Source organism: Mus caroli, unplaced genomic scaffold (genome assembly GCF_978045245.1).
Source record: "Mus caroli unplaced genomic scaffold, Mus_caroli_1 scaffold_15, whole genome shotgun sequence".
Lineage (NCBI taxonomy): Eukaryota > Metazoa > Chordata > Mammalia > Rodentia > Muridae > Mus > Mus caroli.
This window is the reverse complement of record NW_028227270.1, coordinates 27,620,953-27,735,672: the sequence shown is the minus strand read 5'-3', so window position 1 is coordinate 27,735,672 and position 114,720 is coordinate 27,620,953. Positions and strand designations below refer to the sequence as shown.

At 43.9% G+C, this 114,720-nt stretch overlaps 2 protein-coding genes and 1 pseudogene across 5 annotated transcripts; 1 reads left to right on the top strand and 2 right to left on the bottom strand.

Moving 5' to 3' along the window:
• Positions 1 to 11,067: 11,067 nt before the first annotated feature.
• On the bottom strand, positions 11,068 to 29,084 carry Bhmt2 (betaine--homocysteine S-methyltransferase 2). The gene is made up of 8 exons (XM_021179822.3): positions 28,971 to 29,084; positions 26,163 to 26,295; positions 24,005 to 24,096; positions 20,857 to 21,048; positions 18,587 to 18,734; positions 18,057 to 18,239; positions 17,012 to 17,240; positions 11,068 to 12,093 (listed from the first exon to the last, which is right to left on the bottom strand). Exons 1-8 carry the CDS (start codon positions 29,001 to 29,003, stop codon positions 12,012 to 12,014), a joined length of 1,092 nt encoding a protein of 363 aa, XP_021035481.1. The 5' UTR covers positions 29,004 to 29,084; the 3' UTR covers positions 11,068 to 12,011.
• On the top strand, positions 28,321 to 113,786 carry Dmgdh (dimethylglycine dehydrogenase). 4 transcript variants are annotated; one of them, XR_002379435.3, is made up of 19 exons: positions 28,321 to 28,379; positions 29,142 to 29,262; positions 31,790 to 31,958; positions 41,569 to 41,667; positions 43,235 to 43,399; positions 46,558 to 46,762; positions 58,458 to 58,706; positions 61,289 to 61,487; positions 63,356 to 63,525; positions 63,907 to 64,060; positions 65,983 to 66,148; positions 66,730 to 66,860; positions 70,057 to 70,274; positions 73,260 to 73,417; positions 76,365 to 76,424; positions 99,737 to 99,871; positions 107,479 to 107,766; positions 108,700 to 108,864; positions 113,550 to 113,786. XR_002379435.3 is itself a non-coding variant. In XM_021179821.3 (18 exons), exons 2-17 carry the CDS (start codon positions 29,177 to 29,179, stop codon positions 107,722 to 107,724), a joined length of 2,610 nt encoding a protein of 869 aa, XP_021035480.1. In that variant the 5' UTR covers positions 28,321 to 28,379; positions 29,142 to 29,176; the 3' UTR covers positions 107,725 to 107,766; positions 113,550 to 113,786. The 4 variants fall into 4 exon arrangements, 2 of the variants coding, with proteins under 2 accessions (XP_021035480.1, XP_021035479.1); XR_003834667.2 differs by having other exon boundaries at positions 107,479 to 108,504; XM_021179821.3 differs by lacking the exon at positions 108,700 to 108,864.
• LOC147000873 (developmental pluripotency-associated protein 3 pseudogene) lies at positions 82,699 to 94,186 on the bottom strand (annotated as a pseudogene).
• Positions 113,787 to 114,720: the final 934 nt, after the last annotated feature.

Here is a 114,720-nt window from a genome sequence, read left to right as displayed (position 1 = left end):
CATTTACTTTTGTGATTATTTTCTATTTATTGGTTATTAATATACCATGGCATCATTCTCTAGATATACACAAATAATAATTATTACATGAAAATACAGCCCACACCTGACTGCCAATAATACTTGCTGAACGATTCAAATGAAATTAGGCAGGTCTCTCACTCAGCAAGGCTTAAGGGCACCTCTCCCATGCCTGGCCACTTCTTTCCTCTTTCTCCTTTGAGGACATCCTGTCCTCTTCCCCTTTCCTCTTCCCCTTGCCCTTCCCCTTCCCTTTGTCCCAACACTGACCATTATGTTCTGGAAAAGCTCCAGAGAGGTTAAATATCCATCTAGTGGCTTTACCCAGCCAGTGTTATTTCCTTCTGATATAAGATGAAGACTCTAGTCTTGCTTTCTGTGTTGAGTTTCCCATGCCTGCCTTCACACCGCAGGGTGTGACAGAGAGCTAGAGACATCACTCTGCTTTTAAAATGTCACCAAAGTTGGATTACAATAGGAGCCATGTGCTCACTTGAGACTCTACAATGTTGGGAGAGAAGCCAAAACTGTGCTGCTCTGGACTTCTTCCACGTAGAACCAGAATCTTGTCTGGCTTTCTTGTTCATCCCTTAAAACTCAGGCCAGTGGTCCCCCTGGGACGTGCTGACCCATCTGCTCTGTCTAACTTCACCCCAGAGGAGGTCTGTGTGTAGGTTAGAAATCCAGTCATCTTCCACTGTGGTCTGGATGCCTATGTACCAAAACCCCATCTTTTTTTTTTTTTGGTTTTTTCGAGACAGGGTTTCTCTGTATAGTCCTGGCTGTCCTGGAACTCACTTTGTAGACCAGGTTGGCCTCGAACTCAGAAATCCGCCTGCCTCTGCCTCCCGAGTGCTGGGATTAAAGGCGTGCGCCACCACGCCCGGCTACCAAAACCCCATCTTACAGTTTGAAATCTTGACCTCCAGGGTGGGGCCAACATGGGGTTTAGGGAGGAGGCTGGGCCCTGATTTTGGGACCCTGGTAACTGAGTTTAATGACTTCCATGATCTGGGCCTGCTCTGAGAGTCTCTCAAGGGTCTGTTATGATCAGTTTTGGTCCCCGGGGACCATTGCTGAGAGGCAGTGTGCCTCTAGGTCATGAGCTGGTGTTCATGGGGCATTGTGGGAGGCCAAACTTCCTGTTTGTCCCTGTGAGCTTTTCTACACACACAGAAAAAAAAGAGGCAGAATTTTACTTTATGGTCTCTGTGGCACTGGTTTTATTTTACTCCTTTGTCAGGTCTGAGGAGACAGCATAGCAAGCCAAAGCAGCCTTTCTAGGTAGACATTGAAGGGAGTAAGGCTTGGGCCCACTGGAGCCAGCATCCTGCCTGACAGGCTGTGTTGGGGAGGCTTGGGAAAGGATTCTGGAAAACAATGAATGACCAGGCCCTTCCAACACAGAGTAAGCCCTCCAAAACCTTCCTGAGCCTCTGTTTCCTCACATCAGTATTAATGGAGTTAAACCAGCAGAAGAGCCCCTCTGGACTTTTAAATGCAATATATCTATTTTGGTATTTAATCTGAAAGAAAATCTAAAAAAACAAATTGAGCAGGTCCAAAAACTGAATGTTAATACTCCTTTAAATCAGATCCTATAGTTCCTAACATGCCTGAGAAGTTTAATGGATTTTTCTCCTGGCTACAAAAAAACAAAAACAAAAACAAAACTATAGCCATTAGCTCTAAATTGTATCTCATCTTGTAACTTTAACTATATATTAAATGTGATGTATCTCATAAATTATTAGAGACTAATATAATAATATCATATAGGTATTTTTAGTTCATTGGAATGACACATTTGAGATAGTTTCATCTCACCTGAAACCCAAGCTAGCCTGATCTTTGTGAGTTTACTGACTCAGTTTCCAGAATGCTGAGATGGCAGCAATGTACCACCATTTCTTGCTTGAACTTCTTTGGTGGGTGGGATAAGACTTCATGTATCCCAGGCTGGCCTCAAACTCCTTGTATAGATGAATTTCTGATCCTCTGGCTTCTACCTCCTAAGAGCTAGAACTACTGCTATGTGTCTCACAGCTGGCTTTAGCCTAAATATTTGATTTCTGAATCTCCATGTGGTCATGATGTCTCTCTGTCAGATTTTTGTGTTTTGGGATAGTTTTGGAAGTGCGACCTTCCGAAGACCCCAAATACAGTTTCCCAGATTTCCTAACATCTGGGAAGTGTTGGGTCTTTGACTTAGGAACGAGAGGCACAAATTTAAGACCAACTGAGAAGCAAACCATGGGCTGAAGTGGAGTGGAGGACCCTGGTCAGGTGGGAGCTGAGGAGGACACGGTCTGTGGGCGTGAACTCATGTCCAGTGTTTAAAAAGGGGACAACACGCAGTATCAGCAGCCATGTGCTTCCAAATGAAGTTAATGAATCCTTTTCTGGCTTAAACTAGTTGTAATGAGTTCTGTTGCTAGTAACAGAGCACATGGATGGATAGATGTATTTCTCAAGCCGTCCTCTTTGCAGTCATGATCTAAATAAATCTTTCTGAGCAAAAGAAAAAAAGTGAAAAACAAAACAAATAAACAAACAAACAAAAAAGAAAAAACTAATCATTTATTCATTCAAAAAATCTTATGCTCAGATCTGAAAATGATCTTGTACTTCATAAGGCACAGTGGGGTCTCTTAAGACAGCGGGGTCTCTAAGAGCCCAAATTGCTTTAGATCTGGACATTGGATCTGGGAAGATGTCATAAATAGCTGTGCCTATATAAAATAAGGTTCCATACTGGTTTACACTGTGGAACCCTCCCTGTGGCCATGAGGGATGTAGTTTTTTTTTTTTTTTTTAGATTTTATTTATTATTTTTATTATTTTTTGTTGTTGTTTTGTTTTTTTGAGACAGGGTTTCTCTGTATAGCACTGGCTGTCCTGGAACTCACTTTGTAGACCAGGCTGGCCTCGAACTCAGAAATCCACCTGCCTCTGCCTCCCGAGTGCTGGTACTAAAGGCGTGTGCCACCACGCCCGGCTTATTTATTATTATATGTAAGTACACTGTAGCTATCTTTACACATACCAGAAGAGGATGTCAGATTTCATTACAGATGGTTGTGAGCCACCATGTGGTTGCTGGGATTTGAATGCAAGACCTTTGGAAGAACAGTCAGTGCTCTTAACCGCTGAGCCACCTCACCAGCCCAGGGATGCAGTTCTTATTCCTAAGACTGAGAGATGAGCAGCTTGTCAAAGCTAGGGCCTTTGCTTGTCCAAGGCACCTGGCTGGAGGTGGCAGAGCCAAGGGGCAGAGGTGGTTTGGAATCCTTAGCGCCTCTGTAGCAGACATTCCTAGTCACTTAGAAAACCTCATTTATATTCTTCATGCTCGTCCCTCTGGATGTAAAGCTGGATGCCAGTGGTCACAGTGAAACCAGAAAAGATGCCAGACTCCTCTCTTGCTCTCTCTCTCTCTCTCTCTGTTTCTGTCTCTGTCTCTCTCTCTTTGGCTTTTCTTTCTTTCTTTTTTTTTTATTAGATATTTTCCTCAATTACATTTCCAATGCTATCCAAAAAGTCCCAAATACACTCCCCCCCCCAGCCCCCCACCCCTTGGCCCTGGCATTCCCCTGTACTGGGGCATATAAAGTTGGCAAGTCCAATGGGCCTCTCTTTCCAGTGATGGCCGACTAGGGCATCTTTTGATACAAATGCAACTAGAGTCAAGAGCTCTGGGGTACTGGTTAGTTCATAATAATGTTCCACCTATGGGGTTGCAGTTCCCTTTAGCTCCTTGGGTACTTTCTCTAGCTCCTCCATTGGGGGCCCTGTGATCCTCTTTGGCTTTTTGAGACAGGGTTTCTCTGTATAGCCCTGGCTGTCCTGGAACTCACTTTGTTGACCAGGCTGGCCTCGAACTCAGAAACCCGCCTGCCTCTGCCTCCAGAGTACTGGGATTAAAGGCGTGTACCACCACGCCTGGCTCTCTTGCTCTTTTGAAAGACACAAAACTGAGTCCACCATGCAGATCACATCTTTCTCCCCATTTCCACTGGTGAGGTTTGACAGGGGCCAGAACTTTCAGAGCGACTGCTTGGGATGCTAAGCAACTCCTCTACCAGCCCTTACCACACCCTTACCCCTATGGCCCACCAATGGCTGTCTCACATAACTGCTTTTTTTTTTTTTTTCTTAAAAAAAAAAAAAAAGCCAGGCAGTGGTGGCACACACCTTTAGTCGCAGCACTTGGGAGGCAGAGGCAGGTGGATTTCTGGGTTTACAAGGCCAGCCTGGTCTATAGAGTGAGTTCTGGGACAGCCAGGGCTAAACAGAGAAACCCTGTCTCGAAAAAGCCAAATAAATAAATAGATAGATAGATAGATAGATAGATAGATAGATAAAATAATAATAATAAAAAGACCTTCCATTGTAAAGCTCAGGGTTTGTCCAGGTAGCAGTGCATAATACCTTACGGGTTGATCCTCAGAACTAAGAAGAAGGAAGAGAAAGAGGAGGAGGTGGAGGAAGAAAGAAAGAAGAAACTGAAGAAGGAAGGAAGGAAGGAAGGAAAGTATTTTCCAGTGCTGGGGTGGGGATGTGGCAGTGTGCATGTGAGGTGTGGAGACAGATGTATCCTTGGGACTCATTGGTCAGCCATTTTGATTGATGAGGCTCTTTTTTCCAGTAGAGGAAGACATCAGACATTGATCTTTGCCTTATACAGACATTTCCACACACCCACAGGAACACATGCTTATACTACATGCAAGTGCATGCACACACATGCACAGAACCAGCCAAGCAAAGTCACCAACATACAAAATAGTCCCTACATTTTAAGCCATACTTTAGGTGGTAATGTTGCATTTTATAGGTGCTTGTGGTTTTTTTTTTTTTTAATTGCTCATCTTGAGTCCCAACTCTTTCCTCTACCTCAGTGCTTTCTTGTCTACTCTGACCTGGGCCTTCTTCCTCCTGGTCCATCCCACTTGCTCAGCCTGACACTCCTGATACCCTCCACCCCACCCCATTAACTAGCAGTTAAGGACACTGCCTGACTCCATCTTGAAGGCAGGAGTCATTGTGCTGTATTGTTTTTTTTTTTTTTTTAAGATTTATTTATTTATTATATGTAAGTACACTGTAGCTGTCTTCAGACATTCCAGAAGAGGGCGCCAGATCTCGTTGCGGATGGTTGTGAGCCACCATGTGGTTGCTGGGATTTGAACCCTGGACCTCCGGAAGAGCAGTCGGGTGCTCTTACCCACTGAGCCATCTCACCAGCCCCGTGCTGTATTGTTAAAAGTGAGTTTCCAATCACTAGAAGAGCTGAATTATTGTTTATAAGGCTGTTTCCTGGAGCCTGATCTACTTCAAACCACGACCTTTGAGAACACCCATACCCTTCCCTTACCCCCACCCCCACCCTCCCAAGTCACCCTCCTTAATTGCATGGCTATTGTGGGCTTTGTGTGTTTGTTTTGTTTCATTTTTTGAGATTTTTCTGTAATTTCTTATGGTCCCATTAGAGATCTTCTGTAAGCCTGCTTTCAAGTGCTTGTGATTTTATTCCTTAAAAGGGGCCCAAGAAATGGACTCAGGACTGTGCTCTTTAACTTGACTTAGGAAGAAATTGTTGGCCAGCTCTTGGGTATACCCCACTAAGAATCAACCTTGATTCCGATTTGGCTCAGACTTTGTGGTAGTGGTCTTATTCTCATGCAGTGGGATCTACACAGTGTCCCCAACGTCAATGTCACTGAACCACACAATATTGTGTTGCTCTGCCACTTGTCATAAGCTCCTGTATTCATCTCTCTGCACTACCCAGGTGACAGAGGCCAGGTCTAAAATGTGCAGACCAGGATTCTGTAGTTAGCTTTCCCTAACCTCCCTAAGGCACTAGAAAAAAACCAAGGTCAGGCTGATGTGTGTGCTCTTCCACAACTCTTTTTTCATTGTTTTTTTCATTTTCATTATTGATTAAACAAAGTTATGTGCCGTCTTCAGGGCAGCTGACTGTACAGCCAAAACAGGTTGCCTAACTTGGTTGTGATTTTGCAGAAGGTGTCAGGCCACGGCTGTGACCGTGGAAAGCAGGAATTGTTTTTCCAGCTGACCTTCACCCCTCCCTGGCCTCCACCCCTGGCTTTCCTTTAGTTCTTCGATCTTTTCTCTGCCAGCTATTTGTTGGTTTGCATTTGCACTTTTCCTCAGTCGGGTTTATCAGAGGGCCATCTGCTCTTTGTGATAACTCTCTAGGACAGCAAACACCTACTGCAGAACTGGAAAGAGCCGGTTCAAACCAGATTTTCTCAGTTTCACTGATCCTCAGTCTTGTGTGTGGGGTGGGGGGTGGGGGTGTTGTTAACAATTACCTCCCTGTTGATTTCTTCCTACCAAATCAGAAATGTGGAAATCTTGCCTGAAAAAAGCTACTTGTTTGCTAAAATACTTACAATCTCTTCCCTATGTGTTGTGCTTTCCCAAGCATCTAGGTGACAGGGTCCTGTGCTGCCCTGAACATGGAGAAGGGACAGTGACACTACCAGTGCGGATCTAAGGGCTTTGTCTGGGTCCCAGCTGGGTAGAGCTCCCTCTAATATCACCTTACTGAGCCCAATAAGACAGGGAGTCCTGACTATTGTTGCACCTTCCTTGTAATGTGTGCCTGAGTGGGAGGAAGGTTGGCCTAAAATACCTCAAGAATCATGGGAGAGTGCTTGCTGGTGCCCACGGCATTCCCCATTTCCCTTTATCATTCCGTAGACTAGAGGATGTGTGTAAATAATGCACACAGTTAAACATTTCTGTGTGACAGTTTTCCTCTTCTTCTCCTCTTCCTCCCCCTCCTCTTCCTCCTCTTCCTCTTCCTCCTCCTCCTCTTTCTCCTCCTCCTTCTTCTTCTTTGTTTTTGTTTTTCGAGACAGGGTTTCTCTGTGTAGCCCTGGCTGTCCTGGAACTCACTCTGTAGACCAGGCTGGCCTCGAACTCAGAAATCCACCTGCCTCTGCTTCCCAAGTGCTGGGATTAAAGGTGTGTGCCACCACTGCCTGACAACAGTTTTTTTCATTTATGGCTTTTTTCTTCATGGAATTTTGGTTAAAACTTTGATCAACTTTAAATTTAAACAGAGAGACACACAGAGAGAGAGAGAGAGAGACAGAAAGAGAGACAGAGACAGAAACACACAGAGAGAGACAGACAGACAGAGACAGAGCGACACAGAGGGGGAATGCATGCACTGGATCTATAATCAGTTGTCCCCGGTTCTAACTAATCCAATTGCTCCTTGTTGATTTGAAATTCTCCTCTACTGTGCATTGTTCTTTCACACTGCTTTTAAACACAGGTAGCCTGTGTATTTTTTATTTAATTTTATTCTTTTAAAATTATTTATATTTTAAGCCTATACATATTTTCCATGCCTGCATGTCTGTGCACAACTTGCATGCTGTGTGTGGGCTTAAACAGGACTGAAGAGGGCATCAGATCCACTGCAACCGGAGTCATGAATGGTTGTGGACCTCCACGTGGGTGCCAGGAACTGAATCTAAGATCCTTGGGAAGTGCAACGTGGGAAGTGCAACGCCTGCTCCGAACTCTGGCCCTGAACCCTCTCCTCAGGCCCACGCCCCATGGGCACATAAGCACAGTGATTGTTTGGCAATGCCACCCCTGCCTTACCACCTTTCTTTTCTAAGTTATCTTGATCTCTGTGTTCCATATGAATGTGAGTTCGCACGCCTCTTTCTCTCAATGCTGGTGGTATTTTTCCTTGAGGTCCTCTGATGGTTGTTAGTCAGTTCAGAGCATCTCAGCACTTCTCTTTGAGCAGACACACGTATTCATGGAAGTCTTACTCAGCATCTCACGGCAGCATCTCCCTGATCTCCTTCAGTAGTTCTTATGTGCCATGTGTTAGTTTTATTTCTAGACAGTTATTATTTTACTAAAATGGGAAATGAATATTTCCCATTATACTTGCAAAAGGGTTGTTAAGTGTGTATAAAAGAGCATGGGTTTTTGTATATAGAAACCTGATCCTCATATTACTGGACTCTTATAGTCTATGGGAGTGTTTTGGATAGTCTTTCCGTACAGCTATTTCTTCTGCCTGAACAATGCTTTCATCTTTGCTTTTCTAATATTTTAAATGCTCTAAATTGGTTATCTAGCACTTCTGGGACAAGGAGAATACAGCAGGAAGTGCTGTGATAACTTTCAGACTGTTTAGAGGGATAGTTTTGTTTTTGTCTACTTTTTAAAGATTTATTTATTATTATATGTAAGTACAGTGTAGCTGTCTTCAGACACCCAAGAAAAGAGCATCAGATCTCATTACATATGGTTGGTTGTGAGCCACCATGTGGTTGCTAGGATTTGAACTCAGGATCTTCAGAAGAGCAGTCAGTGCTCTTAACCCCTGAGCCTTCTCTCCAGCCCTGTTGTTGCTTTTTTTTTTTAATGGAGTGGAAATTTTTTTCCCTAATATGTTCTATTGTTATTTAAACTGTGATTCAATCAATATATAAGTTTTTCAGTCTTTCCACATAGAAAATCAATTCCTTAAGAATGTTTGTAGTCGCCGGGCGTGGTGGTGCATGCCTTTAATCCCAGCACTCAGGAGGCAGAGGCAGACACAGGCGAATTTCTGAGTTGGAGGCCAGCCTGGTCTACAAAGTGAGTTCCAGGACAGCCAGGGCTATACAGAGAAACCCTGTCTCAAAATACCAAAAAAAAAAGAAAAAAAAGAAAAAAAAAAAAGAATGTTTGTAGTCAGGTGTGCTCATGCATATCTGTAATCTCAGGACTCAGGAAGCTGACGAAGAGGGATCAGTAGTTCAAGGTTGGCCAGGACTACACCATCAGGCACTGTCTCAAAACATTCCCTTTCCATTTAATTTGTGGATCGGAGGTGTAGCTCAGGAGTAGAGTGCCTGCTTAGCACCAAAAACACCCACACTTTACTGGTGTGTCTCCTTATCTCTTGGGAGTCTTATCAACTCTAGGGTCACCACTAACATCTTTGGCAAGGCCACTGAAACCCTACACCCCAAGTGAGAACTGCATGTTTAACAATGTGAGATGACTTTTGACCTATCAATAATGTTCCAACTACACAACATCAGACACAAAGTCCCGTAAGGCCAGCTTATCCAACAGTCTTCTTGACCTAATTTTCAGTGGCTCTGCCCTGGTTCACTGTGGGAGTACAAAGCACAGGCTGCTCAGACCAGCCTTCCTTGCTACCCTCCTCTTCCCCTGTTCATTTTCTTATCATTGTCCCTTGTCAGGAGGTATTTCTGAGATGGTCCCATTCCAAACATTTCTGCAGCTGTCACAGCTGGAAAGCTGATGCCTGGCCTTATACCTTCATAAGGTCTAAATGAGCTATTCTCTGCTATTTTGGGTCACAACTGATTTTCCTCTTTTTATAGGGTGATGGACCTAGACTTAAAAACACATCGTCACCATCTACTGTACACCAGCTGATTTTTAGACTTGTTACAATGTTTCCATACCTAAAGCTACAGAACCAGAAGGGACAGCCCTTCCCCCACATAGCCTCTCCACTCTCTCTTCTAATATTGCCATATGCTTTCGTCTTCACAGAACCTTAATGTATTCAGCAAGGCCACCATGGAGTGAGGGTTGAATCTCATGCACAGACACAGGCAGAGGCTTTGATCCAAGGTGAGCCAGCACAAGGACAAGAGGGCTCCAACCCTGCACACACACATACACACACACACACACACACACACACACACACACACACACGGCACAGTAAATGGACAGTGCATGTCTAGCATATGCCAGGCACTGTTTAGAGCTCCTTGTTATCCTGTTTAGTCCCCATTTAGTAGATAGAGATGGTATATCTCTATGAGGATGCTTCTGCTGTTCCTTTCATTTTACAGAAGAGAATATTGACAGAAAGTTAAGTGACTGTCATACAGATGGTATGGCAAACGATAACCTCTGAAGCTTTTCAGTTTGGAGAAAAGGAGGTCTAGGAAGCCTAACAGCTATTTTTTTAAAAAACATTATTGAGAAAAAAGGTTTTTTGTTTTTTTTTGTTTTTTTTTTTTTTTGGTTTTTCAAGACAGGGTTTCTCTGTGTAGCCCTGGCTGTCCTGGAACTCACTTTGTAGACCAGGCTGGCCTCAAACTCAGAAATCTGCCTGCCTCTGCCTCCCGAGTGCTGGGATTAAAGGTGTGCGCCACCACGCCCAGCAGGATTTACTTATTTTTTTTATTATTACTATTTATGTGTGTGAGCCTGAGTTAGTCTTTGTGCACCATGTGTGTGCAAGAGCCTGAAGAGGCAAGAAGAGAGCATAAGATCCCCTGGGACTAGACTAACAGGCAGCCATAATCCACCCTGAGGGTGCTGGGAATCGAACTAAGGTCCTCTACCAAAGCAGAGCATGCTTTTAACCACAGAGTCACCTCTCCAGGCTCTCTGAGGGCTATCTTTAACCACAGAGTCACCTCTCCAGGCTCTCTGAGGGCTATCTTTAACCACAGAGTCACCTCTCCAGGCTCTCTGAGGGCTATCTTTGAGTAGAAAGAGTTACTGGATGGAAAGGACAGTAGCTTGCTCTATGGATTTTCAAAGCCTAATGTTTGGATCAAGTGAATGCTGTAGCGAGCTGACTTCTGATTACTATGAAGTTACTTCTTAAGAATGACGTGTGTCAGGGCTGGAGAGATGGCTCAGTGGTTAAGAGCACTGACTGCTCTTCCAGAGGTCCTGAGTTCAATTCCCAGCAACCACATGGTGGCTCCCAACCATCTGTAATAGAATCTGACGCCCTCTTCTGGTGTGTCTGAAGACAGCTACTGTGTACTCATTAAAATAAATAGATGAGAGTCAGGCATTCAATCTGTGGCTTACACTGGTCACCCTCAAGGACTCCAAGGCCCTGATATGATTATGGATAATCATGCTCTAACTGCATCAGCTGGCATTCTGCCAGGTGGTACAGGTGAAAGAACCCCAGGTCATTAGCATTATAGAAACAGTGACATCAGCACTGAAGCATTGATTCAGTCTCAAGGAAGGTGATAAAAAAAAGACCTTAAACTCCATACTTTATATTCTAGGAAGTACTCAAAGAGGGGAGTTTGAAGTAGTCTGATACAACAACATGATAAACATACAACATGATAAACACAAAAGCTAAAACATGACAAGCAACACACATTTGCTATCATTGTCCCAAAGAAATCGATGACATTCAAGCTACTCAAATTTTTGAAAAGGAAAATTCTTTGTAATCTTACTAATGGTTACACTGAAGTGAAAAACAGAAAAGTGGGGCACAGTGTACAAAACAAACATGAACATAGAAAGTGCCAGAACAAGATGAACTTGCTCTCTGACTTCTAAAACGGTCTTGCAAGGTTCTCGTGTTTTACTTTAATCAGCTAGCGTTTCCCTGAGCATTGGTGATTACGTTTGGCATAAAGCTAAGCAGAAAGGAATGTAAGAAGCATATTATACGGTCCTTAGCCATCAGTAGTTTATAATCTAACCATGCATGGCTATAAAGATGCACTTACAAATTCCAGGACTTTAAAGCGAGAAGTCATCCTGGAAAGCCAAGCATCATGACTGTTCAATAGCCTTGCCATCACTCACAACAGCTTTGGCCTCTCTTCTCCTGAGACTGTAGCTCAAGACCTAGCTTCAACACCAGAGTTATTCACCAAGGTTGTTTCTTGCTAATTTGGGATTATTTGAGAGCCAACGCCCAATGAAATGGAAGCCCCGTGTGGCATTACTAGGCAGAGAGTGAGCGGGGCGTGGGGGTGGGGTCCAGGTGCCTCTGCATCTCCACTGCATCTGATGAGCATGCTCAGGAGTGACGTGTCACTCAAACTGAAGGGATGCCACTCATAGATGCTCAGCAGCCAGAAGAGCAGGGTAGGCTGAGGACAGCAGCAAGGAAGGTTCCAGGTGGGGCTTGTGACTGTTTCCTCCTGTCTTGTCACTTCAGAGTTCTCCTTCATTGCTTCTTACGCATCTGGCTTTGATAGGGAAGGACAGAAAGGTCTTCCTGAGGCTGGCAGCAGATTCTCCCAGTATTCTCGTCTAGCCCTGGGGTTGGAAAATAGGCACCACTAGGTTAAAAATTCAAAGTACAAATTCTCTCTCTCTCTCTCTCTCCCCACCCCCGTGTGTGTGTGTGTGTGTGTGTGTGTGTGTGTGTGTGTGTATTAGAGAGGAAGAAGGAAGGAAGGAAGGAAGGAAGGAAGGAAGGAAGGAAGGAAGGAAGGAAGGAAAGAAGGGAGAGATATCAGACTAAGGTAGAACTTTTGTTTCAACATACAGCCAGAAGAACTGTGCATATTTCAGCCAGAAGCTTTTTTCACAATTGTGCATGTGATATGTATGTGTACATGTATGTATATATGTTCATGAGTGTATGTGTGTATGTGTATATGTGTGTACTCACACTCAGAGGCCAGCTGTCTTCCACAGCTGTTTTGCACCTTATTTTTTTGAGATCTATCTTTTATAAAATGCTCATGAATTTAGCTGGCCAGTGGTGCTGGTTTCCCTGGCACCAAAACCAAGACTGCAGCTGTGTGCTTGGCTATTTATCTGGGTTCTGGAGATCTGAACTCAGGCCTTCAGTACTTTCATAGCAAACCATAGTTACTGACTGATCCATCTCCATAGGCCTGTTGCTGTTGGAGTGATGTTTTTGTACCCTGTGTGAAGATAATGTCTTTGTGGGGTGGTGAGCTGTGCACAGACAGCCTGGTCCCCCAGTTGAGCACAGACCTTGAACCCCAGTGACCTGGTGGGTGGTGACTTCCGCCTGCATGGGACAGCAGGTGTTTCGGCCATAGCTCCTGGGCCCCTGGCTTCTGTCACAGCTATAGCCTCCCACAGCCCCCTGAAGAGAGGCGTGTGGCCATCTGACACTTAGGCAGTGCCACCAAGCTCCTGGTATTCTGTCTGGACTCTACTCCCACAGTTACCTGGCAACAGCCAGGATGGCCCAGCCCACTATAAAAGGAACTGCTTGCCCCTCCTCGCTCCCTTGTGCTTACTCTTGCTTCCTTGTTCCCCCTCTTTCCACTTTCCCCCCCAACCTCCACGCAGCCATGGCCTACTCTCTCCCTCTCTCTGCCTTTCTACAATAAATGCCTTAAAACCATGGACAGCCTCTTCTCATGGGGATCCAGTGCAGTGCTGGAGCAATGGAGCAGGTCTTTCCCTAACAAGCAGCAAGTTTAACCTCCCACTGGGAGGCCTCCCTCCAGCCAGGGCTGCCAGCCAAGCCAAGCAACCTGAAAGACTCTCTCCTTGTCCTTGTCCCTATGGTAACTACTGGTGCTCTCTCCTCCCTGCCCCTTTCCATTCGGCCCACACACACACTCCATTCTCAGCTCTTCCTCAACATCTAGCAGTGTCTGCCGTGTCCAAGACTGAGAACCTGATATCCCTGGCCTCCATGTGGCCCAGGGACCCCAGAACCATCTCTTCTGTGGTACCCAGCGGCATCTGTGGTGCCTAAGAGTCTGAGCCCAACTCCAGCAGATCCTTGGGGACCTCGGACTGTGCCTTCCCCACCCCTAGAGCCATGTCCTTTGGGTCCTGAGGGCTGGGCCCAACGCCTGTCTGGTGGTGGCGTGGGGAGGCGAGCAGTCAAACCTTCCTAGCCCGGAGCAGACACGGGACCCCATTTTTGACCCACATGTCTCTGTCCTTCTTTGCCTACCTAAGGCACCTTCTCATTGATTAAAATAAAAAAAAAATTATAGCCTATAGTAAAAGGCAGGATCTTAAGAGGGACATCGGTAGAGAGAGGAACTCTGAGAAAGAACTAGAGATGGAAGATTGGCCAACAAAACAATTGGACTTATGAAACTGAGGAGAGATAACCAACCAGCCACGTGGCAGAACTTAGATTAGTATAAACGGGATAATATGAGTTGTAAGCTAGTTGGGAATAAGCTTATCTTAAGGCTTAGGAATAAATAAATGAATTTAGTCCCCAGGACATTATTCATGGCAAGGGCAGGCATAGAAAAACCCAGAAGGTTCCATGTTTCCATCCTTTATTCTCTTACTGGTGGCTAGGCTTCAGGACACCTTTCAGAAACAATGTATTTCATTTATAGGCATTATTATTCTTAGTGTTGTTGTTATTATGATTATATCTCATCCTGAAATATCCAGCAAAGTCTTCCTAACTCTACTCAGAGTTTTAGCAAATCGAGAAGTTGTGGAGACAATTTTAAACTTAATGAGACAAACAATAACTCTTCCACAAAGTAACCAAGAACAGAGAACAAATAACTTCTCACAGCATCCCCCTCTTCAGGAAACTTAGGAGAAAGCTTAATACGTTTTTATGACGCAATGCCAGAACTCGTGGTTGAATAGGACTTCCTACAGACATTAGTTGCTTTAAGAATTTAGGGTTCAGTGCCGGGCGTGGTGGTGCACACCTTTAATCCCAGCACTCGGGAGGCAGAGGCAGGTGGGTTTCTGAGTTCAAGGTCAGCCTGGTCTACAAAGTGAGTTCCAGGACAGCCAGGGCTATACAGAGAAACCCTGTCTCGAAAAAAAAGAAAGAAAGAAAGAAAGAAAGAATTCAGGGTTCAGGAGGTACTTAACTTTGTTGGCTTATAACTTTTCAGGGTGCATAGGTGATGGCAACTAAAATAAGCTATTTTCATTTATTTAAACTTCTAATCATCCCCAAAGCATCCTTCCTCTGTCTTTGGATTACATTTGCATTTAGCACACTTTTATGAATCCTGCCTGTGAAAAACATCATCTCTGACAGACACCTGCAGAAAGAAAGGTTTGACAATGGTTTCTTCAGCTCTGACCAAGATGGGCAGAGAAGATGTATTTACTCCCTAACATCACCGAGTAAGCAGGAGTTCCTGAGAAGGTAGCTCAAGCATAACCAATGTCTAGAAAATGCAGAGGAGATGGCATTGCATGGATAGATATGGAAAGCGAGAACGAACAGAACAGATACGCAGTGAGCTGCGACGGAACAAAGCTCACAGGCCCCGAGAGAAATGACTTTAATAATAAAGTGATTGTAACAGATAGGATAACTTACAATCTGGAGGAGATGAAGGCCTGTGATTTTTCTTTTAACCGTGATAAGTTATTTAGAAATTCCTAGAAAGCCAGATGTCACACAGCACAAAGAATGTCAGTCCAGTCATAAAGTTAATTTACATCTGTCAAGAATTTGGACGACCAACAAAGTGTAAGAGAGAAGAGTCCACCACACCTGGATGCATTTCCCTTCGTGTGGCTCACGGTTTGCAGAGTGAGACTGTTGCTTGTATGACAAGCGTAATGATGCTGTAAATGCCATAGTCTGGCTTTGTATTTTTAGAAGAAACCTACAGATTAAAAGAGCAGAAGACTTCATGGTGATTATAGAATAGGATGTAGTTATTAAATGTTAATAAATACTAATGATATAACTCCAAGTAGCTGAAGAATGGGGCCAGGGGGATCACTAGTAGAAAGTGCTTACCATACTACAAGCATGAGTTCAAGCCTTAGCTCCCATGTTCGTCAAGTGTGGCGGTGTGTGCTTGTAATCCCAGTGCTAGGCAGGCAGAGTCAGGCAGGGCTCACTAGCCAATCAATCACAGCAGAGACAGACAGAGACAGGAGGGGCTCACTAGCCAATCACAGCAGAGTCTGGCAGGGCTCACTAGCCAATCAATCACAGCAGAAACAGGCAGAGTCAGGCAGGGCTCACTAGCCAATCATAGTAGAGTCAAGCAGGGCTCACTAGCCAATCACAGCAGAGTCAGGCAGGTCTCACTAGCCAATCAATCACAGAAGAGACAGGCAGAGACAGGAGGGGCTCACTAGCCAATCACAGCATAATCTAATTGGCAAATTACCCGTGCCCATGAGAAACCCCGTCTCAGAAAGCCAAGGTGGTTGGCACTTGAAGAACAACACCCGAAGTTGTTCTATGGTTCCACAAGTACCAGAATGCTCTTACACACACACACACACACACACACACACACACACACACACACACACACACACACGGTGGGGAGAGGGTGCCCAAAAAGTAAAAGAGAAACATATAATATATATGTATAAAATATGTAATATATAAGGAAATATATATGTGTGTGTGTATATATATATATATACATATATATATATATATATATATATATATATATACACACACACACACACACACATACACACACACATATATAAAAGGAGCAAGAAGAAAGGGGTTTTAATATTTTTACCATAAAGAAATGATAATTATTGGAGGAGATAGAATTGCATTGCATGTTGGTTTATCCTGACTTGTGTATATGTGTGTTCAATGTGTACATGTATAGAAACATCATGTGGCATCCATAAGCACTTGTAATTTTTGTACTACTAAAAATGTATTTTGAAACCAATCAATATGATCACTAGAGTTAGGGTTTTTTTTGGTGTGTGTGTGGCGGGAGTAATTAAGTCACAAGGGTGGAGCCCTAGTGAATGGGATTAGTACTCTTATCCAAGAGGCTCCAGAGAGCCTGCCTTGACCTTACTATTTATGAAAGTGGCAGCTTGGTTTTGGACTTTAGAACTCTATCAGAAACAAATTTTGGAGTTGCTTGTTTGTTTTGAGAAAGGGTCTCATTTTGTAGCTGTGGCTAGTCTGGAGCTTGCTATGTAAGACCAGGCTGGGCTTGAACTCTCTGAGACTCTGCATGCCTGTGTTTCAGGAGAGCTTTGATTAAAGGCATAGGTCACTATTCTCCATTCTCTGGTTCTAAGTGTATGTAGTTTATGAGACACCCAGTTGATGGGATTTCGTTAGAGTGGTCTGAGCAGACCAGGGCTCTCCTGGGAACGAAGAGGGGCAGCTTGCTTGCTTCCTTCTGTTTCACCTTGACCCTGCTTGAGTCCTCATGCCTTGTACACACGTGTGTTTGCAGCAATACATTGAAGGGGCTAGCGAGGAATTAACAGTGCAACCTAAACGCAGCCCTACCTTGCTCTGATCCAGGGTTTGGTGTGCATGTCCAGACCACTTCCCCAGCTGCCATGTTTCTCTGAAGCCGGTGGCAAAAATCCCCTTTCTGGGGCCAGCTCCTCTGCAATCGCCCTGATGTGGTAGGGCTCAAATCCGCAGCAGCCGCCAATGTACCTGACCCCCAGGTTGTAGGCCTCTCTGGCGTATTTTTGAATATCCCATCTGGTGGCAACTCTTGGCTCCAGACCTGGAATACAATGATTGTGATGTCTCTGTTACCACCTCTGTTGTGGTTTAATGTGAAATGTCCTCCATGGGCTCCCATGTTTGGATACAATGTCCCCAGCTATGGAATACTGGGAAATATTATGAAACCTTCAGAGGGAGAGGCTTGCTGGAGGAAGTGGGTCACCTTAGGCAACCTCGATCCTGTTCTCATTCAGTTTCCCAGCTAGGGAGGTGATGTGACCAGCGACCTAACACTCCTGTGGGTTTTTCCTCCATCTCACCTCCACACGCCCATCCCAGTTTAACAAACAAACAAACAAACAAACAAACAACAAACTAACTGTCCATCTTGCTATTGTTCTCGCCGGCAAGAACACACTCGGACAACCGGATTCTTCTGCAGCAAGCTTTATTGCTTCTTCCGGAGGGAAGACCCAGAACCCGGAAAATGGTGCTGCTTATATAGCCCTCGGCGTGGCGTGTCAGCACCTGATTTGTTGCTCGCTCATCACCTCATTACTACACCCCCGAGATGGGCAGTGACTGGGCGTGAATTCACTCTCGCACTTGCGCACAAGGCTTGTTTACTAGTTAGGCACAGCGGAAGCCAGCGCCATCTTATAATGGCGATTGCTCACGGCACGGCTCTCCACATCTAACTAACTAACTAACTAACTAACTAACTAACTAACTAACATAAATGCCAGAAAGACTATGCATTCTTTAAGTAGCTTCTGTTTGGTTAACACTGAAAGTTCTTCTCTTACATGGCTTTATGCTGTAAAATTGTATCAACTTAATCACAGTAAGGGACTTTATACAAACCCCAACTTACCGAAGGGATACTCTGGGAGGTCCACAAACCCTCCCTTGCCATAGTCCGGTGTGTGGAAGCCCAAGCACTGGACCATAAGGTGAGCCTGCAGACTGGCATCTCTGAGGCCCTCTTTCATGAGCTTCATGGTCTGCAAGCTAGTCCAGGGCCCAAACCGGCAGTTGACCCCAATGATGTCCGCCCCTGTACAAGGCAATTAAGAACCATTGCAACTTATGGTGCGTTCCTTTGCTTGTAACAGTTAGGAGCCAAGCTGGCTGTGGCGCATGCCTGTAATTCCAGCATCAGATAGCAGGGTGGTAACACACTCAACACTGGCCTGTGTAGGCTACAATGATTAGAAATGATTCAATTTCATTTCCAATCAATTAATCATCAATCAATCAATCTTAGAAGCCAGCTTAGTGGTTAGCCACACTAGGATCTATAGACTTTTCCTTTTTGTTCTTTTATTTCTCTGACAATATTAAGCCAATTTTCTGCACTCCCCAAGCAGCCACTGAACTGCCATTGGACACGGGATACTTTACCTGCACGCGCCAGCTTCACCGCACACTCTCCAGGTGTCACGTCGTGCATGTCCCCCTCTGGGCCGATGCACATGGTCACAGCCACAGGTGCCCCCACCTCTCTCAAGACTTCGACAGCCCATACAGCTTCTTCCACATGCTCAAAATACTAGAAGATAGCACTTTTAAAAATCGGCCTCAATTAAAGTAGACTACTGAATGGCAAATCCCAAATGCTGTAAAACTTGTTATAAAGATGACCAGTATGTGATAGTATGTGGAACAGCTCTTGGAGAGGTGTGTCTCCATCAGATTATGCAAACAGTGGCTGTCTGAGTAAACATCTCAATTCCTTTAATCAGAATATCCGGAGTTTTATTTGCAGGTCAGTATTTGGTGACACTGTGACTGTTAGTAAAACAAAACCCATACCATTTTAAAGGTTGGCTTTAAACGACAGCTATATATTTAAAATAAAAAATTTGAAAGAACAAATCTTTCGTCACCAGAAAACCAATGTGCTATCCCTTGCACTACAGAACCACCTATGAACAAACATTTTACTTAATTGATTTGGGGATCATCTTTTATGAAACTGGGGTTGGCTCTGGAAACATATCTTACCATGTATTATACTTTACAGTGTTTTTATATCATTTCTGGGTAGGATTCCTAGACAGTCCCTAAAGCACAAAGGGAAAGGTGGAAAGATGTTCCCAGAAGGTTAGACTAAGGAGCATGAGATGGAGTGTCTATGTGTCCTTGTTGATGGTGGCTACCGTGGTCTGTCTGCTGAACCCATGTCAGCTGGAGGGATGCGTCCCAGGAGCCTCCTTTGCTACCATCATTAAAAGAGTGGCCTAAAATCACTGGACAAGAGCCAGCAGCAACCTCCCTGTGTCTTCACTTTTCTGTCTGTTTTTGTTTTTCTAGACAGGGTTTCTTTGTATAGTCCTTGGCTTTCCTGGAACTTTCTCTGTGGACCAGGCTGGCTTTGAACTCTGAGATCTGCTTGCCTCTACCTCCCCAGTGCTGGGATTTAAGGTGTGTATCACCACACCAGGTTTCTTTCTTTGTTCTTAAAAGAAATTCTACAGACTCCCATTGAGGAATGAGAAAGATAATCAAGTCAGGCTCTGAAACCAGTGGTACTATGTTCCCATCCATCTGGAAAACACAAACACAGTTTCCCAGAACCTATAGCAAGGTGCAGACAGCCCTGGGTCTTAAGGTGGTTTGTACTAGCACACAGAGTGATGGAAAAAGGGTAGCTGGACAGCTTTTGTTGTTGTTGTTGTTGTTGTTGTTGTTGTTGTTCCAAGACCTGAGTCGAGGGCTTGATACCTGGCAGGAACAACTGTGCTGGGAAATCGGGAAGAGAAGGGAGAGTCTTTCATGTCCTGTCAGAGACCAGCTGTTATGGCTTAGACACGGAATGTCCTCCAATAGGTTCCTGTTGTGAAGGCTTGGAACTCAGCTGGTGGAGCCAACACTGAGAAGGGACTGGACCACAAGGGATAGATTCATAATTTGACAGCATCTTTGGGCAGTAGTAGGAAGTGGGGTGTTGTGGGAGGAAATAGGAACTGGAGGTATCCCTTTGAAGGCCATCTTGCCTCTGGCTCCTTCGTTCTGCCCCCTCCATTTCCTGGTTGCCTAGCCTTACTCTGCCACACCCTCCTCCATCATGTTTCAGACTACAGACCAGTGAGCCAGCGGGATGAGGACTCCACCTTCAAAACCATGAGCCCAAATGATTCTTTTCTTCTCTTAAGTGTTCTTTTGTCTCAGGTACAAATCTCAGCAATGACAATAACAACAAAAACCTGACTTAATATATCAGTCCTTTTCTTTAAATTGCCATTCATACGTGCTAGGCCAAGGAGTAGCAGAGAAACATCGAGAAAGGCCAGATGGAGAAGGCAATTACTCGGTGTCATTGTTAGTGAGCTCGGATGAACCTGAGCGGCCATCTGCCTGTTAGACCTCACTCTCCGACCCTCTCCACCCCTCCCCATGCTTTCCAGCCTGGCTTCTGAGGGAAAGGGTATATCCTAAGCCTCTGTCCTTCCTTTTCTCACCGTATTGCCCCCTAAGTCAGTTACTGCAACCACTTAAACCTCAGAAAGCAAACCTCACAGAGAGCCACAGGTCCATCCCTAGCCTCACAGAGAACCCATCACGCAGCTGGCAGAGCATTGCCTGGACCGTAGTGTAACCTAAACCGCTGACCATCCATCCTCACAGAGGAAATGAGGGCCTCAGTCCAGTTCCTCTAAGCCCAGTCTTACCTCTGCAATCAAGAAGTCCACATTTTTCCTGGCAAAAACTTCTAGCTGTAGTCGAAAAATGTTTTTAATTCTAGTTTCATCCTTGTGGTACTTGTAGAGTGATGTCTGGCAGATGCCCCCTGCCACCAAAGCATCCCCTCCACCAGCCACCTCCTGGGCCAGGTCACAGGCAGCTGCATTCACGGCTTCCCACTGAGAGCAAGAGCAGAAACAGGAGCCCACTGTTATAAATATACAATAAGACAAGTCACAAAGGGAGCAAGTCAAGCCTGGCAACTGCCATTAAAGGACTGAGCATAGCCTCCTGTTATCAGTAACTCCTGTGAGTGTGTGTGTATGTGTGTGTGTGTGTGTGTGTGTGTGTGTGTGTGTGTGTGTGTGTGTGTAAGTAACCTGTACTTGTGGAGGCCAGAAGTCAACACTAGGTGTCTTCTATAATTGCTCTCTGTGTCATTTTTTGAGATAGGTCTCTCACTAAGTCTGGATCTTATGGATTTAGCTAGCTTGGCTGGACAAAGAGCTCCAGGGATCTGCCTGCCTCTGTCCACCCCCAACCCTGATGATGGAGTTACACATAGGTGTGCACCAATGCAATTGGCTTTTACATGGGTCCTGGTGGTCCAGACTCAGTCTTGGTACTTATACAGCAAATACTTATTGACTGAGCCGTCTCCTCGGCCTCAGCAGTGACTTCATAGTCCCATTACTGTTTTTTATTTTTTATTTTTTGGTTTTTCGAGACAGGGTTTCTCTGTATAACCCTGGCTGACCTGGAACTCACTTTGTAGACCAGGCTGGCCCCGAACTCAGAAACCCGCCTGCCTCTGCCTCCCGAGTGCTGGGATTAAAGGCATGTGCCACCATGGCTCCCATTATTGTTATTATCCACACTGGATTTTTAGAGTAATTATGAGGTATAGTGACTCTTGCTCTCCTCCTCCTTTTCCTCCTCCTCCTTCCTCTTTGGTGTGGTATATGGGTATTTTGCCCGCTCTTCTTTTTTTTTTTTTTTAAGATTTATTTATTTATTATTTGTAAGTACACTGTAGCTGTCTTCAGACACTCCAGAATTGAGAAGAGGGAGCCAGATCTCGTTACAGATGGTTGTGAGCTACCATGTGGTTGCTGGGAATTGAACTCAGGACCTTTGGAAGAGCAGACAGTGCTCTTAACCACTGAGCCATCTCTCCAGCCCCTTGCCTGCTCTTATGTCTGTGTATTGTATATGTACCTGGTGCCTTTGGAAACCCAGAGAGGCATCAGATCCTCAGGGACTGGCATTACAGATCGTTGCAAGATGCCATGTAGGTACTGGGAATTGAATCTGGGTCTTCTGGAAGAGCAACAAGTGCTCTTAACCATTGAGCCATGCTTCAGTTCCACCACACTGGATTTTAATAACTTTATTTTTTTGACCTCTCTTACAGATCACAAGCCTCTTCAGAGGAGGATCTTAGCCTTTATATCATCTTTCTACTTAGCACAGAGAACACCATAATGATAATCCTTGGATAACCACTTAGTGGTTCCCATGGTTCCCATTTAGTGGGAACCAATATGTGGGTTTCTCGAATGAACACAAGCATACATAAGTCACTTATCATTAACAGTTGGTTTCACAAATGTTTCTCCATCCTTCATCCCATCTGCTTTCCTGACAGGTCTGAATATTATTATCTTTTCCCAGAGTTAAAGCCAATGTACCATGCAGGGATGGTCTTACATGAAGTCACACAGGCAGGAGACAGCAAAGTTGGCTTGGTTGTTGTCATTTGTAAGTCAGTGCTAAGTTCCTAAGTACCTCCCATTCTCCAGAAAGACAAGGGGGAGGGGGGAAGAACAATACAGAATGAGAAGTGTGGAGAGCTTGGCAGGAATCTGACATTGGCCATGACAAGGAAGTAAGTTCAGGCAGGAATATGACATTAGGCTATGACAAGGAAGTAAGTTTAGGCAGGAATCTAATTTTAGGCTAGAACTGAGAAGTAGTTTCAGGCAGGAATTTTAATCTTAGGGTAGAACAAAAGAAGTAGGCTTCAGGCAAGATTTTGGGCTTGGACAAAGAAGTGGGCTCGGGTATTTCTGACAAGCCCTTGGAAAGAACTGTCCCGGGAGTAATCACAGGACTTTGCTTACTGCCTCACTTGTTCCTCATTGTACTGCCCACCCTTAATACCTGCATGTCATTAAAATGGTATAAAAGCAAATTGGGAAAAACTAAACCTGCCTCAGGTTCAGAACTGGCTGGGATCATGCTACAATATTGTTTAATTGTCTTTTTTATTTTTAATCCTCACTCTTGCGCTAGAGAACCTGTTGACTGACTGAGTGGGCTTGGTCAGGAAAGGTTAAAAAAAAATGATCTAGCCAAATGTTCTTTCTACTCAAAACACCTCTGAAGGGCTTCATCACCCTTTCAACAGTCATCTCTATCTGGTCTTGTCCTCTTCCACCTATACTGACAATATTCTGTTTCACACACATCCGTGGAATGGTGAATTCATGGGAGTGAGATGTGATCTGGTACCTAGTGCAATGACCCAGGAGCGTAATCATTCTTTCTGCTCCTTTGTGGGTTCTTTTTTCTTCCACCCTTCTCCACCCTTTCAAAACCTCCAACACTAGATAGGAGAGAAAAAAAGAAAGGATAGAGGGGAAAGGGGTGACGTTATCATTAGGCCATGTCCTGCTGATTAAGGGTGTCGAGTTTCTTAAGCAACTTGGATCTTCACTGTTGGGATATCTAGTTTCTTCTTGTTTCTTCTTTGTGTATGAGTACTTAACAAACCCCAGCCAACCACCAACCACAAATCCAACCACCACCACCAGAACCTTACCTTTCAGGGCCCTAACATTTAAATACCCTCTCATAAGGTCCCCAGAATTCCAAGTCACAATTGTAGACTATCTGTAGCTGGCAAAATCACACCCCTGCTAGAGCACGAGACAAATCATAGTCAGCTGTCGTGGACAGTCTGGAGCAGCCCCATTTAACCCCACACCTGGGACTGAAATGGAAACACATTCCCATAATATTTCTATGCTTTTTAAAGAATCCAGCATTCTTACTACGTGAGGGCCATTTTCACCACCGTGCACGAGAAGGTTCCATTCCCTGTAGCTGCTCCAGCTACCCACACCCAGTTACCTTGCTGTCCATATTGTCTTCAGTAGCAGAAAAGGTGAATGTCTGCAAGACATCAGCTCCCGCTCTCAAGAATTCTGTGTGAAGCTGACGAACTGCCAAGCAGTTGAAATTTCAATTACAAAATCAAATTCCAGAAGCAGATGTTCTCAGTAGCAGCTCCCACCCTCCTTCTCTTCCCTCCCTACCAGACCGTATTTCAAGCCTAGAAATGATAAAGTGACAGGCTAATGTCATTGCTGTGGCAGTACAGCATGCACTATGGGGCAGTCTACAGGGTCCTGCTCACCTGTCTCAAGTAGGTTCCATGTAGATATAGAGGCCTGGCTGACTCCCTGTTCCCTCACCCCCTGCCTAGAGTTTTTTTGACACAGTAATGTGTGAAGCATGCTGCTGGCCTATTATCACCAATGTAGGAAGAGTGAAGAAGCTCACACAGGGGCAGCCCATGCATGATATCCACAAGAGGCTGATGCAACAGTGAGTATGTGGTAAGCAGCCCTGGCTGCCCCTAGTCTCTCAGTCACCACTCTGAGGTTGGGGATGTAGCTCAGTTGGTAGAAAGCTTCCTTAGATTCATAATGCCCTGGGTTTGATCCTCAGCACCCTGTAAAGCAGGTGTGGTAGCTCACACCTGGAATCTTAGCACTCAGGTAGAGGCAGAGGTCATCCTTAGTGTGATGGTTTGAATATCCTTGGACCAGGGAGTGGCACCATCTGGAGGTGTGGCCTTGTTGGAATAGGTGTGACTTGGTTGGAATGGGTGTGTCACTGTGGGTGTGGGCATAAGATCCTCACCCTAGTTGCCTAGAAGTCAGTCTTCCACTAGCAGCCTTTGGATGAAGATGTAGAACTCTCAGCTCCTCCTGCGCCATGCCTGCCTGGATACTGCCATGCTCCCACCTTGATGATACTGGACTGAACCTCTGAACCTGTAAGCCAGCCCCAATTAAATGTTGTTTTTATAAGACTTGCCTTGGTCATGGTGTCTGTTCACAGCAGTAAAACCCTAACTAAGACACTTAGTTACACAGCTAGCTTGAGGATGGCCTAGGATTATGAGACCCTGTCTAAAACAAGAAAAAAAGAAAAGGAAGAAAAGAGAAGAAAGCCCCCTCTACTACTTTTCTTCCTGACCATCACCCTCTCCAGGCTAATTCCTCATTTTCAGTTTAGCTAAAAGATCTTCCAAACATAAGAACAAAGTGAAAAATTCCTATGAGGCACGGAAGAAGCAATGCTTCTCTGGTCTCCACCAAAAGCAAGAATCTGGGCAAACTGGGGAAACTGCAGTAATGGCCACAAAGCTCTAAAGATGCGTGGACAGCTCATGGGGGTAAACCCATCTATCCTCAAAACTGACCCACATCCCTATCCCATGCAGCAGACAAAGGAACAGGTTCTCAATGAGGTCAAGGGACTTGTTTAAGGTCACACAGCTGGTCTGGGGAAGAATCAGGCAAAGACCCCAGCTTTGCATGACGTACATCCATGTGCATGAAATCAGGTAGACTCAAAACCTGTATTTCCAGTGTGTGTCCTGATCTCCTATTGTATTCTTTGGCTTTATTTCCCCCACTCTAGGAAAATCAACAAAGCCAGGTAGAGTTAAAGCACCAACCAATTGCAATGGTTTTTTACGTCTGACTCTAGTATTTTCATTTTTCTCCAAGTCAGGAAGATGAAGGGGACGGTTACATCTTTTCAAAGTCTGGTCCCCACAGCCTGGCTGTCTGCATCATTGAGCTGGTGATGGCCATCAGCCATTATCACCATGGCCAAGATTGTTATCTGCCATGCACAACCTTCCGCAGGATGAGTCTAAAGCCATCAGTGATTTTTGCTAACCTAAGGGAACGCTTAAAGTAGCTACAAGGAAAATATTCAAGGAATGAAATTTGAACTGTATATTTTAAACAGTGCTTGTTCAAGAAGATATGAGTGAGAAGAGAGACAGAGAGAGATATAGAGACAGAGACAGAGGAGGGAACAGAGATATTTTCCCTTGTGCTTCAGTCCACACAACTGCCATGACCTTCGCTTCTTGGCAGTTCTGCCAGGAAAGCAATTCTTACAAATGCTTGCCATTATGCCTTGATTTTCCCTCATGGTGTTTAAGCTGTTACTTGCACACACACTCCTCGTTGCTTTGGGCACTTACCTGCACTTGGATGCTCTACCACTGCTTCTGGAGTCCAAAGCCCCGCCTTCACGAAGCCTCTCTTTTCCAGAGTGAAGAGAAAGCTGCCATCCCCAACCACAATCTCCCCGCTGTCCAGACGCTCCAAGATGCCCTGGGGAAGAGAACAGAGACTCACAGGCTCTCTCCACAACTCACCTTTTCTTTTAACGTCATTTCAAACTTTAGGAATGGAGGCCTTGTTTTTCTGCTGAAATTGTATCGAAGAGTGTTTCAGAAGATGTTATCGCATGGTTCCTGGCCAATCAAAATACCTGTTTTGTGCAACCAAGGAGCTATGGGAACTGTTTTTCTCAATGAACACTTTCTGGGTCAAACTCTACTGAAAGGGCTGATTAACTTGACAGTCACGTTAGTTTGTCATGTCCGCTTTTCTCTGACAATGTATTAGGGTTTGCGGGTACAAGATCTTCAATTTAAACCCCCAAACTCACAAGCTCCCTGGCTGTTCCGCATGGCCTCGGCACACTGCTGGCCAGTGAGTCAAGTGGAAGCCATCTTGTTTCCCTTTTCCCTTCTGACTGGAATGTCGGTATGACACTCAGGTACAGGGCCATCCTGTAGCTATGGTATCCTTAGCTGCATGTGATGTCAGGTGGAGCCAATTGGCGCTGCGGTTTTCAAGACACCTAGAGTAGCCACAGCAGTCATGCGTGGCCCACCTTTTCATCAATTTGAGAATGAGATTTAAGAGTGCACACAAACAGTCCTTGAGGGGAAAACATTACTCTCGTGTTCTAGCTTAGGGCCCTTCTTGACAGGGAGAGTCAAGCAGAGAGGTGGTGAATTCCCTGTGGCAGTCCTGTCTTCTCATTCGTTTCCAGTATGGGCAGTACACCTGTTGAGCAGAGAGTGGGGGCCTGGGGTTTTGTACACCTCCCTTCTGACTATATCAACCTGGACGCCTCTGGATTTACCATCTGCTCTCAGGGTGAGGCTGTTGATCCTCAGGGAGGCCATTTGCCCCAAGGGAGGCAGTTACAGAGTCAGTAGGCCTATAACATCCGCCGCCATCTGCCATCTGCCCGGCTTCTCAGGCAGGTTCCATGGTTTGAGGAATGGGGTGTGGGCATCAGCTGTCCAATTGCACAACGGCAGGCAAAGTCACTGGCGACCCGTCAGCTGAGGAGAGACAGAACCCTCCTTCCCTTCCAGTTACACATTAACAGGGCCACCATGTGATAATTGTGCTCTTCCAGGAGCAGAGTCCCCAGAGGAACAGGGACAGAATGCTTTCAAACCTTTCTTTGGACTTTTTGTTTCTTTGTTTGAGACAGGGTCTCACTAAGTAGCCCTGTGTAGCCTGATGTTAACCAGGTTAGCCTCAAACTCAGAGATCTATCTGCCTCTGCTGCCTGAGTGCTGAGATTAAAGGTGTGTATCATTACACCGGCCCCACAAGAAGTGACTTAGCCAGGAGTGGCGGTGCAGCCTTCAATCCCAGCACTTGGGAGGCAGATGCAGGTGAATCTCCGTGAGTTTGTGTCTGGCCTGCTATAGAGAGAGTTCCATTCAGGGCTACAGAGTAAGACCCTGTCTGAACGGTAAAAACCTCTTGTAAAAATTAAAATTAAAAAGTGAATTATAGGGCTCACTAGATGATTTATTGAGTAAAGGTATGGGCTGCCAAACACTACAACTGAGTTCAGTCCCCAGTAGAATTTAATCCCTGGGTCCCATTTATTAGAAGAGGCAAACTAATGTCTGCAAATTGTTCTTTGACCTCTATAGGCACATCATAGTATGCACATTCCCATAAATAAATACAATAAATAAATGCACACATAAATTTAATAAAAATTAATTTTTAAAAGTGAATTATAAAAAAATGAACATACAGAATCTCAGGTGAAGGAAGCAGTAGTGTTCTTCACATTTAGAAGAAGAACGTCTTTTTATTAATTTCACTTCCTACACTTTAGCTTCTGTCACTAGAGAGCATCTCTGCGGACCCTGACTGGTTCTCCACCTGTGTGTGGGCAATTACTGTTGCACAGTTAGGGTGGATCTGAGACCTCTCAGTCCTCTCTCACTTGGAGCTGTTAATGGCTGACTAACAACTTAGCAAGTGATTGAACCTGGACTTTAATAAGATCCGCTATCCTATGTCACCTCTGTTCCCAGTTTCTTAGCATTCAGAAAGCAACAGTACCCCAGGCCTCCGAATTATGTGTTCAGGTGGGCTGTTGGGGGTGGGAGGTCCTGGGAGGCCCCTTTTCTTAGTTCACACCTTTCTAGTTGTTTGACTGTCTGTCCCTTGCTGCCACAAGAAGTCCTCAATGCTGTGGGAAGCTGCCATGGGGAAGGGCTAGCACGTGTCTGCTGAAGGCAACAGAGTGGACCCCCACACCCACCCCTGAGAACTGCATGGTAGCCTTGCTTGGGTGGGTGGGTGGGGGGGCAGGTATGAAGCCGCAGGTCCAGGTTGATAAACTGACAGGAAAACTCGCAGGTGAACCCCCTGGGGATGCTGCCTGCGCTCCCTTAAGCAAGAAAAAGGAGGGTCCACTCAGATCCCTCTTCTGTGAACACTGACTCTGAGCAGGTCGCCTGACTCTCAGGGCCTCAGTTTCTTCACCCACTAACTGGGGATACACCAGCGAACGCAGAAATTCTGAGCTGGGTGAGGTCTCCAGGAATGCTAAACTGAGGCTCTGAACCGCCCAGCCCCCTTGCTGAGCTAAGTTAAGACTTTAGGTTTTGTTTAGTAGCTGAAGCAGGATTCGAACTCCTCGAAGAAAGGAAGAAAGCGACTTGACTGACACTCACCTTCTTGGCTCGAGGGCTTCCAGCTAGTGCCATGTCGCCGCTGCTGTACAGGCGCGGGTCCCGGTGGCACCGGTCCTGTAGGCGCCGCGCTGCCGGAGCCCGCCCCTCCGTGGGATGACCCATCCCCCCCACCCCCACCCCGACCTCCACCCTCTCTACCTCCCTCCTAAGGCCGGGATCTGTCCATGCTCGACTGACACCTCGCCATGCTCCGCCCGGGCGCGCTGCGGCTGCGGGGCCTCGCGCTGCGGGACTTCCCCAGGCGCCCAAGCTCCGCTGGCCTCCGGGAAGGGTGAGTACCCGATGGCTGCCGGGTGGCAGGAGGAGCAGGGCAGGCTTTCTGGTTCCCAGGAATGGGCTGGGGTTCTCCTGGAATTACCTGCTAACTACCAGGTAAAACTGTCTCTCCGACTCTAGCCCCCTGGCCTGTCACCAGCGGGCAGTGTGCGCAGGTCTGGGAGTCTACTGTGCTGAACCTGCGACAGGCTGTTTCTTGTCTCAGGTGCATCTGTGTCTTGGTGGTGGTTGTTATCATTGTTTTGTATTTAATGATTAATATGTCCTCGAGATTATTCTATACCAGGGTGTATCGATTTGCCTTATTCTTTTTAATGGCTGCATAGTTTTTCATTTTATCAATACTTTATACTATAATGAAGCAGCCTACTCATTAATATTTAGACTGCTTCTGGTTGGTTGTTACCGCTGAGAACGTGAATTGGACATTCTTAATGCAAATATGTTTGGACAATATGGGAGTCTGTTTTTGTTTTAAATCATTTTTTTCTTTTTCTTTTCTTTTTGTTTTGTTTTGTTTTCAATTAAAAAAAAAAGAAATAAAATTGTTAGGGAAACGGTTATTTGGAAGTGAAAGACAGCAAGGTTCCTGTGAAATTTGAATGCCCCTGCGGTGGGTGCTTGTTTTCCATGTCTTCCTGGGCGTCTAGAGTAGAATTGTCAAATTGCATTCGTGTGAGAGGATATTTTGCTTTAGTGTCTGTCTGTATGCATCTTTGAAGTTCCTGTCCTGACGTCATTCCTGACGTCACCCATGGTGGCAAGGTGAGGTTTCTGTTCATAGAGTCACTCAACAAACACTATTGTGAGCTGACTCCGGCTGCATTTTACGTTCTGTGGTCTGCAAGAACGGATTTTGACTTGCAATCCAGTTTCACTGCAGATTTTTGACATAGTGCTTGTGGTGAGCGGGCTTATTCCAGGTACTGGGAACACAAGGCCCACAGAACTGCAGTTCTGGCTCCCTTAGGACTCAGCAGCTGCCTGCTGCCTGCTGAGCACAGTTTCTCTCAACAAATACAGGATGTTGGCCAGTCTCACAGGAGTGCTGCAAACACAAGCGAGGTGGTGCACAAGAGCGATTTGTAAGCTATAAAGCATCACAATGAGGACACTGCATCTGATACAGAAAGAAATAGAGAGTGTGCATCCTGGGTTAATTTTTTTTTTTTTTTTTTGGTTTTTCAAGACAGGGTTTCTCTGTGTAGCCCTGGCTGTCCTGGCACTCACTTTGTAGACCAGGCTGGCCTCGAACTCAGAAATCCTCCTGCCTCTGCCTCCCAAGTGCTGGGATTAAAGGCGTGCGCCACCACGCCCGGCTCATCCTGGGTTAATTTGTATAAAGCTGACTAGACAGTGCTTATATTCATATGGCATTTGCATATATTCTGAAATATTGAGAGTAATCGCAGATGACATTTCTAAGAAATGTCAGACAAGCTGGCTGTAGTGGCAAGACCCTAAAATCCCAGAATTCTGGAGACTGAGGGGGACAACGTCAACTTCAAGGCCATCCTAGGCTACATAAGATGCAGAGTGACCCTGTCTCAAAAACCAAAATGAAAATGAGATAATTCTAAGAGTTCTTCCTATAGCTGTTTGGCCAGTGTGTCTGAATACACAGTCACACCCCGTGTTGTTAAACCTGTGCAGAACATGTGAGTTTCTTGTCTGACAAATTCTGACTACAGATTAGAATTTAGACATCAAGATACTCAACAACTTAACCTTTGTCAGATAAACATATCATGTTTTCCCAAATAAGGAGAAATAAGACAGACAGAGCGTGTCAATTCCAGGGAAAGTTCTACCTTAAAAGTTATCCTTAAACATGCAGTGGTGTGCACGCCTTCAGTCTCAGCACTTAGGAAGCACAGGCAGGTGGGTCTCCCTGAGTTCGAGACCAGCCTGGTCTACAGAGCAAATTCTAGGACAGCCAAAGCTACCCAGAGAGACCCTGTCTTGAAAAACTAACCAACAACAAAAAACCTTATCCTTAAAATGACAGCTTTTGGATTTGGTGTCACCAACTATGTGATGGAGAATCTTCCCAGAATTCTTATTAATTTGTACTGTGACTTTCTATGTTAGACACCAATGAAATGAAGAGATTGGTGACTGGCAGAAAAGGAGGGCTAGGATCCCCTTGTCTCGGCTACCCCAGCACTGAGATTACAGACAGGAGCTACTGTGTCCAGCTTGGTTTGCATGGATTCTTGGCGTTAAATTCGGGCCCTCTTTGCCAGTTGAGCTGCAGCCGCAGCCCCAGAATGTGTTTTATAAATGAGAAAAAAACAATGCCTAGATCGAGAAAGAAGTCGCTGTAGCCACTGCTACTGCTCATTTCCTTAGCTACAATCAGTGTGGGTCATCCAGTCAGAGGTCAGATGCCCCAGGTTTCTATGTGCAAATTGTAGCCTGTGGTTGTGGCGTTCCAGAGACTGGCAGGGGAGGGAATCAGACCCAAACTGGACCTGGTATCTCTGAGTGAGTCACCACTGTTAAAAAACACCGTCTTCCAGACAGGAAAGCCCAGCCTCACCCCCAGAATGGAAGGACAGAGCAGAGACTGTGATCATTGGAGGCGGCTGTGTGGGCGTGAGCCTGGCTTATCATCTGGCCAAGGCTGGGATGAGAGATGTGGTCCTGATGGAGAAGTCGGAGCTCACCGCTGGCTCTACCTGGCACGCAGTAAGGAGAGTATCCCAAACTGTTCTGTGCCCTGAACCGAGCACCAGGCCTCCCCATTCACAACCCCCCACAGAGAGCTCTTCAGAGGATGGGACCCCCTCACCTCACCAGAAAGTGTTCTGGCATGCTTCCAGGAAGTGGAAAATCGTTATTAGGATGTCTATTATGTTAAACACGTGAAACACGTGAATTCTGGATTCTGATCCTGGTTGTTGTTGTTGTTTCCATTTTCTACCCCTGTAACTTCCAGAAAGTTCGTTCCGTTTCCATTTTCTGAGTTTGCAATGGAGTCTCACCCAGTAGCCAGCATGTGTCAATGCTCTTGTGAAGCAGCATGCTGGAGAATGGCTTAGATTAAGGACTGATATGGCTCTCATACTGTCATTGAGGGATGGGGAAGGAAGGATTCGGTGATTGCAGGCAATACGTGTGCGCATGCGCACACAGACACAATGCACGTGCGCGCGCACAAACGCACGTGTACACGCTGAAGATCTTGACCTTACTGGCTATCTCTTTCCACAATTGGCTTTCCTATAGTTAGGAGAGGAAAAGAAACTGTCTCCCAGGGCCTCTTGGTGCTTAGCATACACTCCCAGTATGGGCCAGAAGTCTTGATAGGAATGGTAGTCAAAGCTGAATGCCCAGTGCCTCCCAGACCCAAGCTCTGTTGGCTGCAGTCTCACAGTGCCACAGACAGCCCACGCACACTGGTCAGCCAGTGCTCCTGGAAAAGCAGAGCCAAATCCAGCTCCTCTCCCTCCCACCCTTTATTCTTGGTGTGGGAGAGAAGATGGATACCTCCCATCACCTGCGTGTGCCAGTCTCCCCAGCATAGGTGTCTCCTTTCACTGGTTTCCCGCTGACTTCCTCCTGCCTGCAGAAGCCACAGTTCTCTAGGCCCTGCCTCACTCCTCCAAACTCGATTTTCTATGTAGACTTCATGTTGTCCTTCTGAAAGCAAGCCTACTTTCTCTACCTTTTCCTTCTCGTGTGCCTTAAGGTTCTTATTGCTGTGATGAAACACCATGAGGAAAAGCAACTTGGAGAGGGAAGGGTTTATTTCACTCACAGTTCCATGTAACAGTTCATCATCAAAAGCAGTCAGGACAGGAACTCAAGCAGGACTGGAACCTGGAGGCAGGAGCTGATGCAGAGGCCATGAAGGAGTGCTGCTTACTGGCTTGCTCCTCATGGCTTGCTCAGCCTGTTTTGTTTTGTTTTTATAGAACCCAGGACCACCAGCCTAGGGGTGGCACTGCCCTCCCGTATCAATCACTAATCGGGAAAGTGCTTACAGGCTTGCCTACAGCCCTATCTTATAGAGGCATTTTCTCAATCAAGGTTCCCTCCTCTCAGATGATCATAGCTTGTGTCAAGTTGACAGAAACTAGCACGGTGTGCATTTTGTCACCACTCTAGACTGAAGGACCTATATTATGGTAGGGCTTCATGATCACTGTCTTAGTCAGGGTTTCTAGTGCTGTGAAGAGACACCATGTCCATGCAATTCTGACAAAGGAAAGCATTTAATTGGGACTGACTTACAGTTCAGAGGTTCATCCATTATCCTCATGGCAGGAAGCATAGTGACATGCAGGCAGACATGGGGCTGGAGAAGGAGCTGAGAGGTCTACATCCAGATCCACAGGCACCAGGAAGAGAGAGTGACACTGGGCCTGCCTTGGACTTCTGAAACCCCAATGTCTGCCCCTAGTGACACACTTCCTCCAACAAGGCCACACCTCCCAAAAGTGCCACTGCTTCCAAGCCCTATGGGCACCACCTTCATTCAAGCCACCACGGTCTCTCAGAAGTGAGACACAAGGAAAGAGTTCAGTCTTTTCCTCCTGGAAGTGGTCTGGGCTACGACAGAAAACACTCAGAGTAGGACCTGAGCCTTAAAGAAAAGAGAAATTCTGTAAGGAGTGCAGAATGCAGCAGGAGCCGTTAGGGTGGCAACTCTAAGAGGGGACGCCTAACAGAGTGGGAAGGAAGCTGGGGCAGGAGGTCTACGGGCTCTGGGGCTAAACAGGCAGGGGGCAAATAGAGGCAAATGGAACTGGGTCTCCAGGGTTGCTTATATAGCCTCACACCTCCTGACTGCTAAGTCGGGCCAGGCAGCTACACATTAAAATTGGCATGACTTATTTGTTCACAGACAGTGGTTGGGTATGGCCTGTGTTTTAGCATAGATTAAGAATCCCCTGAGATTTCAGTAAATGTGCCTCCAAAAAGGATACATATCTTAGCCTGAACTATTTTAAGAAAAGCAAGCAGAGATTTTAAAATGATAGTCTCTTATGTAAAATTAACTTTGTAAAATATTTTTTCCTATGCAAAGATATGTCAAAATACTGGGAAAAGCACCTCTGCCTCCCTCTAGACAAGGCTTTAAACCAGAGACAAATGGGGGACCAGTGTGGAGTCAGGCAACAGCAGCTGGGTGGTTTGTGCCCCCTTGGAATACAGGACAGAACAGGACCTGTCCTTGGAACTGATTATGGAAGCTTTTACAAGTCCATGAGCCTTCGCTATAAGGCAAGACATCAGAAAGTTCTCCAAGCCAAGAATTTTCAGCCCAGATATATTTGGAGACAGATTGAGAGTGTGCAGAGCTGGAGCACCAGCTAAATGGAGGGACTGTGAGAACAAAGGCAGCATCCCCAGGGGTCCCTGGGGTGGGACATGTTTTCTGTGATAGAATGTTCACAGGAACAGGCAATGAGGGCTGGAAGACAAGACAGCCTGAGACTGGATGTTCAAGGTGGTGCCAAGTCTGCAAACCCGAGGTCCTGCTCACTTTAACAAGGCTCCTTTGTCAGTACACGACAGATGATATCACAAATGGTTTGGGAGAATAGGGTCCTCCACTTCCCTGGGAATGATGTCTCAGCACCGTCTTTCCAGATCCAAGGATGGAAGACCCAAGATGCTCCATTTGGAGTGTGGGAAGATAATCTAGAACTTTGCACTATTTACACACCTGAGAAAGAAATTAAACTTTACTAACATAAGTAGCATCCGATACAATCGACACATCGCTCCCGGTTCCAAGGTTCATGGGGGCAGGCCAGCCTCACTGCACAGTGGATTTATCTTCGCTCTTTGACTGCTATGTGAAACCACCATGGTGACAACCTTCACTGAGACATTTAGTCTAGTATGTGGAGAAAAGAGGAGAAGGGATTGAAGGTGAGATTAACACTATGGAAAGATTTGTTACCCGACAGTAATGAAAAGGGTTATGAAATTTAAACATGTATATTTTTTTATAATAAGACAAGTGTTGCAAACGTGCTGACCTTTGTTAGTAATCCAAATGGATGTGGGTGGTTTCCATGTAGCAGTTACATAGGTTTTAAAAGATATGTCTGGGGCTGGAGAGATGGCTCAGTGGTTAAGACCACTTCCAGAGGTCCCGAGTTCAATTCCCAGCAACCACAAATGGTGGCTCACAACCATTTGTAATGGGATCTGATGCCCTCTCCTGGTGAGTCTGAAGACAGCTACATTGTACTCATATAAATAAAATAAATAAATAAATAAAATTTAAAAAAAAGATATGTCTGGGAGCACAGCTTAATAGGTGTGGTCTGTTCCTTCCAAGGAAAGAAGACGTTGTAACAAAGCGGACAGCTGGCTTGCACAGCAGTCCTATTGAGAAGAGAGCATGTTAAACGGGATGTTTAGAAATGTGGATAGGGCCTGGAGAGATGGCTCAGCAGTCAATGGCTCTGGCTGATCTTCCAGAGAATTAGGGTTCAATTCCCAGCACCCACATAGATGCTCACAACTGTCTCTAACTCGAGTTTTAGAGAAGCTGACACCCTCACATAAGGAAACAGGAAGGTAAACCACCAATCACATAAAAGTAAAATCCTAATAAAAAATATATCATAGAAATGTGTATATATGGCTAGGTCTTCTGGACTAAATGATATCTCCGTGTGTGTGTGTGGGTTATCTCTCCTATGTAAGAGATACAATTTTTAACTTATTAATATTTTTCTGATATGGAATTCCAATAGGATTTGTTCCCTTTTATCTGAAATACAGAGAGTGTGACACTTTCTAAGTTGTAGCAAGAATGGAGAGACAAGGAAACATGGAAGTCAGCTGTCAGCAGAAACCTTTGTACATAGGAGGGTGCAGTGGCAGGTACTTGGAATGGAGGAGGGGCCTTAAAACACAGAGAACACAGTCAAGAGAACACTGCTTCTACTCTGGTTTCTGCAGGACTGAGAGACATTGCCAAGTGCAGGAGGCCTAGGAAGAATGCTACCGTTAATTGGTCAATCACAATTGTCAACTAGATAGGCTCTAGGGTTACCTCTGAGACAACCCTTTTGGCACATCTGTGAGGGAGTTCCTACATTGTGTTCATCGAGGTGCGAAAGCCCACCTGAACGTGGGTAGCGTCATGCCATGTGCCCGCCAGAGGATCCAGCTGAATAAGAAGGGAAAGGAGAGCGAAGACCCAGCGTTCCTCAATGCTTCCCTAGGGCAGATGCAATATAATCTTGCTCCCATGCCTTGACAAACTCAAGCTGGAAAGCAGGATAAATCTTTTATTCCTTTAGTGACTTCTTGTCTGGTGTTTGTTCTTACCAATGAGAAAAAGAGACCAACACAGGGGAGAATTGAAAGTTCAATGACAGCAGTCTGTTTGTTGGGTGCTCACCTTTAATCCTAGCACCTGGGAGGCAGAGGCAGACAGATCTCTGTGTTTGAGACCAGCCTGGTCTATAGAATGAGTTCTAGGATACCCAGAACTACACAGAGAAACCCTGTCTTGAAAAACAAACAAACAAACAAACAAACAAACAAACACTTTAATGCCAGCCTGGGCTATACAAGGAGACTGCTTAAAACAAAAGAGATTAAAACAAACAAGTAAATACATACATATACAAATAAACAAACAGATAAACAAATGATCGAACAGTCCTAGACATAAAGCAAGCCTAGAATTAGGCTGTATTTTTAATTCTGTATGGTTAATTCAGTGTATACACAGCTTAATAATGAAATACGTTAATCACGAAAATGTGATTCATGAGCTTAATATGCAAAGCTTTCTGGCACAATAAGTAAGATAGAAATTATTTAAAATATTTCCCTCATTCCAAGCTCACTTAGTATGCTTTACAATCGCTATTAATATAGTAACCTATATTTATATGTTATGTGTAAATGAAAGGATAAGAATATTTTAGTGGCTATGTGCAAAGTCTAAGTCTAAGTGTATGAACAGAAGATTCAGAGCCACTGGAATAAATGGCTTAGGCCAGAAGCTGAGTTTTCTGAGGTGGTAGAGGCCCCTGAAAGTCAGGAATCTTTTATTCCTTTAGTGACTTCTTGTCTGGTGTTTGTTCTTAACAATGAGAAAAAGAGACCAACACACGGGAGAATTGAAAGGACTCAGGGCTCACACCACAAGTTAGCATCCAGCACTCTCCCCATTGTTTAGCACCCTTGGATGGTTTTCTAACTCCTGCAGTTTTTCTCATACTTTGTAATTGTCAATACACTTTGTGGAAGAATTCTCTTTTCTTGTTATTTTTAATTTATGTCAATAAACACTTGCAAAGTCTGAACTTACTTGAAGATATGCATGCGAGTGTGCATGCATACACGTGTATCTTTCTATGTGTCTGTCTATTATTTGTTTGAGATAGGGTCTCATGTAGCTCAGGCTGGTCCTGAAATATATATATATATATATATATATATATATATATATATATATATATATATATATATGCAAGAATGATTTTGGACTCCTGATCTTCCTGCTTCTACTTCCCAGTACTGGAATTACATCCTGAGCCACACACCCAGCTTTGAAGGGCTATACTTCTGTTGTGGTTTGAATAGGTTTGGCCCCTAGAGACTTATGTGTTTGACTGTTTGGCCCATAGGGAATGGCACTATTAGAAGGTGTGGCCTTGCTGGAGGAAGTGTGTCACTGTGGGAGTAGGCTTTGAGGTTGCCTATGCTTAAGCTCCACTCAGCAGAATCCTAGCCTCCTGACTGCCTGCAAAAGGCAATCTCTTTCTGGCTGCCTTCCAATCAAGTTGTAAAACTCTCAGTTCCTTCTCCAACATGATGTCTGCCTGGATGCTGCATGCTTCCTGCCACGATGATAATGGACTGAACCTCTGAACTGTAAGCCAGTCCTAATTAAATGTTTTCTTTTATAAGAGTTGCTGTGATCATGGTGTCTTTTTACAGCAATGGAAATCCTAAATAAGACAATTTCTGAAGGATTCTGTCTCCCTCTCCCTCTCCCTCTCCCTCTCCCTCTCCCTCTCCCTCTCCCTCTCCCTCTCCCTCTCCCTCTCCCTCTCCCTCTCCCTCTCCCTCTCCCTCTCCCTCTCCCTCTCCCTCTCCCTCTCCCTCTCCCTCTCCCTCTCCCCTCCTCTTCTTCCTACTTTTTCTCCCTCTCCCTTCCCCCACCTTTATCTTCTATACCAAATAATATTTCTTTTATTTTCAAGTCAAAGCAGGGTCTCTTCCTGTGAAGCCCTCGTTGATCTTTCCAGCCTCTGGGAGTCTGATGAGCCATCTCTTCAGCTCCCTTACTTCTTGCAACTGCAGCTCTGTGGCCTAGCATTTAACCATGTGCCTGAAGGATAGGACAAGTATTTTCTTTTTTCTCAAACTTTTCATTTACTATATCCATGTTGAAGTCACAGAAGAGAAAGACACTGTGTGCTCTACATGTCTAAATGTAGACAGGTATTCAATTAATAACAGACTATGCAAGAAGATTCAAATAAATTGAGTGCAGTAGAAGCACAGTACAGATAACTCTAAATTTTAAACACAAATTCAAAAACAAAAGCCAACATAAGAAGCTAGTTATTAATGCTAGGAAGCACCCATGCACACTGGTCCTGACTGTCATGGTAACAAGGAATAGAGAGAAACATGGATATTCTCTTTCAGTAAGAGGGTTGGTTAACGTTTTCTTGGCTATGCATTTCCAAAAGAATTTGTTCCCTAAACTAAGTACACTGAGCTAAATATCTTTAATAAGTCCATGTGATTCTTTCAGATGAGAATTCACCAGCCCCTCGGGCAGGGGAAACAGAGGACACAGAGCAGATGAATGTAGATAATGAAAGTTGGAGACTTTCTGGAGGCCTGGTGTGGTGGTTTGGATAGGAATGGCCCTCAAAGGCTCCTGTATTTGAATGTTTGGTCATTAGGGAGAGGCAGTACCTGAGAGAGATTAGAATGTGTGGCCTTGTTGAAGTAGGTGTGGTCTTGTTGGAAGAAGTCTATTACTGGAGGTGGGATTTGAAGTTTCAGAAGCTCAAGCAAGCCCAGCCCAGTGTCTCTCTCTTCTGCTGCCTGTGGATCTGGATGTAGAACTCTCAGCTATCTTGTCTGCCTTCATGCTGCCATGCTCCCCGCCATGATGACAAAAGGTTAAACTACAGTACCTGCATGCAAGCTCTAGTAAAATGCTTTCCTTTATAAGAATTGCTATGGTCATGGTGACGTACAGCAATAGGACACTGATTAAAACACCCAAATTCATCCAGGATTCTGGCTTACAGTATCTCTAGGCATAACCAGAGCTCTGCTCAGTGTTCAAGAGCATTCATTTCCTCAATAGATGGGATGATGATGCATTGAAGACAGAATTGGGGGTCCTGGCAGATACCCAAAGGAGGCAAGAGATGCTCTCTGGTTGAATGAGCAAAGCACACACACACACACACACACACACACACACACACACACACATACACACTCACACATACACATACACACTACACACACACACACACACACACACACACACACACACACACACACACTGAATATCAAATATGTGAAAGGAAAAGAGGGTTTGCCATGCTTCAGAGACCCTGGCAGCAGTTCCTATGGTGGAAGCATCCTCTGCTCTCACAGGAGCTAGGCTGCATGGTGGCTCAGGGACAGGGGTGGGACTTTTGTCAGAAGTCACTGATGCACACACGCTGCTTGGACAAGTTCAGATAAAGGCCTCAGGCTTCCAGTCTGTAAATGGCGGTTCACTAACGTTAATGGGAATAGTTTCGAGTTTCAGAGAATCAAATTCTCCTAGGAGAAAGTTATGAATCTTCCTACATGGATTTGAGTTTGAACAGATTGTGTTCTGATGAGCTCCCCAAGATAAATTAGCTGAAAAATGAGACCCCAGATACTTAATTAAGAAAACTCTTGCTTCGTGTAATTGCCTAGAATTCTTGGTCTGGATGCTACATTGCATCTGTCAGAGTTGATGGAAGGGGCTGCAGCATTCCTAATATTTAGCAATCTTTTCCAAAGAATAACTAATAAGCATTTATTCAACAAATATGTGTAGGTTGCCTCTACGCTTTCAGAGCTTGAATAAGCAAATTACCTGTGCACCAGTCTCTAGTCACCAGAAATTGCAGTCTGGGAAAGGGACAAAGAGTCTGTCCAATCGAGAGCAAGCTGGGGATTGGGTTAAGGACACCCCCCCCCCATGCTAGTCCACAGTACTTCTGCTTTGGGGAGCACACCTATGGGTTCCTAACTCAAGTCCCATCACTTGCCTCACCCCCAACATTTCCTAATACAAACTGGGCATCATTAATCCAAAAATCCAAGATCTCAAGTTTACTCTCTTTTGATTTTTCAAGACCATGTTTCTCTGTGTAGCCCTGGCTGTCCTGGAGCTCACTTTGTAGACCAGACTGGCCTCGAACTCAGAAATCCGCCTGCCTCTGCCTCTGCCTCTGCCTCCTGAGTGCTGGGATTAAAGGCGTGCGCCACCACGCCCGGCTCGCAAGTTTACTCTTGAAACTTTGTGAGCACTGGGAGAGGCACAAGTAGATACTTCCATACCTGGTCTCTGATGGCTCAACATAAACAAATCTTGCTTCATGCTCGAAGTTATTTGGAATCCTGTGTGATATAATGTATATATAAAGTGTCTAGGAAACAAAAGGATTTCTTTTTTGTATAGACCAGGGTTCTCATAATGCACTATTATGTGCATACAAATATCCAAAACTTAAAATCCAAAATTTATATTTTATGACATTTAATTAATTAATAAATAATTTGTATATGTGTGTCCACTCACTTGCTCACAGACATGTTCCATAAATATGAGAGGACAATGTGCCGGAGTTGGTTCTCCTCTCTAACTATGCAATGGGCCCCAGGGATCCCGGGATGGGGCTCATCAGGGCTGGTGGCAGGTTATCTTTTCCCACTGGGCCATCTTGCTGATCTCCAAATTCAAAACTCTAAACACTTCTGGTCCAATAAAAAAACAGTCAACAACAGCATGCATACCAAACCTTCAACCTAACCCAGTCCCTTCGCCCTCGTCCTAGTGACTTTTAGGCTCTTTCTGGACACGTGTATGAGTTGGCTTTCACTCGGCTCATATGGCTGAAGCTGCTTTATATACTGTGTGGTGAGCTGTCTGCTCAAACAGCCACCAATGTGTCCTTTCCGGTATCCACCTGACACTTCTTCATGTCTCCGCAGCATGAAAATGCTGCTTAGGAGGGATGTCACCAACAGTGTGCAAATGTCACCTGATGTCTGTATTTTCTTCCTTCCTACTTTTAAGGCAGGTTTAACAACTTATTTTCACCCCGGGATAAACTTGAAGAAAATACATTATGACAGCATCAAACTTTACGAGAGGCTGGAAGAAGAAACCGGACAGGTAAGTGCTTTACGGTGACGGTGTCTGTGAGGTCAGCCACGCAGATACAGAAGGTGTGTGTGGTGCTTGCTGTGGTGGAGACAGAGGCTAAGAAAGTACCTGGGTCCATTTTAACATCCTGCTCACTTCTTAAAGTGTACTATCTAGGTAACTAACTATTCTTTTCTTTTTTTAAGGAAGAGGTAATAAATGGTGCCTTTTCAGACTTTGTTTAGTAGGTTCCCATATCTATAGTATTTGAAGTCAGGGCTCTCAGCAAACAGCTTGCTCAGGCCCTGAATGTCCATGCCTTCAGAAACAGCACGGTAAGATCCCTCCTCTTTATTTTTATCTCTTCTCATAGTGACTGTTTCCATGGACTAAGTTCAAAGGCTTCTTATTGTTTTCATGCCCTTATCCTCACCAAGGGTCACTAAAAGCTCCCTGGAGTCTTCAGGATCAAGATCAAAGGCTCAGCAGGGTCTGGGGCTTGCCCTTCCTTAGCTACCCCCACCCCCCAACCCCCCACCCCCACCCCCTCCTGATTTCTTAACATTCTCCTTTGCCTTGCCTCTATTTCCATTGCTCAAGTGCTTTTCTTGCCCTCAACAGCATCTGCTCTCTAAGTCTGTGTTGTTTTCTTCCTACCTTTTCTGGGTGGATCCACCTCCCCCTCACTAGACACAGATGGCCCACCCCTGTTACGTGCTGGTAAGCTCATGTGTGCACACAGCTCTAACACACGTGTGCCACTGTTGTTGCTTTAGTAGTTGGTCTTCCCTGCAGAATGTGAGCGGTTTGAAGGCCAGGACTGCCCTCCTGTTTGGTAACCCAGGACTTCACTCAAACAGAAAGACTTTTTAAGAGATGCCAAATGTGCCGGGCGGTGGTGATGCATGCCTTTAATCCCACCACTTGGGAGGCAGAGGCAGGCGGATTTCTGAGTTCGAGGCCATCCTGGTCTACAAAGTGAGTTCCAGGACAGCCAGGGCTACACAGAGAAACCCTGTATCGAAAAAACAAAAAACAAAAAACAAAAAACAAAAACAAAAACAAAACAAAACAAAAAAGATCCCTCTCAGCACTTTGGTTCTCTGCAGTTCCTCCTTCCTTCCTCTGGCTGGCCTTCTCCTTTTCTGTCCTGCCCCTTCAGTCTGCACTCAACCCCTCAGCCTGTGCAACTGTTTGCTTTTTGCTTCAGCTGCCCTACGGTTTCCTGCAGACAGACCGTTCCCTGCAGAAAGACAATTCCCCGCAGACAGACTGTTCCCTTCAGACAGACTGTTCCCTGCCGACAGACAGTTCCCTGCAGACAGACAGTTCCCTGCAGACAGACAGTTCCATCACACCAGCGCTTTGCCTCGCTCTCTCACCCAGCTCCTCAGGTTTGCAGTGCTGCCCAGCTTACAGGAACACTGACTAAACTGCTGCTGAACAAATGTCTTTTCGTAAGATGCAAATGTCTTACGTCGTGATAATGATCGCCGCCTAATAAACCTCTCTTACTAGATTTTTCACTGTGCTAGGGAACTGTTTGAGTGCCTGAAGACAATTTATTTATGTGCTTTGCCTGGAATTATTGTCACAGGTGGTGGGATTCCATCAACCAGGTAGTATCAGGCTTGCTACAACTCCTGTAAGGGTGGACGAATTTAAATACCAAATGACGCGAACCAACTGGCATGCCACGGAACAGTATATTATCGAGCCTGAAAAAATCCACGAGCTGTTCCCTTTACTCAACATGAACAAGGTATTTATTGGAAGGACAATTTCACTTTGTCAACTTGAACTAAAATTATGTTAAAATAATATGTTTTAATGAGTTAATTAAAAGTAGAAATAATGGATGTATACAGACTGTAATGTCAACATTAGATGGTAGGTGTTACACTGTGGGCCGGTCACAGTGTATTTAGGATGTCTGCAGAGACAACGAAACCCCTTTCTAGTGACAACTAAGGAAACATTTCTATACCTTTCTGTGACCGGATCCCTCAGACTGAGGTGCTTTTACACACCAGCTGTCTGTTGGGGAATGGCAGCCTGCTATGACGACTCTAGAAGGGATTGCTGAAGTTTTAGGTCAAGAAGCCCTGTGCCATACTCCCTCTTATGCCGCCTGCTCCTGGTGGCGCCTCCCTCTCAGACCATTCTGGGCACAGATCTAGACTAACTTTGAATCTCCTTAAGGGAATCCACTTGACAGGGAAGTTAATGTTTTTTTTCCCCTTCCGGTTGAGCATAGTATTTTTTCCTTTTTTTTAGCAGAATATTGGCAACATTACTGTGGTAGTATTTATGTAAGCAGAGACCATGCTAAGCCCTTTCTGTGCAAACTCTGGCTATTATGACCCAGAAAACAGAAACTTAAACAATTTACACAGTAGGATAATTTTGCTCAGTGTAGAAGAGCTGGAGGAAAGTTTTCAACCCTGGGCCCTCTCTGACTCTGTCCTGGGTATGGGGAGACAGCAGCAGATTGCTTGGGGAAGCAGACAGCCGTTTCCTTGCTAGTGACTGTGTCAGTCATTCTGGTCTCTGAGTGTTTGTGTAACTGCTGTGGGTGCTGGGGTGTTGTGCTCTTGCGAGTCTTTACAGGCTGCAGGGACTCTTTCTTGCCCATGGCTTTGTGTGATGGCATTGTCTTCATCGAAGTCCACTCCACTATACTACTAAGAATCCATTTATATCCCTTATATGTCAACTCTGAAACACTTCCTTAGAAGCTCTCATCGATACAGATTTCCTAAAAGTTCTTAAGCAATGGAAACACATGGACCAGGACATGCCAAGCCACATAGTCATGGGATCACTGCAGAAAGCACAAAGCCATTACAAAACACCAGCGTGACATCCGCAAGTCACCATGGTGTGAATGCCATCAAAACCCAAAGTCTCTTGCACTGGATACATAAGTACAAAGACTAAATTTTAGTAAAAAAACAAATCTGGGCCCAGATGGCATCTCTGATAAATTCTAACAGATAGTTATAGTTGAAGAATTGATATGAATCCTTCACAAAGTCTTCTAAAATTAGAGTTGAATATGTTCCTATACAACCTATAACACTAGTGTGTCTCTGGTATAGAAACCAGACAAAAACAAAGGAAGAAAAGACATACTATTGTTCTTTCTAAATCTAGATGTGAAAGTCTTTAAAAAAAATCTAGTAAACTGAATTAACAATTCTATGATATTGCCAAGTAGAGTGTGTCCCAGGAATGCAAGGTTGGTTTAAAGTCTAAACGTTAATCAGTGTAATATTATCACAGTAACAAAGGGCAAAGAGTCCAAAATAATCTAAACAGATGCAGGAAAAATATTTGTCAAGACTTCCTGTTCATAGTTGCTGGCATTTTCTTGCCAAATAAATGAGATCTTGTTACATCATTTGCTATGCTGCCTCTGTCAGCTCACGTCATCCCCCTTCATTCCCTCAGAGTACCTAGGCTGAAGTCGTAACACAGAGGAGGTGTGCAAGAAGTTGGATTATAAACCCAGTATACATTTTCATCAAGCACAATATGTGCACATATATACTGAAATCTAGTATTTTCATACCCTAGGCTACCACTCTAGCACTGAACTATAACCCCAGCTCATTTTTTGTTTCTTATTTTGAGGAAAGATCTCCAAAAGCTTTCCAAGCTGTTCTTGAACTCATTCTATTCCAGGCAGATGTTGAACTTGGAATCCTGCCTTAGCCTTTCTAATAGCTGGGATTACAGACCTACACCATCAGACCTAGCTGATATTGGGTATACACTAACATATAAATATATTTATAATATTGAATACGTAAATGTTATAACTGATATATCAATTAGAATTAGATTAGGCTTTAAACCTGAAAAACCAAAATAATAATGCTTAAGTCTTTTTCTCATTATTTAAGTATTTGTACTGGATAGTCCTATGCCAACTTGATATGAGCTAAAGTCATGTGGGAGGAGGTAACCTCAATTGAGAAGTGCCTGTAGGGAGGGCACAGCCATGGTGGATGGTGCCACCTCTGGGCTGGTGGTCCTGAGTTCTATAAGAAAGCAGGCTGAATAGACCATGATTAGCAAGTCAATAAGCAGCACTCCTCCATGACCTCTGCATCAGCTCCTGCCTCCAGGTTCCTGCCATGCTTGAGTTCCTGTCTTATCTTCCTTTAGTGATGAACAGTGATGTGGAAGCCTAAGCTGAAAATCCCTTTTCCTCTCCAAGTTGCTTTGGTCATAGTGGTCCATCACAGCAATAGAAACCCTGATTAGCCACTAAACCATGAAGGCTTCAATGATCAAGCCACCCTCTAAATCATTACGGTGCCAGTCCAGGGGTTTGACTCTTGTGTTAGTGTTCCATATGTCAGTTGGAGCCCAGCCATCACATCTGAATTTCAGACACCAGGATGGAGAAACTAACAAAAATGGGCATACGCTAGTTATCTTCTTGGAGTGGCTCTGGAAGCTGCCATATAATCCTTTCCTTTGCACCCCATTGACTAGAACTTAACATTAGCTTTAGCCACTGACTGCAGATAATAGCTGCCAGAAGATTGGAAACTATACACTTTGTTCTTAGTGGCATGGAGACCACTAAGATTGCAAAGCTTTATCAAGTGGCTTCATGGTGATGAATGACTCAGCTCTCATTGCAAATCTTGCTCAAATCTGAGTATGACTTAAAAAAGAAAAGACATGTTAACTGCTGTTGAGATGCTTTCTCTCTCTGCTGGCATCAAACCCTAGAAGCCTGTGCATGCCAGGCAAGCACTCTGCCACTCAGCTATGTATATATATGTCTAGATGTTGATACACTTTTAAAGTCTAGTTTTATTAAGCATTTGTCAGCAGGCTATATTTGCGTTGAGTAATAAACATACATTTCTTTGAATTTTGACTTTCTTATGGTTGACTTAGATTTTAGCTGGATTGTATAACCCAGGAGATGGCCACATTGATCCTTATTCTCTGACGATGGCCCTGGCTGCTGGGGCTAGGAAATATGGGGCCCTTCTAAAGTATCCAGCACCAGTGACATCTCTGAAGCCCAGGCCAGATGGGACATGGGATGTGGAGACTCCACAAGGATCTGTGAGAGCAAATAGGATTGTGAATGCTGCAGGTAAGCCGCCAGCCCTTCCCTTCCCCCGCCTGGCTTCCCCCTCCATCCTCACCTATCTACTACCCCGGTGTCTATTCTTTTCTGCTCTTTGTGACCTGACAACTCGTAGGTGGCTTTTTCCTTTCAGGTTTTATCTTTGTTCTTTACTGGTTATGCTCATGACCAAACTCCAGGGATCAGGGGTGATCAGGGATCAGGGATCACGGCAGCGTGCTTGCCCGGCACACTTGACAATCTCCAGCACCTGGAAGACAGGGACAGTGGGATCAGAAGTTCAAGGTCCTTTCTTGTTCTATAGGGGGTGTGCGGGTTGAGTCTAGCCTGGGATACTTGATATCCTGCCTCAAAACAAACAACAAACAAAGAAGCAAGTTTGGACCTAAGTTCTACTCTTCCGATTTCTTACTATACAACTAACTGTATTTAATGTTCTTTTAAAACTAGATGTGATCATTTCTGTTCCTTCGTCATCTCTCTTATCTGTCTGGATTACTTTGACTAGTCAAACACTTCTAACCCCTTTCCTCTCAGAACATTATTAAGCACATTTCAGTCGTGTTGTTAAGCTGTTCTGTTACAGTTTGTGGAGTAGTGAAGGCTGGAGGGATGGGAGATAATCTAGTGACCATCCCACTTGTTATTTGTGGAGCCAAGGCCCAGTATTAGAGCCATTGACTGAGCTGCATGGCCAGGTCTGAAGGATCCAGACCTGGAAGCTGGTCTTTAGATTTTTGTGCTTAGACACTTTCAGACATGTTGGTTACACGTGAAGTTGTCCTCAGTTCCGCAGGCTCGGAAAGAGAGCCCATGGAAATACTGGGCTGCTGGGACTGGGTTTATCGTTTATATTTTCTTTTCTTTAAAATGTATCCATTTATCCTTATTTTCTGTGTTTGAGTGTTTTGCCTGAATGTATGTGCACGAGGTACATGCCTTGTGCCCTTGAAAGCCAGAAGAGCTCAGCAGATCCCCTGGGACAGATGGTTGTCAGCTGCCATGTGGGGGCTGTGACTAGAACCCTAGTCCTCTGGAAGAACAGCCAGTGTGCTTAGCTACTGAGCCATCTCTCCAGCCCCAGTTTATATTTTCTTACAGTTAATGATAGCTCATTTAAACGTAAAATAATCATAGAGCAGTGTCTTAGTTAGGTTTTTACTGCTGTGAACAGACACCACGACCAAGGCAACTCTTATAAAGGACAACATTTAATTGGGGCTGGCTTACAGGTTCAGAGGTTCAGATCATTATCATCAAGGTGGGAGCATGGCAGCATCCAGGCAGGTATGGTGCAGGAGGAGATGAGAGTTCTACATCTTCATCTGAAGGCTGCTATCAGAATACTGGCTTTCAGGCAGCTAGGATGAGGGCCTTAAAGCCCATACCCACAGTGACACACCTATTCCAACAGGACCACACTAATAGTGCCACTCCCTGAGCCAAGCATATACAATCCATCACAGTAGCTCATTTAAACCATAATCATAGGCCAGCAAAGGATTTTTGAGCTGTTGTTTAAATTATCAAATGAAAATAGTCTATTATTATCATTACTATTATTGTTATCAGAAAAAACGATATACTATGAAAATACACTTGAGCCATGTTTTCTTTTGTTTTAGCTAATAAAATTTATTTTAAAATATACAACTCAGTATTGACATTTTTAAGTCACCAAAATAATTTATAATAGTCAAATGCCTCTTAAATATATATAATATCTTCTGAAGCTAAAAGTAATATACACTAAACCAGTTTTTAAAATCTATTTGGAACATTAAACATCATAGAAGTAGAAAAAAAAACTCTTATGAAGTCCCCTTTGAAAGGAAATTGTGAAAAGTTCCCGATTAGACAGAAATCTTTCCATCTCCAAGGGAGAATGCATAGCATAACTGTGGCTTCATAGAATGAATTGGGTAGTGTTCCTTCTGTTTCTATTTTGTGGAATACTTTCAAGAGTATTGGTATTAGCTCTTCTTTGAAGGTCTGATGGAATTCTGCACTAAATCTATCTGGTCCTGGGCTTGCTTTTTTTGTTGTTGTTTTGTTTTTGTTTTTTGGGGGGAGACTTTTAATGTCTGCTTTTATTTATTTAGGGGTTATGGGACTGGTTAGATGGTTTATCTGATCCCAATTTAATTTTGGTATTTGGTATCTGTCTACAAAATTGTCCATTTCATCCATATTTTTCAGTTTTGATGAATATAGGCTTTTGTAATAGCATCTGATGATTTTTTTTTAATTTCCCCAGTTTCTGTTGTTATATTTCCCTATTCATTTCTGATTTTTGTTAATTTGAATACTGTCTCTGTACCCTCTGGCTAGTCTGGCTAAGGGTTTATCTATCTTGTTGATTTTCTCAGAGAACTAGCTCCTGGTTTGGTTGATTCTTTGTATAGTACTTTTTGTTTCACTTGGTTGATTTCAGCCCTGAGTTTGATTATTCCTGCCTTCTCCTCATCTTGGGTGTATTTGCTTCTTTTTATTCTAGAGCTTTTAGGTGTGCTATTAAGCTGCTAGTATATGCTGTCTCCAGTTTCTTTTTGGAGGCACTTAGAGCTGAGTTTTCCCTCCTAGTACTGCTTTCATTGTATCCCATAAGTTTGGGTATGTTGTGCCTTCATTTTCATTAAATTCTAAAAAGTCTTTAATTCTTTCTTAACTTCTTCCTTGACCAAGTTATCATTGAGTAGGGTGTTGTTCAGCTTCCATGTATATGTGGGCTTTCTGTTGTTTTTGTTGCTATTGAAGACGAGCCTTAGACTGTGGTGATTTGAAAGGATTCATGGGATTATTTTAATCTTCTTGTATATGTTGAGGCCTCTTTTGTGACAGATTATATGGTCAGTTTTGGAGAAGGTACCATAAGGTGCTGAGAAGAAGGTATATTCTTTTGTTTTAGGATGAAATGTTCTATAGATACCTGTTAAATTCATTTGATCCATAACTTCTGTTAGTTTCACTGTGTCTCTGTTTAGTTTGTGTTTCCATGATCTGTCCATTGATGAGAGTGGGGTGTTGAAGTCTCCCACTATTACTGTGTGAGGTGCAATGTGTGCTTTGGGCTTTAGTAAAGTTTCTTTTATGAATGTGAGTGCCCTTACATTTGGAGCATAGATGTTCAAAATTGAGAGTTCTTCTTAGTAGATTTTACCTTTGATGAGTATGAAGTGTCCTTCCTTATCCTTTTTGATATCTTTTGGCTGAAAGTTGCTTTTATTCAATATTACAATGGCTTCTCCAGCTTGTTTTTTGGGACCATTTGTTTGGAAAATTGTTTTCCAGTCCTTTACTCTGAGGTAGTGTCTGTCTTTGTTACTGAGGTGGGTTTCCTGTATGCAGCAAAATGTTGGGTCCTGTTTACGTAACCAGTCTGTTAGTCTATGTCTTTTTATTGGGGAATTGAGTCCATTAATGTTAAATGATATTAAGGAATAGTGATTGTTGCTTCCTGTTATTTTTATTGTTAGAGGTGGAATTATGTTTGTATGGCTATCCTTCTTTTGGGTTTGTTGAAAGAAGATTACTTTCTTGCTTTTTCTAGGGTGTAGTTTCCCTCCTTGTGTTGGAGTTTTCCATCTATTATCCTTTGTAGGGCTGAACTTGTGGAGAGATATTGTATAAATTTGTTTTTGTCATGTAATATCTTGGTTTATCCATCTGTGGTAATTGAGAGTTTTGCTGGGTATAGTAGCCTGGGCTGGCATTTGTGTTCTCTTAACATCTTCCCAGGATCTTCTGGCTTTCATAGTCTCTGGTGAGAAGCCTGGTGTAATTTTGATAGATCTGCTTTTATATGTTACTTGAGCTTTCCCCCTTATTACTGCTTTTACTAGTCTTTCTTTGTTTTGTGCATTTGGTGTTTTGACTATTATATGATGGGAGGAATTTCTTTTCTGGTCCAATCTATTTTGGAGTCCTGTAAGCCTCTTGTGTGTTTATGGGCATCTCTTTCTTTAGGTTAGGAAAGTTTTCTTCTATAATTTTGTTGAAGATATTTACTGGTCCTTTAAGTTGGGAATCTTCATTCTCTTCTATACCTATTATCCTTAGGTTTGGTCTTCTCATTGTGTCCTGGATTTCCTGGATGTTTTGGGTTAGGAGATTTTTGCATTTTGCATTTTCTTTGACTGTTGTGTCAATGTTTTCTATGGTATCTTCTGCACCTGAGATTCTCACTTCTATCTCTTGTATTCTGTTGGTGATGCTTGCATCTATGACTCCTGATATCTTTCCTAGGTTTTCTATTTCCAGGGTTGTCTCCCTTTGTGATTTCTTTATTGTTTCTATTTCCATTTTTAGATTCTAGATGTTTTTGTTCATTTCCTTCACCTATTTGGTTGTTTTCCTTTAATACTTTAAGGGATTTTTGTGTTTCCTCTTTAAGAGTTTCTAGATGTTTACCTATGTTCTCCTGTATTTCTTTAAGGGAATTATTCATGTCCTTCTTAAAGTCCTCTATCATCATCATGAGATGTGACTTTAAATCAAAGTCTTGCTTTTCTGGTGTGGTGGGGTATTCAGGTCTTGCTGTGTGGGGGAACTAGATTCTGGTGAATCCAAGTAGCCTTGGTTTCTGTTGCTTTTGTTCTTGCCCTTGCCTCTGACCATCTGGATATCTCTGGTGTAAGCTGGTCTTCCTGTCTCTGACTGTGACTTGTTCCTCCTGCAAGCCTGTGTGTCCCTGAGAGACCAGTTCTCTCTGGGAGGGATTTGGGTATGGAGAGCTATGGCATAGGGTTAGCTCCAGGGTTCAGACAGTAACCAAAAGGATCCTATCCCTGGCTGTTCCTATGTCCTGATAGCTTTGGGAATGTCCCTCTTGGGCCTGAAATTTGAGCAGAAATAGTGGTCTTACCTGTGCTCACAGGTGTGTGTCGGCACTCCTGGGAGACCAGCTCTTTCCCGATGGTATTTGGGTGTGGAGTGCTGTAGCACAGGGTCTGCTCCCATCATGGACAGAAACTGACAGAAACTGACAGATCCTGTCCCATGCTGCTCCTCCATTCTTGTGTCCTGAGGGCTCTGAGCAGAAGTAGTAGTCTTACCTGTGCTCATAGGCTTGTCATCACTTCTGGGAGACCCTCTCACTCTCTGTGGTATTTGGGTAAGGTGCACAGGAACAGCTCCGGGTGCTGTGTCACAGGATCTGGCACCATAAAAAGCTGAAAACTTACAAAGAACCTTTGCTTTTTGATGGGGAAAATGAAGGAGTGATTTCCAAGTCCAGTCTTCTAAGATACTATGGACTAGAGGTTCCCGAGGAAAATGGGATGGAAGAGCAACAAACAGGGAGTCACGGGAAAGCAAGGTTCAAGGAGTCAGTTTTCTTATAGTTCTTCCATTAAACTACAAACCTGATTGATGTTAGTTTTAAAACAGAAACACTTAATTTGTAAAAATTACATTTTTTATTAATTTATTTTAAGGGGTTGAGACACATCCTGTACTGTTGCATGTAAAGATTGGGGTACAACTTGCAGGAGCTGGTTTCCATAGTCAAAGTTTCCACATCAAAGGGCTCAAACTCTAGATGTCAGATCTTGGCGGCAACATTTACCTGCTGAGCCATCTTATCAGCCCCTTAAATTTTTTAAAAAATGGACCTAGAAAAATCATTGTCTTTAATATTTAAAAGTCTACATTAGTATTTCACATTCTTTTGAACTCATTTCTCCGATTTGAAAAGCATAAAATATTATTCTTTTAAAATATGCTTGAATGGGCTGGGCATGGTAGGGCACGCCTTTAATCCCAACACTCAGGAGGCAGAGGCAGGCAGATCTCTGAGTTCAAGGCTAGACTGGTCTATAGAGTGAGTTCCAGGATAGCTAGGGCCACACCGAGAAACCCTGTCTCAAAAAACAAAACCAAACAAACAAACAAACAAACCAAAATAAAACCAAACCAAACCAAACCAAAAATACTTAAAACTAAAAATATTATAAGACTTGCCTAAAAATAGAAACAACTGAATAAAAACCATGCCTTGAACCTTACTTTCCCGATTCTCTGTTTGTTGCTCTTCCATCCCATTTTCCTCTGGAACCTCTAGTCCACAGTATCTTAGAAGACTGGACATGGAAATCACTTTTTCATTTTCCCCACCAAATAGCAAAGGTTCTTTGTAAGTTCACACCTTTTAATGGTCTCCTGAGTTCACTCCTAAAAACATTTGGCTGCTATCATAGCGATAGCAAATACAGAGACCTCCATATCCAGTTCCTGTGGCAGACATTACTAATTGATAACTGTGCTCACTTTAGGCAAGCTTGCACAGAGACCCACTGTGCTTTGTTTCAAAATAGGGCTTCAGGACCTCATGCAGCCATAATGTACATTTTGAGAAATAACTCTATATTTAATACATTTCCCAATAGCTTCTCTAAAATGGATAAAATTACTTACATAATAAGCTAGCATTGCAATGTCACATACTGTGACAGCTAAGACATTTCTGAAGAGCAAAGTGAGAGTGCTCCAAAGAGATCTGCCTGAGCCCAGGAACTGGTTATCAGGTGGGGCTCTCCGTGCAGCTGTGAAATTCTGAGATTGCTGGGCTCAGGAAAGCAGTGGCAGATAGTCCTTGAAAAAGACTGTGCTGTCGAGAAGACACCTTCTAGGGACTGATTCTAATGAGGGCCCTGCATGGAGCGACGATCCTCCTCAAAGTGGGTATTGCTTCTCAAAGCTGCCCAGTCAACTCTACTCTTTCCATGGTATTCTGGACGCTCTTTACTGAGAGCTGCGTGAGCTGCCTGTCTCAGTTCTTAACTCCTGGTCCTGTTCATACCAAATCTTCATCCTATGATCTGCCCCTCCCATTTTATCTTCCTTTTCTTCCACTGGGCAGAAGTTGCTGTTTACATAATAGTAGCCCCTGGGATGTATGGTGGAGTGTGTGTGTGTGTGTGCGCGTGTGTGCGTGTGCATGCATTTGTGCGTGTGTGCCTTCACCCCTCTTGTAGTACTGAGATGCTTTAATAAGATCAATTTTATGAATAAAAGCAAGCATCGTGTTAATGATTGCAGATTGTGGCAGCTGGAACATTGCCCAGAGTCACTCAGTGAGAGGAAGATGCCGCAGACCTTTGGACAAAGTCCTCAGGGTAGCTCTCGAATCCAGTTAAAGAAACCAGAATGCAGACACAGAAACATAGTCACACTGTGAGAAATATGAAGGCTGCTTGCTGAGTCTTTGCCATACTCATAAGAAGGAGTGGGTGAGGACAGAGCTGTGTGAGTTTGCTGTTTTCAGTCTTGTCCAGGGCACTGGGCTCTCGGTCCAGAGACTCATGCATTGCCAAACCTGTACCTGAGGCAAATTACTGATTTATAAACTGGGGATAATAATACTGCCCCAAGAAGTCATTGTGGATAGTAAACAGCTAGTAACATAAAATACCCAGGGCTGGAAAACAGCAAAAAATTAGGTATAATGATAATAATTAAGATTATGATGCCTATTTTCTTGAGAGTTTGTGTCTTTGTCTGGGAAACATTAGCATCGTGTATCATGGCTTCTTGATGCTAGTCATGAGGTTATTCCTTTCTTTTGCCCCAAACCATCTAGCAAACATCTGCTAGGAGACAACTTCCCAAAGAACTTGGCTGTCAAGCTAGGCTATCTGGGAATTTCCGTGGAACATTTCTTGGTCTTCAGAATAATTTTAATGTAGGGAGTCTACCTGGTGGCTTGCAAGGTATATTTCTTGTATGTGTTTTGTCTTGAAATGCTAAGGATTGGGCCCACGGCCTTGCATGAGCTAGGACGGTTGTCTCAGTGAGGGTCTCTATTGCTGTGATAAAAACAAAAAGCAACTTGGAGAACAAAGGGTATATTTCTTCTTCTACTGCACCTTAATAGCCCGTCACGGAGGGACGTCAGGGCAGGAACCCAGAGGCTGGAACTGAAGCAGAAGCCATGGGGGAGTGTGGTTTACTTATAGAGTGTGTTCAATTTGTTTTCCTGTACCCTCCAGGGCCACCATCCACGATCACTAATTTAAAAAATGCCCCACAGGTTTCCCCATCAGGACAGTTCTATGATGACATCTTCCCAGTTATGATTTCCTCTTCCAAATGACTCTGGCTTGTTAACATAAAACTAAGCCAGGACTCTGAATCCCTGCTTAGAACCTGCAGTTTAAATGGTACTGTCTTTACTAGATGATTTTTTTCAAGACCTTCTTCTTTTTTTTTTTTTTTTTTTTTGGCTGTGGGGTTGGGGGTTGTTGCTGAGGACTGAGGTCGCATTCACCTCATTAACTACTGTGCCATTGAGCTATATCCTGCTGGTTCATTCAGTTATTTATTTAATTTTACATTGAGCTAAGGTCAGTTGCCCAAGTGGCCTCAAACTGTATATAATATCAGTGCCTTCAAACTTGAAATCATTTTGCTTTCACCCCTGACTACATATGGATTACAAATCCGTATCATATGGACATAGCCCATGTCACCATGCTAAAATGTCTCCTGAGGAGCGCCTGTAGACGGACATGCTGACAGGTGCGTGTGCTGGCCTTTCTCTTCTCTTTTCCTCTCCCCTCTCCCCTCTCCTCTTTCTTCCCCCAAGCCCCTCTTCTCATCTCTCTTCCCCTTCATCATTCCCCCTTCTCTTCCTTTCTCCTCCACTCTCCCCTCCTGCTGTCCCCTCTTTTCCTCGTGTGTGTGTGTCCGTCCCTAGCTGTGAGCAAGCAGGCTGAGGAGAGGTTCTTGGCACCTCCACCATCTCATCTTAGTGTGCAGCAGGCTAGCTGCTTTTTAGTAGCTGGAGCTTTACAAATGAGCTGGCTTCTATCACTATTCCCCAAGCCCCTTGCCTGGGCACAGGGACATGTCATAGGGACCCAGCACAGTGCAGGCACACAGCACAGCACAGGTAGATACTGTTTACTATGAAGAAAAGCTTTCTTGTACATGGTAAGGAAGGTGCTTGTTGACCTTGTTGACTCATTAAACCTGGGAGGACTTTGTAAATCTTACTTAGAATTTTCCTAATGTGACAAAGCAGGAAACACGTGAATGATGCTAACCTGGAACCCAGTTTTTAATCCAGAAAGAGTTGCTGCCTTTTGCCTGTTGCAGTGTACCAGAGTAGGAGACCTCCATTGTCACAGTGTGTGAGCCGTCTAGAAGAAGTGAACTTGGTCCTGAACCAGCCTGCCTTTGTTCTAGCCTCATTCCTACCATCACTGTACCTGTGTTTAGTTATCCGGCATGCGTGGTGATGATGGCAGTGGTGGTGATGGTGGTGCGTCTGGCCCCAGAACACGGCCTCACGCACTCAGGGTAAATGCTCTACCACTGAGATGCATGCCCATCCCTGTCGTCTTGTAAACAGCCGTCATTTCCAATGCTCATTTTTATTGGCCCTCTAGTTGCGTTGCAGGTGGAGATGAGTAGGTTCTTTTTTTTCCCTTTTAGATTGATTTTTTTTTCTGTGCTTGACCCTTTGACCTTGGTTGCTAGGAGCTTTAGCAGGAGTTGAAGTATAATCTTGGCTAGACTTAGACCAATTCAATAAACAGAAAAGGGGGCTTCTCAAATACCAACATCCAAGGGTAAATGGGATTTAAGGCAGTACAGTTAGACAAGATGTGGGCAAACATGTATACTTTGTTTCTATGATAAAATGCATTAATAAGCAAAGTGCTAGACTCAGAAATTTGTAATTATGTTTGAATAGGACAGAATTTATTTTCTTCAATTTATGTTTTTAATAGAAACGACTGGGTCGGGGTACTGCAGTAGTTTGAATTGCTTGGCTAAATAATGTGACTTTAGAGCTAAAAACTGTCCTAGTATGTACAACAATAGATGACTTTGCTATGTTTTCCTACAAAGAAAATCCTGACACTGGTAATTTATACCTTTCTACAGGCAGCAATAAATTACGTCACTAAATTATTAAAGACCAGCAAATGTCTCTGATGCCCACAACTTGGATTTCAAGTTTACAAATGGGGAGCCAGTGGGGGGTGATTACTCAAGCAAGAATAACCTGACAGGCCAGGGTAGCACAACAGAGCACTTAGGTGGTGTTTGCTTAGACTGAAAAAATGCTGGCTGCCCAGGAATGCTGGCTATTCAGGGATGTTGGCTACTCAGGGATGTTGGCTACTCAGGGATGCTGGCTGCTCAGGGATGCTGGCTGCTCAGGGATGCTGGCTGCCCAGGGATGCTGGCTGCTCAGGGATGCTGGCTGCCCAGGGATGCTGGCTACTCAGGGATGCTGGCTGCTCAGAGGACCTGGTCTGCTTCCCAACTAACTCACAGGTACCTCTGTACTTAGCCTTGAACTATTTAATAACAGGGATCTCAGAACCCCTTACCAGATTTTTTTTTAAAGCAGAAAGAAAAACAGCAGAAAATTTAGAATACAATCTAAAAGCAGTAATCAAGAGGGTTCGCCAGTCCTTTGATAATTACTCAAAACTACTATGAAACAAGCTGCTCAGAAGTCCCTCCCTATGAATAATTAACAGATGGATAAGCACACCGTACTTTTGTTCAAAATAAAATTACATTGGTCATTTTATATCCTAAAATACCTTTTTATGGGTAATGCTGTGGTGTTTATTTTAAATAAGGTCTTGCTAGCTGGGTGTGGTGACTCATGTCTGTAGTCCTTCACTGGGGAAAAATGGAGGCTAGAAGTTCAGAAGTTCAGTGCCAGCCTGGGCTACATGTGTTTGTGGCCAGCTCTGGCTATATGTAACCTCATGCCAAAAAAAAAAAAAAAGAGGGAGAGCAAGAGCAAGGATCGAGGAGCAAAAGTGAGAGCGAGCACAAACAGCCTCACTGCTGCTGCTAGGGCAATAGCAGCAAAAAGCATTGAGATTTGGTGGTCGTAGATCCTGGGGTCTCTCAGACAATCATATCCAGGTCCAAGCCTAGGGAAACGAAACATCGGTCTCGGAAATGGATGTGTCTAATCTCCATCTTGCTGTTTGCTCTTCTTTCCCGCAGCACTCGTGATGAACCCACCTCGCGTGTGCTGCAATGTCCCCCCACTGAGCTTTCCTACCAGTCTCGCTAGTTTTCTGACTACAGTGCTCGACTAGAAGGCACCTCACAAACTAACCGTTACTCTTGAAGTAGCAGAACTTAATGTGTTCTCCTCCCAAAGTACATAGACTGTAAAAAAAATTTTTCCCTAAATTTTAAGTCAACAGAACAACCTTGAGTCTGTGGAACTGGAAGAGTTCAGGGTTTAGGAGGGAGGGGTAGGAGGTGACTCCGAGGGCCACTGCATGCTGGGCTGTTCTGAATGACACTGATGACAACAGCACAAGGGCTCGCCCTCTATCTCGCTGTGTCTGTCTACACGCACTTTGTTATTGCCTTTCTTATACACATTTGTACTTTTTATATGTTTAGGTTACTTTTTTTAAAAAATTTTTAAAGCTCACCTTTGCTTGTGGGTAATAGGGTTTTTCATGGAAGGAGCTTCTCTTGAGTTTCAGATATTATCAAAACTCTTATCCTCTTTCCCATTCTATTTTGCAATGCTCAAAAATACTTAAGATGTGGCTCAGTGGTAGAGCCCCACCTCATAAGCCTTTGGTTTGCTTTCCAGCACTAGAACCAAATAAACAATGAAATTTCCAAATACATATTGCAGTATCAATGTCATAGGTATATGTATTATGTACATGGTGGCACTTTTAAAACGATTTTCTCACTTAAGGATTTTGGGCTCGTGAAGTGGGTAAAATGATTGGACTAGACCATCCCCTCATCCCCGTTCAACATCAATATGTCGTCACATCAACAATCCCAGAAGTGAAGGCTTTGAAACGAGAGCTGCCAGTCCTCCGCGACCTCGAAGGATCCTACTATCTCCGACAGGAAAGGGATGGGCTTTTGTTTGGTCCCTATGAGAGTCAGGAGAAGATGAAACTCCAAGCCTCCTGGGTCACTCACGGAGTCCCTCCAGGTGGGTTCAGCTAATGAAGGGTGTGCACGTTGGAGATGATGGATCAGCTCCCCACACCTGGGAGCCAGGTATAGAACAGGACAAAAATCCTAGTGCTGACCTTCTGGTGTCTGGGGCAGCATGAGGGTGGGATTGGAGGTGAGCCAGGTGGGAGGAAAGGGGAGAGACACGGTTGGTTGAGAAGAGAAGCTGACATTGGTGCTGGGGCTGCTGGGAAGGCTCCAGATATAGGGCTATCTGCCCTTGCCAACCTTCTGCCATCTCCCTATTCCCCCATCTGACTGCTTGGTCTAGTTAAAAGATCTGAACACAGATGCATGTGCTCTGACAGTAGTCTACACTGCAGGTACCCAAGACAGGATATCCAGCCTACAACTGGTTAGTCAGAGTCTTCAACAAAGGTGGAGCTATGGGCAGAGGCCCTCCTGTGCCTCACGAGTGGGAGAGGCTCAGAGCCGTGTGCCTCAGCAAGAGGGGCTATGCTTACTAGTTGGGGAGAGAAGGGTCAGGGTATTTTTATTTTGTTTTGTTTTTCATTTTTCTCCATGAAGTCAAATCAAGAATTGGGTTGTCTAGGCTACATCTCTAGTTTTAATCTTGTGTATATGTGTTTGCCCATGGATACAGGTGCATGTATGTACAGATGTGTGGACACATGAAGGCCAGAGATCATCCTTAGGTGTCATTTCCCAGACACTGTTTACATTTTCTTTTTGAGATAGGTCTCTTGCTGGCTAGGAACTCATCAGAAGCTAAGCTTGCTGGTGAGCCCCACGAATCTACTTTGCCTCCATCTCCCCAGTGCTGGGATTACTTGGAAGTAATAGTGCATGAAGCCACATCCAGCTCTATCTATTCTATCTATCTATCTATCTATCTATCTATCTATCTATCTATCTATCTATCTATCTATTTACCTACCTACCTACCTACCTACCTACCTACCTACCTACCTACTTATCCATCCATCTATTATCTATCATCTATCCATCTATCATCTATGTATCTATCCATCTGTCCATCCATCATCTACCCATCTATTGTCTATCTAGCCATCCATCTGTCTATTAATCCATCCATCATCTATCCATCATCATCCATCTATCCATCCATCTGTTCATCCATCCATCTGTTCATCCATCTATTATCTATCTATTATCTACCAATTCATCTATCTATTCATCTATTGACTATCTATCTATAGATCTATCTATCTATAGATCTATCTATCATCTAAAACATGGACTCATGGGCTTAAACTCATGTACTTGTGTTTGCAAGGCCAGTTCTTTTCTAAACAGGGCCACCTCCCCAGCCCTATTTTCTGGCATTATAAGTTGATAAATAGTTTGCAGTATAGAACATATCTCTCCCTCTCAAGTAACAGAAAAAGATTTCTGACCCACCTTGCCTCCTGTAGAGGCTGGTCCAGCAGCCAAGGGGCTTTGGCTTTGCTGAATGGGCCCTGCACATCTGGAGCTGAGCAGGATTACTCCTGACATCAGAGCGAGGGCTGAGCCACTAGGGGAGGCTGAAGTGGGGCTCTCTCTCCACTCTGTCCATGCTGTGGCTTTTCTTCCAAGTAAATGCTGAACAAATATTTAATTAATCCTAGCTGGAGGGAAGGAGAACCAGACTGTGAGTTGTTCCCGGCATGGGTGTCCATGTGTCCTAGGGCAACCCTGCTAGCCTGGAAGCTCCACGCCACTAGCCTGATCTGCAGTTCTCAAGAAGGGCTGGAGGGACCTGGGTGGATACTGTGTGGACAAATGTCGTGATGTTTATCTGTGACCCTGCTTTGAGTCACAGTGACTTGTAGGACAAGAAAAAGTGGTGGTTGTGCAAGACTCGCTTCTGTGTGCAGGACCTTAGCCCATGGACACACGTGGAAACAAGCTGTAGGGAGGAGGTGGCCTGATGAAAGGAGTCATTGTCATTCACGGTGCTTTCAGCTTCTCCCTCGAAGAGCCCGGAGCACTCCTCCAGTGTCCTCGAGTAACTAACTGCACAGTCCATTTGCTCTCACTTTTATGTTAATTGAAAGATTTAAAAAAATCTCTCCTGACAAACCAATTTATTCTTTTAAAAATAATGATTGGGTTAAATGTTGGGGAAAAAACAAGCACACATTTTGTTTCTTTTTACTGAAAAGGTGATTTTTGTTTTAGTAAGAATAACATTGTTTTCCCCAGGAATGTGAGGGGTACTGGTGTGGGGATAGTGAGTGCCGATTCAGACTTAATATTTCTCACAGTGATTAATTGATTGATTGATTGACTGACTGACTGATCGGTGTGTGTATGTGGGCATTCAGATGTCATGACACTTGTGCAGGGGTCAGAGGATGACCTGCTGGAGCCAGTTCTTTCCTCTCCTCCCACCATGTGGGTCCTAGGGAATGAGCTCAGGTTGTCAGGCTTGGTGGAAGGCACCTTCCCCCTCTGAGTCATCTCAGCGGCCCCACGTTTAGTATATAAAGAAAAGAGAAAAATCATCCATACAGGCACCTGTTTCAGAGACTGCATCAATCTGAGACTTGTCTGTTCGTGGGGGCATTCTGAGCATGGCGTCTGTCTCTCTAGGCTTTGGAAAGGAACTTTTTGAGTCTGACTTAGACCGAATCTCAGACCACCTGGAAGCTGCCATGGAGATGATTCCTGTCTTGAAAAAGGCGGACATCATCAATGTCGTCAATGGCCCTATCACCTACTCTCCCGACATTCTGCCTATGGTGGGGCCCCATCAGGGGGTCAGAAATTACTGGGTGGCGATTGGCTTTGGGTGAGTAGCACTTTGAGGTTTGACATTTCTTGTAGAAGTGTTTATGGCTAAGATCTAGTCTCGAATATTGGGCCCCAAAATGGAAAACGTGGAAGAGGCTGGGGATGGGGGTCAGTGGGGAGTAAAGTAAGGAATGCAGGAAGGAACTAGTGTATTGGGCTAAGCACTTAAACGATAAGGGTTAGCCCACAGAGGCCAGTCGTTTTCTGAAACTGCCATCATGTGTTTCTTGTCAGTTCCATTCTTCATGTCTCCTTTCATGCCACTACCTTCCAAGAGGTCAATTTGCCCCAACTGGGCAGGAATATTTTCATAACAGAATGTGACATATTCAAAATATCAAATGGATAACATGGCTTACATATTTTCACTGTAATTCCTGTTTGTCTAACGTGATTTACTTCTGTGTGACTCCCTTGGCTGCTTCCTACTTAAGATTCCACTCCTCGCCCGTGCTTCATTTCTAATATTTGTCCCATTAATATGCTGAATACTGATGTCAAACTCACTACACCATCATATCACAGTTTCCAATACTCTAGTTTTCTTCTCTATTCTCTTTGGCTGTTTGTTCAAATAATCTTTAATGATTGCCAGCTCCGCGCCAAGCCTCGAGCTACAAGCACAAAGTGATAGCTTTTATTCGCCCTGAGAACTGACCTGTCAACAGACAAGGTACATTCATTTTTCTAAAGGAGTGCAGTTGCGGAGAAAGCATTTTGCTTTCTGCCAAATTCCTCCCACACTTCTTAGAACCAAGGCGCTGGCTGTTGGGTTACTATGGTTGGGGGTGCCAGAATGCTTAGTTAGGGTTTTTTAAATATGTGGTGGTAGGGATCAAACCCGGGGAGAAAATGGGGTTCTCCCGATTAGTAACAACTTCCCTTGATTCTCTTTCCATGACTTTCGCCCCATTCGGTTTTCAAAAGCCTCTTTTTCATGTTATCATAGATAAAACCATATTGAAAGGCTTTGTTCAATATGAATGGGCAGGTAGACCTGATTAAACCTGCCAGAAGTGGTCATTCTGATATCACAATCATATGAGAGGTTTAAAATATCCTTTTGTGGCTGAGGATACAGCTCAGCAGAGTGCTAGCTTAGCATGCAAAAAGGTCTGATCCCCAGTGTCCCACAAGACAGGCATGGTGGTATATCCCCTTTAATACCAAAGGTTGGGAGATGGAGGCCCAGGAAGATCAGAAGTTCAAGCCCACCCTCAGCTACATAGTCTGTCTGAGACCAGCCTGGGTTACATAAGACCCGAAGCATTGTCTTGTAAAACTAGGAGACAAACAGACCTTCCCTTCCAAGTGACCTATTAGTTGTAAAGGACAGAGGCCATGTTCTTTTCCACCCTTCCCACAGTACCCATTGTGTGCCTGCCTCTGTTGGGATGCTTCTAAGCTGAAGGGTCTTTGCAGGGAGGCATCTCCTAAGAGAATCAGCACTACACTGAGCTGAGAAGAGGCAGGGTGGGTGCCTCCCACTGAGTTGCCTGTCAGTCAGGATAAAGTCAGCTCACTGAAGGCTGGTGATCGAGCACCAACCACATCTTCTCTGGGGTCTGCATCTTACTAGCCTACAGAGGCATGGAATCCTACCTACATATCTGTAGGTATGGAATCCCTTGAGAAACTGTGAAAACAAACCAGCAACCAAGTGAGGCGCCTTTCATTTGCACGCCAGAACATACACTGATTTGTTTTTAGGGAAAAACTGATTACTAAAACATAGAGATTATATTACCTGTGTGTCCTGAAGAGCCTAGGTGACATCAGATCTGATGCCCTGTAAGGAATTTGGACGTGTTTCACCACTTGAATGCACCACATTTATAACATCCGAAACATCTTTGTATCCAAAAGATACGGCATAATCCATGCTGGTGGGGTAGGGAAGTTCCTCAGTGACTGGATCCTGCATGGAGAACCTCCTTTTGACCTGATAGAACTGGATCCCAATCGCTACGGCAAATGGACGACGACACAGTACACCGAGGCCAAAGCTCGAGAATCATACGGGTTCAACAACATTGGTGACGTACTAACTTGCTGTCATCTAGAAAGACCTGCAATGCCTCTCACTTTAGACACTCTGTTCTGTTCCCTGAGACTGGTGGGAGACTGTAAACAGCACCATGCCTTAAGAAATGGCCAGGAATTTGTTACTGTATATGTTTAATGTATTGGGTCCATCCCTGAATATGTTATCATAGACGGTTAATGTATTGGGTCCATCACTGAAGAAGTTACTGATTTTAAGCAGTTAGTTTAGTGTATTTTTACTTTACTCATTGATGATCAGTATAACTGACATCCTTGGAGGGAAATCCCCACCGTTTCCATTCTTAAAAGCCCTCCAGTGTGTTGAATCACTTCAGTTATAAACTATTAAAGCACTGGTATTCCCTTTGCAGTTGGTTATCCTAAAGAAGAGCGGTTTGCTGGGAGGCCAACCCAGAGAGTCAGTGGACTCTACAAAACTCTGAAGTCCAAGTGTTCCATGGGCTTCCATGCAGGCTGGGAACAGCCACATTGGTTCTATAAGCCTGGCCAGGACACTCAGTATAGGTAAGTGAATGTCTTATCCTGCCTGTGGTTTTGATCAGGGGCTGCCACTGCAGGGGTAGAAAGGAGAAGGACAGTAGGGCATGGATTCCTCTCCATCATGACTGTGCCACTCTTGGATGAACACCAAGTCTACTCTGGTATCATTTACCTGCTTATAATGGAGGTAAATTCCTTAGGCAAGCCCAGGGGATACTGGCCAGTCTCAGTGATGCCTGCTCTACTTGGCAGCTACAAAGATCTCAGAGGAAACTTTCTCAGCTCTACCCAAGTACAACCATGGCTTTAATTGGCTGCTGAAGGTTTATCATGGCTTAGGGTTTCTGGACAAATTTCATGGCATTCAAATGCTGTGTGGAAAGGACTCAGAGCTCTTGGTCATGATGCAGACAAGAGCACCTGCACTTGGGGTTAAACTAAACCACCAAGTATGCCACCAATACAGGCCTCTGAGTCCCTGTGAAGTGCTGCATTTCATGACTGGACTTGGGATTAATGGTAATTGTTCCAGTGAGAACCCATAAACTAAGAAAACATGAACAGCAAATCTAGGAGCTAATTTACAATTCCTGTCAACTTGTCACTTTGCTATTTTAAACAGGGTTCAGGACTAGAAAAATAGTTTAGTTGGTAAAGCACTTGTCATGTAAATATGAAGACTTGAATCCAATTCCCAGTACCCGAGTATAAAAACCAGGCGCGGGGGCATATGCCTGTAATCCCAGTGCTGTGGAGGCAGAGACATGTGGGTCCCTGGGCCTTGCTGGCCAGCCAGACTAGCCTGTGGATAAACTTTAGGCCAGCGAGAGACCCTGTCTTAGAATTAAAATAAGGTGAACGGTTCCTGAGATATGGCACAGAGGTTGGCTGTGGCCTCAACATGTACAAGCACATATGTGCACATGCATCCACATATGAACATACAAGCACACGAAACAACAGGTTTTGAAGTCTACTTTAAATTCAGGTAAGTGGTGTAGAATACAGAGGTGAGGACGCTGCAGGTGAGTTTGGCTCTGGAGGCATCTGGTCTAAAGGGTCGGAATGCTTAAGTTTCAGATAAACACTAGCTTGGTTTTTCATTTTGTGATGTTTAGATCTGGCTTAAGTTTCTTTTTAAAAAAATTAATCATTATGCTACAGGAAACTGCAGACTCAGCACTCTGTTTGGAAGCTAAAAACGCCATGTTAGAAGTCCATATGCTAAAGTGGAGATGAATCAGTGACCTTTGTTCTAGACCTTGTTCTGTCTAGCTACTACAAAGGACCTAGAAGCCACTCTGTGCCTTTTCTCTGAAGAGAGAAGGTGCTGGGCTAGACCACTGCTTATCTCAGGGGTGGGTACCCCTGGAACCTGCCATGATGCCCAATCCCCTTTTAACAAGTAGAAGTGATTTGTATTCACAGTGCTGGCTAGATAGCTGTGTGTGTGCGTGCGTGTGCACACACATGGCATATACATACATGGATACACACACAGAGACACAGGCACAGGTAGATACAGACACAGAAGCGTGTGTATGCACATGCACAGATACACATGCACAACATTCATACATACTCCATTCTGATTTAATGAGGCTTTACAGCTAATATTTGAAAAATACTCTCCAGAGTATACAACAGGCTTCAAAACCCCTGGACTGTTGCCTTCTACGCTGCCCTCCAGACCAGAGTGCCCATGAATCCTGTCTTATTTTTCTCACTAATTAACACTTCATTCACTATAAAATGGGTCAAACGGATAGATAAGTAAGCCATAAACGGTCAGATTCCAAAATGTGTATATGATTTACAGAACAGATTTGAGGGTGCCTCTCCCCCAGCCCCAGGAGGCTTTCCTCGATGGGGGAAACAGATTAAAATATTCTCATTTCTATTTTATAATTTTTGGATAATGGATGGCAGTAAATATTGTGTTTCAGGCCAAGTTTCCGCCGCACAAACTGGTTTGAGCCGGTGGGCTGTGAGTACAAACAGGTTATGCAAAGAGTTGGTGTGATTGACCTGTCTCCATTTGGCAAGTTCAACATCAAAGGCCGAGGTTCCACCCAGCTTCTAGACCATCTCTGTGCTAATGTCATCCCCAAGGTAAATAGACAAGGTCCAGGATTCCGACCTGGTCCTTTAAAACACCCAGATCCTACCTTTGACTCCACGGATTCCACGTGGATGCCAGAATGCTTCAAGGAACTAGGAGTGTGCAAGCTAATCTCAACTGAAATTTCTGTTGAGTAGATTGTCATCTACGAAACTAATGACTTCACTTAACTTGTCAATAAGATCTTAAAAGTTGATGGTAGTTAAATGAGTGTGTGTTTTTTTTTTTAAGTTACTACACTTATTTTTATCTATGTGTGTCAGGCACGTAGAGGTCAGAGGGCAACTTGCAAAAGTCTTTCTTTTTGACCTGTGGATTCCAGGGATTGAATTTAGGGTAGCTTTGACCAAAAGTACCCTTACTTCAGTGCCATCTTCCCAGCCCTGAAGTGCCATTTTTAGGACAAGCAATTTCGTATGATTGTTTAAATGGAAAGCTTAAATTAATCTTTGGTTTAGTTCATCTACTTGACATAAATGGTAGGAGGCAAGGCTTTTCATGGTACACACAATTGACATGTGTGTGAAGACACTTAATTCACCCTCAAATGTTTCTAAATTCTTTTGTGCAGGTGGGTTTTACAAACATAAGCCACATGTTGACGCCCAGAGGTCGGGTGTATGCTGAACTGACTGTTTCCCAGCAGTCTCCTGGGGAGTTCCTGTTGATCACTGGCTCCGGGTCGGAACTTCACGACCTTAGGTGAGTGGACAGCTGATGAAATAATTCTGTACAAGTGACAGTGACTCAACCTCACACAGTTTTTCTTGTGCTAGAATTCTAGTTTCCTTTCTATGGCTGTGATGAAATGCTGTGACAAAAAGCAATTTAGGGGAGAAAGGCATAGACTTCAATGTACAGTGTCAGGTGACAGTCCATCACTGTGGAGAAGTCAAGGCAAGAACGGGAACGGCAAGCAGCTGGTCATACCACAGCTGCAGTCAGGAGCAGGAGAGATGAAGGAAGGCATGGTGACTTCTTGCTCACGCTAGCTTGGTTTTTCCACTGTCACACAGTTGTGGACACTCTTCATTCGTGGGGAATGGCGCTACCCATGGACCCCCTGTGTGGGGAATGGCGCCACCACAATGGGATAAGTCTTCCTACTACATTTAACTTAATTAAGACACTGCCCACAGACATGAATACAGGCCACCACTGCCCACTGAGATTCTTTCCATAGATGATTCTGGGTTGTGTCAAGTTGACAAAGATGCATTGTGGAAGCTGGAGAGATGGCTTAGCTGTTGGCAGCACTGGGTTTGGTCCCCAGCACCCATGTGGAGGCTCATAACCATTTTAACTCAAGGTCCAGGGAATCTGATGTCTTCTTCTGGCCTCCAAGAGTACAAGTACATACATGGTATACAAACATACGTGTAGGCAAAACATGCCCACACATAAATAAAATAAAATAAATAGAAAATAGAAAAAAGATACATAGTACTTAAAGAACAACTTTAATTTTTTTTTAAAAAAAGTGTATGTGTGCGCAGGTGCAGATGCCTGGAGAGACCATAGTAGGGCATCAGATTCCATGGAGCTGGAGTTAAAGGTAGCTGAGAACATACCTGGGTCCTGAGAACCACACTCCAGTTCCCTGAAACCTCATGTGTTTTATAGGAATAGTTGAAGCCCCTGCCCCAGACTGGAGAGATGGCTCAGAGGTTAAGAGCACTGACCGCTCTCCCAGAACTCCTGAGTTCAATTCCACATGGTGGCTCACAACCATCTGTAATGAGATCTGATGCCCTTTTCTGGTGTGTCTGAAAACAGCCTCAATGTGCTCATATACACTAAAAAAAAAAAAAAAAAAAAAAAAAAAAAGCTCCTGTCCTCTCCACAAGGTGTCCCATCCAATGGTTTACTGGTTCTGATAATTTTACCTTTTTTTTTTTTTTCTTTTTCGAGACAGGGTTTCTCTGTATAGCCCTGGCTGTGCTGGAACTCACTTTGTAGACTAGGCTGGCCTCGAACTCAGAAATCCACCTGCCTCTGCCTCCTGAGTGCTGGGATTAAAGGTGTACGCCACCACACCCGGCTTAATTTTAACTTTTTAAAAAAGATTTATTTATTTATTATATGTAAGTACACAATGTAGTTGTCTGTTTAGACACCCCAGAAGAGGGCGTCAGATCTTATTATGGATGGTTGTGAACCACCATGTGGTTGCTAGGATTTGAACTCAGGACCTTCGGAAGGGCAGTCAGTGCTCTTAACCGCTGAGCCATCTCTCCAGCCCTAATTTTAACTTTTATTTATTAAACATTATCAATGATCCAGAACTCCTTGTAGACATGGCCTTAATTAATTCTCTGAAGATTTTGTAAGGGCTGGGGGGAGGTGCATTCTTCACAGGCCTGAGTGCAAGAGTTCAGACTCCTCAGCAACCATATAATGGCCAATAGGCACAGTGGCTTACAGGTAATCCCAGCACTTAGAGGCAGAGACAGGGCATCTCTACAGCAAGCTGGCCAGCTAGGCTCTCTGAGTGGGTAAGCTTTGGGTTCAGGTGAGAGGCCCTGCCTCAAAATAACAAGGTGACATGCTGTCTTAGGGTTTCCACTGCTGAGAAGAGACACCATGACCAAGGCAATTCTTATAAAGGATAACATTTACTTGGGGCTGCCTTACAGGTTCAGAGGTTCAGTCCATTATCATCAAGACAGGAGCATGGCAGTGTCCAGGCAAATGTGGGGCTGGAGGAGCTGAAAATTCTACAGCTTGATCCAAAGACATACAGGAGAAGACTAGCTTCTGCATGGCTAGAGGAAGGTCTCAAAGCCCATCCCCACAGTGACACGCTTCCTCCAACAAGGCCACACCCACTCCAACAAGGCCACTCCTCCTAATATTGCCACTCCCTGGGTCAAGCATATTCAAACTACCACAAGTGCCTTCAAGGAAGATAGATATTCAGCATCAGTCTTTGCCTCTGCACACACTTACAACATGTGAGCGTATATATACACCCCATATACAACAGACATGTGCTAAATAGAAAGATTTTGCAAAGTATGAGCTATCCTCATTTGCTGATGAAGATACAGGTGTGGATTCTAGTTACCTGCTAAAGTCAGCATGACTGATTAAAACGCCACATCAGATTTGCTTCAGCCAGCTACTCCCTTAGTTAGCTTCTCCCTTTGGGATACCCTGTGCACACCAGGTTCACAGCTAAATTGCTAACCTGCCTTTGCTTGAACCTCCGGTCCATTGTAAAGTTTCCATCTTTTTAGTCTATTATCCCAAAAGTGTGGGGGATACTAGTATTTAATCAAGGTCTGACTCAGAATTATGGAAATCTGATGCTCAAGCGCCGGGGTGTGGAGGTCACCTTAGCCACTGAGCCTCTTCTCATCTACAGGAACACTGTGATAGACTCATAGAGCTCCAGGGACAGCTCAATAAATTATAGCCTGGCCCGAGTGTTGCCTTCCAAAAACTCATCAAGACTTAGAAATTGAGACTGGAGTTTTTCCTCTTTTCTGTGAGATTGTCAGAGCAATTATGTGTCTGGTGGCAGGCACATTATTAATGGCTAGCAGTACACGTATGCATCTTGTGTACAGGTATTGAAGCAAATTCGGGTTTAAATTAATTTTTGAAGATGGGACCATTAGTTTGAATGCAACAGAACCATCACTATTTATAACCGTGGCAAAGCTCATTTAAACTGAAGATTCCCGTTACCTGGAAGAGTTCCCTCCCAAGTCTTAAGTGGGCAATTTACATCCAGGGAACTCAGTTTCTTCAACCTTCAGAGTGAGATGGCTGCGTGCCCTGACCCTCTAGGGACTTTCTGATAATTCCAAACTTGAAGGAAGACTTCAGAGACGTAGTATAGTAGAAACATGCATTATTCAAGCGTTTAACCACGCTTACGACCCCAATGCAGATGGATTGAAGAAGCAGCCTTCAGAGGTGGATATGATGTGGAAATTCAAAACATAACCGATGAGTTTGGGGTCCTGGGAGTTGCAGGGCCATATGCAAGGAGAGTCCTTCAGAAGCTGACCTCAGAAGATCTCAGCGATGATGTATTCAAGTTTCTTCAAACCAAATCTTTAAACATCTCAGACATTCCGGTCACTGCTATCAGAATCTCCTATACCGGTAAGAATGGGGAAACAAGCTAAAGTAAGGAAAGGCTACCAGAAATGGGTCACACACACACTCACACCCACTGCAGACTATCACACACCATCACACCCTCACAGTGCATATCACACACAGTCACACACACACACACACACACTCACACATAACCACACACACACACTCACATATAACCACACACACACACACACACACACTCACACATAACCACACACACACTCACACACACTACAGACTATCACACACCATCACACCCTTACAGTGCATATCACACACAGTCACATACACACATAACCACACACACATAACCACACACACACACTCACACATAATCACACACACACTCACACATAACCACACACACATACACACACATGCACACACACTCACATATAGCAACACATACACACTCACACATAACCACAGACTCACACATAACCACATACACACACTATAGACTATCACACACTGTCACAACCTCACACACACTCGCACACACACACACTCATACATACACACAGTGTCACATATAACCACACACACTGTCACGCCCTCACAGTTTATCTTACACACAATCACACACATATACATACACACACACATTCACACATACTGCATACTGTCATACACTGTCACACCCTCACAGTGCATCTCATACACACTCATACATAACCACACTCACACATACGCACAACTACACAGTCACACCCTCACTGTACATGCTCACACATATTCATACACATACACACTCACACATACCCACACACAGTCATACTCTCATAGTGCATCCTCTCTCTCTTTTTCACACACACTCACAGTCACAATACAGTCTTACACATACTCACACACACTCACACACATACACTCACATATAGCCATACACAGTCACACCCTCACAATGCATGCTCACACATACATACACACACACACACTCACAGACACAATACATGCTTACATATACTCATACTCACTAACACACACACACACACACTCATAGCCACACACTACCACACCCTTGCAATGCACGTTCCCGCTCACCTACACACATACTCACACTCATATGCTCACTCACACACTCTCATGCACACTCAGTCTCCCTCCACCCCTCTGTGTAACTTTCTCTGATTTTGAAGAAAGATCTCTTCTGCCCAACTCTAAGACAAGAAGTCTGTTGGCCACGCCCACCCTTTATAGAGCTTGCACTGGTTTCTAGTCGCTTCTCTTTGGAAGTGTAAAGAGAAAGGGACAAAAGACGGTCATTAGAATAAATGGAAGGCCACCGTCGGCGCGATATATGGGAACTCTCACAGATAGTGTGACTTCCAGCCCATCGTGACCACACCAAGCTTTCCACTAGAACTCTCACTCTTCCTGATGCTCAACCCTTTAGTACAGCTTCTCAGCTGTGGTGGCCCCCAACCATAAAACTATTTCATAAAATCATTTCATATTGCTATGTCATAGCTCTAATTTTGCCAGTGTTATGGAGTGTATCTGTGTTTTCCAGTAACCCCATGATAGGATTTGTTAGACCCCCAAAAGGGGACGTAACCCACAGGTTGAGAACTGCTGCACAGATGAGGGCCCCTGGCACATCCTCCCTTCAGTATGTGTCCACTGGAGACCTCACCCAGCCTTGCACAGGGTATATATTTGGTATAGGATGCTCTTCAGTACCCAGTGATGCTCTGGCTTACTTCTGAGTTCCTCTGACTCCCTTGTCCTCTTACTGAAGGAGCATTTAGTGGCCAACCTCCACTTAGCCCCATGCTGCTCTTGCTCTGGGGTGTCCTGGTGGAGCCCATCACTGTCACCCTGTGATAAAGGGGACCAAGGAGTGTGCTCACTGTTAAACCACAGCTCCCTGGCTTTCCATCCTAACTTTTCCCAACCTCGGCAAAAAGAGTGACAGGGATTTAAAAAAAAAAAAAAAGAGTCTTTGGTTGTTACTGTCTTTTTTTCCTTTGGGTTTTAGCAAATAGATCTAACAGTGAATGAAAGGATCGGGGTGTGTGTGTGTATGGGGGGGGGTGGGATAAGAAACAAAAGAAGTTTAAAGACTACAACTAGCTATCTACAAGGAAGAAATGTGAATACTTCCACATTATTTTGTTTATGTTTAAGGCTTTTGATTCCCAGGTTGGAAGCTGGAGTGTCTAAACCTTGAAGTTCATCCACTTTCCTTTATTTTTGTGTGTGTGCACATATGCGTGTGGGGTTCCACATGCTTACATATGGGGAGGCAGTGATCAACCATGTATGTTGCCTTGTTTTCCAAGACAGGGCTTCCTCCTGGCTCAGCGAATCAGACTAGGACATTAAGTGAGGCTAGTCAGGGCCAGTCCTTTTTTTTTCATTGTGTGGGTCCCAGGAATCAAACTCAAATCGTCAGCTTTGGCAGTAAACAGTTTTACCCATTGAGCCATTGTGGGCACCCTACCCGACCCCAGACCTCCAGCGTGTGCTTTTTTAAAATGTGAATTCCGGGCAAACTTAGATCTTCGTGCTTACCCACATGATAAGTACTGTCTGAACTTGATCCTCACCCTCTTTAAAGTTGTTATTTTGTTGTGTTTTATTCTTAAACAGTGTCTCAGTAGCCAAGGCTGGCCCTGGGCTCACAAACCTCTCTCAGCTTTCTGAGTGTGGGGATCACAGATGCCCTCCCATACCCAGAGGAACCCTGTGAAAACATGTGTTAGTTGTTTACTACCGTTGCCCTGGAAACATTGGAGGCTCCATATGGGGCCAGGGTCCAGGCTAAAAAGTGAATCCTGACTGCAGTCTCTCTGTGAAGGAGTCAGGCTGACACACAAATGGTCACTGAACTGACCCGCTCCTTGTGAGTTGTTCTTTTAAAGACCACCAAAGGTTGCTTTGTGCGAGTGGGGTTTTCTCCTGCACGTGTTAGTTAAGGGATGTGAGCGCGCGCCCTGCCAGCACCCCTCTCACGCCGGTGTGGGCTCCGCCTGTGCTTTTCAGGTGAGCTGGGCTGGGAGCTGTACCACAGACGAGAAGATTCTGCGGCGCTTTATGAGCGCATCATGAGTGCCGGCCAGGAGGAGGGCATCCGCGATTTTGGAACCTACGCCCTGAACGCTTTGAGACTGGAGAAGGCTTTCCGAGCCTGGGGCTCAGAGGTTTGCATGCTAGCATCCTCACTCACGGATGCTTACCTTATTGTATCTAATGTTGGGAGACTAGTTTTCATAGCATTACTACTATCAGTTCCGGCTAGAAGACAAATCAAATGCCATTAGATGACTTTGAGTAGGGAAAGAACTCCCCTGCCTCTCTGCTTCCCAGATGAACACTGACTGGGTTTGGGGGTAACGTTTATTCTGCCTTAATTTCCCCTGCTTAGTGGTGAACCCCAGACATTTTTCTGGCAGGCACAGGCCGGAGGATCTGAGTATCACCTCTCACATCCTTGCTTTCCCTCTGTTACGTTTCATTTCCCTCTCATAATCATCCTTAGGTGAACTAATGTCCTTTTCTTTTGAGGGACAGGGACAGTGGTCCCGTGTGTGTGGGTCTAGTCTTCCCCACCACTAGTCCTGGGAATCAAGAGCTTCTCTGTGTACAATTCTTAACCATTTACACAACATTTTTATATGCATTGATTCTGCTTTGCTTCTGTCTTAGTTTCCTTCCTGTTTCTGTGGGAAAATAATACCCCGACAGAAGCGACTTCAGGGAGAAAGGGTTTCTTTCAGTTCACAGGTCCAGGCTACAGTCCTTCAGAGCGGGGAAGTCACAGTGGCAGTGGCTTGAGAGAGCTGGTCACATCACAACCATGGTCTAAAATGATTGCATGCCCCTGTACAGCTGCTAACTGGCTTCCTGCACTTTACCCAGGATCCCCTGCCCAGGGAATGTGGTGTCCACAATTATGAAGGGTCTTCCCACATTGACTGTTGTCATCAAGATAAAGCCTCTATGTGCGTTCCCAGAAGCCCTTGTTCTATGACTTAGCTTTACCACGACTCTTATTTTACATACAATCACTGGATTCACTGAGCCCCCAACATCCAGATTCCTGTGATTAGGGTCCTATTTACCTTGTGGGAGAAACAAAACCCTAACTTTTACAGAGAACTGACGTTTTAGGGGCCATTGTAAACATGAGCTTCCGAGTGGGGACTCTGGAGTTTAAATCTATTCTTTACTTAATTCTTGGATGGCCTGCTCTCTTATAAAATGGAGTGTTTATCCTAAAGAATCAGTGCAGATGTAGAGATGGTTAGTAATGAGCCGAGCAAACACACTATACAGTTAATGTCTAGTTTAACCTGAAAGCTAGGGTACTTACCCTTGGGCCTTATCATTGATGCAAGCTTGCAGGAAGCCCTGTCCTGCCTGCTGCAGCGAACTCAAGTCTACAGCCAGGACTCAGGTGAGGCCAGCTGTCCTCAGAAAACAGAACAATTTTGTCCCCATGCCCAGGAAAAAGGACAGAGAAGCCACTCCTTGAGAGTTAAAAATCGCGGTATTCTAGCCTCAATGTTTCTGATGTTTTTGGTTTTGTGTTTTTCCTTCTGCTTCCTTTCGCTGGGCTCCATTTTAGGGACCTCTTTCCCAACAGTGCCAGAGCGCCCTCTAGTGCAGAAACATCGACGAAGTCGCTCTGTTTCCCTGAAAAACAAAACAAAACAAAAACAAAAACAAAAATAAAACCAAAACTATAATTTTGGCAGACTGAAAAATAATTTCAGAGTAACTCAAACTAATTTAGGAAATATGAGAACAGTTTTATGTGGTGTACAGTAGTCTTAGATTTATCTAGTTTATGTCGACTCTTTGGGAGGTTAAAGCAGGCAGTTCTCATTCCCATAAAGATGTTGACTCTTTGGGAGGTTAAAGCAGGCAGTTCTCATTCCCATAAAGAAACGAACAACAAAAAACCCGACTTCCAGAAAGGTCCTCTGCTCATTAACACTGTTAACCGAGTACATCGAAGTATTCTTTCCCCATTTCTATACATTTAGCAGTTCCCCCTGAGTTCATCTCTTTCATTTCCCCTCAGTTCTCATCGTATAAATTAGAATCTTCAAAAACCGCTTAAAAACAAAACAGTGATTAAAAAAAAAAAAGCCCTAACTTCATTCAGGTTTAGAACTAAATATTGGATTTCCCCTGAATTGATGCATCCTATTGCGAGTCAGCTAGTTTTGAGCTTTAATCCTCCCTTCCCGTTTTCTTTCCAGAACTCTGCAAAAGCCAGTGTTCTGTCACCTGCTTTCCCCTCTTTACCTCCATTCATGGCTAAATGCAAGCTAAGCAAAGTTACTTGTTACTTTTTAAAAACACAATTATGTAATTAAAATTATTACATAATATACACGAGATTCTTGTTTGTGGAACACCGCGTGCTAGCCTTCAAATATTTATTAAGGTAAAAGATCGGAGGCCAGAGAGATGGCTCAGTGGTTAAGAGCACTGTGTGTGCTTCTTTCCTGCAGAGAAGCAGTGGTCAGTTCCCAGCATCCTCGGTGGGTAGCTCACAGCCCCGTTACTTCAGTTCTGGGAGAGCACCCTGCATACACCCACACGCAGACATGAACACATACATGTGCACGCAATAAAAACAGGTAAATTCATTAACATCTTTAAAATAAAAGAACAGTGGAAACCAAGCCCAATGTTCAGTCTCTGTGTTTGCCATATTTAAAAATAACAGCATTTGCCAAAGGCTTCATTTGAATTGAAAATTCTGCTTCAGAGACTAAGTCCATAATTGGCCTTTTAAAGAATCTTTACTCAAAAACCATCCAGTGTCCTTAATTCTGGAGAGAATAATATAAGAAAGTGATGTCTCTGTTTCTATCATTGTTATGCATCAGTTCAAGATGGGAGCCAGTATTTGCCAGTATTTGCTGAGTGAAGGTAATGGGTTTGTTTCTGTTTTCATAATCTCTTCATCTCCCCTAGACCTGTACTTGCTGGGAGTGGTGGTGAACTCCTTTAATCCCCTACCTGGAGGAAGAGGCAGGCAGATCTCTCTGAAGTCCTTTTAAGGACAGCACAGTTCTTCTGTGAACCAAATTAGCAGGCTCACCTGGGATTCAAAACCTGTTTCCCTTCCAGATGAACTGTGACACAAACCCCTTGGAAGCTGGGCTGGAATATTTCGTGAAGCTGAATAAGGTATGTTTACATTCTCCAGGGTGTATGAAATGAATGTGAAGGTGGTGGCAGTGTTTTACGACAGAGCCAAGCTTTAAAACTTAGCCAAGTGTGACTACAGAAGAAACGAGTTGAATATAAATACTAAACATGGCTTAATGCTCTGTATGAATTATCTGCCATAATTTGATCGGTTTCCCTGTGGGAGAGCCTGGAGACTTAAGGCAGCAGAATTCAACTTCTTTAAGGGTTAAGACTTAAAACCCAAGGGGCTGGAGAGATGGCTCAGTGGTTAAAAGCACGGACTGCATTTTTCAGAGAACCTGGGTTCAAGACCCAGCACCCACATGGCACCTCACAATTGTCTGTAACTCCAGTTCCAGGGCATCCAACACCCTCACACAGACATGCATGCAGGCAAAGCACCGATGCACATAAAAATTTTAAAAAATAATTAAAAGAAGACTAAAACCCAAGGTGAAAGTTAGTAAAAAAAATCACAAGATGATTAACAGATTTCAACAGACACCTTTATAAAAATTGTGCTGCATGTATGTTGTGTGTGTATCAGCCACCCCTGGTGGCTGTGAGGTTGCACGTCAGGTAAGCAAGCAGTAAGGACATTGACTTTCCCTGGATGCTTAAAGGATAGAACAGCCTCGCCACATTGGGTTAAGCAGGTGCTTATGAATCAGTTTTGCATCTAACGATAACATCTAAATGTAAACACAGGATGTGTTTCCAATGTGCCCAGTACGAAGTGCGTATTTAGTGAGGAGCCAACACAGGTCCAGAGAATTATTACTGACATCAGTATGCCAAAGGGACACTCTACATCAGTGGTCCTCAGACTACCAGGCTCAGTCTCATCTGTAAACTTGTTAGAAATGTCAATTCTCAGGTCCAACCCTAGACTTACTAAAAGCAGAATTTCTGGGAGCCTGGACAACAAAGCTGTGTTTTAATAAAGCCCCACAGGGGGTTCCTAAGAGTCGAGAAACACCACCGGTGCTACATAATTACTGTGGAAACGTATATCATTGGAGGCCAGTTCACTGTGGCCCTGCTCGTTGGAGCCAGCCCTACACGTGTAAATAAGGTTATGCCACTGAGCAGTGCTTCAGAGCTTCAGACTCACATGAAAGAATGTAAAAGGACTTGCCTAAGTAGGTGATGGTGGCAAGGTTAGGAGGAACAGCTGCTGTCAGGCTACTGGTTAGGGTTCTCCAAATACACTGCCATGTTTCTGAGTTCTAGGCTGGTCTCCTCTCCCGTGGGAATATGTGAGCATGGGTCTATAAATCGGGCTATGGGAACTTTTTTTAGTGCTTGGCATCAGCTCCCAAATTTTCAGCTGAAGTATTAGCAGGAAATGTGTGTACTTGTTGTGTTTGATTTCGGGGGGCAAGGACCCCATTTAAAGAATTCTTAAAGGAATCCATCTTTTCTGTGCATTTTCCCTGGCTTTTATTTTTATGATGTGCCATCTGTCTCTAGACGAGAGAAAGCAGGTGCTTGGAATTTGAGCAGCTCCTAGCAGCAGATTGCTCCTTGTGGTGACAGAAGTCTGAATTTGGCTGTTTAAAATAAAGATAAAAATGTCTGACTCCTCAAAGCACCTAGCTCTCTGCTGCCGGGCCCTGACGGGGAGAGGAGGGATGGGTGCTTCTGCTTCCGTGTTCTGGATATTACTGTGGGAAGGAGGTCTCAGTGAGTGATGTCTTCATATGGAAATGGATGCTTTAAGATGTTCTTTATGACGATCAGCAGGTGCACATGTGAATTTATTAGCTCTTTTAAATGATATAATCAAATAACTGAAACTGAGCTCCAAAGCGAATTGTTTAAAAGATGCTAATTTTGACTGATGACATGTTTTTGGATGCTGAATTGTTGGTTCTTACTTAGGTGTCAAAGAGTTAGTTCTTGATGACTGTGTTGGATAAACAGAGAGCCCAAGGACTTAGCCCTACCTTCCTACCTAGGCTGGGTCTTTTCCACCATGGGATGAAGTCAGATGGTTGCTATCAACCTCATGGGAGAGAAGATACTGCTAATTTCTCAGACAAGAGACTAGATTCGATTGGCAGTTGTGACACCTTGCTGGTGGTGTCACAACTTTGTCATAGCTTTGCAATCTATGATGAGAGACAGCTTCCTGGAAATAATACTGTAACCTAAGCTATATAACTTGATAAGTCAAGTCCTGTGTTTATGAGCCAAAACTGATACTCAGACATTTAACGTACAGAAAGATGTCCCTTTCAAAGCCTGTTGGACGGTGTTCTATAAGATTTAAAAGGACAGTAATAACCAAAATGCACGTTGCTTTGGAAAATAGATGCCAGGCAGAAGCAGAGGAGAATACAGGGTAATATTTGGTTTTGATAGTGAAAAAAAATGATAACAACTTTAGAATTTTATTGAAGCCATTTCTTCCCTTTCTTTATCTCCAAAGTTAATAATTAGAATCTTTCCCTAAATCCTTAAATGCTCAACACGTGACAGCAGCCATAGTGAGAAGATATGGAGAGGTGGCTGTCAGAGTGGGGAGGGGGTGGGATGGGACTTGGCATTCCCTCTGCCTTTGAGGGTGGGAGCAAGTCACAGGGAGGTGACACCTCCTGAGGAAGAGCATCCCTTTAGGCCAGGTCTGAAGTTGAGTGTGACACCTCGTCACCTGTCACTTTCGACCACAGTCCTCTTTCCTATGGGCTTAGTGGTCCTGACCCTCTACCCTGGAACTCCATAGACTGTCTTATAAATTGACACACACACACACACACACACACACACACACACACACACACACATACATGCACAGCATGGTTGTATGCCCATTTTCAGGAGGAACGTGGGGGAGAAGAGCAGTCACCATGCTTTGTTAAAGTGAACCATGTTCTTGTCAAAACTGCTGAGGAGGTAGAAAGAAAGAAGTGAAAAACAAGAATCTTCTATTACCAGCTCAGCTCCTTCTCGGGCACTGGCGATTGTGAAAGACACAACACATGCACTCACACACATATACACACCACTCACACATACACTTTTACACGCATAGACAAACACACAGAGACACACAGTCATAGAGGTCACTGTGATCATCAATCAGTGTTCAGTGTGTGGGGGTCATTGATATGGTCAGCTGTTGCAGTCACTACTTTTGTGGTCACTGTGGTGGTCAATCATAGCAGTCACTGTCATGTCCACAGGCACACTTATACATATGTACATACACAGGCACACACACACACACACACATGCATACACGTTCAATGGACACATTCACATGCAAATACATTCACACATACATACACATTCAAAAATGCATGCACACACACAAACACTTATTAAATATGCACACACATGATCACACACTCTCACATGCACACACACTCACATAAACATTCGTATCACAACACACAAGTGTATACATGTATACTCACACACACACACAGTCACACACAGTCACACACATACATATACACGCTCAGACACATATCACATACACACACTTGCACACACCTGCATATACACATGCACATATGTGTAGATACACTCATACACATGTACATATGCTCATGTATATGCACACACATGCACACTCTCACATGCATACACAATGCACACAAGCACACACACATATATCCATTTCTCAGACATTTATTAAATACCATTTCTGCATCTTACTAAGCCCATGGTTAAAGATACACTTCTGATGCCTCTCCGAACTCAAGGAGCTTGGGTTTTTCAGGAAGGAAGGCTGTAGGATGGGTTCTTAACCTGGATTCTAAAAATACCATTCTGCATGGGGAGGGGCTGCCACGGCCCACAGCACTGCCACCTTGTGGAAGTCAGCAGTCGCACCCCAAAAGGAAGAATTTCAAACCAGCAAAACGGGTCAACATTATCAAAAACTTGCTTTTAAAATTTTAACTAAACTTCTACTAGCAAAATAGGTCTTACCCTTGTTATTAATGGTATTTTGATTTATTCCAAAAGAAGTTTATGTGGGAGGAAATTAGCAGGCATTGGTTGTCACTGGAATTGGAACAATGTATTATTCTCACCAGGAGCAGTGGGGAAGCAGCTGCTTTCCGGTGCTAGAGACAGTCACGAAATTTTCCTTCACAATTACTGGATCTTTGTTCATTTCTAGAGCCAGAGAGAGTTAACTGCGGAGAGGAGCATTCTTAGATAGAGCATATTTTTTTTTTCTTATACATCTATTCTTCCCCTTCCTGTCTTGGTTTTCTAGCCATAGAAACAGAATAAAACATGACATATATTGACCACAAGTTAGAAGACAATGCTGATTCCAGACGCCAGCAATAGAGAAATGTAAAACACTTAACAGGAGGCGGACAATAGCCTATAGATTCAGTAAGACTTAGCTACATTTACTCTTTGAGACAGGGTCTTACAGATCCCAACTGGTCTCATACTGACCTAGAGCTCGAACCTGGATACTAATGGCTCCACCTTCTAGTGTGGAGATTGCAGGCATATGCTATCATGGGAGCAAACCAAGGGCTTTGTGCAGGCTGGGCAAGCATTTTACAGCTGAGCTACACCCGAGCCTGACATTAGCTGGTATTAAAATACCAAAGTGGCAGAAAACAGGCCAGGGCAGCAAATCAGAGAACGAGTCTTAATAGGTGACGATGCCGTTGGTGGTATCTACCACAAGGAGACTTGAGGCACTAGGAGTCAAGAAACCTGGCAATCTTCACTGATGGTCAACCTTGACACCGTGGGCCTTGATTCTCCTACGTAATACAGTGACTTACAAAAAGAGATCCCAAGGCCACCTCTCCATCCTACGTGAATTAACATGAGTCTCAGGCAGGCTCTGGTGGTACACATTTGTAATCCCAGCTACTTGCAAGCTTGAGACTGGGGGAGGGGGGGTCTCAAGTTTAAGCCCTGCCTGAGCTACAGGACGACTGCAGTGCCACCCTGGCGATGCAGTGAGACCCTGACTCAAAATTAAAAAGTGAAAAGAGGGTTGAGGCAGGAGGATTTCTGTGAGTTGAAGTCTACTCTGGGCTGCATAGGAGCAGGCTAAAAGCACTTGAAGCGCGAGCATAAGGACCGATGTTTCGAATGTCAGCACCCAGGTAAGTGTGCTGGACACTGGGCAGAAAGGAAGGGTGCAGGAGGAGCCAGGTTCACTTAGAGGCCTCAAAAAGGAAGATGGGTGTGTCTAGCTGGGGTTGCTATTGCTGCAATGAAACACCAAGAACAAAAGCAAGTTGGGGAGGAAAGGGTTTGTTTGGCTTACCCTTCCACATCACTGTTCATCATTGAAGGAAATCAGGACAGGAACTCAAGCACGGCAGGAACCTGGAGGCAGGAGCTGATGCGGAGGCCATGGAGGGGGGGAGGGCGGGGCAAGCAAGCTCACTAGCTTGCTCCTCACAGCTTGCTTAGTCTGCCTTCTTATTGAACCCAGGACCATCAGCCCAGGGATGGTACCACCCCATCAGTCACTAAGAAAATGTCTTACAGCTGGATCTTGTGGAGGCGTTTTCTCAGCTGAGGATTCTTCCTTTCGGATAACTCCTGGCTTGAGTCGAGTTGGCATAAAACTAGCCAGCCCAGACGGGTAGAGGAAGACACCAGACATCAACCTATGGCCTCTGTGTGCACACATGTTCACCTGGGCCTGAACACATACAAACTAATACACATCTATACACCACAAACATGAGAGAGAGAGAGAGAGAGAGAGAGAGAGAGAGAGAGAGAGAGAGAGAGAGAGAGAGAGAGAGGAGGAGGGGAGAGGGAGAGAGAGAGAGAGTAAAGAAGAGGTCTAGAAATGTAACATAATGCAGAATGCTTTCCTGCATTCACAAGAATCTTGCTGTGTAGCCCAGGCTGACCTGAAATTTGCAGTCATCCTGTGTAACTGGTGTGAATCCTGCTTCTTCTTATGCATGCTGACCTGACAATGCTGCTACAGTTGGCTTTCCTTTTTTTCAAGCTAACAAAAATGCCTTTATTACAAATTTCTGCAAATTAGAAAGTACACTCCAAATTCTATTTCCATTATTCCTCATCCCTGGGCCTCACAGCTTGAGGCTTCTAAACTCCACAGAATACTTTGACTCGTTTTTTGGGTAAATTTAAGTCATTCACATAAATCCGATTGTCGCACATCCAATATACAATTTAAAGGTTAGCAAGTTAGATTTCCCAGCACTACAAAAAGTTTAATCTTAAACAAAAAATAGCTTTCACATCTGCTGTGTGGCATCATCGACAGCAAGGACAGCGTACAATGCAAACTGTCCTAATTCTTCCAAATTTTAGCAATCTCAGAGGGATCCCATCTTTGATAATGGCAGAAAGTGCAGAGACATCTGAATGGCTCACTGTCCCCTTCAAACTCATTTCTTTCAAGCCTTTTTTTGTCTCTGCTCAATCAGAGCAGATCTTCTCATCTCTGCTATAGGATCTTTCAGCACCGACAACAAGGTGCTGACCCTTCTTTTGGGAAAGGCACTTTGAACTTCCCTTCGGATTTTTTCACTCTTGTTCTCCACTGGTACGGCAATCCGTAGACTGTGCCAACGCGCTGACCGCTTGGCACTGGGTTTAGGATTAGTTTTTTCATGACCTTTTCTAGTGTTTCTGGTTGTAGGACGTTACAGTTGACTTTCAACAATTTGAATGTAGTTATTCTGATGTGGTTGATTTGAAAACACCTGACCTGACTCAGGGCAATGTTACTCTTTTAAAGTTTTTTGGTTTTTTTGTTTGTTTGTTTGCTTGCTTGCTTTTATTTGTTTTGTGGAGGGGAGGACACAGGCCCTCCTGGCTCCTTAAGGCTTGCTTTGTCTGCCTTCTTACAGAACCCAGGACCATCAGCCCAGGGATGGAGATCAGAGGGCAGTCTGTGGAAATTACTTTTCTTCTTCTTCTACCATGTGGGTTCTAGAGATCCAACTTGGGTATCAGGCTTGGCAGCAACAATCTTTACCCGCTGAGCTACTCTGTCTGCTCCCCCCTCAACCCCAAATTCTAAAATTAGGATCCAGATTGCTTCCCAGTACTCCTCCTGGTGAGTTGTCCTGTGTTGTTTCACTTTCTCTTTTTTTGATGTGTGCTGATGGGGATGCGGATGCTGCGTTAGTTCTTTTAAGCACAGACTGGGTGTGGTCGCACAGATGAGCGGCAGGACTGATCAGAACGTGGCCTGTGGATCTGCAGCGTCAGAGGGAACTAGTAGGTCTGGCACGTCACCCAGATCATGACCCACATCTTTTTTCTGTGCTTTCAGAGGTGGGCATCGAGTGTTCTTTTCCCTGGGGAAGGTCGGGATGGAGACGAGGGTCTCACACCTACAAGACAGCATTCTACCACTGAGTGACAGACAGCACAAATTTTGAGTGGGATTAAAGGCATGTGCCACCACGTCGGGCACTCGGGAGGCAGAGGCAGGCGGTTTTCTGAGTTCGAGGCCAGCCTGGTCTACAAAGTGAGTTCCAGGACAGCCAGGGCTATACAGAGAAACCCTGTCTCGAAAAACAAAAACAAAAACACTTTTTGAGTGGGATTTATTTTGACGTGTGTGTGTGTGTGTGTGTGTGTGTGTGTGTGTGTGTGTGTGTGGAGAGAATGGGGTTTAGCTATGAGTGGCCCTTGTGTGGAAGTTAGAGGACAATTTTGGGTGTTGGTCCTCACCTTCACATTGTTGGGGGTAGGGTCTCTTATTGTCTGTCACTGTGTATACCAGGTGAGCTGGCCAATTAGAGTCCTAGAACTCTCCTGTCTCCACCATCCATGTTGCCATAGGATTGCCATGTACATGGGATTACATGTACATATTCCCATGTCGGACTTCACATAAGTGAAGATGATCTGAACCTAGGTCCTCATACTTTATCTATTGAACCATGAACTTCAGCCCCTGGGTTTACTTATTTTATATGTATAATACTAATATATATTTGTACATGTTTGTATAATACCACATGTATATATCTGCATACATATACATGTTGTATTAATATCATATGTATATAATACTGCATGTGTATATATACATATACATATGCACTGTGTGCATACCTGGTACCTTTGGCGTTGAGATGAGAGGTTATCAGATCTTCTGGAACTGGAGTCATAGATGGTCATGCGTTGCCACATAGGTGCTGGAAACATAACAAGAGATTCTCTGCAAGAGAAGCAGAGAACTTTTAACTGCTGAGCCCCTGGGTATTTTGTAAGAGTCATCCAACCCTATCTATGTGACCAGAGAAAACAATTTAATTTCATTTCGTACCTGAGATTTCTAATTTGTAAAATGAAGTTTCTTTCTATGAGACTCAAATTCAAAAAGCCACTTGACATAGAGGTTGAAGCTATTATATTGTCTTTATGATATATTATATACATAATTGTGTCATTTTTAATAACACCATCCTTACTCTCTTACCCATTTTCATTGCAGAGTGATAAGGGGAAATGAAAAGAAGGAGAGAGGGTAGATATGAGCTGAAGGATAGTTTATCATTTCCCAAACACCTGTCAGAATATATCACACTAGCGGCTATTGAATTATCATCCTCATATATATCCAGTTTCAGTCATGAAACAAAGCCTCTGCCCTAAAAGCTCAAGTGTGCGCTTCACTAACCGCTTCAGAACTTTTAAATCTGTGGAAACTAGGGTCTCAGAATACATTTTAAGTAATTTTAGATTGATTTTCTTTTATGTATATTATTTTTGTCAACAGCAAATTGAACACAAAATCATTGACATTTGAAGTATTGAAAGGTTTGAAAGGTTTGATATGCATACCAAAATGAAATTATAATTGCAATGAAGAAAGCATGTCCCTTATCCTAGAGGCATAGGAATAATGGCAACCTTTGATAATCCAAACTTCCTAGCCTTTCCCACAGCTCCACCCAACCCCAGGCACCTGGCTATCTGTCTTCTGTCACGATCATTCATTTCTGCATCTTTTAGAATAAACAGAATGTCTATATAAATGGAATTAAAACAGGGTCCCAGTTTCATTATGTTGCTGTGATAAAATAACCTGGACAAGAAACAATTTAGGAAAGAAAAGGGATTACTTTAGCTCACAATTTCCGAGTATAGTCCATCGTGTGGGTTAGTCATGGCAGAAAGAACTAGAGTGAGCAGGTCACATCTACAGTGATGAGCTGAAGATGGAATACTGCTCTCTATAAAAGACAAAAACCACAAAACAAGACAACAGCAACAAACTGTCACCATGTAAGCAAGTGTAATGTGTTTCCATCTTGGTGAGAGCAGAGCCAAAGTGTGAAGGAGTGGAGAGAACCTTGCTACTTACATCAGGCAAGAAGTTCTGAGTTCTTTCCAAAGCAACACCCTTCTCAAACAAGGGTGGCCCACTGGCCAGGTTGGCTCTACACTTACTAGCTGCAGAGGACTTTGACCTCCCTACCATCCTGCTTCTACCTCCCAAGTGCTGGGATTACAGGCATGTATCACACTGCCTAGCAGCATTTCTGTACAACTGTTCCCATGAACATATGTTTTATTTTCTCTTGGATAAATACCTAGGAGTGGAATTATTGAGAAAAACAGCAAGAATATGTTATGATTTTTGTTTTATTTTATTTGGACACACCATGCTCACTTGCTTGCTTGAGTGTGCTCAGTTTGATTTCTCCACTATTGTATTGTTCAGAAACCCCTGCCTGGGGAATGATACCACCCACAGTGGGCTGGCTCTTTCCACATCAATTAACTTTATTAAGACAACCTAAACATGCCCATAGGCTGACTCAATGTAGAAATCCCCCATCAAAACCTCCTCCATGTGATTCTAAGTTGTGTCGAGTTGACAATTAAAGATGACCACCACATATGGAATGTATATTTTTGGGCATAGATCTACTCAGCATAATTCAAGCATAATTCATGTTGTTACATGTTAGGTGGGAGATGAGGTAGGTGTCTTTAGTGGCAAACTCCTACTTTATTGTAACTTCAAACTGCCCTTTCCTTTATTTTCAGCCAAAACTTGAAAACTAAGCAGTCTCAGAGCACACTTGTCCACCATTTTAACCTTTAAATATAAGATCATATCCTCGAGGTTTAAAACATACAAAAATGTGTCTACTACCTTCAGTTATGACTTACAACTGAGCCTGCTCAGCAGAGGGTCAACCCGTACATGAGTATGTGTACGCTTCCTTCTTTGAGAAGAGTGTTGCTTTGGAAAGAGCTCAGTGTGATACTTACCTGATGTAGGCTCTGTCCACTCCTCATGCTTTGGTGTTACACTCACTAAGATGCAAACACATCGATCGGATTTGCTTATATAGCAACAGTTTAGTTCTTCTGATACGAAGCAGTATCCCATCTTCTGTACTGCAACTTGTTTAAATACTGATTTGTTGTTGAACATTTGTGTTGCTTCAGTTTTAGGCTATCACAAATAAAACTGCTATGAACATTTTTTTAAAAATCATCTGTTTAGAAACAGCGTGTTTCATATTGGCCAGGCTGGCTCTACACTTCCTAGCTGCAAAAACTTTGCTCTCTCCACCATCCTGACTCCACCTTCCAAGTGCTGGGATTATAAGCATGTATCACAGTGCCTGGCAGCATTTCTGTACAACCAGTTCTATGAACACACACTTTATTTTCTCTTGGGTAAAACCTAGGAGTGGAATTATTGAGTAAAACAGCAAGGACATGTTATAACTTTTATTTTTTAAAAATATGTATTTTTATATGTACGAGTATTGGGCTGTATGTATATATATATATATATATATGTATATATATATGTGTGTGTGTGTGTGTATGTATGTATTATGTATGTATGTATGTGTGTGTATATGCACCATGTGCATTCAGTGCCCATGGAGGCCAGAAGAGGGTGTCAAAGTCCTTGTAATTACTATGTGGGTGTTAGGAATTGAACCCCAGTCCTCTGGAAGAACAGCCAGTGCTCTTAATTGCTGGGCCTTCTCTCCAGCCCCTATGTCAATGTTTTAAGATGCTGATTTTACAAAGCATATATTTTTTTATTTTACATTTCTAAAACCAGCATGTAGAAATTTCATTTCTCTACAACCTTGTCTGATGTCTGTTTCTCGTCGGTCTCTTAAGTTAGAGCCATTCTGTGAGATGCAGACTGTGGCTGTAGCTTGTTTTCTTTATGGCTAATGATACTGAGTACTGTTTTTATGTGCCTGTCTACTGGTTCTGTCTTCTTTGGTAAATGTCTGGTCAGGTCTCTTACCCATTTTCAGTGGGGTTTGTCTTTCTTATTGTTGAGTTTTTCAAGTTCCTTAAATATTCGACATATAAGGTTGTTGGGGTTTTTTTGCTTTTTGTTTTTTGTGGGTTTTTTGTTTTGTTTTGTTTTTTGTTTGTTTGTTTGGTTTTTGGTTTTGGGGTTTTTTTTTTCGAGACAGGGTTTCTCTTTGTAGCCCTGGCTGTCCTGGAACTCACTCTGTAGACCAGGCTGGCCTCGTACTCAGATATCTACCTGCCTCTGCCTCCCAAGTGCTGGGATTAAAGGCGTGCACCACCACTGCCTGGTTAACGTTTTATTTTTAATCAAGTACACGCCTTTTAAATATTTTTTGCAATCTGTTTCTTATTATTTAATTTTTGAATTGTGTCTTTCAAAGAGTTTTTAATTTATGAAGTGTAAAGTCTTTATCAATTGATCTTTAACATGGTTCATATTAATTGATTCTTCAGTTGATTAAAGGGGAGGGCATACATGTGCCTTGAAGGCAAGAGGACAGCTTGCTGGAGTTGATTCTCTCCTTCCTTCCACCATGGGGTTCCTGGGTATTACTCTCAGATCTCCAGGCTTGTCAGCGAGTGCCTTTACACCCTGCACCCCGTCACTGCCCTCACCTGCTCTCCTGTGGGTGATGCTTTTAGTTTATATCCAAGAACTGTTGCTTAACCCAAAGTCTTAGAGACAGTCGTCCATGTTTCCTTTTCTTTTTCTTTTTTGGTTTTTCAAGACAGGGTTTCTCTGTGTAGCCCTGGCTGTCCTGGAACTATGTTTTCTTCTAGAAACTGTAAACATTTAAAAAAAACCTTTAACTTAAATAAGTTATTTTGAAACAAGGTTTGAAACCACCTTCCTATATTTAGGTCTATGATCTACTTTTGGTTGATTTTTATATCAGTTGTAAGGTGTGGATTAGGTTTGTTTGCCTGTGACTCTGGTTTCCAGCAGCATTTGTTGAAAAGGCTGTACCATGTGTGCTCACTGCCTTTGTATAAGGGTAGAACTCAGCTCTGGTCCAATTTCTGGGCTCTGTTGTGTTCCATCAAAATACTAGTGTTTCCTGATACTAATATTATAATATATATTACTATAAGATAGACAATTACTATAGTTTAAGTCAGATTAATTTTGGCTAGTCTAGGTCCTTTGGGTTTCTCATAAATTGTAGAATCAGATTGTTGATTGATTTTTTTAAACCGCTATTGGGATTTTGACTGGGAATACACTGCATTTATAGGTTAATTCAAGTCTTTTAGCTCTTGAACAATGTATATGTCTATGTCCATTTAGATCATCATTAATTTCTGTCAGAAATATCTTGTAGACTCCAGTATGCTGCCCATGATATCAGGACCTGAGGTTCAATTCCTAGCTCCTACATAAAAAGCCAGGCATGGCTGTGTGCACATGTAATCCAATACTGGGTAGGCAGAAACATGAGATCTTGGAGGCTTGATGGCCAGATGTTCTAGTCTACTCAGTGAGTTTCAGATTCAGTGAGAAACTTTGTCTCCAAAAACAAGGTGGCAAAAAATAGAGGAAGATATCCACTACCAATTTCTCATTTTCATTGTACATATACATACATGTATACCCTCTACAAGAGAGCATACATCCACACATATGTACACACACATCCACTCCATACACATACACATGCAAGTGCATCCTCTACAAGAATGCACACACCATACACTTATACACTCACATATATTCAACTCATAGACACATACATGTGCACCCTCTATAAGAGTGCACAAACCTGCATACATATACCCATACACACTCTCTGCATATCTACATGCACATGAACCCTCTACAAAAACACACATACCCACATATCTGTATACATACATATACACATGTGCACCCCCACAAGAACACACACATACTTCTATACACACATACGCACATACAAAACCACACACACACACACACACACACACTTGAGTAAAAGAGATCTATCAATTTTTGTACCTTTCAACCTTACTAACCCTATACAGTAGTTCCAGTAGATTTTTTTGTAGATTCCATCAGACTTTTGACACAGATAACCACGTTGTATACAAGTACAGCTTCTCTTTATTTCTTCTAAAATCTTGTTTCTTTTCCTTACCTTACTGCACTGCTTAGATCCTCCCTTGGCTTAGCCTTCGACAACATTGAATGGAAGTGGTAATGACAAATGCCTTCCCTTGCTCTTGCCCTTGTGTAGAAACCGTCCATTTTCCAGCACTGGGGACAGTGTGCACTGTAGCTTTTCCACAACTGTGTTGTTTCAGGTTGAACGGGTCCCTTCTGTTCCTGGTACTTTTAATTGGGAGTAGATGTTAGTTTTATCAAAGGGTTTTTCCACATTCAAGCAGCTAATTTTTTAAAACTTGTTATCGGTTGAATTATATTTTATTTCTAAGGTTAAGCCTTTCTACTTTAGGAATAAAATTAACTTTGTGATTACAACTGATCTTTTAAAGATATTGTCAGGTTGTATTGGATCATTTCTAAAGTAAGTTATGAAATTCAAAGTAAATTTCACAGATATGATCTCCTTGGGCTTGAGCATTTGAAATTATTTTACTTGTTCAGAAAAAAATAAGCTTATTCTATTTATTTCTTTTGAACAGAATGGTATACTTCAATACAGCTAAACTCTGTAGCAGAATTTAACACTCTGCTACAAAAGGCCTATTGAAGATGTGCTTAGCTGTATAGGAAAAAAACAAAACAAAACAATAAAAAAACAAAACCCAGCTCACCTGGGCTGAAGCCTGGGCTTGAGCTCTGTTGCCCAATCTCTCTGTCACTGCAGGAACACTTCCAGCCTTCGCTGACCTTGAGGTTCTTGTAAGACAACAAGACTGGCCCAGGTCACATGCTGCTGAAGGCTTCTGTGGTTCTAACCCTGGGTAGGAAATAAGTAAGACTGCGGTTTGTCTTGATGGGGTGAAGGCTAAGTCAACCCTTTTCCCAAATGAGCAACTCAAAGAATCCTCTCTCAGCATCTGAGTCACCCAGATGCACAGATAGCTAGACAGCTGTCCAAAGGATGTTAGTTAACACAGTAGTCTCAGGCCAGCAATGGCCACATGCTTCACGAGGAGCCCTCCCCCAGGCTGCCTTCAGCAATGCTCTGGGCCCATTTTAAATGAGAAGCTTTGCAAGTGTGCATGAGGGACAGTGGCAGGAATATGCCACCTGGATTCTCATTTCCATTCTGTCCCTTGGAGAAGCTGGTAACCAGCAGGCGTCTCCACCACTGCCTAGAAGCCTGAAGAACACAGAACAGGATTGAGGTGCCCATGCCTGGTTCCTGGGGGTCCTGGTTGTGGGAGGTGGAACTTATTTCTATCTTGAAAGCTTTTAATATTTGAGTTTAAAGAATATGAGCCAAACACTTAAGTCAAACTAATGATGACCTTGATTTTTCTGATGGCATTTCACTCCATATAAACGGAAAAGAAAGGCCAGAGCTTTGTCCTTATTCTCTCCTCTGGTCTATGGAGGGTCCCTCTCCTAACTCTATATCTGTCTCTTACTCCACTGCAAACTGTCATACTTGACTATTTGTGTCTTCAAGCACTTGATTGCCCCAAGACTCACTCCCCTAAAAATACTAGTTTAATTGATTTCATTTACATTAGCATTCAGGCAGCATGTATGCCATTGACAGGGCTTATAGAGGATGAATAATTATCTCTGGCTTAACACTTACTTTATATAAGTGTGGATGTCATATTTAGTATGTATTATAGGTGGCTGCCTTAATGACCTTTATTGATGTTTAATACACTAAAAAAATAAAAATGTCAAGACCATTTTTAAGCTGAAGTCCCAGTGCCACAGAAATCTGTACATTTCTCAAACATATCAACTACTAATTAATTATATAGGTAATCATCAATAGCTTATTAAACAGATATATTTCTGTTTGTGGGTCATTCTACAGTACCACTTCTAGTTACAGCATAGCCTTCAGACACATTTCTTCTCGTTTATAATTGATTAGTAAGTAGTAAAGTAAAATCTATCATTTTGGGAGACAAGCCAAATAAAACAGGTAAAATCTCATGATAGTGCTTTAAGTCTTCCCAAGTTGGGAGTCCAGCTAGATTGCAGGGCCTGGCTTTGCTCAGTGCCCTGGGTGTACTAGTTACTTCACCCATTGCTGTGACAAAATGCCAGATAGGCTCAGGGTTTCAGAGGGCTCAGCTCGTACATTTGCATATAACATCATGGTGTTAGGGACACATGGGCGAGGAGTTTCTCCAACTCACAGCCAACAGGATGCAGAGTAGAACTGGAGTTAGAAGAGGGCACTAAGACAAGACATGGGCCCCTAGAACATTCTATCAGCCATGCCTTCCAGGGACAAAATTTAAAGATGGTGGTGTGTGTCACCATGCAACTGAGCCTCAAGTTATTCTCCTGTGAACTGATGTACCCCTGTGGTACTACCTCAGGGTTACTATGAGGATGGCTGAGTTTATGAATACAAGCTGTCAGACACATAGCCGGTGCCTAACAGTCCATAGATGTTACTTACCAAGAATTAGTCTTTTCTGAATTATTAGTGTTATTTTGTCACTGGAAATTTTGGGGAGTTCCACCAGGGGAGCCATCTGTTATCAAGGAAGTTGGCACCACTTTCAGGGCTCTTAGTCTAGTTAATAAAAGAATTAAAGAATAGATGCCGAAGAAAGCTCAAGGACCATTTTGTTAGAGTTTAAAAGAAAGTTTAGGTAGCAAGGTAACTATCTATAAATCTCAGCGCTTCCCAGAGGAGGGAGTTGGAGAAGAGTCAGAGACACAGATGAGCCTTTTATAGGCAGCCATGTCGAGGAAGCAGAGGGTTAGGGGGTGGGTTGGGGCTGAGGTGGGAGAATAATAACATACAAAGAAAGGAGAAGAGTCCAGAGTGTCCAGAAAAGCCTGCCCAAGCTTTGTCAAGTGTCTGGAGAAAGGACAAAGATAAAAAGGAGAAAAGGAAAAAGTTATTCTTCTATGAATAATTCAGAATAGTGGACAGATGTTCCCCAGACCCATGGCTGCAGCTCCAGATTTAACTTCACCAGTGACAGGATTTCTAGGTAGAAAAAATATATTATCTCAAAGGGATAATTATTCCTCCCGTCTCTTTAACAGGGCTTGCTTAATATATAACCCACCCTCCCTTAGCCATGGTCTCTTAGCTAAGGAATTGACCAGCAAAATATACTTCTTGTTACATTTTCATCCTGCCCGCAGAAATATCTTTCCTTTAAATGGCCTTATCTGGGCTACTGTAACATTCCTTCCTTTGAAAAGGTAACCACACAGTCATTTAGGGATGGCTGGAGAGTTAATTAGTTAATGCTACATAATTGGTGGTTAAGAGCACGTAGCTGTCTTGCTGAGGATCAGTTCTGTACCCAGTACCCACATCAGGTGGCTCACATATCATCACTGCTATCTCCAGCTCCAGGGGATCTATACATACCCTTTCCCCTTGCAGCACTTATGTATACACATACTTAAATATAAGAAAAACCTGTAAACATATAAAATCACTTAGGAGACGCACTGAAACTAGGGAATATATATATATTTAAACCAGGAAAGCCTAGAGATCCAGTTTTAAAGTGGTTCCTCAGAAGGGATGAAAACTGGAGTTCTGGTCACACCCTCACCTACAGTCTCCAGACAGGGTGTGCGCTTAGGGCAGATAAGTAACGGGGGCTCCCTTTTTGCATTCTTGACTGGGACCAGGTTCATTCCTGGAAGCGCCTCTAAAAGCAGTTGGGTGTTTGTTTGTTTGTTTTTATTCAGATAAAGTTTCTGCCCATACTTTTTTTGCTTGTTTACCCTTTGATGGCACGCACAATGCTTCTCCTTTGCCCGGGGCACAATTGTGAATTTGGCAGTTAGGCTGTTGTCCAGCGTGCCATCTCATCCTGTCAGTAGCTCCCATGCAGTGATCCTTGTTTCTAAAAGCTGTGGTCATGGTCAGTTCCTAGGACCTTTCCAGGGGAAGAACAGTCATTGCCTTCAGTTGCTCAGTGAAGTTGGCTCAAAGTGGAGGGCTAGAACAAGCTCTCTGTTCTTTTAATGTTTTTTTCTACGTCACCCCCAAATATCCCCCTAATTCTAGTTGTCTCTCCCAGTACTCTCCCCCACCCTACCCCCTGCTTGATCCTTCTTATGCCCACCCTCCCAGACGCCATTCCACCCACAAAATCTACTCTATTTCCCATTCCCAGGGAGATTTATGCACCCATCCCCTTTGAGCCTTCCTTGTTACTTAGCCTCTCTGGGTCTGTGGATTGTCCCATGGCCAACCTTTACTTAATAGCTAGTGTCTACTTATAACTGAGCACATACCACGTCTGTCTTTCTGGGTCTGGGGTACCTCGCTCAGGATGGTCTTTCCTAGCTCCATCCAGCTGTTTGCAGACTTCATGATGTCATTGTTTTTAACAGCTGAGGGCATGTGCTGCAAGGACACTTGCGCAACCGTGCTCATAGCAGCTTCATTCATAATAGCCAGAAACTGGAAACCACCTAGATGTTCCTCAACTGAAGAACGGATAAAGAGAGTTTTCTAAATGGTTTGTATTTGGCTGAGCAGGTTCTTGTCTTTCAAACCCCAGCCTGTCATCTGGGTTGTTGTGAAGGTCAAATCATAGTGTAGATTCAAGCACCTTTGGTCAAAGTTATGATAGAACCCGGTATTCAAAACTCAGCTTCAGTAACTCCTGCTGTGAAGTGCTTTCCTGATAGGATGCTGCCTGTCCTCAGCCCCAATTGCTTACTTCCTCAAGTGCACACCTCCTCCATTGTAGAATTGTAGAACGCATGTTTGCATTCTGCCTTCACACATTACTGATAGGTTATTTCTCCGCCAGTGAAATGAGCCAATTCAAGCCAGATTAGATTATATTAAATGCAGGTTTATTGGGAAGCTGCTCTCAGACGAGTTCAGTGGTCCAAGGACCAAGGCCAGGGAAGTCACCAGTGAGAGATGGAGAAGAAAGGGGGAGGGGAGGAGGAGACAAAAATGTCTGGATTATAGAGGGAAGAGGGAGCCCTCTGTGGGAAGGGCAGCCCAGCCTCTGGGCTGAAAAGTTCAGGGTTGGAGACAGGATATGCCAAATAAGAAGTGAGGGTGCTGGGAGAACCTGGAGGCCAGGTCTGCTTTGATATGTAAAATATACACCTCGGTCCCTTGTCTGGGTCTGAAACCAACAACTATAGATGCTCTTTGTTTTAAATTTAAGAAACATCTGTGCTATTCAGACTTGGGCAGAATTCATATTTCACACAGGCATTGCTGCCTGTAGTGCTTTCCTGCATCCTGGTCACCATGTCGGCAGGTGTCTCCTGTCTGTCTGTACTCTGCCTAATATGTTAAGACATGAGTGGTTTCAGGACTAACTATGTTCTATGGGAAGAAGGAGTCCACATTCCTCCAGAAGCGGCCCTGAGGTCACAAGACCATGTTTGACAAAAGTGTCTGTCACACAACAGGGCTTCACAGATGAATCTGTCCATACCTGCTAGGAAATTCTTTTTGTTTGTTTGGGGTTTTTATTTTTTTGTGGAAGAGTATCTCACTGTGTAGCCCTGGCTGTTCTGGAACTCACGATGTAGACCAGGCTGGCCTCGAACTCACAGAGATCCACTTTCCTCTGCCTTCTGAGTGCTGGGATTAAAGGCTTGCGCCACTACACCTGGATCTGCTAGGAAATTCTTTAACAGCAGACCACCAAAAGCCTTCAAGATTGAAGCAATTTCTAGTCATGAAGTTGACTCAGGTTGGTTCCATGACAGGAGATAAGGAACAATTTCACCATGCCACCAGCATCCTGCAAGTCGCACACTGTAAGGTAGTATCCCCTCCTGTGTCTCGGTGTTTTTCACCCAATCAGAGGCTCTTTTACTTTATTTTCCACAGATGTTGTCTCTAGGAGGAGAAAGACTACGACTAACCCCATCATCTTTCATCTGTTGTAGACAGTTTTCTTTAAAAAAGAACAAAAGTTTTTGTCATTATAAAGGTCTTTTTTTTTTTTTACCCCCCTCTGTATTTGGAGACAGTTTAACTGTAGTGAACATTAGGCTACTATGACTTTAATTTTTTTTCAAAGATTTATTTATTATACCTAAGTACACTGTAGATGTCTTCAGATGCATCGAAGAGGATGTCAGATCTCATTATAGATGGTTGTGAGCCACCATGTGGTTGCTGGGATTTGAACTCAGGACCTCTAGGAGAGCAAGCGGTCAGTGCTCTTACCCGCTAAGCCATCTCCCCAGCCCGACTTTAATTTTATAACCTAGGTAGATGGGCCATAAAGTAATGGGAGATAATGAACATTTGAAAGCTTGAAATATTCTTTGTATCATTTATATGCCTAATATTCTTGTAAGAGGGAAATATATACATAAATATCTACAACACTCTTTTCTAAAAAGAAACATAGACTATAAATGCTTTTCCTTGCTATAATAAAATAGCCTGGCAAAGGTTTTAAGGGAGGATGGGTTCATTTAGGTTCATAGATTGAGGGAACAGAGTACCATAGAGGGCAAGGCATGCCAGGAGGAGTTGGGTCATGCAAGGGGAGGTTCTGGTACTAGGGTCTAGTTCCCTAATTGGTTCTTGATTTGTCAATAAGGAAAACTGGGAGTCAATTGCTGTGAGGAAGGTACAAGTGGGACTTCCAGGTCCCAAGAGGAGAAGGAGATGCAGGGAAGGAGATAAGGGGCTTTTTCTGCCATGCTTTGGAGGAAAAAGAGAGAGACAATCATGTAAGGCTTCAGGGAGAGCTAGGGCCTACGGCCTCTGCTGTGGGCAGGTGGCCAAAGATGTTTGGCCGGAGCTAATTGGAACAAGCCACTAAGTTTAGGGTGGAAGGAGAGATGGAGATAATAAATTGGTAAGGACACAAGTTTCAAGGCAGGAGATATTTGTGCCCAGCAATTGTGCCTAGCAGGCAAGTTAAGGTAACAAGGCTGAGTGTGTCTTTTTTTTTTTAATATTTTATTTATTTATTTATTTATTTATTTATTTATTTATTTATTATACGTAAGTACACTGTAGCTGTCTTCAGACACTCCAGAAGAGGGCGCCAGATCTCGTTACGGATGGTTGTGAGCCACCATGTGGTTGCTGGGATTAGAACTCTGGACCTTCGGAAGAGCAGTCGGGTGCTCTTATCCACTGAGCCACCTCACCAGCCCGAGTGTGTGTCTTTTATCCTTTATGGTTTCAAAAGGAAGCTATGTTAGGGCTGGTTGCAATCCATTCCCGAGCTAAGCCAGGTGGAACAAAGGGAGCCGGAAGGGACATAAAAGGCGGTTTTGTTTTGTTTTGTTTTTTGTTTGTTTGTTTGTTTGTTTTCCGAGACAGGGTTTCTCTGTGTAGCCCTGGCTGTCCTGGAACTCACTCTGTAGACCAGGCTGGCCTCAAGCTCAGAAATCTGCCTGCCTCTGCCTCCCAAGTGCTGGGATTAAAGGCGTGCCCAGCCTTGTTTTGTTTCTTAAAACTACATGCAACAGGGTCACATGGCACTGAGAGTACAGAAGCAGAGGAAGGGCCAGCAAGATGGCTCACTGGATAAAGGTGATTGCTACTGAACCTGAGTGCCTGAGTTTAATCCCTGAGAATTCACAGAGCAGAAGGAAAAAACTGACTCCCTGACCTCGTTCTCTGACTTCCACAGTACATGGTGGCACACAGCCACCTTCTCAGTCCTCCACAGCACATAGACAGGCTGACAAATATTAAAACAAAAATCTTTATAAAAGAAGTCAGGACAGAGGAGCTGCCAGTGCTTAGTCCTGGTCTCCTTTTGGTCCAGTCCGGGGCCAGAGCCTACAGAATGGAGCCGCCAACAGTTGAAATGGGCCTTCCTACCCCGGGGAGCCTAATCTAGATAATCCTGCACAGGCATATTCTGGGATCTGTCTAGGTGGTTCTAGATTCTGTCAAGTTGGAAATGCCCTGCACAGAAGATATTAAAGATGCTAATAGCATTGTGTGCAGGTATTATCACTGTTGTCATTGAGGACACTTCACTGACTTTGTGTTGTCTACGTTTTCCAGGTTCTACAGTAAGCATTGATCATATAGTATAGTATAGTAATATAATATATTATATGTGTATATATAATATTACATAATATATAATAACAAGATAATATATGATTACATTTATATTTATATAAATTTATAATATATACACTTATATATTACATTTATTAATTTATTTTGTGTGCACACACATATTTTTGGAGGTCAGAGGAAAACTTGAGGGAGTAAGTTTTCTCTTTCTATTGTGTGGGTTCTCACAAACTCAGGTCAGCAAGCTTGCTGGCAAGTGTCTTTACTCTCTGAGCCATCTCACCCGCTCCTAATCAGGAGACTTTTAAGCCTGTATAGTTAATTCTCTTATAGAACCTTTTTTAAAAAAATAAAAAATAAAAAAAACTATCTACAAATCCAAAGAACTCAAATTCTTTCTAAGATCTCCCCTCTCCCATTTCTCCTGTAGTAACTATCTCACGACCTGGTCTTTATTTATGTCTTCATGCTTTGGACTTAAAATTAAGCTGGTTTCACCATCTGGGCCATGCTGTGAAGGGAGAGAGAATTGGACTTGGGTCTTGTAGTATTTAAACCTTGCTAATGGAAGCCTTCTTCAGCATCCTGCACAGGCTGCAGCTTACATTTGCAGTCCTCATGAGAACCACACAGCGTTGTGGCTGCATCCAGGAAGCCGCCTTACACAGGAGTGATGGGGGAGCAGCAAGTGGAAGGGGTGTGAGGACATCTTCTGCTGACCCCCAGAGACCAGGGGCTTATTACACACAATTGTAATTACACACTATATACATCTTAAGTTCTGGCTGTGGAGGATATCTTTGAAATGGTCCGTTGTTCTCTTTTCAGTTGTTCAGTTTCCGAAGAAACTGTAGTCCGAGGTTGCTCCTTTGGGTCGGGGGTTTGTTATTGTTGTTGGTTTGATTTGACTTTTGTTTCCGATTCTGGTTAATCTGTGATAACAGAGTTTGAGGCTTTTGTTTTTATTGCATCTGTACCATCTTTCAGCAGAGCTATGCTGTGTGTATTGAATCCCCTCTTCATCCCATAAGACATGCTTATGTAGGCTGTTTATCTTCTCACCTGTGGCGTACGCCTATCTCCTGGGCAGTGTCCTTGCTCTTAGCCTCTGTGTTGTGAGTTTGCCTCACATTATCTCAGGTCCCCCGGCATTCTGGCTGGGAAGAGTTATCTTCTTCCTTTTATTATCTATTGTCCCCAGTGATCAGTTATTGCTCGTCTGTGTCACCTGCTCAGCTGTGGGGAATGTGACTAGCGAATGAAGGGAAAATCTTCAGATTGGAACAGGAGTGTCATCTGTCATGTGTCTTGGAAGAAGGAAGAAGCGGGTAAAGAACAAGGTCTTTGTTACAAACGCCCGCATCTGACTCGCTTCCTGAGCCCACAGCCTGGCATGACGCCTCACTTGGAGTCGAGCTCAATGTCCCACTCAGATGTCTCCTGAATGAACTAATGAGGGTAGCTCTATAGGTTAATACATCCCAGGGAATGTTACTCTGAAGGAGAGGGAAAATATAGCATGGGGGCAGGAATGGGCGTTCTTTTGGCATTGCGTGTTTAAAAAAAAAAGTCTATTTCTGATAAAATGCTTCCAATGGGTAGAAATTGAGACTCACTTTGTTCTGATAGCTGAATCTCCTGTCCAGACTCATTAGATATGGGGCCTGTTTTGTAACCCACCATCATGGTACCATGCCTCATGCTTTCCTGCTAAGGAGGAGGTTCTGGTAAAATTGTCAGCCCAAGTTATTACATTAAGTCTAACGTATTCCCAAGGAATAGATGGCTGGTACTGTCATTCGGGCACAAAAAAATATTTGTCTAGATGCTTGATCCAATCTGTATTTTTATTTAATGTGTAATTGGTGAGAAAATAGCAACGACGTATTTAAATGCTTGCCTCTCTAACCTTGTCATGGAGTCTGAGCTCCCATTCATCATCATTATCATGGATTCCTGCAGCCCGCCGACTTCATAGGGAAGCAAGCCCTGAAGCAGATTAAAGCCGAGGGGCTAAAGCGGAGACTGGTCTGCCTCACCTTGGCAACGGACGATGTGGATCCGGAGGGAAATGAAAGCATTTGGTACAAGGGCAAGGTGAGTACCAGGGCCACCACATCACCACAACAGACCTCCTCCATGCATTGCCAGGTGCTTTTTGTTTTGTTTTGTTTTGTTTTGTTTTGTTTGTTTTCTAATTTACTCACTTATTGAAAGGATGTCACACTTGATTTCTAAGCTGACATTAAAGAAATGCAAAGTAATTAACTGACGAGAAACCGAAATGCTGCACTTTTTTTTTCTTTTTGCAAGAAGAAAAATCTATGTGCATTAAAGATATATGTATAGCCAACAGTTTTTAAAAAATATTGGGAAGCAATATATTTTTATATCTGTGAATGTAAAAGATGGCTTTTATAAGGATTTGGTGATCTGATTTAATCTCTCAAGAATCTCTTTAAAAGATATGATTGGCATAACAACCACAAATCCAAGTGAAAACATATTGACAGAGGCTGTGGCTTAGAGGGTGATTTAACTTTGCATTGGTTTTTTGTTTTTTGTTGTTTTCTTTTTTTTTTTTTGTCTTTTGTTTCTTTTAACTATGATCAGAATACTTTATTTTATTTTTTATTAGATATTTTATTCATTTACATTTCAAATACTATCCCCTTTCCTAGTTTCCTCTCTGGAAGTTCCCTATTCCTTCCCCCTGCCCTGCTCCCCAACCCACCCACTCCTGCTTCCTTGCCCTGGCATTCCCCTGTACTGGGGTATATAATCTTCCCAAGACCAAGGGCCTCTCCTCCCATTGATGGCCAACTAGGCCATCCTCTGCTACATATGCAGCTAGAGACATGCTCCACTATGTTCCTAGCAGCCTTATTTATAATAGCCAGAAGCTGGAAAGAACCCAGATGTCCCTCAACAGAGGAGTGGATGGATACAGAAAATGTGGTACATTTACACAATGGAGTACTACTCAGCAATTAAAAACAATAAATTTATGAAATTCTTAGGCAAATGGATGGATCTGGAGGATATCATCCTGAGTAAGGTAACACAATCACAAAAGAACACATATGTACTCACTGATAAGAGGAGAAACTTAGAATACCTAAGATACAATTTGCAAAACACATGAAACTTAAGAAGAAGGAAGACCAAAGTGTGGATACTTTGTTCCTTCTTAGAATGGGGAACAAAATACCCATGGAAGGAGTTACAGAGACAAAGTTCAGAGCTGAGAGGGAAGGAAGGACCATCCAGAGTCTGCCCCACCCAGGGATCCATCCCATAAACAACCACCAAACCCAGACACCATTGTGTATGCCAACAAGATTTTGCTGACAGGACCCTGATATAGTTATCTCTCATGAGGCCCTGCCAGTGCCTGGCAAATGCAGAAGTGGATGCTCACAGTCATATATTGGATAGAACACAGGGCCCCCAATGAAGGAGCCAGAGAAAAGTACCCAAGGAGCTGAAGGGGTCTGGAACTGTATAGAAGGAACAACAATATGAACTAACTAACTAACTTGGCATTGTTAATGATGTCATTCTGGAAGTTCAGTATAACCAGGGTTAGTGGGATAGCCCATCCACAGGACCCCATTCCCTTCAACTTTCCTTTGCAAGGTTCAGTGTGGCTCAGCATTCAGATGTGATCTGGCTGCTGTGGGATGCTCAGTGAGGTGATGGAGGGAGCCCTGGCCCTTCATGGCTCTTCCTGTGTGGAGCAGGACCAGCTTCATTAATGCACAGGACTCTGAGATCCTGGACACATGGTTTTTCTCATCCATTACAGGGTCTCTAATGTTTGCTTTCATTTCCTCCATCTCTTCAGTGGTAGTGGCTGGAGAAGGGGAACCTGTGGCATCTGGTCAGAACCTCACTGAACTAAGGCACAAGCCTTTTGACATAGAGCTGATGCGGGTGACTTGCCCTACACACAAGAGTTTTTTTTTTTTTTCACATTTGCCCATTTAGTTTTACAGCATCCCTATTAGATGTATGTGACCATTTCTGTTGTAAATATGAGACTTTGGGGCTCAGAGAGATTGGGTAAATTCTTTGAGTTGCTAGTGATTGGTGATGAAGCCGAATTCAACCTACCTGAATTTGGGTTTGACCCTTGCCCTTTCCTGTAAAGAATGCTGACTAATCTAGTTTGTCCTCTTTCTGTCCTTGCTGGTGTACCCCTGAACTCACTCTATGCCACAGATCCCCATCTGGGCATGTTATCACACACAGTTAAGTGAAGCTAACAGGCTTTACCCAGACCTCCAGCTGCCCCCTGCCATACCAGGCTGCCCTCCACTTCCCTTCTTAGTCAGGGCTGGGCTCGCTCCTCATGGCTTTCCCCGCCTCCCTTCTTTTCTACCTCTGGCTCAGGCATGATTTCTTTGCCTTTCTAAAGGAGATTTATTTATATTATTGTATGTGCATGAATGTTTTGCCTGCCTGTATGTATATGTGTCATATGTATGCCTGATGGCTGCAGAAGTCAGAAAAGGGCTTTGGATCCCCTGGAAATGGAGTTACAGAGAGTTGTGGACCACCAAATGGGTGCTGAGAATCAAACCCAGGACCTCTGCAAGAGCAACAAGTGCTCTTAGCCACTGAGCCATCTCTCCATCTCTCGACTTAATTTCTCCTCCTCCTCTTCCTCCTCCTCCTCTGCCTCCTCCTTCTCCTCCTCCTCCTCCTCCTTCGTCTTCTTCTAATTGGATATTTTATTTACTTACATTTCTTTTCTTTTCCTTTTCTTTTTTGGTTTTTCTGAGACAGGGTTTCTCTGTATCACCCTGGCTATCCTGTAAATCACACTGTAGACCAAGCTGGCCTCGAACTCAAAAATCCTCCTGCCTCTGCCTCCCAAGTGCTGGGATTAAAGGCGTGCGCCACCACCACCCAGCTTACTTACATTTCAAATGTTCTCCCCTTTCCAGGTCTCCCCTTCAGAAATCCCCATCCCATCTCCCCTCCCCCTGCCTCTATGAGGGTGCTCCCTCACCCACCCACTCCCATCCTCCCATCCTGGCATTCCCCTACACTGGGGCACTGAACACCCTCAGTCCCAAGGGCCTCTTCTCCCACTGATGTCCAACAAGGCCATCCTCTGCCACATATGTGGCCAGTGCCATGTGTATTCTTTGGTTGTTGGTCCAGTCACTGGGAGCTCTAGGGGTCTTGCCTGTTGACTCTGTTGCTCCCTCCATGGGGCTGCAAAACCCCTCAGCTCCTTCAGTCCCTTATCTAACTCCTCAATAGGGGACCCCCCCCCCCCAAACTCAGTTCAATAGTTGGCTGCGAGCTTCTACTCATATTTGTCAGGCTCTGGCAGAGCCTCTCAGGAGACAGCCATATCAGGCTCCCGTCAGCAAGCACATCTTGGCATCCACAATAGTGTCTGGGTTTTGTGACTGTGTATGGGATGGATCCCCAGGTGGGGCAGTCTCTGGATGGCCTTTCCTTCCGTCTCTGATCCACACTTTGTCTCTATATTTCCTCTTGTGAGTATTTTGTTTACCCTTCTAAAAAGCACTGAAGCATTCACATTTTGGTCTTCCTTCTTCTTAGGCTTCATAATACAGATTCTTAGCTAGGAATTCTGGTAATCCCAGGATTCAATAAACCAAAGAAGGAGGCTTATCATGTTAAAGCCAGGCTGAGATATGCAGTGAATTTGAGGCCAGCCTTGGTTATGTAGCTGAGTTTACATCTTTTTCTCCCCCTGTGATTTAGAGACAGGGTCTCCTGTTAAACAGGCTGGTCTTGAACCCGTCCTGTAGCTGAGGATGGCCTTGAACTTCTGATCCTCCTTCCTTCCAAGTGCTGGCTAGTATTTCAGGAGCATGCCGCCACAACCCAGCTCTGTGCTGTGCTAGGCATGGAGCGCAGGGTTTTGTGCATGCTAGGCAGGTGCTCTCCTAATCGAGTCACATCCCCAACCCAGTTTGTCTTTCATCTTTCTTACCACATGCCAGATGCTAATAGAGTTCTAACCCAATTACAGGATCCTCCCTCTTGAATTTCCTCACATGACCCTGTCTCTTCTGGATGCTCAGTAGGACCATCATTTTTATCATGCTAAAGGTCCTCTTTCTTTCTTCTTCTTTAATCATCATTTAGATTGTCCTTTAAAAATGTTTTTAAAAGTTTGAATTGCCATACTAATTATGCATATTTTTGAGGGACAATGTGACATTTTAATGGTGGTGGTGGTGTGTGTGTGTGTGAGAGAGGGGGGGGGGGAGAGGGAGAGGGGGAGGGAGGGGGTAGGGGAGGGGAGAGGAGGGGAAGGTGAGGGAAGGGGAGGGGGAAAGGGAGAGGGAGAGGGGAGGGGGAGGAGGAGAGGGGAGGGGGAGGGGGAGGGGGAGGGGGAGAGGGAGAGGGAGAGAGACTATGTGGACCTGGCTATGTTGCCTCTACTCCTGAGTGCTGGGATTAAAGGCCTGTGGTACTATGAAGGCAGAACATTTAGAGCTTTCTCTACCAATTGCCACAGTCATACAACCGAACATGAAAAGCTATCCCTCTTGGTCACATAATATACTCTTTATATTTTTGAAAATGATGTATATTTTTTGCTTTTTTGTTTCACAACTTTGGTTTAATTTTCTGTGCTTTTCATATTTGATACTCTATTCCTGCAAACATTCCTTTTAAAAAACAAAAAGAATTATTTATTTTATTTTATGTATATGAGTACACTGTAGCTGACTTTAGACACACCAGAAGAGGGCATCAGATCCCATTACAGATGTTCAGATCCTATTACAGATGTTTGTGAGCCACCATGTGGTGCTGGGAATTGAACTCAGGACCTTCGGAAGAGCAGTCAGTGCCCTTAACCACTGAGCCATCTCTCCAAGCCCCTGCAAACATTCCTAATGTTGGAGATAGAGAATAAGTTTACCTGCTTGTTCAACACATGTTTTTGTAGTTAACTCTGTGCCAGCAATGTTGTTGGCATAACTACAAAGTAAACAGAAGAGAACCATTGTCTTTGTGGAGTTTATACACTAGGAGAGACGGGGTGGACCACAAGGAAAGTCTATTAAGTAGATGCACATCAAATGGTGATGGGGAGCCTTTGGAAATGTCCAAGCGGGTGCTGGGCAGTGCCTGTGGCTTAAATATGCCTTAAGTTTTTAAAAATCAAGATTAAACCAGCAAGTCTGAAAGACTAAAGCAGCAAAGGAAGTTTTTAGGAAGAGGTTTATGGGACAGTGTAGAGAGTTTAGGAGGTAGTGGTATCGGTCACTGTAATTATCGCTCTCTTCCTGGTCTTCCTCCTCCATTTACAAATTGCAATACAGAGGCACAGCAAAAGAAGCACAGGTAACATGCAATTTTAAAGGGTGTCACTCCTTTGAAAAGTCATTTCCCAAAGAGACAAATGAGAAAAGGCTAAAATAAATGAGAATTATGTATGTCAGACTTTGAAACTATCCCTGCCTGATAACCCCTGAATCAGAAAGTAGACATGAAAGTTAATAGCAGCACTGAGACAAAGACCATTTAAAAAATTAGCACTCCAAAGGAGCAGTCTTGTTAGGTGACTAACTCAGAAATGACTGTGAGGAAGTTGCTGTGGGAATGTTAGCAGAGACAGGATGGTTGAAGCATCTCTGGAGTGACTGAGGGCTTGTGACCAGTGAGTCAGGAGACTTTGCCCGAGTCACCCAGAGCTCTTCTTGTTTCTTAGGTCTCTGAGGCAAGCCAGTTTAACTCTCCCACCTCACACAGAAATCACCGGTTTACAGGCTTTGAATGAAAGCAAAGTCGCCAAGACAGCCTTTAAATGCCATCCTCTTGGACCCAAATCCTTGTCTTAGGTCACTAGACTCTGACAAAATGGAAAAAGCAGCTTCCAAGTGTGTGCTGTATTTGACTGTCAACCATATGCCAGGTGAAAACAGTCAAGTCCTTTCGACAACCAGCTCTCATCAGAAGTTAGAATCCCACGGAGAGCTCCCTCTCTGGGGTGTCAAAGAGATAAAGAACTCAGACCCTGGAGATCAGGGTTAAGTTGATAACCCTGTGTTAACATCTAAAGACTACAAGTGATGTGACAGCTCAGCTATGTCTGAGTGAGCAGGCAGCCTCATGCCAGGAGAGCTGACACCAGCCATGTGTTGTCCACAGTGCTGGACGGTGCGGCCAGAAGGAACAGCAGAATGTATGTGTGTGTGTGCACGTGTGCGTGTGTGCGCGCACATCTGCATTTCTTTATATATCATATTTTGCTTTTACTGTCTTCTATTCTTTTTGCAGTGGTTTGACTTAACAATTTGGTTTGAATTCTGATTTCTTTCAAAACGAGATTTTAATTTTAAGTGGATGCCTGTATGCATGTGTACCATGTGTGTGCAGTGCCTAAGGACCTGAAGAGGGCAGCTGTTCTAGGAGCTAGAGTTACAGGAAGTTGTGAGTCACAGGACATGGGTGCCAGAACCCAAAAGCAAATGTTCTTAAACTTCTGAGTCGGGTCTCTAGCCTAACATCCTGCTTTTATTTCAATGCCATCCTTTCCCTTAGATCTGACTTGCAATAACTCTCTTATCTTCTAATCAGACGTTATTACATAGGTTTTGGGGGTTTTGACCCATAAGGCCCCTGTTTCCATCTCCTGGCTTTTGATTGCTTGTTTGATATTGTTCCCACCCCAGTTACCTTGAGGCCTCCACTGGTTTTGATGGTTCATTTCTTTGCTCACTGAGATGGGGTACAATTTCACCAACACACTTTTATTGATTTCTCTCTTATGTATTGGTCTGGAAGCGTTCACCCACCATTTTAGCCAACCTAATCCTACCTCTTTTGAAATTCTCAAGTAAATCTTTCATGTTATCTGCCATGGATGTTTGGTTTTATTTTCTTGTAGCTCTGTTCACTCCCCCATCTAAGCTGGAAGCTCTTAAAGGTAGGTACCAGGGCTCCTACTGATTTCTCCAGAGTCTAAGAAGCAGGGTAGAGCTAACTATTAATGCTACACCCAACCTAGGTGCCTTATAATTTGCAAGGTTGAAAATGCTCTCCCTCAGACACTAATACTTAAAGCAATAATAATGCTGGTGAAAACATGAGAAGCAGAGACACCCTCAGACATCATTGGTGGGAAGTCTAACTGGTCCAGCTACTATGTATCAGTGAGGAGGTTCCTTAAAAACTAAAATCTGAACGTATAGCCACATCACTCCTGAGAACATACAAAGGAGTCTGAGTCAGCACACCACAGAGGTATCACCCCACAATCAGTAGTATTCACAATAGCAAACACAGGGGACCAGCTGAGGTGTCCATCAAACATAGAGCAAACATCCAATAGAGTTTTACTTAGCCATAACGAAGAATGTGTGGAACCGGAGATCACTATGTTAGGTGACAGAAACCAGCCTCAGAAAGACAACGTTACACGTTTGCGTTCATCTGTGGAATATAGACTTTAAAACATCTGTAGCTAAGACATAAAAGTAGAAAGGAGACAATTTGAGAAGAAAGGGACCAGCAGGAAGAGGGCGAAAGGAAATGTGCTTGTGGAACTATTCCAGGGTGAGACCCACAATTCTGTACACTGAAATCTAATAGATCCCTCCCCGCCATGAACCAACTTTATAGCTCAGGAAACTTCTGGAGACGAGAGGCACATAAGCGACCATCATGCTGATATGCTGAAGATAGCTGTTCTTTTTCAGGTGGTTGGCAACACAACATCTGGAAGCTACAGTTACAGCATCCAGAAGAGCCTGGCTTTTGCTTATGTCCCAGTCCAGCTCAGTGAAGTGGGACAGCAAGTGGAGGTTGAACTACTGGGTAAAAATTACCCAGCCACCATTATACAAGAACCCCTGGTACTCACGGAGCCTGCCCGAGCCCGGCTTCAGAAACATGGTAAAAAGACAAATCTGGAGAAAGGCCCATCCCGGATGACCAAGTTGTAGCTGACAGAACTGCTCTTGGGTCCTGCTCCTGCCAGGATAAAGGTAGCCAAGACTTCACTTCAAAAATCATCAAAATCCAGATCAGTATCTTGGTAAAACCTTTCCATTGTTTCCCAAACAGAATGGTTTGATGAATTAATGATTTGCATTGTCCATTCAAATGAATTTAAGACAAACACTTTTCATTACTTTTATTGCTTTTTATTACTGGCGTTTATGAAACCCAGTCAGAGAAACATTAGGTGTTTGCCAATATGAAATCCTGATTCTAGTGGGATTAAAGGACTCTGTGATGTTAGGAAGATGGTATATGGCTGATAGCTGAGAACAAATGAATAAATTATGTTTCACAGAAACAGATGCAATGACAGGGACAGACTTGCTTTATTGAGAGATTTCACCTTGAGTGGAAAAGTGATAGATTTAATGTTTCATAATATGTCCATGATGGAAATAGCACTTCTTATCACTGTGTTACATCCATCCTCATGCCGTGCTCTCAAATGTTTCCCAGTTTCTTTGTGGCTCCTGCAGAAAGCGGCTCTAAAGACATTGTGCTGCCTTTCCTAAGCTGCTTCCTACACAGGGGTTGCAGAGAGAAGAACCTTCCGGAGGAAGCTGGACTTGTAAACAGCCAGAAACCAAGTCGAAGACTAAATAGATTATGCCAGCACAAACACAGTGTGAATACTGAGTGGCTCTCCTTGAGCAAGAATTAATGCAAGCTGACATCACATGCTGCCCTTCTGAGGAGCTTTCACAAAGCATTTGACAACACAGGTCAAACAAAGGCTTAAGAGCTGACAGGAGTACCCTCAGCACTGTGCATGGGGAGGGAAAAGAAAAAGTTGGGAAATAACCCTTTGATAGACTTCTTAAAATCATTAGAGTTTAGTTGACTGAATAAATCAAAAGGGTCTTAAAGGTAGTTTATCATTTATGATTAATTTGCACATCTTTGCATTTGCTTCACAGTTTCGAGCTTTTTCTGGGTATTAAAGAAATCTGGACTTGAAGCTTTGTAAGACTCTAAAATGAGTTCTTACCCTGTAAGTTTGGAAATGACAGCAACTTTACATTTTAAATGTTCCATCGGAGTAACCATATATTAAGATCATCTCTCACCATTTGTTCCTTTTGGTATGTCCTCTTACATAAAGAAGAAATCCTTGGTTACAAGTGCTTTCTGATGATCAGGAATAGTATCAGGCTTGAGCCCAGTTCCCAGTTTAGGCTGATAGAAGCCCCTGTGTGGGAGCTGGAAGGCTGGCTTCCTTTCCTATCTGTTACTGATGGCCTCTGGAGAGTTAGTCTCTATTTCTGCCAAGTGGACTCACATTCATCTCATTCTGAGGAAGAAGCAATATTGAAAGCACCATCTTGAGAGCTAGGCACAGTGGCTCATGCCTGTTGTCCTAGCCCTCAGAAGGCAAAGGCAGGAGGACTATCTCAAGTTCTAGGCCAGTCAGGGCTACAGGATAAGACTTTGTTGTTGTTGTTGTTGTTGTTTTAAATCCCTCACAGACCATATGAAGCTATGAAGCTCAAGAAGGAAGGTCAAATTGTGGATGCCCTCTTCCTTCTTAGAAGGGGGAACAAAATACTCATTGGTGGTAGAGGGTGGGAGGAGCTTGGGAAGAAGAGAGAAGGGGCAGGGGAAAAAAGGAGGCCAGGATCAGGTATGAGAGAAGATGGGCAATGTGTACAGAAATTTGAACAGAGGTGTGTAGCAATGGGGCTGGGGAACTGGGGGTAGCCACCAGAAAATCCCAAATGCTAGGAAAACAAGAGGTTCTCAGAACCCAGCAAAGAAAGATAAGATTAGCTGAAATGTCCAACAAAGGGGAAGGAGACCCTGTAGAGACCATATCCAGAGGTTAGGCAAGGCTGCTGGCTGGGGGATGGGGCCATCCACTTATCTCCAAATTCTTAACCCAGAAGGACTCCTATCTAAAGGAAATATGGGGACAAAGTGTGGAGCAGAGACTGAAGGAAAGGCAACCCAGAGACTGCCCCACCTGGAGATCCATCCCATACACAGACACCAAACCCAGACACTATTGTGGATGCCAAGAAGTACTTGCTGACAGGAGCTTGTCATAGCTGTCTTCTGAGAGGCTCTGCCAGAGACTGACAAATACAGAGGCAGATGTTTGCAGTCAACCATTGGACTTAGCATGGGGTCCCCAACAGAGGAGTTAGAGAAGGAACTAAAGGAGCTGAAGGGGTTTGCAGCCCCATAGGAAGAACAATATCAACCAACCAGACCCCCCATAGCTCCCAGGGACTAAATCACTAACCAAAGAGTACACATGAAGGAACCCGTAGTTCCAGCTGCATGTGTAGCAGAGGATGGCATTGTCTGGCATTAATAGGAGGAGAAGCCCTTGGTGGAGGCTCAATTCCCCAGTGTAGGGGAATGCCAGGGCGGTGAGGTGGGAAGGGGAGCATCCTCATAGAAGTAGGGAGAGGGGAGATGGGAGGGGGGGCTCTAGAGGGGAAACTGGAAAGCGGGATAACATTTGAAATGTAAATACATAAAATATCCAATAAAAAAATCCCCAAACCAAACAACAATAGAAACCAAACCAAACACAAAACCAGTCAAACAAAACCTGTCCAACAGTCTAATGCATAGAACATTAGACTTTAAAAGACATCCTCTTTACAGTATCATTGTGGGATCCACTTAGATCCAACACAACTCAAACACCAGGTCAATGCAGATAACAAAAAAATATTGTAATTAAGCCACAACTGATGGATCAAGGCCACAGAACAGACTCGAAAGCTGAACTGTGACCCCACGCCAGTATATTGTATAATAAGTCTGAAAACCACAAACATCTGTGCCAAGTTATAGTCACATTTTCCCACCAATCGATTTAGGAATAAGGGCTTCCCTTATGTGGTTGATCTATGACCACATAAGGAAACAGATACAGAATGTAGGTTTTACAGACCAACCAATCAAATCTATTTGTTGTTTTGTAGTTAGCAATAGCCATTATGTTTTGGAACAGAAGATGAATAACAAAGACTGTCCAGCTATTGGGGAATCCCCAGCTCCTCTAGGGCCTGGGACCTTGAACTTTGTTTCTTTCTATGATTAAATAGAGTCTGGAAAACAAAATGGCAGAATTTAGGACAAGATTCTTTTGCTTGTCCCCAACAGTATAAGCCCACATCTTGACTTCCCTAGGGACTTTCCTGGGCTCCCTTTTTGTTCCTGTTGTGCTATTAGAAGTTAGGTCACTCCTGTGCTTCTGTCCCCACCAGGCATCGTTCTGACCATGCTCTAAGCAGTCCATTGCTAATCAATTATGTATAGCCCAGCTTAGCCTTAGAAAGGGGAGTCAAGCAGATTTCTCCCCATGGGAACGTGAGCTGCGGCTTACAGAGAATAAGCTGGTTAACATGCAGAGCTGAAGCTGAAAAGATAACCCAGAAAAGGAAACCATGAAGCCTATGGAAGATGAGCTCCTGAGACAGGAGCCCTGGGAAGACAGAGGGAAGGAATACCAACTTACCAAGCACTCAGCTCCTGATGGCATGCCAGCCAGCTCTTGGATGAGTACCATGACCCAAGAGAGCTCTCATGAAGTCAGGCCTGGTAGCTCAGGCCCATAATCCCAATTACCTGGAAGCCTGAGGCAAGAGACTTCCAAGTTCAAGGCCAGCTTGGACACCTTCGTGAGAGCTTATCTCAGAATCAAAATTAAAATAAGTCAGGGCTACAGCACAGTGGTCGAGTACTTTCTAACCACCTATGAGAAGGTTTGATGGTCAGGACTAGGAGTAGGGATGAAAGGTGGAAGGGTGAGCCCAAGTGTTACCACTTCCATCTGCTGTGATAATCCAGAGAACTGGGCCTAGGATTGATGTGAGCTCTGAATAGCAAACAACCAACATTGTTGAAAATACCAGAGTGGGCTGGCAAGATGGAGATCCTTGCAGCCAAGCCCCCTGACAACCTGAGTTCATTCCCTGGGGCCTACACAGCATAAGTAAGGAGAGTGCCAACTCTATACACTCGCCATGGTACAACATAGCTCATCCCCACCCCCACCCCCAACACATAAACGAACAAATAAATAAATGCAATAAACATTTGAAAGTACTAGAGGATGCATATAATTGTCCAGGAGACTCATTCTAAAGAACTTAGCATGGCTGCACCTGGGGCTGAGGCAGGAGGATGGGGAGTTCAAGGTCACCCTGGGCTACCAGAGACCCAGGCCCAGGGAAGATATTTACGGATGTTACTATGTCCTGGATGGTCACAATCGAAGGAATCCCCATCTTTCTCCTGTTTTGCTGCTAAGGGAAAATGATAGAAGAAAAACGATTTTAAACTTTCTGAAGTATTTTGTGGAGGATGTTGAATAGACAGACTACATCCTGGGCTCTTTGTCAATGCTCCTTTGTGCGTATTTAAACTGAACCACAGGAAAGCTGAGAAGGGTAAGCGAAGTGCAGCTGTGAACACAAAGGCGTTTCTCAACCCCAGTTCTAAGAAAGCATAGTGAGTTATTCTGTCCTTTTGAGGAGTTGGTACATGGAATGGTGCCTTCCCCAAACACCTATTGTAACTATAGAAGTTCATTGAGTTGTATCGACATTGGGGCTGGTTAATTTTGGTGTGTGGTGTTTTTTTATTTGCAAGTTTAAAAAAAAATAGTTTATGAAGTTTAGGAAACTAGGGAAGCTAGAGAGCTGTCCTAGTGCTTTAGAGCACAGTGTTGCTCTTGTAGAGGACCCAGGTACAATTCCCAGCACCCACATGGCAGCTCACAAGCATCCATTGTAAACTCTAGTTCCTGGAGGATCTAATGCCCTCTCTGATGCCTACGTGGTTCACATATGTACATGCAGGCAAAATACTCATAACATATACAATAAGCCAAATAAATCTTTTAAAATGTCATGTATAAATTACTATTCCAGTTTTATTTCTTTGCCTTTAATGAGTCATGAAAATAGTTCATGGTTTACAGAAAGTTCCATGAGGAGTGGTAAGGGATCGGCACACTAATCAGTATTTTCAGCAGGGAGAGACACTGGAAGAGTTTTGAAGGCCATGAGGCAAGGAGCTAGTGCATTGTGTGGAGGCTTCTGGTCAGAGAGCCTCTAGACCTGCCTCCAAGGCCTGCCATCAGTGGGCAGAGAGCCTCTAGACCTGCCTCCAAGGCCTGCCATCAGTGAAGCACAGCTCACATTTTCATCCGCTGAAACCACGCCCATGTTTCAAATGTGTAATTGACAGCTTAGTGAGTGATGTTGGTCAGTACAGCCCTGGAAAAGCAGATAAGCGCTCCCCTCCCTGCTCCACCCATTACAGAGACTGGGGAGCATTAGAGATGGGCCCCACTCTCCAGGTGGGCTTCAGGTTCCACCTCTTGTTTTCTTGTTAACACTAGAAAAGGAACTCCTCTTTAGGATCTAAATTACAGTATAAAAAGGTGGTGCCTCCTTGAGACCCGTCAAAGCAAAGCTACTTCCTCTGGTCAGAAGAATAAAATCTAAGCTCTACCTCTGACCCCAGGGGGAGACTTCATAGTGAGACACCTAAAACATGGCACGCTGTTCTCTCAGGTTAAGGATTACAGCTGGGCCTGTGTGTCACCCGAGCAGGGAAGCTAGCTCCCCTCAAGACCTGCTAGGGAAGGGGGAGGACTAACTGTCCCCTTAATGTGATGATAGGATGATAGTACTCATCATTCCAGAAGCCTTTCCATCAAGGATGCTTGGGGTGCTCCCATGAAGCACTTCGGCAGAGCTGGTTGGCTTTTCCAAGTTCTAACTTTGCCTTTTCCTCCCTTCAGATCCTGGCGAAAAGTCTAGACATGTGTTCCCCGGACCTCTGTGCTTTCTCTTTCTCTGAAGGCGTCTCCCTTCCACGGTGCGGGTGCTTTCTGACCGCGGCTGCCTACAGCGGGCTGCAAACAGCGGGGCTTTTTCTTTTCCTGTTCTCCATCCTCTTCCTGGCATTTACCAAGATTTACAGCTTGCCCACTCTGTTGACTTTCTCTCAGACGCTAATAAAATCGTTCTTAAGCTTCTTTCTTTCTGAGTCTCTTTTTTTTTTTTTAACTTTCTTTCTTAGGAAGAATAAGAGGTTTCCCTGGTAACACTGCTTTCCAGGGCTGTCCAGGTTATAGAAACCTCAGGCAAGCATTTAGGAAAAGAACAGAGAACTCTTCAGTTAAAAATAATGGCGTCATGAATGTCAAAGGGAGAAAACATTTTGAGAATGAAGGAATTCAAAAAAGGGCCAGAACATTAGGACCTGTCAAGTAAGACTAAAAGCTGGAAAGCACTCCTTGAGATCAGCAGATGGTCTTCGGTGCCATCAGCAGCAACAGTTTTAGGGGAAAAGCCAGACTGCATCACAAAGTGAACAAGAGGCAAAGACTTGGAGAATTGGGACATAATATTATTTTACTCTGGAGAAAGTGACTTTTGATTAAGATGATTATAAAGAGTGTCAGTCAGAAGCAAGCGTAACAGACTCTGAGGCAATTGTTTTGTTAAATCATTTAAGAAGTTTGGCAGGCGCGAGAACGTGCGAAGTCGCTTAATGCTCTTTTCCTGCACTGTTAAAGCTTCCTCAGCTCTAACTGTACACATCCATACGATTCATATCAGAAGGAACGCAGACATCAAGTAAAATTAAAGGCTGAAAAAAGTCCCTGTGTTAAGCGGAGTGGTTATGTGTGTGTGTGTGTGTGTGTGTGTGTGTGTGTGTGTGTTTGGTTGGTTGGTTTGGGTTTGAGTTTTTCAAGATAGGGTCTCTGTGTAGCCCTGGCTGTCCTGGAACTTGCTATGTAAACCACGATAGCCTTGAACTCAGAGATCTGACTACCTCTGCCTCCTGAGCTGAGATTTAAAAAGGCGTGTGCCACCACTGCCTGGGCACACATGGCTTTCATGTGAGTACTGGATCAGGACTCAGGTCCTCAGACTTGCACAGTTTACAACTGACCACCTCCCAGG

Bases quoted from the DNA above. Each gene is read 5' to 3' on its own strand.
- Bhmt2 (XM_021179822.3), bottom strand. From the start codon at position 29,003: ATGGCACTAGCTGGAAGCCCTCGAGCCAAGAAG. The intron at 18,735-20,856 runs GTAAGACTGGGC...GCTATCTTCTAG, and splicing joins TGGACTTCTTGATTGCAGAG to TATTTTGAGCATGTGGAAGA. The intron at 17,241-18,056 runs GTAAGTTGGGGT...ATTGTATTCCAG, and splicing joins CCTCCCAGAGTATCCCTTCG to GTCTGGAGCCAAGAGTTGCC.
- Dmgdh (XM_021179821.3), top strand. From the start codon at position 29,177: ATGCTCCGCCCGGGCGCGCTGCGGCTGCGGGGCCTCGCGCTGCGGGAC. The intron at 58,707-61,288 runs GTGGGTTCAGCT...CTGTCTCTCTAG, and splicing joins CACTCACGGAGTCCCTCCAG to GCTTTGGAAAGGAACTTTTT. The intron at 64,061-65,982 runs GTAAGTGAATGT...ATTGTGTTTCAG, and splicing joins GGCCAGGACACTCAGTATAG to GCCAAGTTTCCGCCGCACAA.